At 36.6% G+C, this 144,179-nt stretch overlaps 7 protein-coding genes, 3 long non-coding RNA genes and 4 pseudogenes across 19 annotated transcripts; 8 read left to right on the top strand and 6 right to left on the bottom strand.

Moving 5' to 3' along the window:
- The first annotated feature begins 17,452 nt into the window (after positions 1–17,452).
- LOC116135532 lies at positions 17,453–21,642 on the top strand (annotated as a pseudogene).
- Positions 21,643–22,399: 757 nt separating this feature from the next.
- On the bottom strand, positions 22,400–23,659 carry LOC116135554 (annotated as a pseudogene).
- A 2,510-nt stretch (positions 23,660–26,169) lies between these two features.
- LOC116135531 (J protein JJJ2-like) lies at positions 26,170–26,871 on the top strand. Its single transcript, XM_031421237.1, has one exon. It carries the CDS (start codon positions 26,170–26,172, stop codon positions 26,869–26,871), a length of 702 nt encoding a protein of 233 aa, XP_031277097.1.
- A 218-nt stretch (positions 26,872–27,089) lies between these two features.
- On the bottom strand, positions 27,090–30,270 carry LOC116135508. Of its 10 annotated transcripts, none has more exons than XR_004128911.1 (11): positions 29,972–30,269; positions 29,800–29,871; positions 29,527–29,598; positions 29,375–29,446; positions 29,108–29,253; positions 28,838–28,867; positions 28,602–28,739; positions 27,978–28,389; positions 27,790–27,861; positions 27,648–27,700; positions 27,090–27,340 (listed from the first exon to the last, which is right to left on the bottom strand). It is a non-coding gene; the product is annotated as an uncharacterized LOC116135508 (long non-coding RNA). The 10 variants fall into 10 exon arrangements; XR_004128912.1 differs by having other exon boundaries at positions 28,838–28,863; XR_004128906.1 differs by having other exon boundaries at positions 27,978–28,238; positions 28,326–28,389; positions 28,602–29,253.
- Positions 30,271–52,339: 22,069 nt separating this feature from the next.
- Positions 52,340–53,360, top strand: LOC116135530 (annotated as a pseudogene).
- A 2,322-nt stretch (positions 53,361–55,682) lies between these two features.
- On the bottom strand, positions 55,683–73,322 carry LOC116135528 (annotated as a pseudogene).
- A 2,944-nt stretch (positions 73,323–76,266) lies between these two features.
- Positions 76,267–76,767, bottom strand: LOC116135527. The gene has a single exon (XM_031421236.1). It carries the CDS (start codon positions 76,765–76,767, stop codon positions 76,267–76,269), a length of 501 nt encoding a protein of 166 aa, XP_031277096.1.
- Positions 76,768–79,980: 3,213 nt separating this feature from the next.
- LOC116135526 (putative disease resistance RPP13-like protein 1) lies at positions 79,981–80,949 on the top strand. Its single transcript, XM_031421235.1, has one exon. It carries the CDS (start codon positions 80,011–80,013, stop codon positions 80,947–80,949), a length of 939 nt encoding a protein of 312 aa, XP_031277095.1. The 5' UTR covers positions 79,981–80,010.
- Positions 80,950–86,552: 5,603 nt separating this feature from the next.
- LOC116135525 (putative disease resistance RPP13-like protein 1) lies at positions 86,553–90,391 on the top strand. The gene has a single exon (XM_031421234.1). It carries the CDS (start codon positions 86,567–86,569, stop codon positions 90,389–90,391), a length of 3,825 nt encoding a protein of 1,274 aa, XP_031277094.1. The 5' UTR covers positions 86,553–86,566.
- A 1,539-nt stretch (positions 90,392–91,930) lies between these two features.
- Positions 91,931–95,371, bottom strand: LOC116135535. The gene is made up of 3 exons (XR_004128914.1): positions 95,207–95,371; positions 95,055–95,107; positions 91,931–92,503 (listed from the first exon to the last, which is right to left on the bottom strand). It is a non-coding gene; the product is annotated as an uncharacterized LOC116135535 (long non-coding RNA).
- An 18,305-nt stretch (positions 95,372–113,676) lies between these two features.
- LOC116135533 (putative disease resistance RPP13-like protein 1) lies at positions 113,677–114,674 on the top strand. Its single transcript, XM_031421240.1, has one exon. The coding sequence runs from the start codon at positions 113,762–113,764 to the stop codon at positions 114,656–114,658; it is 897 nt and encodes a 298-aa protein (XP_031277100.1). The 5' UTR covers positions 113,677–113,761; the 3' UTR covers positions 114,659–114,674.
- Positions 114,675–114,685: 11 nt separating this feature from the next.
- Positions 114,686–116,950, top strand: LOC116135524 (putative disease resistance protein At3g14460). Its single transcript, XM_031421233.1, has one exon. The coding sequence runs from the start codon at positions 114,686–114,688 to the stop codon at positions 116,948–116,950; it is 2,265 nt and encodes a 754-aa protein (XP_031277093.1).
- A 770-nt stretch (positions 116,951–117,720) lies between these two features.
- Positions 117,721–119,993, top strand: LOC116135534. The gene is made up of 4 exons (XR_004128913.1): positions 117,721–118,497; positions 118,945–119,127; positions 119,473–119,639; positions 119,756–119,993. It is a non-coding gene; the product is annotated as an uncharacterized LOC116135534 (long non-coding RNA).
- Positions 119,994–124,312: 4,319 nt separating this feature from the next.
- On the bottom strand, positions 124,313–135,269 carry LOC116135523 (receptor-like protein 9b). Its single transcript, XM_031421232.1, has 7 exons — positions 134,906–135,269; positions 134,424–134,567; positions 133,196–133,270; positions 132,836–132,988; positions 132,554–132,700; positions 130,945–131,091; positions 124,313–124,620 (listed from the first exon to the last, which is right to left on the bottom strand). The coding sequence occupies exons 1-7, from the start codon at positions 135,267–135,269 to the stop codon at positions 124,313–124,315; spliced, it is 1,338 nt and encodes a 445-aa protein (XP_031277092.1).
- Positions 135,270–144,179: the final 8,910 nt, after the last annotated feature.

Raw genomic sequence — 144,179 nt, 5'->3', positions numbered from 1 at the left:
TGATTTTAACTTCTATTCTGGTAATAAAATTGAAAATCAGAAGGCCTTGTGCCCTTGTCACCTTCAGAAGCACGATTCAATTCAGAAGTAAATTTTGGTGACATCCAGCTACCATTCTCTTCCCTCTTATTGTTATCGAGTTAAATACATTTTCATCCTTAAAGTTTGGAGAAATTGTTTTTGGCCTAGTGTAATCTGAAAATGTCATTATATATACTCCTTATCACACTACTATAGCTAGGGAATTATGAACTATGATAATGTTTTGAAACTGAAATTTATATTACACCTCTATTTGTCTTATTAAAAAGAATAAAAAATAAAAAGGATAAAGATTGACTTACAATCCAATCTTATAAACTTTCTCTCACAACTCCGACGTGACAACTCGCAATTAGTCAGCTCGTAAATAGGTAGACGGGACCTATAGTGAGTAGACAACAGTTATTTACGAGCTGACTAATTATGAGCTGTCACGTTGAGGTTGTAAGAGAAAATTTGTGAGATTGAGTTATAAGTGTAGTATTACCCAAATAAAAAATATACATTTATACTGTTTAATCTTCTCTAATTGCAATAGTCTAACATGTACTGTAATAGCCTTTTCAGATTTTACTGGACCAAAGAACACTTACTCCAAACCTTAGGGATGAAAATGTGATTAAGTCCTCTACTATGTGGGTGGTAGGACCAATTTCAAAAGACAACGAAGGAACACAATCTCTCTTTCTTTCCCATGTGCATAGCCATAATCTTCGTCCCCAAACATCAACTCAAATCTCAAACTCATTTATGTTATTTGTAATGTCAAGTAGCTTTTGGAGAGGGAGAGCTGCATGCATAATTTTGTGTTATTGATGCTGAATTGAGGCAAAAGGCGAGAAATAGTGATGGTGGTGTGGGCCGCGGGCTCAGTCACAAGGCTGTTTGTCTGTGTTTATTAAAAACAGCCACATGTGATTTTGGACCGTGGGTGGGTGTCCCTAGTACTTGTATTGTTCATGGAAAAAAGTTTGATCAAGACTTTAACGCTCCATCACTTTTTACCTTCAAATCATGCTCGCTTTTAACCCTTTTATGAGTAAAACAATGAGGAAACTATATTTGAATTAATGTAAAATATGGTTTTTATTTTTCTTTTCCTTTTTGTTGACTACGTGAGTTGAGAGAGATGGTTAAACTCCAAGAGGCAAGCGGACATCCCAACCACTTATGACTTCTTTAATGACAATGAAATTAAATAAGTACTTGAACTACTTTTTAAAAGATTTTTATCTTATTTAATTTATTAAAAATATTTTATTCAATTTTTCAAATGAAAGAGATTAATTACACTAAGTCAGTAAATATAAACTATTCAAATTTGTTCCTTCAAATTTAAATCCCTGAAAACAATGAATTTTTAAGTATTTTATTAAGTAATCCTACTAACCATAGTTTAAATAAACAGAATAAAACCAAAACAGATTTAAGATACTTCTGTTCATAATCTCATTCAATTTTTTTTTCCCTGTAAACCAGATAGAATAGAATCCAAGAATCCTGTTGTAAAAACACACACAAAACCTAACAATGCAAACAGATCAAGCAACCACACAAAGAATCAATACCACACTTTTACCGTGGTTTACCTTTCCAAAAATTAGAAAGATTACATCCACGTTGAGCTCCGAAAACAAGAGAAGCTCATTGTACTATCAAGAATTAATATTACAGATTACAGACTTTAGATCAGTCAATTCAAGAATGAAACCCTAAATCAAACCTAACTTGTAACTAATAACCTAGAGAAGCAAATTTGAGATTCCCTAGCCCTTGAGAGACAAAACTCCTCACAGAATGACAAATCCTAATCACTCAAACACCAGTTACAAAGGTCCCAATTTAAGAATTAGAGAAACCCTAGTAGAGTTAATTTTTCTTTCTAAACAGAATTGACTATCGCTTAGAAATGACGACTCGTTTGCTTAAATACTGTTGACCAAGTCTGGAGAGAATTGTAGCCGTTGGATCTCAGAACAACTGATGGCCTTGATATATTCTAGGCACAACTTGAAACGACAGCGTATTACTAATTCTGTATTATGGCACCGTTTCAGTCTTCACATTTACAATCTCTTTCTTGAAAACTTGAAACCAACTCCTCCACTTGACTCTCCCTAGTGCAGCTCACTTCAACTGATTCCCTCATAGCTCTGTTACTTCTGCTTACTTCACAAACAACAAGTTCAAGCAATGCTTGAACTTTGCTGGAGTGACAATTTTTGTTCCCATGTCTGTTGGATTTTCTTTAGTGGGAATCTTTCTCAGTTCAATTAATCCTTTGGTGATCTGTTCTCTAACAAAATGGAATTGTACATCCACATGTTTAGTTCTTTTATGGTAGATGGGGTTTTTGCTCAATAGTATTGCACTTTGACTGTCTGAGTAAATAGTCACCCTGCCATTAGTCAATTCAGCTTCTGTCAGTATTCCTTGCAACCATAGGGCTTCCTTAAAAGCATCAATCAGTGCCACATATTCTGCTTTAGTCGATGAGAGGGCTACTAAAGGCTGGAGTTGTGATTTCCAGCTGATGTAGTTCCCTCCAAGTGTAAAACAATAGGTTGTGGTTGACTTCCTACTATCCCTGTCACCTAAAAAGTCTGAATCCACAAACCCAACCAGATCAAGTGCAGTTGTTCTTTTACAATATTCTAAGCCTACACATACAGTACAGTTAATGTATCTGAGCACCCATTTTAGAGTAGTCCAGTGATCACTCCCTAGATTAGACATGAATCTACTCAAAAGAGGTATTGCAAAAGCTAAATCAGGTCTAGTGCTAATCATTGCATACATTACCGATCCTATCACATTAGAGTAAGGGACAACCTCCATTTGAATTATTACAGTAGGACTCTCAGGGCACTGAGACTTAGACAATACATAATGGCTAGCTAGAGGCATTGGCATATTTTACATTCAGACATTCCAAATTTAGAGACTATCTGTAGATATGAATGTTGGTGGATTTTTAATCTACTATTGCTTCTGTGCCTATCTATGAACATTCCCAAAATTTTCTTGGCCACCCCCAAGTCCTTCATGTCAAATTCAGAGTTGAGTCTAGTCTTTAATTCAATGATTTTGGACTTTGATTTACTAATCAAGAGTATATCATCAACATAAAGCAACAGGTAAATGGGCATGTTATCTTTCAGTGCAAAATAGAAGCAATTATCATATTTGCTTCTTGTAAATCCTATGTTGACTATGAAGGTATCAAACCTTTTATACCATTACCTAGGAGATTGCTTAAGACCATACAAGGACTTATGTAGCAGGCAAACATGATTTGGCCTCCTATTATCTACAAAGCCTATTGGCTGACTCATGAAGTTCTGCTCTTCTAAGTCACCATGTAGGAATGCTGTTTTTATATCAAGTGCTCTAACTCTAGGTTTTGATGGGCAACAACTGACAACATCATCCTAATGGTCTTGTATTTGACTATGGGAGAGAAGACTTCATTGAAGTCTATACCTTCCGTTTGGGTGTACCCTTTGACCACCAATCTAGCTTTATACCTAGGGGTTCATTTGTCGCTATACCTTCCATAATCTTAAATAACCATTTACACTGAATCATTCTTTGGTCTTTAGGTTTAGGAACAAGGGACTAGGTCCCATTTACCTTTAAGGATTCCATTTTCTCTATCATTGCTTGCCACCATTTGTCTTTGTCCTTTGAATTCATAGCTTCTGCATATGTCTCAAGCTCTGTCCTTTATACTTTAGTTCCTACCATGAGAGCTGTATAGATCAATTCTGCATATGAGTACCTCGCTGGAGGCCTAATCTCTCTTCTTGTCCTATCCCTAGCTAACTGGTATTCTTGCAGTTCATTAAGCGGGGGATATTGTGCCTCCCCTGCTCCACCTTCTTCTTGATCTGGTGCATCATGTGTTGTTTCTTCTTCTGGTGTAGGTCCAGTTTCTGGCTAAGTACCCTCTGGTTGCATGCTGGTAGCCTCCACCTCAATTGGTGTGACTTCTGTTTGGCTTGGTTGCGGTTCACTATTGCTTAAGGAATCTGCATCATTGTTAGTAGATTTGCATAGGAAGTCCCCCTCATTAACTATCACATCCCTACTTACAATGATCTTTACCCCTAGGGTCTCTTTGTCCCACAACATATAGCCTTTAGTACCTTCTTGGTATCCTAAGAATACACACTTTATAGATCTAGACTCTAGTTTACCATCACTTGTGTGTGCATATGCAGCACACCCAAACACCCTAAGATGACTCAGACTCAGGTCCCTCCCTGATCATTTAGCTTTTGGACATTTGAATTCTATGGAGCTATTGGGACTTCTATTTATTAGGTAAGCAACGGTTGTTAAGATTTCTCCTCAGAAAGTTTTTGGGAGGCCTGAGGTGAACAAGAGGCACTTGACTTTTTTTAAAAGAGGTCTGTTCATCCTCTCAGCAACCCTATTTTGCTGAGGGGTTTTTCTAACTGTTATGTGCCTCAATATACCCTGATCTTTGCAGTAATTATCAAATTTAGTATTACAAAACTCCAATCCATTATCTGTTCTTAAAGCCTTCGCTCTTCTATCAACCTGATTCTTTACTAGTGTTTTTCTAGGTTTTAAACTTAGTCAAAGCCTCATCTTTGGACTTCAATTGGTAGACCCATACCTTTCTACTAAGGTCATCTACTATAGAGAGAAAGTACTTATTCCCTCCATGGGACCTAACTCTCTCGGGTCCCCAAAGGTCAACATGAAGGTAGTCTAAACAGTTTGAGGATAGGTGTGTGCCTTTAGTGAAACTACCCTTATGTTACTTGCCTAATACACATGTTTCACAGAAATCCAGTGAGCTGATCCTGTCCTTACCAAACAAACCCTATTGGCTAAGGATATCCATACCCTTTTGACTCATATGCCTAGTCTCAAATGCCACTTGTCAGTTACACTACGGTTGGAAGAGACCAAGGCATTATTTCTCTTCTCAGGGTGATAACTCCCATACAGTAAGTATAACCCATTTTTCTTCAGCCCCCTTAATACTATGTGATTATTTTTAAACACATTAATGCACCTCCTTTCAGCTTTATAGCTACACCCTGATTCATCTAAGGTACCTAAAGATATTAGGTTTCTTTTTAATTTAGGGATGTACCTTACATTAGACAACACTATCAGTTTTCCATTTTCCAATCTTAGGATTATATTTCCTATTCCTAATACTTTACAAGTATTGTTATTCCCCATGAACATTGTTTCCTGTTCACCATTCCTAAAGTCTTGAAACAACTCTCTGTTAGGGCTCATGTGAAATGAATATCCTGAGTCTAACACCCAATCTTGGATTTGATTAGTCCTAAACACAGTAAATACTTCTGGGTTAGTAAAACTATCCTCTGCACAGGCTACATTACTTTCATTATTCCCTGACTTTTCTTTCTAATCCAGTCGTAGCAATTTCTTTTTAAATGACCTGCCTTATTACAGTGGAAACACTTTTTGGTTTCCCCTTTCTTATTAGTACCTTTTCCTTTCTTCTTATTTTTTGACCCTGTATTTCGTTGCATGCCATTAGAAGAATGTCCTGGTTCTATTTTACCCTTTATGAATAAATTGTTTCCATTTCTTTTCTGAACCTTCAACTCTAATTCCCTAGCTTTTAGTCCTGCTATGATTAGATCTACACTAGGGATAGTACCAGAGTATTGTAAGGCATTCTTGACTACCTGGTAGTCTTTAGTAAATGATTTTAAAAGGATCATGGCCAGGCTTGTGTCTCCTATTTCTTGGTCAGTTCCTTTCAAGATTATAGTCATTTTCAAGAATTCATCTAGGTTGTCTTCTATAGACTTATTATTATCAATTCTATAAGAAAATAGGGCACCTTTTAAGAAAGCAAGATTAGGTACAGTTTGTAGAGCATAGCTTACCCCATAATGCGAGAGGAGTCTCTAGTCCATCCACTTTCCTCAGAACGTTATTAGCCAGATTAATCATAATCAAGTTGTAAGCCTCCTCATCAATTTCTGCCTTCTTCTTTAGCTTATCCTCCGCCCACTTCTCAGTGTTCTTTTCTAGTGCAATCCCTATTTTATTGTGTGACAGTAGGGCCTTCATCTTCTTTTCCCAAGAATTGAAGTCAATCTTTCCATCGTACTGGGAGATTTCCATGCGAGTTGAACTCATGATGCTAGAACTCAAAATTGCTTTTGATTCTTGAGAATTAAAGGTTTGTTGGTGATCTATAGACTTTTAAGAACCATAGAACCCAACAACTCTGAAAACCCTCAAATTTTTCGAAACCATAGAAATCAAAATTTTATAGATTAGGGATCCTAGAGTCACGACAGGCCTTAATGTAACCTGCTGTAATACCACTATTGTAAAAACACACACAAAACCTAACAATGCAAACAGATCAAGCAACCACACAAAGAATCAACATTGCACTTTTACCGTGGTTCACCTTTCCAAAAATTAGAAAGACTACATCCACATTGAGCTTCGGAAACAAGAGAAGCTCACTGCACTATCAAGAATCAATATTACAGATTGCAAACTTCAGATCACTCAATTCAAGAATGAAACCCTAAATCAAACCCAACTTGTAACTAATAACCTAGAGAAGCAAATTTGAGATTCCTTAGCCCTTGAGAGACAAAACCCCTCACAAAATGACTAATCCTAATCACTCAAACACCAGTTACAAAGGTCCTGATTTAAGAATCAAAGAAACCCTAGCAAAACTATTTTTTCTTTCTAAACAGAATTGACTATCGCTCAGAAACGACGACTCGTCTACTTAAATATCGTTGACCAGGTCTGGAGAGAATTGTAGCCATTGGATCTCAGAACAAGTGATGGCCTTGATTTATTTTAGGCACAACTTGAAACAACAGCGTATTACTAATTCTGTATTACGACACCATTTCAGTCTTCACATTTACAAAAACAATCAGAAATAAAAAGAAAATTGAAGTGAAAATCACTTCAAAAATCTTTTTGCCTAAGAAAATTGAACTTTAATCCCTTCACTTTTGAGGCTTTACTAGTCTTATACATCAGCTAACTATCTTCTAGTCTAGTCTTTAGTGAGAAGAAACACTTTACCATCACCTGAAAAGTGTGCAACTAATATTGCACTTTATAAACAATCAATATAACTTGGATGAACAGTTTGGTCTTCCGATAAATAAATAAATAAATAAATGAATATATATATTAAAACTTCTCTATAGTGATACTCTATATATATGAATAATCTTTATATAGTCATAAAAAGAATAAATTCCACATTGTAATAAGTTATAATATTTCTAATTCTCGTCTTAAGAAAGTTGACTCTACATAGTAATAATTATCTGTGTGTGTATATATATATGTGTGTATATATATATGTGTGTATATATATATATATATATATAGATATATACGACCCTAACTAGGTATTACGAGTATATATATATGTAATATTATAATATTGATATATACTATATACCAAGCAGGCCTCGACGAGTATAGAGATATGACATACTGTATATAGATAAGAGGGCAGAGAATATAGAGATATAGGATAGACATATGCATACTAGATACAGAGTGAGAGTAGGATATATCGAGTCTGATATTAGATATACATATGAGATAGAGAAATAGGGAAGCTATATAGAGACATAGATTTTTTGAGCTATATACAGATGGAGAGACATAGGGAGAGAAATGAGTAGAGTAGGACGAGACCCCGAGATTTAACACTGGATTCTGAATACCCCCCCCCCGCATAAGAGAGATAGTAGATTACTCTCATACTACACCTTGCTATTTTTTTATACTCCCCTAACTCATTATCTCATATCTCTTTACTGTATTTTCACCCCCACTATCATCTCCCTTTCCCCCTCCCCCCTACCACGCCAACCTTCAGCAGCTATCTAGATATTGTGTGTTTGTTATATTAAATGTTTAAGATGAAATAAAATATTTATTTAAAGTTTTTTGGGACAATGTTTATGCTTTAGAGTTTTTACACATTTTTTAACTTCTGAGCACGTAATAACTCGCTCTATGGTATTCACTTCTTGTGAAGACAATATTATCTTCAGCTTTTCAAGTATGTTTAGAGCTTCTTGCACAAAACTTTTATATTTCCTTCTGTATCAGGATTACTTTCTTTCTTCTTCTTGTCTAATTGTAGCAATGACTACTAAAATAATTAATTGAAATAACACATATTATTAAAACGTGAATTATAAAATAAAAATCAAATTAGAATTTTTGTAACTACACCTCTATTAAGTTATAACCTTCTTATAGTAATAAATTAGTTTGATCATGTCATTACGACTATAGAGAGGTTTTATTGTATATATATGCTATGCTGCAAATTCATGGAGCATGATCTATGTCACTTGTCTTGTGACTATGCAAATGCAGCATGAGCTCTCTCCACGTGCTATGTGGCTAAGCATCTGTCCAGGTCCCATGTCACATCCAAAAGGGGTTACTTCATTCGTAAGGCGCCCATAAGTTGCTATAATGGTAAGGTGGGGCTGAGCTATCATCCAGGTCGCATGTCATTTCATAAGAGGGCTACTTCACTAGTAAGTCCCTAATAAGGGTGGTTTGTCAAGCCAATGTTGGAGTAGATGCCCTAGAGCCAATCAATTATTGTAGAATTGACTCTTTGTAATAATGTTCATTAATCAATAATAAAAGGCATTTTATTCTATATCGCGTAAATCATTATTATTGCAATATGTATTGATATATGTCCTTAGAATGGTAGAACCGTGACGAGGGTATCAAGTGTTTCAAATCTTGATAGTGAGAACCCTATGAGCACATATGGTGGCCATTCTAGAAACGTTCGTAGCCCCAGTATTATTCTGAAGTAAGGGCACAGATAATATGGTAAGGCTATCATAGTGTTGTCCGACCCTGTCGAAAGGCAGTGACTTATCTCACTTGTCAAAGTTGTTTGGTGACAACCTGGTGCAACACATGGGTGCTTGCTGTGGGCGGATACACCGCAGCAAGTTCACTGGACTGACCCACCAGAGGATTCCATATGGATGGTAACCCCAGTGTCGATGGAACAAATCCTCTAACGAATGGTGGTACATGTGATCCTTAGACTTGAGATCACCGGAGTGCCTTGTGCACCGATTGGTGTAGTTTGACACTAGCCTAACGCAGTTCTTTTCAGAGCTGTCAATACGGTGGTGATTGGCTGCATCAAGGAGTGTATCAAGACTATGGTGGATCGACAGAGGATTCATCACTCCCGGGTACGGGAGAAGTTATCTCACTACGCAATTCAGTATATGGCAATGACACTAAAACTGTGGCCACAGTGGGATTGAGTTGTTGCTCTATCCGGATTATAATACAGGTCATTGGTCTAGAAACTAAATATATAATATCAAGAGTAACCGAAGGTTGACACTATTTCTATGCCTTCGTCTCGTCGAGATAACATATGATAAAATGATTGAATTGTACGGTAACCATATTGTTGACAGGTAGCTACTTTGCTGAATATGAATCTATCGGGTAGCCATGATGCTTTGCTAGGGGCCAATCTTGGTATCTGTATTAGTGAGACGATTAATTGGTGTTAATCGCGATACTATACACTGCCGGTATGATGAGGAGCCTATGGGTTACACACATAGAAGATAATTTAAGACTAAGGAAGAAAGAAGGGTGTTTTCGTCTTTTTAGGCGAAAGGGTATTTTGGTAATTTTATAGTGCAATTAAATTTGCTGAGGTCGTAGCCTTTATTTAATTTATTAGAAAAATTAAATAAGTGAAATTACATTTAAATATGTGTTCGCATATATTTAATTAAATCATCATTATTGTTAAATGTTAATATATAGATTAAATATATATTAATTAATTTTAATTGAGATAATGATGAAATAAAAATAAAATATCTAATTGGAAGTGTTTGGTAACATGGGTTGTTTGAGTTGGAGCCCAAGCCTATCCTATATAGGAATAGGGCAACTTAATTTACTATAAAAGAAAATGTTTCTTTGTAAAATAAGTTAGTTTTTCATTACACTCATTTCTCTTTGAAAAGAAAACACACAGCCCCATATTTCCTCTCCCACGGCAGTATTCCATTTTGCCCAAAATCAATTCATTTTGATTTTTCTTCTTTAATCTTAAAGCTAAGGAGGATTTAGCAAATCTCTCATTAGTTCTTTGTGATTGTTTTCGTGTGGACTACGTGAGTTCGATCCTACACTTGGGTCGGTAGCAAAACGTTCATTGACAAATTTGGAGAAGCCTCCAAATGTGCGTATGTATTTCTAAACTTATGATTAATTTCTGCAGATTTCTATTTTAACATAAACTGTAAAATTGTACCTTTGATCTTGGCTCAATGGGAACGATCCTTGTTATTATGATTTTGCTTTCCGCTGCGTAATTGGACCGTTTCCTAACAGCCACGTGTCATAACATGAGAGGGTTACTTCATGAGCAAGACCACTCATGCAACAGCATAAATAGGGGTTTCTCAGCCCTAAAAAAGGATCCAAGAATTTCATTTTTCTCAATAGCAAAGGGCAATTGTCCCATTTGAGAAGCAAATACCCTTTATAAACACATAAAAAACACACAAGAAAAGCAATAAGATAACAGTGGATGTAGGATTTGTGCTTTGCATCCAAACTACTTTAAAAGCAGCTTTTGTGTTCTCTTTATTTATTTACTCACCTTGTTATTATTTTTCTCATTGGTTCAACATCATATTCTCAGTCTCTAGTAGACATTTACGTGAACTCCCTTGAAGGCTCGCGTACTAGGGATGGGCACGGGCCAGAGACCCCTCTGTCCAGCCTCGACCTGAAAGCTTAAGGGGATTCCCCGATCCCGACCTGTAGCCCGAATGGGGAATTTGGGGAATCCCTGAATTATGCCCGATCCCCAAACAGGGAATTTGGGGGATTAAATGGATCCCCGAAATCCCCATCTGGGTATTGCATTATAAATTTTTTAAATTCTTAATGATTAAAAAAATTATAATGAATCAAGATATAATTATGATACATTATACATATATGTAAATATATTATATATTAATGGTATAATATTATGTATTATTATATTGAGTAACAAGTATTAATATATAAATATATGATATTATGATTACGGATAATAGCATATTATGTATAATGTAAATATATAATAAATTCTAAATAAATTATACCATACACATTACAATGTCTCATTGATATTCTAAATAATACATAACATTATACATAATGTATTACATATGATAGATTATACATATATATTATAATAAATTCTAAATAAATAACTACCATAATATAATAAGGGCAATTAGGTAATGGAATTGACATAATGATTCAATGAGGGACAAAATTTTTTTATAATGATTTATTGATTTATTATACTCAATCAAAATATCAAATGATACATTATACATAAATAACATATATATATTATGTATATCAAATGATACATTATACATATATAACATATTTATTATGTATTACAAATATTTATAATGATTTATTATATTTAATCTAGATTTATTTATTACCTATTTGTATATGGTTTTATAAAATATTCACACAATTATAATTTGTTTTTGTATAATTTATGGCTTCATTGATTGATTTTTAACTATATATATACGGGGTGGGGAAGGGATGGGCCGGGGCGGGAACAATCCCATCCCCGACCCATCCCCAAGTTCGGGGATCGATTTTCAGCTCGGGCCCGACCCAAATCCTGAATAATTTGGGGAAACTTTGTCCTATTTGGAGTGAGTCGGGGCGGATCCCCGTAGGGACATGTATTATGCCCATCCCTATCGCGTACTTCTCGTTGGTGTGAGAAATCACAATATATATTCTAATTTAAAAAAAAAAAATTATGCACCACATCCCGTGAACCATGATAATGTTATTAGTTGATAATAATTTCCCTTTATATCTTGTGTTGCTTTATTAAAGACAGAAATATATGGTTAAAAAAAAAAAAGACGAAAGAGATTGATGTTGATGCAAATTAGGTAGGTTGCTTAATTCAAGTTTCAATTTGAACAGCGTTTCATAAGAAGAGTTAAGAAGTAAAGCTCTTGGAATCCCACTACAATGTGCTATGCTGTTTGTGATCAAAATCCATATTGGAATGAGCTTGTAAATGAAAATCATTCTCATATTTCCTTTGTTGCATGCCGCAATGAGCATAAAATTAAGTGCAGTTCACATCACAACTTTAGATATGCATTTCCTGGCTTTAATTTTCACAAATATATGTACATCTTCAAAATATACCAGGGCTAGAGGTGCGCCTCTGCAATTTTAAGCATGAATATGATAATTGGGCTTCAGGCCCATTATATATATCTTATGATATAAATTATACCATATGGGACAACGGGGCAGCTATTGCAGAATCAAAATAGGCAAGTTAAGCTCTCATTGGCTTCAGCCACCGTTTGTCACTCATCCACACCCGTTAACTTTGGATATGTTTTTTATTCCGCTGTTAAATTAGCTTGCATTAACATTGATGAGATTTTACGTGGGGTTCTAAATTAAGCTACATTGATGAGATTTTTATTTTAGAGAAAACTAAAAAATTTACAAAATCCAAACATTCAAGAGGTCAAAACTGTTTTATAAAATAAACTATGAGAAGAATTAATAGTAACTAATTAGTAAGAGAATCATAGTATTTGTCAATGCAACATTTTGCACCAACGAGAAATACGTAGGATTCCAGATGTATTTACATAGGAGTTTGTACAAAATCCAAATATTTGATGATGGATTGATAGATGAGTGATAAACACAAATTAAAACAAGCAATCATACAAGGAAAATGATTTTTAAAGTTGTTCGGATGTTTCATGCAAATCTTACGTTTACTATTCTATTTTTACTTTCTTTGTTTTTGCTGTGCACAAGTATGACTACAAAGTGAATAATTTCGGATCCTTAATTTGAGTAAAAAGTATGCTTATATATTATTACAGTGGCAAACTGGTAATTAAAGTTAACTTAAAAAGATTGATATGTGACATGAATCTATGCCTCAAGGATTTACCGTACAACACTTGCACCCTAGGTTTTGGAGTACGAGGTTGGGCTTCAAAAACTTAGCTTGTCTGTGATGCAACATTTGTCATGGCTCGGGCTGCAACCACGGGCTACTATTCTTTGTCACGAACTGGAACTATTGATATATGTCAGATCCAGACACATGGTAGGTCGGTTTCTAGAGGTCTTGTTCACTTTGGGCCCTAAGACCCATACGGTTTTGTCATGAAAAGATGCATTTGGGTAGTGAGGGTGTTCTTATGCTATATAAAACAGTTTTGTCATGAAAAGACACCTTCGGGTGGTGAGGGTGTCCTTGTGCTATATAAACGACCAAGACCCTTATCTCCTAACATATGTGAGACTTCGACATTAATGACAGTGAGATTTTTGTTATTTTTAAAACCTTTGGAGGATCGATGTCTTTAAATCTTAATTCTATAACATTATAAGTAATGACTACTAAATTTAATATTTATTTTTATATTATAAAATACTCAATACTATTTTTGTCGTCTTAATTTTACTACTAATTATTTTTAATTATTTATATTAACAATGATAGTATTTATATAGTAATTAGTTATAAGAAACTTGAATGGAGATATGTTAATTATTTTAAGGGTTGGGGTACTATAACTAAACCTTTAACTTAATTTTTTTATGCTCCTTATGAACTGTTCGTATTTTTTATTTTAACGATGATGAGAGTCTGAAAAGGTGCCTTTGTGTGGTAAGAACGTTCTTGTGTTATATAAACGACTAAGACCCTCGTCTCCTAATCAATGTGTAACTTTGGTACCAATAGTATGAAAGATGGATGCATGGAGAATCAAACATATCATACTATAACAAGTAAAGTCATAGTTTAAAAAAATTTCAATCAAATTGAAATAAGTAAGGTAGAACATCTTACCTTATGCCCTTAGCAACCTTGGAGACTCTTAATTTCAAGAGAAATTAAGCAAAAGAGCATCCACACCAAGGGAAGAAGAAATTTGATCAAGAGAGAGATTTAGGGTTCTTAGATTTTGATCTCTACACAAAAATTGATATATCATTTTCTTTATATAGGAATCCTTGTAAACAATTCAATAATTGTTTTGGACTTCCTTAAAAAATTCCATAATTGTTATGAAGTTGTTAAACTTCTTTAAATTATAACATTGGATTAACATTTAATCACAATTAACAATTTAACTCTTAAATTGTTTACATAACAATTTAACCCTTAATTGTTTACAATTACAACCCCTTATAAAATCCAATTTAATATAAAGAAAATGATAAATATAAATAACTTTATTACCCTTGGTAGGTGCTAGTCAACCTTGGATAATCAACTCTCTTTGACTATTTCTCCATTTTCCTTAGTTTTTATGTGTGACCTCTTAGGTTCATGTGGCCTAGTCGTGGGCCCAATATCACAGTCTATTTCGATATGTTTTGTCATAACTCTTTATGAACAAAACTCCCACTGATCATGTTAGACATCTAGCAATGCTCCATAACCCCTAAGTCACAATGAAGATATACTCCAACAAACCTTTTATAATCATATAGTTGTATAATCAAATCCTTCTGTTGTCTAATCCCAATTAAAAATGGATTCATGGTATGTCAAAATCCTTATCTTAATTTTAATTCAATACATATGGAACATGCCACCATAAAACAACATTTCATGTAACATTTTATATACCCCAGCCTGAGATTTCCCTTTTCTAATGTATCTTGACATTTGTCTAGGAACTTAATATCAATCTATACCAAGTCAACAGATCCCATCTTGACTATCACTTGTCTTCACACATAAACAACACATGGCCAAATTGGCTTATTAACACATGACATGATTAACCTCGTGTTTATACACCATATGAACCATATGCGTTTATGTAGAATCCAACCGTGATATCTCAGGTCTAAGGATTAATAATACACTAGTACGATCTTATGATAAATCATTGACTACATTTTAAATGTCCATGTGATTCATCATAAATGGCCATATTCGATAAACAGTTCACTAACCGCGTATCCATGCTAATGCCCTAGTGATATAACTTTTATAATCACCCACACCAATACTATCACATGATATTCTACGGAGGCATTCAGCATGCCTACTATGTTATATTATTACCCAATTAATATTACCTATGTAGGGAATACTTTGATGATTTTGATATTCTAAAGATTTGTATCATCCGGACATTTCACATGTAATACATATATATAAATGAAGCAATAAACCACATGTGAAATAAGAATACTTTCTTCTATTGATAAGATAAAATGTATATACAAAATATATACATTAACATATATATACAAAACATAATGCCTTGAAACTAACACAGTATATATGAAAAAAAAAGAAAGAATATAAAATATTAATCTACATTTAAAATATAAAATATTTACATACTACAGAAGGCTCAATTAGAATATAAAATTGCAATTTAAAAATCCTTTAAAAAAATTAAAAGCTTATTAGGTAAGTACAATATCTGTAATTTATATAGAAGCTTTGGTATTGTATTTTTTTTTTTTTTTTTTTTTCGAAAGATGGAAGTACTTATATTTAAAATGTGGTCAATTTACTGCATTATGTAGCCAACTTTGGTCCTCAAGTAACAAGACCATAAAAAATAAACATCATTATCTTTTATAAACCAAATCTGTTTTTTAAAATAAAAAAATAATTGAACCATTCTATTAAGCCTACGAACTCTCTATGTATCATGAAATTGTCTTAATTATTTATTTGCTTTTCATCTTGTCAAATAAGAATAAATGACGTTATTGTACTGGCATTAGAAACATCATACAACTAATGTACATTAACTTTGGGGAAATATCTTCATTTTGGAAAATCATTGGGAGTTAAAGTTGCTACGTATCCCAAACCATGGAGGTAGTCAACTAAGTCAAGGGACGATTTTAGATAATCCAAATGTGAGTGTGTTTTCTCAAACGTTTTGGGTCTGGGTTTATTCCCTAAATCTAGGAGTGATCCGATAATTTCCTAATATCTTTAGTCTTTACTTTCGGTGAGGCACGTGTTGACTGTTGAAGCCTTAGTCTAGCTCTAGCACCATCAAGAAACGCACCTGGACAGGGCAACAAACCATATAACCTCATATCTTGCAAACCTCACTCTGTTTCTCAACACAAACAAAACAACAACCGAAATTCAAAGCCCAAAAAAAAAAAAAATGTCAACCTTCAGAGTTCAGCCTGACAAACATGTGTATCTCCTCAAAATTAAGCACTTTGGCTTCACTCTCCGCTTTCCCAGAAAAACTGCGCGTTTTCAGGCGACCCTCGAAACTCTCAATTATGGGGCCTTACTGATCCTCTGGAATCTGCGTCCAAAGTTCTGTTCACTGCTCCTAACAAACACCGGGGATTGTACTTACTTCTTCTCTTCACCATAATGCTTCCTTAGAATAAGTGATTTTTTTTTCTTTTTGTGGACTGTATATATTAAAGTAAGCGTTTAATTTAGCGTCTGCTTGCTTATAAATAGGTTCTACTTCTGTTTTTTTTCTTTAAATTTGGCCTACCAATTTTTCCGGGTTTGCCAAACTAGAATGCGAACAGTTTACATTGGGGATAACACTATTAAATGAAAGATATTCAAAATGTATTAATCTCACTCATAATTGTGTTAAAAAAAAAGGCAAAAGGATGCTGTAGGTGTGGAAAGCTACGAGTAGTGCTATGCTTCCTAATTTTTATCTGAAGTTTTCGTTTCAACTGATACAACACTAATTAATTGAGGAAAATGTGGTATAGTTGAGTAACCATCAATTGAAACTCAAACTTAAAAAGCAGGAAATATCAAAGAATGGCATAGCTGCTATCTAATAATAGATTGTGCTTGATTAAAAGAAATGAAACATGCATGGATCCAAAATAGTTTAATTATGCTTATTATTTTTGTTTTCTAGTTAAGTACAAAATCGGGGTATCTTTCCTAAACTCAAGTTTAGATTTCTCTTAAGTGTGACATGAGCTTGATCAGATTAATGATTCATAATTTCAATTTTGGGTTTGGTTATAATAGAGAAACAGGTGAAAAAAGAGAAGGAAAAGAAGAGAAGATGGCAAGAGATAATATAGTAGTCTTGCTTCTTTTACTTCTATACATATGGTTAATCAATGATGCAAAAATTACATAATATTCTTAAAATTAACAATATATAATCTTCCCACACAAATATAAAAGAATACGATCGATATGGTTGTCTCATGTACTATTATATTACATAAGTAGGGGTTGCACAACTGATGATATGCTGGTTATGTTAATGCTGCCAGTTTTTGAGGATAGTGCTATATGGTTAGTACTAATATATCGTCCAGGTCCTTTTTGCAAGGGGTATGCTACTATGAGGACAAGCATATACCTTATGACATGAAGTTGTAGATTTGAGTAACAAGCCAGAATGTACTATATTTTGTTTTATTCTGGGCTAAGTTTTTTAAATTGTATAAAAAAAATATTTTAAGATTAAACGCTCACACTTAGCAAAAAACTATTTCTTATGCTACTTTAAAAGACTGGCTTTTTCTTAGGTTTTCTTAATGCATATTATGAACTTACAAAATGTTTTTTGATATCTAGGTTCTTAAAAAGTCAGTCCAGAAGGTAAGGTTCCTGTATTAAACTTGAAGAAAAGGGCTTCCAGTCAGATGTTATCACACAAGTTGTGTGGAAGAAAGTTCCTGATCCACCATGGTAACCCCCTGAGAAGGCTTCAGTGTATGTTTATCTCAGTCGAGGTCCATTGCAATGATTGATTATGCCTCTTACTCATTCCAAGTTCTACTTGGGCTCTGTGGACTGTAATGTCTTGCTGCTTTCAAAGCTTTTAAAGTATGCTGATGGCAAGCTGCTGAACATGAATGTGGAATCACTAAGTGATGATGGTTTTACCCTCATAAGGGTGTGCGGCCAACAAATTTTATTAGAATGAACTTCCTCTATGTGGTCATGGCCATAATAATTAGAAGCTATTCTATTGTTTGTGATAAGGCTTTGTTTATTGTGTTGGGTTTGAGTTTTCGATGTATTACCCTTTCCCACAAATTTTGGAAGTAACTAAGAACCTTGCTATATATTTGGTTTTGTGTTCCCCCCCCACCCCCATAAAAAAAAACCAGTTCTATGTTTTAGAATGAAAAATGCTATCCTATAAAGACAATACAAAGAGAGTAGCGAAAGTGACATCAGCAGGAAGGAAAAAACCAGAAAAGGACAAAAAGGACGGAGAGAAAGAGAGATGAGCGAGATGAGAAACATGAAGAGGAAGGGTTGGACAATTGTCTTGGTAACCTTTTCTGTTTTGGTCTGTGAAGACTAGTTTATTCCTGTCGTTTAGAATTATATTAAATTCTGGAACTAAGGTAGCCCATGAATTTTTATGCAAGGGATCGAAGATCTTCTCCACATTATTGGTTTTGTGAAAAGAGCCAAGACTCTGGTGATGGCAACTAGAGCAGGAATTCCTTAATGAACTAAGTTCATTGACAATTATATCAAAGAAAATGTGAGGCTTCATCTTAATCTTTCCTTACTGCTTCACATATTTTTCTGTGATGAACATGTTATTGCTTACCTTCTCTAACAACAATTGGTGGCTTAAAAATTAAGCTTCCACAGTTTGATATGTGTCTCTATTATATTATATTGTCTCTGAAAGAAGTGTAGTTTTGAAATAATTGTTAACTATAGTTCAACCCTTATACATCCACCATTTTCGAAAAGTTGTCAAGCATGTCAGGAAGATTATATTAGAGCTGAAGTAATTAACAACATGCAGTGCTTTTGTTTACACCTAAACAGATATTAGCCAATCTTACTATTCTTCTTTTTTTTTTTTTGGTGAAGAAATTGACAAGCACTTGATGTGTGCTTTCGAGGTTACTTTGATTTGCTTCAGACAGTATTATGTGTTCTTGTTTTTTGGCATAGAAATCGTGGAATACTGATGATTGTGGATTAGAGACTCCAAGTTCAATCACAGTTTCTCATCCCGGGGTCTGTAGCCCCTACAACCTTCACTAACTATTTTCCTCCTCTTGAAGGGCCCTTTTATCAATGGGGAGAAGGTGTCTGCAGCAGATTTGTCTTTGGCGCCGAAGCTATACCATCTGGAAATTGCTTTGGGGCATTATAAGAAATGGTCAGTTCCAGATTCACTTCAGTATGTGAAGTCTTACATGAAGGTATGCCCAAATAGGCTGCATTTTTTATTGCATTTATAGCCTACATGGTTATTAATTTATGAATGGGAGGAATTTTTTTTGTCACATTAAATTTCGGGCTTTACTTCTGAGAGAATTGGTGCAGGGCAAAAATAAATTTCCATTAGGTGAATAGTTCCTTCCAAGAAAACTTTATCACGTGCTATATTGGAATGTCCAGTAACAACTTTTGTGGAATTTGATGAAAAAAACTCTTATCTTCTTTCTTTACCCATCTGCCCTAATGCCTGAATAGGTTTTAAAATTGATGATTAGGTAGTTCTCCTCAGGGCCTTCAGTTTGGGAATTCCTTTTCTTGATTATTAGCCCTGGCAGTTGATGGTTTTGTGATTTTTATAGATGAGTTATCCTTGCCTGCCATCTTTTTGTTCTTTTCTGTAGGAATATAGAAGAAATTCCTACAGAAGAAAGGTAATATAGAAAATTCTTTTGGAACAGCACTTTTGAAGGAATCATATGTTCAGAGGAGCATTGTGTCAAAATTTATTCTTACCATTAGATATTGAAGGCAGATTGTACTTATGAACCGGTCGATAACCTTTTAAGTTATTAATCAAAAATACATTTAATAAAATTTCATAGTGCAACATAAAATTATTCCTCTAGTAAGAGGTATGGGTCCTTGTAGAGGTCACTGCAAAATGTCTACTTTTTTGTGCTTAAAACAAATTTTTGAAGCCAAATCCATTGAATCCTTAGTAAGAGTGAATTGTTCTTAGTAGGATATGGTTGCTTCTTTGAAATTTGGTAATATCTTGAGGGAGACATGGACATTTGGAAGTTAGTGGAGAGGTAATTTTCTTGTATAAAAGGTTTTGTTGAGTCAAAAAAAGGAGGTGGAATTAGCTATTAAACCTAATCCTCAAAGGTTATTCTTTCTTTCTGTTTGTTTCTGTTCAAGGAATTCTTGCTGTTTTGTTCGTTTTATCTTATCATGGCTTGGAGTTTCAGAGTTTTGGTTGTTATGGTGTAATTGCCATTGTTCATTCACTAAATCCATTATGCAGAGAACATAGCTCTGTTCTGGAAAAATGTTCAGCTATTTCAGCTAATCATCTTTTAACCCAAACTAACATGCATACTCTGCTCTCTTCCTGAACTTTTCCCTAGTAAGTTCTTCTTGAAAAATGATTCCATTGGTTTAACAGCTGGATTTTTTGACATATGATGCTTATCATGATGTTTAATTAAGTAGTACAAGCCCTTTTTGCTGATAAAGACCTAGATTCCTAGTCATATTACAGCATCTCAGCCATACTCCATTCTTGGAAAACCCCTATATTTTAGCTGTTTGAATTTCAAGCCCCTAATATCTGTGTTACGGTCTTGATTAAGTATCCTTAACCTAGACTTTGTTTCTCAATTAATTTGATGACCAAGTGATTAATTCATTGCTCATGAGTTGTGCCTTTTGCTTCCTCTTTAAGTAAATCGGTACTCTAGTCAATTGTTCTCTCTCTTTTTGAGTTCTCATTGAAGTGGTAAATTCACGTGTGTTGGCATGCTCCTAATTTTGAAAAAAAAATCATGTGATTTGACATCAATTTTACCATGTGATTATGGATTTATACTTCTCATTTGTCAGTTTCATTCTGTGTCTATGATATTTTCATGCTAACAACTATCGGTGGCCCTGAAGGGCACTCAAATTTGTCATATTAAACAAGTATATGTGTGGAAAACTTCCCAAAATCTCTTGCAGTTTAATGAGCAGTTGCTGGGCTACGCACATGATTGAATAGTTGGTTCCTCTGATTTTTACTGTTGAATCATGTAAATAGTGATTTTGTCAATGGTAATTATCATGTGTAAACTATAGTAGAAATCTATCAACTTAAGCTTAGGAATTTAATATCTTCTAATCAGGCCTATCATACATGTAATGATATATGTTTCTAATGCTGCTATAATTTTGTGATATTTCAGAACATTTTCTCAAAGGATTCATTTATTAAAACACAAGCACTTCCAGAAGATGTTATTGCCGGTTGGCGTCCCAAAGTTCTTGGTTAATATCTTTTCAAGCTGTTGTTGCACTCTTTTCCAAACGAATTATCAGGTATCTCCCTGTGATCTTCGGCTATGGATGTGGAATGTTGTAATCCTATAACTAAGACCAACCTTCTGTATTATAGTTGGAATCAGTTCTCTGTATTTTAGCCTTGAAATAAAGTAAAATCCTTATTCTAATTATTACTTGGGAATTATCTTCATGTAAATTGTTTTTATCATAGTTTATTGGTACATCGCAGGCATTGTTCGCATCAAGGACTCAAGTTTCACCAGCCGTTGTTTTGAAGTAGACCAATCTTCAAATTGCATATTAGATGCTTTATAAATCTATTACCAGAGTATCATTTCCCCCGAACAATTCATGCACAAGTGTCATTCGCTCATGCAGTTTTGTTCTCTCCAATTTAACAAATCTAGCAAGCCTCAGCTACCTTGCCACTTGGAATGGAGACTACAACCCTCACTGATCTCATTTATAACTTTGGAAGAAAATCATAAAGAATTTGTACTAAATTAAAGGAATCATTTTCAAGAAAATGGCTTAAAATCAGTTATTGGAGTTCTTGATACAGTCAAACATACAAATTATAATAATAATAATAACAATAATATTAGGTGTATAATCATTTCTCATAATCTTTGATAGTTCGTAATTGGACAGACAAGATTTATAGCAACTACACGCGATTAATTTATGAGTTAATTAATTATGAGATGTCAGAAGTTGTGAGATTGAATTGTAAACTTAGCATTACTCTAATAATAAATATTAAAAATGATTTACTCTAATAATAAATATTAAAAATGATTGAGGAAATTAACAATGCCGCATATGGATAATGGATCAACCTCAAATCTTTAAAGGAGATGTCTCAAAACTATACCTTTATCGTTGATCTAAAAACCATTTGAAAAGTGAATACAAGTGGGGACAAAGGCAGTTATAAAATCATATTAAATTTAGTAAACAAGTACAATGATGAACATGTATGATTCAGTCGATTGAATCAGCTACAGGAAAGTTGGGCCCTTAAATACTGACTAAAGTAATATTTAATTACTATAACATCAATAGATCACCAAACTGCATTTGTTACCTGTTTTATCCATTTTATTCTGCTTAAATACCTAATAGCTGTTTGCACTTTAAACAAGGAAAAAAGAAGTAATGAAAATAATCTAATGGCTGCGAGAAACAACGAAGTTAGCAATATGATACAAAGGGGCAGCCATTGTAGAATCAAAATAGGAAAGCTCTTCTTTGGCTTCAACCACCAACTCTCTGGCATACTTCTTTGACTCATCCACACCCATCAACTTCGGATATGTGGCCTTATTTCGCACCAAATCCTTTCCAGCTTTCTTCCCCAACTCCTCTGTGTTTCCAGTTTCATCTAAAATATCATCCCACACTTGATACGCCAACCCCATACACTTCCCGTACTTCCTAATCTTCTCTATCTCAACATCATTTCCTCCTCCAACTAAAACCCCACAAACCACTGACGTCTCTACAATTTTCCCAGTTTTGTTCCTGTGAATGAACTCCAATTCACTCAAACTTACTTCTTTTCCTTCACTGTTGATGTCTGCAACCTGCCCTGCCACAGCTCCTTTTGACCCAAGTGCTGAACATAGCTCGACAACGGCTCTAACCAGGCGATCAGATGAAATTTTGCCTTTGGTTTTAGTTACAAAATGTTCAATAGCGAGAAAGGATAGAGCTTGAGAAGCAAGAACTGAAATTCCTTCACCAAAAACCTTGTGATTTGCAGGCTTTCCTCGTCTAAGATCGTCATTATCCATGCAAGGGAGATCATCAAGAATCACAGCCGATGCTACCATCATCTCTAGTGCACAAGCCATTGGCATCGCCAAAGACTCGTTTCCTCCAACCAACTCTCACGAGGCAATGCATAGAGTTGGAGCGAAACGTTTCCCACCGGCTTGAAGAGTGTACCTCATTGCCTCGTGAAGTATCGGTGGTGTATTTTGCGATGGAACCACTGCTTCATCCAGTGCCTTGTTGATTTGGTTTACCTTCGTGGCCCTGTATTCTGCAAAGTTGAATTCTGTAGACGGTAAAGGGTTCTGCTGGGAGTTTGCCGTCAGATTCCGGTGGCCTGAAAATGGTGACTTTCTTGGGAGGTTTATTAGACCATTAATGGAGTTGCGGAGGAGAGTTGAAGCCATGGGAACGTGGTTTTGCAGCTGAAGGAATCTTTCCTTGTATATAAATATAATTTTACTTAGCTTCACACATCTGAATCATCATAATTACATCTTTCTATCATATATATATAAAGTCCAACGGCTAACGACAACCTGTTTTTGTTTAATTATTATTAGTTTTACGATTTCTAGATAAATTATAATCTAATACTTAAAGATGATAATGCTACCGCTACGATCTTGCGGCATTGCTGGCCCTTTTTATAGAGGTTGAATTGCCTTAATTTACCGTGTATTGAACATGCAACTCAAAGGTCATAGTTAATATTATAATAAAAAGTAACAATTGAGATATTTGCTTTTCCTCTCCCCGTGCATCGGAGTAAAAAAAAGGTCGAACTCTGGGTTCCGTTTAGTTCATTATTGAGTGGTTTTTATAATAATCTTTTGAAAAAAAGTTAAATTAGTTATATTTTACGATGTAAAATTTAAAAATTAACATAAATACCTTTATATTTATTTATTTACTAAACACCCCTATAATAAAATATTCAAAGTTAACAAAAATACCCCAAATCCACTCAAAAATACAGACAGCCGGCCACCACCGCCGGAGGGTGGCCGGAGTTGCCTTATCGGCGTATGACCAGCTCAATCTTACCGGTCATGCACCGATATGGCCTTTTCCTGCCAGATCTGCGGCTTTGGCCGCATTTAGTTGTCAACGACAGCTAAAGATACGGTCGTCATTGATATTGACGGCCAGATCTTTGGCCGTAGACAATCGTCAACGACTACCAAAGATACGGTCGTCGTTGATGGTCAACGACGACCATATCTTGGCAGTCGTTGACGACTGTCTATGGCCAAAGATCTGGCCGTAGATTTAACATTTTTCGGCGCACTATCGACCAGATTCAGCTGATAGTACGCCATTACACCAGATTCCAGCCAGTTTCCGGTAGTAGTGACCGAAATCTGGTAAATTTGGGTTATTGGGGTGTTTTTGTCAATTTTTAAAATTTTTTTGGGGGTTGTTTAGTTAGATTAACAAATTTAGGGGGATTAAAGAAATTGAATAATTTAGAAAACTATTTTAAAAATAGGTGAAATAAAGTTTACTTTTTTGGAAAAACTTTTGGGAAATATGTGAACCAAGTGGAGCCTGATATTCTGCCACTAACTTTAAATTTTCTTCTATTTTTTTTTTTTTTTTAATACTTGTAAACATCACCTAGATATCCTCCCTCTACTAGGAACGCAAACTCCGTTTTATCTTACCCTTAGATAGGGGCAAGCCAGAAAATTTATTTTGGGGGGCCAAACATAATCTTCAATGAATAGAGGGGCAAATAATTAAGAAGTTACATTTATAGGGTCCAAATGTTAAGTTCAAAACTTGGGGTGGCCAAAGGTAAAAAAACTTAATTCATAGAGACAACCAATAAATTTCTATATTAAACTAAAATTCTGTGGTAGAAATTTATTGATTGTGGGTAAGTTAAAAATCAATCACTTTATTCTTAAGTTTCAATATCAGTTTTTGATGAATAACATTTGAAATTGATTGATCTGAAAAGTTGATTTAAGTAGCTTTTAAAATAAACTTATTTTCAAACTTGATTTTATATATATAAAACGAGAAATATACATATACATAATTTTTCAAATTATAAAATAAATTTAGATAAACATTTAATTCATTAAAAAACAAATAATTTCCTCATATGGTTGTGTATTTTAAAAATATTGAAAGAATAGACCCCCTATAAGTATCGAAATTGACAGGCTGCCCCACAGACATCAGAAACCACAATTTACTACCCCTGCCATTAGTTTAGGGTGTTAACTTTAATACCAGTGAGGGTAAATTAGACCTTTCCCATTCAAATTTTTTTGAACAAATTATCTGAAATAAAAATATTAACAGAAATAAAAACAGTTAAAGAATTAAAAAAAAAAACTAAAATAATACATAAAATTTAGAAAATTTTAAATACATATAAAATATTTGGTAAACGTTTAGAATTAAAAAAAAAAAATGAAATAATATAAAAATTAAATCATTCTAACTTTGAATTTAGAAATCTCATGAAGAATTTCTTAATTTGCATTACGGAGAGGGAGACATTTAGTGGTGGAGTGATAAGCATTCAAGTTTAATGGGGATATAAATGATCTAGTTATTTAGTTATTTTTGAACCCTAATTAATGATCTTTTCATCCATATAAAGATGGCATATATTTATCCTTAGGATATCTTTGTTTAGTTTCCTTGTCAAGCTACTTATTTTCCTATTCAATTAAGGAGTTCGTAGAACTTACAATGTTCTTTCAAATTCGCTTGCAAAATAACTACTTTTTTCCTTTCCTAGTCAATTACGGGGCTTGTAATACTTATGATCCAAGAAAACCAGTACTTCAATTTATGAGGGACATTCTCACTTGTTGCCTCTACAATTGATCCTCCTCTCCGAAAACACCATACTTTAAATTTCATCAAACATACTCTCATTTGTTCTCTCTAAAATCTATTTTCAAACCATCTCTCCACCAAAACAAACACTTCCAATTTATCAAACACAATCACTCAAAGTCAGAATGCTTAGAGATCTTTTCAAATTAGCGGCTGTAAAGGCTAGAGATGCGGTCGAAGAGTTTTTCAAACTCAACAACATAGATATGGTGATCAGGTTTCTCACAGCAGCCAAAGAGTTTAATCCGGAAGTACCCAACATCGATGACTACTTCACGGCCTACAAAGTGCACGAAGTGGCTGCCAAGAACAGCACCTGGTATGAGATTCTTTCTTTGAGTGATATCGGAGTAGATTCAAGCATGATCAAGAAACAATACAAGAGAATGGCTCTTGTGTTGCATCCGGACAAGTATCATTCTGTTGCCGCGGAGGGGGCTTTCAAACTTATACAATCTGCGTTCCAAGTTCTGATAGTTCCCGAAAAAAGACAATCCTACGATAGTAGCTTGGGTTCTAAGAAACGCCCTCATCAATCACCGCACACGCCTTCAGGTTCTTCTAAATGTTCTAAATCATCAAGGCCTACAAGCGAAGAAGCCAAATCCAGACAGTCCCAGCCCCAAGCAGCAGCTGATCATAAGGCCAGAACTTCTTCAACTGGGTTCGGAAGCACAAACACCAAAGAAAACTGTGGCGACGGATGCAATCTTCGAAACGTTAGATTTAAAATCGTTCATCAAGCTAATGGTACCAAAAAGATTGTTGTTTCTCGTAATGATAAAGTGGTAGAATTCCAACACGTTTGGCTTTTGAATGGATTTTGATCAATGTAATTTACTGTTTTTTTAATGGAATTCAGTTCTTTGTAATTTTATTTTCCATCCTTTCCAGTTTTACTTAATGTTTTATTCACTTAAACGTGATCATATTACTAGAAGTTTTATGGTCATTTTTACTTGGAAGAGGGTACTGTACAGTAAATAATATATATATATATATCCTTGGTTGTACACACCATTTTTTTTTATTTCCAGGCCTCTATTTTTAGTAAAAAAAAAAAAAAAAAAAAAAATACTGAATATATATTATTCTTTCTCTTGAAGCGAGACAGAACAAAGAGCATATACAACTCTTTGTTAGAAATGTAAGTTCTGAATGAAATGTTACAGTGGAGGTAGCAGAATATTTTGCTTTGTATAACAAATTTCAAAGAGTTTGAAGACTTACAGTTGTAAATTTTGTTGGATTATCCAAGAAGGAATGCTACCTGATAAATTGTTGTATGACACATCTCTGCAAGAACAGGGTAAGAAAAATTTTAGCGACACAGTAGAGCTACTAGTCAGCCCCATTCTGGATGTTAAACTATGCAGCTGAAATGAAACATAAAAATCCATATATAAAACATAGGGTGGAAGAAATCATTAAACAGGTGTTTGATGGTAGAACATGTTTCACATCTTTGATTTCATATTAGGAAACTACTAAACAGAGGAACTTGAATGCAAGTTTAGCTTTTTGATGGCTTGCTCAAAATTACCTTTTCAATTGATACATTAATTAGTAACGAGATTATTGAAAATATGTCAAAAGTACTTACATTCACTTTTATTGCCAGGCAGTGTGCCGGTTAACCTATTATTTCCAAGAAACCTGAGTGCAACAGCAGCAATACATGTTTCAATATAATGAGAATATTCTGGGAAGTATAATGACACAACAAAGCAGAGATGGCAGATTACAGGGAAGCTAGAGAACCCAAATTGAAAAGCGAGCTGGGAATCTGATCACTTAAATTGTTGAAACTCAAATCCCTGAAGAAAAAAATATTAGAATTACGTAATTATAAGATGAAGAAACTTGCTAATAACCAAAAAGTAATGAAGGGAAGAAAAAAACAGAGAGAGAGAAAAGGAAATGAATAAATTACAAATGCACCAAACTCTGGTAGTTGCCAATGTCATATAGAATTGAATCGGAAATTTTGTTATTCCTTAGTTCTGTACGGTATATGAAACCAGCTGTCTAGATTAAAAGAAGAAGAAGAAGAAAAACACAAGAAGTATATATGTCAGGTTATTGAACACAAGATAATAGAACTTTGACAATATTGCCTTATAAGATAGTTAAAGATTTTATATTCCTTATAAATGACAACGACGAGCTCCCATTCAATAAATCGCTTATTCTCCTACATTTCCATTGTTCATGAGATTGTTAGCATTGATCATTGCAAAATTCAGATGTGATCAATGAAACGTTGCAGGTGAACACTCACAACTCAGTCAGATTGGAAAAGGATGACGGGTATTGACCCTTCAAAAGAGTTTCCTTGAAACCTCCTACATTAACATATATAAAAAGAAAATTGTGAACTGTTCTGGCATAGCATTCAAAGTAGGAAAATTTAAAGTACCCGGATATATATTCGCAGTCTCAAACATTATAATTACAGTGTCTGAAACAGAAATCATTGTGAAGAAGCTTGAAGCTAAAATAACTTAGGGGTGAATGAGAACAAAATAAACAAGAAAAATTGGAATAGTTTTCTCACAAGGTTTTAAGATGCGACCAATTTCCTATAAAATCAGGGATCCCTCCTGTAAGCTCAATGTCAGAAGCCAACATGTGCCCAAAAGAAGAATTTGTTTACGATCCGACCCCAGCCATTTTTCATCAGCAGAATGCGTATCTATATTAGAAAAATTCCAAGTAGAAGATTAACAGAATAAAAAAGTTCTTACAGTGTTTCCAGGTTCTTTAGATTGGCAAAAGTTGAAGGAATCTCACCATTTACTCCAGAACTGTCAATCAATCTGCCTAGGCAAATAATATCCATAAATTCCATCACAATCTAGTAACTTGTCTCCAGCAAAAGCCATCATCAAGTAAACAATTATGGGACACATGATAGTATAATCTCCAATAAATGTGAAGACTAAAGCCAGCTGGGGTTTCACCTTTTGCATCATTGTACAGAACATTATAGACTAGGATATATGCTCAATATAAACAATATTTTGCATCTAAAATGAAACTGAAACATCTAAAGCAACTTACAATTCCTTTAATTTCGTCAAATTACCAAGCTCAGAGGGTAGAGGACTAGATAGTCTCAAGGTTCCCATATAAAGTTGCTCTAAAATTTGGCAAATTACAAAAGCTCAGGTGGCACAGAACCCGAGAAGTTGTTTGTTCCGATTACTCTACAGCCCCAAGAATTTAGTTCTTCAGTTATAAAATTGCAATGCAATTACAAAAAAATATTTCACTCAGATAAATCAGCAGAAGTTATATGGTTAAGAGGGGGACAAAGATTGAGCTTACAGGAATACTAACTTAGGAAGCATGCCAAGCTCTTTTGGAATCTGCCCAGATAATGTGTTACGGCGAAAGTTCCTGATCAAAATGAGAACTAATTAGCATCACGAAAAGGGATACAGTTTGAGTTTCAAAATCAATATTTTTTGTCAGCTTACAGATGTTTTATTGCAGTTAGATTGCTGACAGATGGAGACAGTGGACCTGACAAGAGATTTGTTGCCAAGTCCCTGATAGAAACAGAAGAAACAAGTAAGATTAATATTTAAGAACACAAAGTTCAAATCATTTTATGATTTGATACACTTAAGAGTGATTTAACATATTTGAATAAAATTAAGTAAACTATTTTCATAGCCACTCATTCTCATCTAATGGTCTGAAATTATACACAATTGAAATAAACATATATGAAATTGACAAAACCATACCGATGGGTAAGGAAATTCAAACTCCATAGTTCATCTGGGATCATACCATTAACTTGCAGATCGACAATTTTCCTGTAATTTAAGAAATTTTAAAAGTAAGCAGCCATGAGTACATAAATTAGTGAGAAAAATCATCTTAATAATAGTAATAATAAAAAAGATTGAAGCAAACCTTCATTAGGAGCTTTAGTACTAGCTTGAGCTTGAGTTTGAACTACATCAAGTACAAGAACTTCCAAGAAAATACAACTCACATACAAACAAATTATCACTGAAACTGAAGCTGAGCTGCTGATTTGATCAACATTATGGTACATACATAAACCAATATTAATCTTGTTTGTTTCTTCAAGAATAATATTGATTTATAACATAATCAACACAAGTCTGAGCCCCTATGAAGAAGAAGATTAAGTAGTAGTTTCAGCTTGATCATGACTTTGTGCTACATGAAGTACAAAAAAGTCCAAGAAAATGAAACTCACATACAACCAACCAATTAGTGAAACTGAAGTGGCTGATTTTTTCATCAGCAGTATCTTGACTAGTCAACTTGATAATTTTCATCAGCATTAGTTGATTAGTCCGCATTAATTAGTTTCTGGCAAGCGAGGGAATTTATATAAAATCTAATTTCACTTTAAATGTCGATGTAATATTGTTGGTGTTGTCAACCACTTTAGCAATAAGGGGCCATATAGACGTATTTAGGGTCTCATTGCTCGGTCAGTAGGCAGAGGCCTTGCTCGGTCAGTAGGCGGAGGCCCCGAGCCCGTAGGCGTTTGGGCTTTTTTTATGAAGAACAGCTAAAGGATCCCTCTAAGTTATTAATTCATTATTGAATTTGGGCTTAAGAATATGAATCCTTGTAATACTAGGTTTTGAACTTTAAACCTAGTATATAAACATCTTTTCTCTTATATGTGAGTGTCAGCAAATCTTCAGGCAAATTATTTTCATTGTAACGAGAGAGGTGAGACAATATTGTAATAATATTGACTCTGTAGGATGTAGCTTGTTAATTGGGTGCATCTGGGTAAATTGCACGTATTTCTTCTTTCTCTTTATTGTTTGTGGTTTGTGTGTATTAACTGTCTTGATCTCGTATTACTCTAGATTGTTTCAATATCTACACATAAATTAACATATAAAAATATAAGTTTGGTTAATTTTGCTTTATTTTTTGGGTTTTGTAAATAGAATATTTATTTTCATACGTTATTTCTAACTTGAAGGATTCTGTAAAATTTTATTTTACCATTCTTTTCTTAACAGGCTTTGGACAGCATCAGTAGTTTGGGTGGTAGTTGTCTATTTCTAAATTATTTTAGGGTAATTTAATTTAAAATAAAATACAATAGTATTGACCTGTTCTTACTTTCCAAAATTTAGGTAATGTTTTCCCAATAAGGAAATTGGATAAGTACATAAATGCGAGGGTTGTTTAATCTCAAACCCAAAAACTAGCTCAAGGGAGGAGAAAAGAGTTCAACCATATATATACACTATAACAACCTATTAGATTAGCGATGCAGCACAAAGAGATTGATGTCTGAGGATGGTAAATGTCAAATTTTAGGGGTTATGTCATGCTATTAATTTTAGGTTATTTATTTAGTTAGTTAGCAGGGTTTGTAGATATATGGTTAATCTAATCATGATTGAGTCTCAACATATAAGAGATTTTACGAACAAACAAGATACACAAAGTGGGTCTTGGAATAGAAGTTCAAATAAACAAGAGAACTTACCTCATAAATAAAATAATGGTGGCATTAATAATGGTTCAAAAGGGCTCAACTGCAGACTCTTTTCAAAGAAACATCTGTCAATGTTGTAGAAAAGGCATTATAAAGAATGTTATCTAAAGAGAGTGTTTTGGCTGTGGAAAAACTAATCACCTGTCATAGATGAACAAGATGATAACAGGCCAAGAAAGAAGTCAATGACCACCAAGGACATGTGTTTACTTTGACTAAGCCGATATTGGAGACTTTTGTGATAAGGGGTTAGGTATAATGTCTTTATATCCTAATAATATGAATATTCGGATAATTTCGCTCATAATTAGTATGCTAGAATATTATAAGTTGTTCACCCAAGCTTTAATGGAGTTGATGTTGAAATCAGATTCCGTGGACTATATTTTTATTAGTGAGTAGAAAATGTAACACCCTGAAATTTGAAGTTTTAAATTTGATTTAGGAGGTGATCTTGATTTTTTTTTTTTTTTTTTTAAAGTGAATTGAATTTAAGTGGATGTTTAATTAATATTCCTGGCTTGTTTGAAAAGACAAAATCTAGCCAAGTGAATGGACTATCGTGGCTGTCAGTTGCAGAAACAAGGTGAATTGTAACAACCCAAGTGCGTCCCACATTACTAAGTTTTAAAGCTCGGTAATTGGGCTAAGCTTATAGAACAGTTGGGCACCTTTCGTTTCAAATCAAAGAATATACATAAAAGAAGCTTCAATAACTCACACTTCAATCAAACAAAAATATTAATTTGTTGTCCACGCTTTCCAGTAATGTCATGGATGTTGAATATTTTTTCAAACTTATGTTTTATGTTTGTGTGTATACAACAGGTGTGTGTGTGCACAGGTTTGCCAAACCTATGTTTTGGCATGTTTTCTTTCGAGTGTGTGCACAACAAATTTGTGCTCGCACACTGAGTCCTGATCGTGATAGCTGATCGTGATTGTTGATTGCAGCATCTGATCGCTTTCCTTTTTCGAGTGTGTGCACACTCTCTTTCTGTGCCAACATCGCACGTCTGACTATCATTTGGCACATGTTGCGACTTTTATCTTTTTGCTTAGATATTTTTCTCTACTCTTTTGTGCTGTCGTTTGGACCACTAACAGGTGGCTTAATATCCTTCAAAGGTGTAGGGAAAAATCAGCTTTATTCTCTTTTTGTTGTGGTCCTAAATAAAGGTAAAAACATTGTTATTTTTGGACCAGCACATGTTAGCCTTGTCTGCGGACCTGGACAGAATTGGAGTGCATGAAACTATCCTTTATCTTCTCCATTTTTGTTACATTACTTTGTGAACCTTTTGGTGATATTTCATTTTGTGCTTTGAAACTTTCAGAAGTTTTTCTCAAAGGTTCATCTTATGTTTTTGTGCCAAACTATTATCATCTATCATCCTTGTTGTATGATGGTTGGAACTTGTTTGCTTAGTTGAAGCTAGAGCGTGTCTTCGGCAACCAAGTTGTAACGCCCCATTTGAGGTACGTAGATTATGTTGTATGTTTGAATGTTTATTGCTTTGTTCTCATTTGAGCTTGTATGTCGTTATTTTCAGTTGGTTGGCCCTTAGTTGATTTGGTTGAGTGTTTGCCCTGATTTTGGTTGAGTTTTGGTGAAGTTTGGAATTTCGGTCTTCGCCGCGGCGACGTTGGTTTTGTAATTGCGGTGTCGGCTCTGTAAGTTTTCGCCAGGGCATCGGAGCTGTCTTCGCCGCAACAACGGGTCGGCTGAAAAGTTTATTGAGGTTTCTAGAGAATTCTTCCATAGGGACAAAATGACCTTTCTACCCTTAGTTAGCAGGAAAAGTGGGGAGTAAAATGTAAGAGAATTTTATGGAGAATATGTTAGAGTGGGGGTGTGATTGTAATGATTGAAAGGACAAAGATGGAATTTTGAAGAAAGAGCAAGGGCAATATGGGAATGAATGAATATATTTTGAGCTAAAAAGGGTTGAAGCTTAATGAACCTTTCATTCATTCTTCTTCCACTGCCATACTCTTTCACCATTTCCTCTCAATTCTTCATTCCATCTTTCAAGGATCTTTGAGGGCTTTTAGTTGGATCTTGGTAGAACATTAATCTAAGGCATCCTAAGGTAAGAATCCTTGCTTTAGATGTGAAGTTTTGCATATATTTGTACATTGAAGTCTTATGGTTTTATTGTTTAAAGGGTAGAGAAGAGACAAGTAATCTAAAGGAAAGGAAAGTGTTAGTAAGATTTCTCCATTACAAGGTAAGTAAATCCCAATCCAAATTGATATTTGAGAAATCCTTTGAGTAGAGATTTATTTATGCATGATATATGTTATGTTATTGAGAAATTGGGTTGAGATGAGTATTTTTTTTATGGTTGTTGAATACACTTCATTGATGAGAAGTGTTAATATGTGATGAATATGTGATGAGAGGGTGTAGTTTGAGATGAAGTTGGAGAAGATTGAGTAAGTTCTTTAGAAGTGTTCTTTTATGACAAGAATTATAGTTATGTGAGGGAGTTTCCTCCCATTTTGGATGGTTCAAGAGAGGGATAGAACTATAGATAAAGTAGAGTGTATGTATGCACACTAGTTGTTTGATGAAATGCCTAAGAGAATCATGAGTAGTAAACCTTAATTCTTGCAACATTGCATGTTGGCATTTCATGAGTGCATTAGTGGAGAAGAACCATCCATATGTATTAATTGTGCATTGAGAAGTGGATTGAGAAAGAGTAGAGAACTTTGTGTATGAACTACTCTAAGAGTAGAGAGAATGAGAAAAACACAAAAAACGGGTTGGTGCTTTGTGATCTCCACCCGATAGTTACGAAAAACGGGTTGGTGCTTTGTGATCTCCACCCGATAGTTATGAAAAACGAGTTGGTGCTTTATGATCTCCACCCGAAAGTCACGAAGAGTGGATTGGTGCTGTGTGAACTCCACCCGGCCGTGCCTCCGGTAAGATGAGGCCATGACATATAACAGAAGTTAAGAAAGAGAGCTGTGTGAAAGAGAAAATAAATGAGATGAGAAAAATTATAAGGAAAGAATTAAGAGAAAGAGTTACGGGGACAGTCGAGTAGAGGATTTACTTACTGAGCATTGTTTTGTGCTCACCCCGTTGTTTTCTTTGTGGTTGCAGGATCTAGATGAGAACGCAGTCGAATGGGCGTTGGTAAGCGAGGAGCAATGGCTACACTGTCCACCGTTTTAATATCATTTTGTAAATGATATTATGTTTTGTATAAATAATGTCTATATTTAATAAAAGAAAATTTTGGGCCCATTTACTTTTGCTAATATAAATATATTCTACTTGATCTATTTCTTTGAGTATCCTAGTATAAATCAGTCATTACACAAGTCTTGGGTGGAGCTTAAGCATGTTTCTAAGAGTGTACCTGGTGTGAAGAAATCCTTAGAGCAACAAGACATCAGAGATTCAAGGACTGGTGTTTAGTGTAACTAAAATAAGGGAGTTCTCTTTACTGTTGCTAAAATCATCTTTGAACGATACCTTATAATGTTTGTTTGATTAGTGGATTTGCTTCGATCTGGACGAGGTCCCATGGATGTAGACTAAAAGTGGATTTAGCCGAACCATGTAAATGCTGGTGTGCTTTACATTTTTAGCTTGTAGTTTTTGATTTATCACAAACTGGACTGTGCTAACACAACTTGGTAAATATTTTCGCTGCTTGTCTAAAACTGGGCACCCAAACATTGAAATAGAGTTCACTAACTTTAACAAGTGATATCAGAGCAAGTTCTGATAAGTTTCTTTAGTTGATCCTAACCCATTTTTGGTTGCTTTCGTGTGCTTCTGATAGTTTTTGTGTTTTGTCAAAATCTGGTCTTTTTGACGTGTTTTGTTTTTGTTCTGCTGCTTGCTTGTGTGTGCACATGTGTCTGCTATGCTCGCATCTGTTGTGTCGACTATCATGAATTTCTTTAGTGAATGAGGGTTTGCTTATAGACCACCTTTGTTAGAAGGCACTAATTATTACACATGGAGACCTAAGATGTGTGCCTTCTTAAAGTCCATTGATTAAAAAGTATGGATCTCGGTTGTGAATGGTTGGACACCCCTGGTTGTTGTTGAAGATGAAGAGTCTAGTCCAAAACCCATTGAGAGTTGGACAAAAGCTGAGTTAGATCTTGTAAACTATAACTCAAAAGCTCTTCATGCTCTATTCAATGCCATGAATGTGAATCAAATGAAAGTCATTGCCAACTGTGAGCTTACCAAGGATGCGTGGGATGGCTACAAGTCAAAAACGAAATAACTAGTGTTGTTAAAAAGAATAGGCTTAGAAGACTTGTAACTGATTTTGAAAACTTGGTCATGCATGATGATGAAAGTATAACTGACTTTCATGGTAGACTTTGTGATATGTCTAATGAATGTTTTGCTTTGGGAAGAATTTATACTAATGTTGAACTTGTCAAGAAATTTCTATGTTTTCTTCCTAAGAGATTTTTATCCAAAGTTACCTCCATTGAAGAATGTCAGATTTGGACTCCATGGACATTGACGAATTGATTGGCTCCCTTCAAACCTATGAGATGAATCTGAAAAGATGGGATGATAAAAAACCTAGCAAAGGTTTGGCTCTAAAAAATGAGGTAGATTCTGACCCTTTTGAAAATTTTGACTCAAATATTTTGATGATGAACAATGTGCTTTACTCACTGAGAATTTTGCAAATTTTTTAAAGAAAAACATGAAAAAGCCTTTTGTGAGTGGAAATGGCAAAAAACCTTTCATGAAAAAAACTTTTGAACTCAAACCCCTGGTAATCTTTCAAAAAGATTCTCAAATGATAGGGAAAAGAAAAATAAGGGAATCAAATATTATGAGTGTGAAAGGGTCTGGGCATATTCAATCTGAGTGTGCTAAAACTCTGGAAAAGAAGAAAAGTAAGGCTATGGCTGCCACTTTGAGTGAGAGTGATCAAGATGGGAGTGAAAGTGAGGATGATGAGGCTGCTTATAATGAGAATGTTCTTGCCTTTGCCGTGAACCGAGAAGACGACAAGAGTGTGTCCTCCAATGACACTATTGATGTTTATGCGGAACAACAAGAAGCATATGACAAGATGTTTGATCAATGGTTGAAGCTATGAAAAAGTTGCAATCTCTTGGAATTGAAAATGTAACCTTGTTGAAGCAAAAGAAAGTCTTGACCGAAGAGATCGTTGTGTTAACTACTGAACTAACTGAAGCTAAGGCCATTATTGATAAGTTGAATGCAGGTTCTCTCAAACTTGATGAAGTTCTTGGACAAGGAAAGTCTTTTGGAGATTAGTATGGTTTCAGTTTCTCTCCTGGTGCTAGCACATCGACTTCTGGTGTGCACACATTTGTTAAAGCCGCCAATTTTCCTGTTGAGATTGTTGTTGAAAATCAAGCGATAAAGGTAACAAAATTCATTCCCATTTGTCATTTTTGCAATAGAAAAGATCACATTAGTGTAATAACTCCATGCTATGAATATACTCATAAAATATACATAATGAAAACACAGGTAAAATAACATAAATAGTTGGGCCCAAATTTTCTTTTATTAAACATATACATTCTTTGCACAAAAGTTATATCTCATGTACAAAAGCATCAAAAACAAGGTGGACAGTGTAGCCATTTCCCTTCGCTTACCGACGCCCATCCGACTGTGTTCTCACTTAGATCCTGTAAAACATAGAAAACAACGGGGTGAGCACAACTAATGCTCAGTAAGTAAAACCTCTACCCATCTATCCCCGTAACTCTCTCTCTAATTCTTTCCTTACAAATTCCCACTACTCTCTTTGCTTTCTCTACTGGTTTCTCTCTCTATGTTTCTCTTTCTTTTCTATTAACTCTCTCTCTCTGTAGCAAGTCATGGCCCCACTGACCGGAGGCACGGCTGGGACTCACTCCCACTCTCCATGACTTTTACTTATTCTAGCCGATCAGACTCGGTTATGCATGGATTCGGAACCCTTGGCCATGTGAGTACATAATCTCTCTCTCGGGTAAACTCGGGTATAGCCCTCATCCGCATGCACTCTCACGGGCTATACCATTTCTCTCTTATACTCATGCCGCTCTCTCAACGCGGCGTACACGTGGGAATACTCTACCCATTACTCACGGGTTCCCCATCGCACAACCTAGGTCTATTCTCTTGTCTAGCACTACTTTCTCTTTATTCTCTAGTGCTCATTCTCTTTCTTTCTCTCTACTCTTAGAGTAGTTTAAACTCAATTTCTCTAGTGCTCATGGTTAATGCATATAGATGACTCATGCTCATTAATGCACTTATGAGAGGCAATTATGCTATGTAGCAAAAATTAAGGTTTTCTACTCTTACTCATGCTTCTCTTGAGCATTTCATCATACAACTCATGTGCATATAAATCTCTACTTTAACTATAACTTTTCTCTTTTCTTTAATCATCCAAAATGGGAGAAAGGCTCCCTTATACTCTCTAATTTCNACACTTCGAGTGATTTAACATATTTGAATAAAATTAAGTAAAATATTTTAATAACCACTCATTCTCATCTAATGGTCTGAAATTATACACAATTGAAATAAACATATATGAAATTGACAAAACCATACAGATGGGTGAGGAAATTCAAACTCCAAAGTTCATCTGGGATCATACTATTAACTTGCAGATCAACGATTTTCCTGTAATTTAAGAAATTGTAAAAGTAAGCAGCCATGAAATTAAATAAATCTCCTTTTGTGTACGACAAACAAAGAAACATGCAAACCACCCTCTGTTTCCTTAGCTTGAGCTTTCTTTTAGAGTTAAAACTTAATTGGACGCAGACCTTCATGAGGGGCAGCAGTAGTTTCAGCTTGATCGTGACTTTGAGCTACATGAAGTACAAAAAAGTCCAAGAAAATGAAATTCACATACAACCAACCAGTTAGTGAATTTGAAGTGGCTGATTTTTTCATCAGCATTATCTTGACTATTCAACTTAGTAATTTTCATCAGCATCAGTTTATGATTAATCTGCATTAATTGGCTTCCAAAAAAAACTTTTTTTACAATCTCTCTTCCAAACTTTATCTCACAATCTCGAAGTGACAGATAACAATTGGTCAGTTCATAGTGGGCTCACATAATAAAAATGTGATTGATTAATTACAAGTTGACACATTGAGATCGTGAGAGAAAGTTTGTGAAAAGAGATTGTGGGTGTAGTATTACTCGTTGGTTTCCAACAAGCGAGAGAATTTATATAAAATCTAATTCTACTTTAAATTTCTATGTTATATCTACACATAAATTAACATATAAATATATAAGTTTGGTTAATTTTTGCTTTATTTTTGGGGTTTTGTATATAGAATATTTATTTCATATGTTATTTGTAATTCGAAGGATTCTGTAAAATTTTATTTACCATTCTTTTCTTAACAGGCTTTGGACAGCATCAGTGGTTTGGGTGGTAGTTGTCTATTTCTAAATTATCTTGGGGTAATTTAATTTAAAAAACAAAATTATGCATCTGTTCTTACTTTCCAAACTCCCAGGGGGTTAGGTAATGTTTTTCCAATAAGGAAATTGGATAAGTACATAAAATTCAAGGGTTGTTTAATCTCTTTTAGACTTTAGAAAACAAATTTGAAAAGATATATCAAGTCTTCATCTTATAGAAGTTGAAAATTCAAAGACAAAAGAAAGTTTTAACTTTTGTATTAAAATGATTCATAAATAATATCATAAAATGATACCATGATAAATGTTGTTTGAGTAGAACCCACCCTCAAAAGCTAACTCAAGCAATAAGTGAGTCCAATCACATTATACATTATAATAGTCTACTAGATTGGCGAAGTGGGACAAAAAGTTAGTCTAACACAAGATGATGAAAAAAAGTCACCGTTTTGTCTCATTTTGTCCCTCATGTTAATTGACGTCGAGGATACTAAATGTCAAGTTTTAGGCGTTATGTCATGCTATTAAGTTTAAGTTATATATTGTTAAGTTGGCAGGGAATGTAGATATATGGTTAATCTAATCATGATTGAGTCTCAAAATACAAGAACTTTTACGAACAAACAAGATACACAAAGTGGGTCTTGGAATAGAAGTTCAAATAAACAATAGAACTTACCTCATAAATAAAATAATGGTTCAAAAGGGCTCAACTGTGGACTCTTTTCAAAGAAACATCTGTCAATGTTGTAGGAAAGGCATTATAAAGAATGTTATCTAAAGACGAATGTTTTGGCTGTGGAAAAACTAATCACCTGTGATAGATGAACAAGTTGATAACAGGCCAGTCAATGGCCCCCAAGGACCCGTGTTTACTTTCACTAAGCAGATACTGGAGACTTTTGTGATAAGGGGTTAGGTATATGACTATTATACTTGGATAATTTCTTTCATAGTTAGCATGTTAGAATATTTTCTTTATATACGAAGATCACGTTCTGTATCAATGGATGTAGATATTCTTTAACTTTTATATTATCATATACATAAGATTCTAAGATGTTCACCCAAGCTTTAATCGAGTTGACGTTGAAATTAGATTTCGTGGACTATATTTTTATTAGCAAGTAGAAAATGTAACACCCTGAAGTTTGAAGTTTTAAATTTGATTTAGGAGGTGATCTTGATTGTTTTAATTTTTTAAAAGTGAATTGAATCTAAGTGGATGTTTAATTAATACTCCTGATTTATTTGAAAAGACAAAATCTGATTGAGTGAATGGACTATCGTGGCTGTCAATTGCAGAAACATGGTGGATTGCAACAACCCAATTGCGTCCCTGACTACTAAGCTAAAGCTCGGTAATTGGGCTAAGCTTATAGAACAGTTGGGCACCTTTCCTTTCAAATCTAGGAATATACATAAAAGAAGCTTCAATAACTCACACTTCAGTCAAGCAAAAAATATTAATTTGTTATCTACCCTTTCCAGTAATGTCATGGAGAAGTCCTTTATTTCAATTTCTTGGTGAAGCTTTAGCCCCTCTACTTGTTGATGAAGAAGTAATTCAAAATCAATTTACATTTCCTGGTGAAGATTCGGTCTTGTTCTTATTGAACAGGAAGTAGTTCAAAATCTATTCTGTATATTTTTAAAAAATTTTAACATTATGAATAACAGTTGTATTGAACTAAGTGAAATAAATCTCGAATCTAATGTAAAAGTCAATCCATGGAATAAGGCTTCAGTAGCACTTATTTCTGGAGTTTTATCTGTTGTATGTAACCTTGTTGGGGAGATGTACTGGCTAGTACCTTCACATACTTCATTTATATCATCACTAAGAAAGATGGTCACATCATCAAATGCCCATTCAGTCAAGTATCCAGGCTTAAAATTTACTGTACTCACTTCCATATCTCCACAAAGCATAGCAATCACACAAGACATTGATGGCCTCGAGGAGGGCAATGTTTGAGTACACAAAAGCGCTACTCCTATCAGGCCTTTTACTTCTTCCTCGCCGAATTCTGGCAATTTTGAATTCACCAACTCGAGTTGGCAACTATTCTTGTATAGGTGCCAAGCCTGAGAATTAAGCAGGAAAGATGGAAGTTGTGATATATGAGTGATTGGATTAGGAGGAGAAGTAGAAAATAAAAGCGGAATATATATATATAATTGGCCTCGCTTGGTTCTTTCAAATTTGTATATCAAGTACTAGAAAATAGTAAAAGGAGAAAAAATTGGTACTGCAATGTCATTCATACGCAATCAAGAAGATACATCTTCTCTTCTTCCAAGCTTGAGTCCAAGTTTGGCCTCCCACTAACAACCTCTAGAATCACAATGCCAAAGGCAAACACATCTCTCCATAAGATATCAACGCATGACATACTTCAGTGCAATATATCCAATACATCAATACAATATAGGTAAAATTCATTTCAGTAATCTAATGAACGTAAAAAAATAATAATATTTCAATAGTCTAATGAATGTAAAACTAATAATATTATTTCAGTAATCTAATGAATGTATGTAAAAAATAATATTTTAATAAATTTCCAGTGTAAATTAAAAGTCTTACATTGTCCCTGCAACATGAGTGTTTATGTGAGTCTTCTTATCACCATAAAGTCTGGCCAAACCAAAATCTGATATTTTTGGGATGAGATTACGATCAAACAAAATATTACTGGCTTGCACGTCTCTATGTATTACTTGAAGCCTTGATTCCTCACGAAGATAAGCTAGATCTCTTGCTACTCCAAAACAAATATCATAACACGTTGACCAGTCAAGGTTCAAACTTTCTTTTCCTGCTTCGCTAAAGTCACAAAATTTTAATCTATTATTGACATGACAAATAATGCTAGGGCTCCCAAGAAAAACTAAATACTACATATATGCTATTCGCATACCAAATATGCTTTATCAAGACTGTTGTTTTCCATATATTCATAAACAACGTTGTGCTATCTCATAACAACATCCATGAAGTTTTACTAAGTTACGGTGCTGCATAGCAGATATGGTAGCAATTTCTGCAGCAAACTGGCTCTTCCCTTGGTCGGATGCTATAGATAATTGTTTCACAGTAATTACTCTTCCATCACTTAGTGTTCCCTATTATGTAAAATGTTCATTTTGAAATGGTGAGAAAAATTAGTTAACAATTGATCATTTTTATATGATTATTATTGACCAAATACCACATCCTGTCTTTATTTAATGAACCAAAGAGAACAGAAGTTAAAGATGCCCCGACTATTTATTAATATAAAGCCAAAAAGATGTGTTTTCAAGTTAATCTAGAACAAAAATTAATGCTAAAACCTGTATTTAGTTCTGGAAAAAACAATTAATATTAAGGCACCAAACGTGCTCACCACTCATTTGGCATTGACTAGAACAATGACTTACCTTATAAATTGGTCCATTTCCTCCTTGTCCAAGCTTATTTGCAGAATGGAAGTTTTCTGTAGCAATCTTTAGTTCCACATAACTGAAAGTGTATGGTCTAACATCCATGCCGACAAGCTCTGAAAATTCAACAACAAATGTAGCTTACTATTAGGAACTTAGTTCCATGTATTTCAAAAAGATGGCATAGTTTTGTTCCTTTTTGTTGATGCGTGATTTTTACACCAACTAAACGCACGTGTGAAAATGTTGGCCCAGAAGACACACATGAATATAAAGGATAATGAGAGTAAATGCAATGAGACAAGCGTTTTTAAAGTAGTTCGGATGCTAAGGAAGCAAGTCCTACGTCCACTGTTATATTATTAATGATAGAGGTCAGGTCGCATGAGCTGACTGACTTACAAATGATGGTACAAGAAAGAGAAAGCTTTCGTATTACAAAGAGAATAGCTAATCAAGAGTAAAAATGTGCGAATCCCTTGAATGAGAGAGGACCTCTCAATTTATAGTGGGATGGATTAAGGCAATCATCACTGAATCTGTGAGTTGCAAATCCTTCTTTATGTCACATTGCCCACCTTCTATAGTGATTTGCGCAATTTGGCGCAGGGATTGGACACGTGGGATCACCACAGCTCCTGGCAGGTCTGGCGCGCACCCACTATTCTGACAGAAGCAGACTGCGGGTGAACCCATGTTCTGACTTTTGTACGTTGACTAGACCTTACGTCAGCCCTATATTTTTCAGGCATAACAATTTTAATTAACCTAGAATCCAAGTTCTTATCTTGTAATGCACTTCAGAACTTACTAATGGAACTCTGCTTTATGAATTGAACAAGCATTAATAAAATACATCATTCTTTTTGATGTACAATAGCTTTCTTGTGCATGAGCTAAAGTTTACTTGATAAGTTGTGTAACTCACCTTCTTATTCAAACATTTAAAAAGTTTTAAGTCAGCATATTGCTAGGATGCTAACCTAAATAAAAGACTAATTAGGATGTAGACTAACAACAGTATTTTCACAGCTAGTATATATGATAGATAAGTCGTTAGTGAGCGAAAGTCTTTTGATTTATCGTCATCAATAGTCTGTGGCCATTTTCTTCTTCAGACAACAAAGAAAATTGTAAGTAACATAAATACAACCCCAACAACAACAACAACAATCCCCACAATTAGGCTCGTTCTATTCTTCTCAATGGTTTGACTTGGTCCACTTGGAGGGTTTATAGTAAGCTTGAATTTTGTATCAAGCTCAGTAATTGACTCAATATCTTATATAATGCAAGGAAATCAACCAAAAAGTGGAAAAATGGACAACAAGGAAGTTACTATGTATTGAACCTGGGGTAGCACTGATGGCCGAAATAAAGAGTCCATATACGATAGTCAGGAACAAAGTAAGTCCCCTTCGCAGCCCAAAAAAAAGTGGATTTCCATGTAGTTTTCGAATACCTGAGCCAGATATTCTCTTTGAACTGCTATTCTAAGGACTCCACTCGCTACCCTTGTTATGTCAAAGTCTTTTTCAATAAGATTTCCCTAGAATAAACAGATTTAGATGTTGAAACAAACACCAATAATAGTTGAAAGGAAAGATACTTTGAAACGTATTATATTTATTAAGGTCATTCATCATACTTTAACCTCAACATAAACCTATGTGATGTATAGGTGAGGCAGATTTGGCTAACATAATCTGAATATGTAATACATAGCTAAACATGTATATTGAAAACACGCCTTCCAAAAATTTTCCATCCGGTAGTATCGAAATTATCTAATTTTGCAATCTGGAGAGTCATAATGTGCTTTCCATTTTGAGGGCCTAAACCATGGTATCTTAAAGATGAAGCAGAGATTCGAGCTCTTTCGAAAAGTATCCACTCTTGAGTATTTGTGAATATAGATGGAGAATTAATTGTATACTATGCATTACGTTTCTTAAAGTATCCAACATTACTAACTCCCCATCTACTTGTGTCTGTCAAATAGTATGTAGCTGGACCAAGAGGCTCATTGTCACTCTCATACATAATATCGTGAGATGTAATTGTTTGACCGGCACAATTAATTGCAAAGCTTGAATCTACGTGCCAATGTAACCTCTTATCAAGGTAAAACATTAAGAATATGTATGTCTAAAAGTTTGATTTATAATATCTAGCCAATTATTATTTTGCTTTTATTTAACCAATTGTGATTATATATTTTATCTGAATCATTTTTTTTAGGTATTTGAGGAATCCAGGCCCACATTGGAGCCTGTCTAATCCTCAGGGCCACAAAACACCCTATAGGCCCAATGGACCAAGGTAATTGCACAAATTTGGTAGGTACATCTCGTGCGAGTTTGTGACTCAAATACAAGACCCTCTAGGTATAGCTAACCGTAGTGGCTAAAGAGTTCGCAATCTGACCACAAGGGGAAAGGATATCTTAATCATTTTTCATTTTCAACAATGAGAAAAAGGGTATTAGAAGGGTATATTAATAAATAATATATCTTGTTATGAGTGAATTAAAAATTTGACTGAGGGTAACTAAGGAAATAATGAAGATAGGTAATATATAGGAGGTGTTTAATTGCAAAGAAAAATGAAAACTCTCGGTGTCTTATATCTTAGCCAAATAGAAAGGAAAGGAAAAGAAGATAAGCTTTCTCTTGTTCTTACAAAGAATTAGCTACGGGTGAGAAGAAAATAAGGAAAAGAAGAGAATGAGGACACGGAAAGGAAAAGAGAAATAGTAGAAAAATTGGGTTGGGTTAAAATAGAGAGTCACACAAGAATTTATTAGAATTGGACAATATTTAATTGGTTGGATTTAGGATTGACAATTGATATCAAAGTTGGTTCGTGACTCAACAATGCAGTGTGACAACCTCATGAGGATGTGAGATCCATAAGGTAAAGAGTTTTTTACATCCCACATTGCTAGCAAATGAGTTTATAATTCAATTTATAAGGCTTAGGTCCTCATAAGAAAGTAGATGCATTTTGGGTGTTTGATAGTTGTGTGAAGCCTGAAATCAAACGCATGCAAGCCTACATCCAATGATTAAATCTAGAGGATAATATCTACTTAGTTGGACCCAATTCAAAGCCAAAGCCATGAGCATAGATATATTATGAAAATATATAAGCCAATTTAATAAATATTGGTGTGGGCGGAGATCACATGTTTGTTGTGTATGTTGTAGGTTGATGAAGGCAATTAGAAGTGTTTTTAAATGGAATATTTAAATTTGGGACGGGTGTTAAAATAGGCATTACTCTACTGAAATTTTAACCCTAAACTCTCGATACCACATAATGGAGAAGTTGTACTTATAGATTCCAGAACTTCGATTGCAAGGAAAATTTCTTTGGTGATAGTTCAGCCCATATGGTAGAAAATTGAAGGAAGGGGAGGAACATAGAAATCATGTTAGATAGCGGGAACTAGCAACTAAAGAACCCATTTCCATAAGTTATCCATATTATTCATTTTCTATATTGTTATAGAGAGTCTGAAGCATTGTAACAAAACACAAAACAAGAAAATTACCTACTATAATTAGAACTTTCTAGGTTGAAGTTGTTGGCCACTAAGTTACTGCACATTGCATTAACAACATTCTGAATGTTAGATTCATCATTGTGTAAATACTATACCAGAAAGGTGAAAAATTATCTAAGAAAATGTGAAACGTATGGCAAAGATGTTAAATAACTTATATGTTTAAAAAAATGAAGGACGTATAGTTGTAAATTATGTTCTTGAATCCATAAAGGAAGGCTGTTGGATTGATTATTGTAAGATACATCTCTGCCAACATCAGGTGAGGAGAATGTTAACTACATAATGCAGCTGCTTGTGAGTATAAAATTTAGGTATTATTAAAATCACACTGATTTTTTTTTTTCTATAAGCTTTTGGATTTTTCCCCCACAAGTACAAGTAACAAGCTTCACTAGACATGTTAATTCACATGCATTTAGCCAGGAGAAGCAATGCACTTTTGTAACTATAGATTAATATAAATGCAAGTTTAGCCTTTTGCTCAAGTGACTTTTGCTAAAAACTAGGGTTCCCAGAAAAACTCGTACTGTAACTATTACCATTTTCAGTTGAATCGAGAGTCGAGAGTAAGCGCTCGATCACATGTCTCCATTGTCATTTGAAGGATCTTTTCTGGAAGTGGCTTACTACTTGTGGTTGAAGCTCAAAATTGGGTAGAACCCATTTCCAAAAGCTAACTCTTAGGGAGGAGGGAGCCCAACATGCATAGATATACCATAATAGTCCACCAATTGGGTAATGCTGTTAACATATATAGGCCAAGTTTTGTAATCAATTTTTTACATTTTATTTGTTGTATATACTTTTTGTTATTCTTTCATTCATTTTAGCACATTTCTGCCAGCTGGCACAATATGATAGGTTGGGTTTGTTAATTTGTTACAAGTTTGTTACAGAGTCTCTGTATATATGCTCGTTTTTCTCCCTTGTATAGTAGGAAAATATACACTGAAATGGAATATTCAACTTTCCTCCATTGGTAAGCTCTTTGAGTTTTTGGTTGATCTCCTAACATGGTGTCAGAGCCTTCAAGAGCATCTTCAATGGCAACCTCTAATTCCGATTCTTCCGATTCTCACTCTGACCTAGAATCAAAAACCCCATCTCCATACCTTAATCTCCTTGATCCGGCGAACCCCTATCGGCTTGACCATGGTGACAGCCCAGCCGTTACTCTTGTTGCCAATCTCCTCACCACCGACAACTATGCCACCTAGTCTCGCTCAATGCGTCGTGCACTCTGAACGAAAAATAAACTAGGCTTTATCATCGGATCCATCACCAAACCATCTAAACCCAACGATCCATTGTTTGAGCTTTGGGAGTGCTGTAACAACATGGTCACTTCTTGGCTCTAAAACTTTATCAGCTTTTCTCTCCAATCTAGCGTTCTCTTTGTTGATGATGCTTGGGAAATCTGGTCGGATCTTCAGGAACATTTTTGGCACCAAAATGGTCCCCGTACTTACTAACTCAAGAAGGCATTGGCTACTCTACTTCAAGAACATGATCTGGTAAGCATTTACTATGGCAAGTTAAAAGCTATATGGGATGAACTTTCTGTGTATGATCCCATACCTTCTTGTAACTGTGGTACTATGAAAACCTTATTGGATCGATATCAAAGAGATTGTGTGCTGCAATTTTTTATGGGTCTCAATGACTCTGACACCTCCATCCGAGACCATATTATGATTTTAGATCCCATCCCACCTATCTCCAAAGTGTTTTCCCTCATCCGACAGCAAGAAAGACACCATCAAATGACCTCCCCCACTCCATCCCCCGAAATTATGGCCATGGCAATCCAACAACCCTACACCCCTTATAAACACTCATCTAAACCAAACCACCCTCCCAAAAAGGACCGCCCCTATTGCAGCCACTGTAAAATAACTGGTCACACTTTCGACCCTTGTTTCAAAGCTAGCAATGCTAAGCCTCTTCTTTGCTCACATTGCAACATGACTGGTCATACCATTGAGAAATGCTACAAACTCAATGGATATCCACATGGCCACAAATATCATACCAAGCAGCAGTTGTTGCAATCTGGTTTCCTTGCAAATCAGACGTCCTTTTCATTTGCCAATGACTCTGAAGACAATAATGATGCCAAGTTTGGTTTCACCAAGCAACAATATCAGCAACTGATGACCTTGCTCAGACCTCAGGATTTACCCATTGCGGCTTTTGCTGTCCACTCTAGCAACCCACCTCAACCCTCCCTTCACCCAGTATCATCTTCCCAAATGTGTGGTACTTCCACCTCTTTATCTACTCACACACATTACTCACCACATACATCATCTGTGCTTGGATCCTTGACATAATCGCTACAAACCATATAGTCTGTAGCACCACATTTTTCACCACTATTACATCTACTGTTTCTTATTTTGTGAAACTACCTAATGGTCATTCCGCCCCTATCACACACATTGGAACAATTCACTTAACTAATTCTATCATTTTGCATGATGTCCTCTGCGTGCCATCATTTTCTTTCAACCTTATTTCAGCAAACAAACTAACCTATACTCTTAATTGTTCTTTGCTATTCTTTTCCACTTACTGTTTTATTCAGGACTTGCATTCATGGATCACGATTAGGAAGGGTGAGCTCAAGCATGGCTTGTACCATTCCATTTGCAAGGAAGTTCTTCCTTCAGCTTTGTCTACTTTTCTCTCAGCACACTTATACAACAGCCATACCAAGTTTTCTTGCTTTTCTTCCCTTACAAACTCTGTTGCAAATACTGATCTATGGCATTGTCGCCTAGGCCATTTATCATTCCTTAGATTACAATTAATTTCAGATCCTCTTGTACACAAGGGAGTTTCATCTATTAATGAAAAGTCTTGCAAAATTTGCCCATTAGCAAAGGTTCAAATCTTTTCCTAACAGTTCACATTCTTCATCAAGAATCTTTGAGCTCATTCATTGTGACCTATGGGGTCCTTGCTCCACAATTGCACATGATGGCTCAAAGTACTTCTTAACCATTGTTGATGACTTTTCTAGAACTACTTGGATTTACTTGCTTGCTGCCAAATCCGAAACCAGACAATGCATTACAACCTTTTACAATCTTGTTGAGACACAATTCCAAATGAAAATTAAAATTGTGAGAAGTGATAATGGTGCTGAATTTAACATGCATGAATTTTTTTAATCAAAAAGGCATTATCCATAATAAAAGTTGTGTTGCAACCCCTCAACAAAATGGCATTGTTGAGAGGAAGCACCAACATTTACTAAATGTGGCCCGTGCCCTTCTTTTTCAAGCAGGTCTTCTCTTAACTTACTGGAATGAATCCATCCTTACAACCACACATATCATCAATAGGCTTCCATCACCACTTCTCAACAACAAAACACCTTATGAACTCCTTTTTAATAAAAAAACGAGTATGCTCACATGAGAATATTTGGTTCCCTTTGCTTTGCCGCCACACTTGCTCATAACAGAACAAAATTTAACCCTAGAGGTCGTGCATGTGCATTTCTTGGCTACCCTTTTGGAACTAAAGGCTACAAGCTTTTGGATCTCAAAACTAATACCATTTTCATTTCAAGGGATGTTATTTTTCATGAATTTTTTTTTTTCCTTTTCAAACACCTCTCTCTCCTTCTTCCACAGCCCCATCTCTCCCTATTTTCTCTCTTCCGTTTGCACCTCCTTCTAGTTTTCTAAATCCCATATCTCCTTCTCCTTCAACCCTTAACCCTCCTGCTGTTTTCGTTGATTGTCCTAATACATCCTCTCCTTTTCCCACTTCACCACCGTCTAATTCCATCATTCCTCTTCCTACTGCCTCTACACTTCGCAGGTCTACCCAGAACATGACTACTCCTCAATATCTGAAGGACTTCCACTGCAAACAAGTCAGGCTTGCCTCACCTCAACAATCAGCTTCCACTGCAGCTCCTAAATTAAATGGTAAATATTTTTCTGTCTCTGACTGCTAATCTTACAAGCATTTTAATTCCTCTTTTCAAGCATTTTCATCATCCATTTACATTTAAACCGAGCCCACCTCATATAAACAAGCAATTAAAGATCCTGAGTGGTGCAAAGCTATGGATGCTGAAATTGAAGCTTTGGAAAACAACCATACTTAGACCATCACTGATTTGCCTAAAGGAAAAGAAGCAATCGATTGTAAGTATGTCTATCGCATTAAATTTAAGTTTGATGGTTCTGTTGAAAGACTTAAGGCTAGACTTGTAGCTAAAGGCTACACCCAATAAGAAGGCATAGATTATACTGAAACTTTCTCACTCGTTGCCAAACTGGTCACTGTTAGATGCCTTCTTAGTGTTGCTACCATCAAAGGATGGTATTTACATCAATTTGATGTAAATAATGCATTTCTTAATGGTGATTTACATGAAGAAACCCCTTGGTTACACCAAAGGTAAACCAACTCAAGTTTGCAAATTGCTTAAAAGCCTTTATGGCCTAAAGCAAGCTTCAAGACAATGGAAATTTAAACTCACCTCTTCTCTTATTGCTTTCGGCTTCATCCAATCAAAGTCTAATTATAGCTTATTCACCAAGCATGAAGGGGATAATTTTACTGCTTTGCTCATTGATGTTGATGATTTTCTGGTTGCTAGCAATTCCAATGACTCCATTGCTTCTCTACGGAATTTTTTGAATAGCAAATTCAAGATTAAAGATCTTGGCTGTCTTTGTTATTTCTTGAGCTTGGAAATTGCTAGATCTTCTAAAGGTATTCATATACGTCAAAGGAAATATGCCTTAGACATTTTGGCGGATTCGGGTATGCTTGGATGCAAACCCCCCTAGACTTCCTATGGATCAACACTTCAAAATCAGCAAATCTGAAGGGACTGTACTTTCTGATCCAAGTATCTTTCGAAGGTTAATTGGTAGGTTATGTACCCCACAATAACCCGCCCAGATATTTGCTTTGCTGTCCAATTATTAAGCCAATTTATGGATCAACCTTCTTCCTCCCACCTGGCAACAACCTACCACATCTTACGGTATATTAAAACTACACCTACATGCTCAAGGTCTTTTGCTACCATCTTCATCTCAGCTTCAACTTACAGCTTTTTGTGATTCAAATTAGGCCTCTTGCCCGGATTCCTGCCTATCTATAACAGGATATTGTGTTTTCTTGGGTCAATCGCTTATTTCTTGGAAGTCTAAGAAGCAAACAGTTGTTTCCAGATCATCTGCTGAAGCCAAGTATCGCTCTATGGCCACTACTTGTTCAGAACTTACTTAGCTTCGATACCTTCTCCATGATCTTGACATTTCTCATTCGCAGGCCACCATTCTCTACCGTGACAACCTGGCAGCCCTTTAGATGGCTGCCAATTTGGTACTTCATGAGCGAACTAAGCATATAGAGCTTGATTGGCACTTGATATGCAACAAAATTCAAGAAGAAAGTCTCACAACAGCTCATGTTTCCTCTCAAACACAACTGGCTAATACATTAACCAAAGCTCTTCCATCATACCTTCTTCAAGCACACTTATCCTAGATAGGAATAGTAAATTTCTATTCTCCATCTTGCAAGGGAATGTTAATAGATGCAAGCCAAGTTTTGTAATCAATTTTTTACATTTTAGTTGTTGTATATACTTTTTGTTATTCTTTCATTCATTTTAGCACGTCTACCAACTAGCACAATATGAGAGGTTGGGTTTGTTAATTTGTTACAAGTTTGTTACAAAATCTCTATATATATGCTTGTTTTTCTCCCCTATATGGTAGGATATTCAACTTTCCCCCATTGGTAAGCTCTCCGAGTTTTTGGTTGATCTCCTAACAAACGCACAACAAATACTAACTTCTAAATGACAAAATGGGCTTGGATAGAAATTTTTTTTTTTTTGGTCGTATTTCATTTGCCAGAGAAATTCTAATATTCATTGCCAATTCAACCTGCCTGGCACTTTTTTAAAACTGCAACTTCCTATATTATTCTTCCACTCCTGACATATTCTTGCCTTCATTCATTGGAAGGTCCATTTTAAAGGGCTAAATCTAATCCTGTTACTCTACCAGTAGATGACAGTTTACAATTAAATGAGAGTAATCCACTTCAAATTATTGTTAGCATAAACAAATGGAATGAAGAAATGCAGTCAAAAACCAAAGTCTGATAAGCAAGATAAACAGCTCCAAAGTTACCAAACAAAAAAATTCGAAATAAAAGCAGCCAAGGAATCCAAAGGGCAGAGAAACCCAAATTCCATGCAACAGGTCTTCTCAGCAAATCAAAAGAAGTAGTAACTCTATACATCAGTATGAATAAAGGATACCATACTACCGACCAAACCAACCTTTCTGAGGTTGGACTTTCCCCTCATTCATAAGCTTATCCAGCATGGCAGATGGATCACACCATCCATCGGTATTTCAGAAAATTCAAGAACAGTCCTACTTCATTTCCAAGCTGTCCCTCAATTTACACACCCGTAATTATAATGTGACTGGTTATGTTAATGGAGGTTTCCAAGACCGCAACTGCTCCAATTGAGCGTGTTAAGCATTTGATTCAGAGTCAGGATAAAATGATTAAGGCTGGTAGACTATCTGAACCATGCATACGAGGGAATTTCTGATTGCTTTGCCAGAACTATGAAGGATGAAGGTGTCATTGCTCTTTGGAGAGGAAACACAGCTAATGTTAGCAGATACTTCCCCACCCAGGCCCCGAACTTTGCGTTCAAGGATTACTTCAGGAAACTGTTTAACTTCAAGAAAGACAGAGATGGCTAACGGAAATGTTTTGCTGGGAACTTGGCATCTGCTGGGGCTGCAGGTGCTTCATCACTTCTCTTTGTTTACTCTCTTGACTATGCTAGAACTCGTCCGGCTAATGATGCTAAGGCGGCTAAGAAGAGTGGTGAGAGGCAGTTTAATGGTTGGATTGATGTCTACAAGAAGACAATAAAGTCTGATGGCATTGCAGGGATCTATCATGGATTCAACATCTCTTGTGTTGGGATTAAAGTGTTCCGTGGACTGTACTTTGGAACGTATGACTTTTTGAAACCTGTGGTACTAGTCGGAGGGTTGCAGGATAGTTTCTTCGCTTGCTTTTTATTGGGATGGGGAATCACAACTGGAGCTGGTTTGGCTTCTTACCCCATTGATACAGTGCGTAGAAGAATGATGAAGACCTCCGGAGAAGATGTCAAGTACAAGAGCTCTCTGGATGCATTTAATCAGATTTTGAAGAAAGGAGCTAAGTCACTCTTCAAGGGTGCTGGTGCAAACATTCTGCGTGCTGTTGCTGGCGCTGGTGTGCTTGCTGGTTGACAAGCTGCAGGTCATTGTTTTTGGCAAGAAATACGGATCAGGGGGTGCTCTTCTCAAGTTTGAATAATTTTTGATGAGAAATTAGTGTATTTTATGTTCCCTGGGAATTGACTTAAAAGAAAATGTTAAGAGTCATAAAATAACTATTCTACCGAGCTCACTTTATGATCGTCACATTAAGGGTGATGGAGAGTGTTAGAAGGTGTATTTATTTTGACTAAATTGATAAATTGTTATAGAGATAAAGAATAACAAGCCAAAGTGATATTCTTGGAGAACAAGTTAGGACCTTCTAGACTTGTCAGTTCATTAAATGCTCATGACGGCAAATGGAGATTTTTCTTGGAGGCAAAGTGATATTCTTGGAGAACAAGTTAGGACCTTCTAAACTTCAAGAGAAGAAAGGGGCAGCGGTGATATTCAACACGTGTAAATTGTCTAATCCTAATGTTTGCATTTTTTATGATTCAAACTGCAGCAATTGTTGGCATTAAAAACAATTTTTTAAAATTCTTCTCGCAGTTATCAGAAGAGTGATAACAAGGGGGATTTCCCTTTCTTTGCTTCTTATAAGAATAAAGAAAACCTCCATGAGTTTTCTTTGCAGATTTATGGACAAACTGAGAACCCAGAAAAAGCTGAAGCAACAATGATATTATAAAGAATCGCATTCCATTATCTAGAACATAAGACCCTAGTTAGTTAATACGGATACGGCAAAAAAACGGTACGAAAATTATACGGGTATAATACGATAAATGATGAAAAATATGTTTATAAAAATTCGGCCATAAAATTCGAATACGGAAAAAATACGGTACGGGTATATACGGGTTTAATATGGTGCATTGTCAATAATACGTTTTGAAAAATACGGCAATATCAATCTTAGTTTTAACACTTTTATGGACTACCTGATTAAAATCAACATAACATTTCAAATACAAAAGTATTCAATTTGACTGTATTTACAAGAACATAAAAGAGAAGTAGAGAACATCATCAAATACCTGATCAAATGCAAAGTATTTAATTAACCAATAACACAAATACACAATAAAGAATTTTTAATTAAAAATTCCTATAAAATATAAATTAACCAAAGTTTTTAAATTAAGTCATGAAGGGTCAATATAATTTATTTTCATTTATCAAGTTTTTGAATTCTACCAAACACATGCATGAAGTGAGGGTTTAATTAAAAGGAATAAAAAATTCCTATTTTTCTGTATTGAAATTTGACTATTTACAACCTGATACTCTGATAGAAAATGATACGACACCATATGTATTAGTAATAATCAATAATCAATATTCAATTATTTCATTTTTTTACTCTCTTTCTCCTTTTCCTAATTTAGTTAAAGATTAGTTTCTCTTTTTCTTTCACTCTCCCCCACACTATTTCTCTTCCGATATATTAAAAAACTTTTTTTTCTCTCTAAACAAACACTCACACTTCGCACACTCTCTGAAACTCTCATTCTCCAAAACGAAACACACTCTTCATACTTCTCTTCCTCTCCATGAAGAACTCACGCTGAACCAAAACGATACAAGTGTAAAGTGTGTACCTTTGAAGTCCCGAACTTGAAGTTGAAGCCTGGAAGAAGAGAATAAGAGATGAAGAAAGCTGAAAACATGAAGAACAGAGGAAGAAAAGCTGAAGAAGAACTGAACTGAGGAAGAAGAACTGCTGCTGAACTGTCGAAGATTTGAAGAAGAACGACTGAAACTGAACCAGTGAAGTGTGAACCAGATCTGTTTCTGTTTTAATTTTTTGTATAAACCCACCAAAACGGCGTCGTTTTGGGGGTGTGAGGTTATATATTTTTTTTCAATAATTCGCGAATTATTCGCGAATAATTCACGAATTATACGCGAATTATACGGTACACCTTACTATACGCGAATTATACGACAGATTTTACAAAATTCAGATACGCAAGTATTATACGCGAATTATACGGCTGTCCGTATAGTTCGCGTATAATACGCGTTTTTACTAACTAGGCATAAGACTAATATTTTTAAAGTTACAGTTTTAACTTCCATCATTTAACGTCTGTTTAGTGATTATTTCTCCATATTTTTCTTCCGCAAAATTTGCTCAAACCTTCGGGGCGTTTGAATATTAACCCTTTTTTTTTTTTTAATAAGATTCATACTAAAAATCAATTCTTTGTTCCAATATTATTTACTTGAGTTTATTTGTGTTACATTTCTTTTAGAATTATGAATAACACTTGTGCTGAACTAATATGAAACAGAAGTGGAATCAAAACTGAAAGTCAATCAAAGGAGTAGGGCTTGAGTACCACTTATTAGTGGAGTTGTATCCTCATTACTTAAACTTGCTGACGGGATGTAATGGATATAACAATTGTGGTCACATCATCAAAGTACAAGCAGTTAAGTATGAGGGCATCGAAGTCATTGTTCTTACTTCAATATCTCTACAAAGCATAGCAACTACATGAGACATCGATGGCCTCGATGAGAGCAATGTCTGAGTACATAAAAGAGCTACTCTTATTTGGCATTTTACTTCTTCCTTGTTGAATTTTGATAATGTGGAGTCCACCAATTCAAGTTGACGATTGTTCTCATATAGGTGCCAAGCTTGAGAAGCACCAAACATAGGAATTATGATGTTAGTGATTAGATCAGGAGGAATGAAAGAAAAGGTATTGGCATGGGAGTCAAATTTGATTCATATCTGCTAGAAGTGACAAACTGGACTCATGTCAACTGCTCAAATTATTCCTTCTTTTGTTTTTCCAGGGACTTTAGAATTCACAATTAACATATACCTCACTTCTCATGAGACTGGCAATAATAAAATGTTCATTGAGTTTGTTTCCATGATGATCCAAACCAAAACACAAGGCTAGAAACCATTTAATAGACTCCGATGAAAGAAGGAGAATGATTTAATAGAGCTATGAAATTTCATTCATAGCCAATCAAGACGATACATCTTCTCTTCTTCCAAGTTTGAATCTAAGTTTGACCTCCCACTAACTACCTCTAGAGCCACTACTCCGAAGGCAAACACATCAATCTTCTCTGTAAGATGTCCAAGCATGGCATATTCATGTGCTAGATAGTAGATATCCACTATGTCAATGCAAAAGAAACAAAATTCATTATAGTATATCCAATGAATGTAAGTATTATAAATTTATAGCATATTAACAAATTTAAGAAGAAAATGAATATACGAGTCAACAAAAAAATCTTACATTGTCCTTGCCACACAAGTGTTTATGTGCGTCTTCTTATCATCATACAGTTTGGTCAAACCAAAATCTGATATTTTGGGGATGAGATGACTATCAAGCAAAATATTACTGGCCTTCACATCTCTGTGTATGATCCAAAGCCTTGACTCCTCATGAAGATAAACTAGACCTCTTGCTACTCCCAAACAAATATCATAACGTGTTGGCCAGTCAACATTCAAGCTTCCATTTCCTGCTTAACAAAAGCCATATAAAATATTGAATTGTGATTTCCATGCCAAACAATACTAGGAACCTTAAATGAAAAGACAATATATAGTTGCATAAATGAAATTCTCATACCAACTAATGCTTAATCAAGACTACTGTTGTCTAGATACTCATAAACAAGGATCCGTTGTGCGCCCTCATAACAACATCCATACAGTTTTACTAGGTTCCGGTGCTGCACAACAGATATAGTAGCAATTTCTGCAACAAACTGACTCTTCCCCTTGTTGGGATGCTACATATAATTGCTTCACAACAATTACTTTTCCATCATTGAGTTTTCCTTGAGTAAAAAGTTCGAGTTTAATTGGTTAGAAAAGACAATGTTTCAAGTTGAATCTAAGTTTCATGATGCAATCTGTGTTTGATTATGGCTGGCTATGATAGTAAATATGTAAAAGTAGAGCCACTAAATCAAATAGACAATCTTAAGGCACATAAATGTTGTTAGCAGTTGTTTGGCATCAATTAGAACAATGACTTTACCTTATAAACTGGTCCAAATCTTCCCTCTTTAAGATGATTTATAGGACTGAAGCCATCAGTAGCAACCTTTAGTTCAACATAACTGAAAGTGTATGGTTTCATCCATCCCAGGAAGCTTTGAAAATTCAACAACAAATAGTTTACCATCATGAACCTTTTCGTTTAATCAAATAATTAACTTATCCAAACAGTACCTCTGCTTTATTGATTATTAAAGCATTAGTAAAATCTTTTGCTTTACCTTCATCATCAGTCTGCGGCCTTTTTCTTCTAACAATGAAGAAAACTGCAAGAACTAACAGAATACAACCCCAATGCCAACAACAAGCCTAACGATTAGGTCTGTTATGTTCTTCTTAGTGGTTGGAGCTCTTACAGTAGGTTTGAAATCTGCATCAAAGCTTAGTAGTTAACTCAATATCAAAACACAAGGAAATCAACCAAACAAATAATGGAAATTTGCAATTTGTTTTACCTCTGGTTGCGCTGATGGTCGAAATCAAAGGTCCATATGTACCTTGGGTAGGAATAGAACAAGTCCCCTTCCCAGCCCAAAAGAAATTGATTTCCATGTAGTTTTTTGGTACCTGAGCCTTATATTCTCTCTGAACCGCTCACCTTGGGATCCCACTCGCTAAACTCTTTATGTTGAAGTCTTTTTCGACAAGATTTCCCTGGAAAAAAACAGATTCAGGAACTCAAACAAGAACCACTGACAATTGTAAGGATAAATATATTGGGAAACAAATTACAATTGTGGCCAATCATCCTTAAACAATATGAAAATGTAATGCATACCTGAACATAAATGTCGAAAACACGCCTCCCATTACTCTTCCAATCTAAATTAGCTATTTCTGCAAACTGGAGGGTGACACTGTAGTTTCCATTTTCAAGGCCTAAACCGTAGTATCTTAGAGATGAGGCAGAGATCCGAGCTGTCTGGAAAAGCTATGAATCTAGAGTACATGTGAATTGAGAGTGAGAAAAGATTTTATACTGCGGATTATTGCTCCCGGCAAAATATCCAACATTATTAACTCCTCATCTATTTGTGTCGGGCACAATATGCAGGTGGACCAAGAGTCTCGTTATCCCTCTCATACACAATATCATTGGAACTTAGAAGACTTAATTTGTGGACCACCACTCCTCACTGCAAAGCTAGAATCTGCATATCAGTGTAGCCAAAATAGATCATTTTCTTCCCTTCTCTATTATAATTGGTTACTATGAATGTGTTTAACTTTCTAAACCAAAAGATGGGGAAATTGTTAGGATTGCGCCTTGAATCCCACATTGCTTGGGAAAGGGAGTTGCAAGGTGACTCTTCCCTTTAAATAGACTAGTTTAGACTAATTTTGGGCTTTTAAAGTATCTCAAAAAATATAAGAAAGACACCAAAAGAATAGTCATTGTAGGTTGTTGTCAAATGTGTAATTAGGCTTTTTGAAATAGTGTCAGGAGTTTGCAGTTTTTCTCTTTTAAAAATTGCACAATTGTAGGTTCTTGCTTAGTGGATTGTTTAAGTGGATAGTGGACATAGGCTAAATTGATTAGGCCAAACCATTTTAAAATTCTTGTGTTTTGGTTTTCTATACTTTTTGTTACTTGCTTTAATTTTGCATTAGAGTTGTGAGAATTTTTTTTTCCCAACAAGTGGTATTAGAGCCACGTTCACGATCTGGGAGAAGGCAAACTCAAGAGGAGGCTGGATTTAAGATTAGATCAGTGACTGTCAAGCATCTCAAATTTCTAGAGGTATGTCTAAGTTTGAGGTTCCTTTATTTGATAGTAAAATTGATTTTATGTCATGGCAAAGTACGATACAAGACCTTTTGGTCAACAAGGTCTTGATCAAGCATTAGAAGAGAGTAAGCCAGAGAGAATGTTTGATAAAGATTGGAAAAAAATTTAGAGGAGAGTTGTCAATACAATTAGATTGAGCTCCAGAGATAGAGTACAGCGTGCTAATCAAGGCTACACCAAATGGCTTGTGGGAAAAATTGGAGGGCATTTATACATCAAAATCGTTGACTAACATATTTTGTTTGAAGATGGATTTGTATTCTCTGAAGATGGATGAAGGTACAGTCTCTATGATCATTTAAATGAATTTAATAGACTAGTGTCTCAATTATTGGCTATTTTTGATGAGTTAAAGGATGAAGTAAAGACATTGATATTGTTGTCATCTTTGCCTAAATATTATAGACCTTTAGTTTAGACTTTATTGGTAGGCAAATCTACTTTAAAATTAGATGATGTGACTGCCTTGTTGCGTGAGAATGAAATGTTTATGGGATCAGAGAACTCATCACTTAGAGGAGATCTACTAGTTGCAAAAGGTTCTAATCGAGGAAGGACTCAAGAGAGAGGCGATGAATCAAGATGGAGATCTAAATCAAAAGTCAAGATTACAGTAATAATGAGTGTTATTATTGTGGAGAGAAATGACATATCCAACCATGCTGCAAGAAATTAAGGGAGGATATGCTTGCTTTCAAGAAGGCTTAACAAATGAAGGATTCAAATGGTGACAAATGTGTTGCAGATAATGAAGGTGAATTTTTAGTAACATGTCAAGATGAAACTCAAACTTCAAAGGGTGGTTGGGTTTTAAATTATGCTGCATCTATGCATGTTTGTAATAATAAAGATTGTTTTGTTGAATTGAAAGAAGATGGAAATTATGGAAATACTGTTGTCAGTAATAACAAGAAAGTGAAGATTGAAGGCATTGGTAGCGTTCGTCTCAAGCTTCACAATGATGTTGTCAAGAATCTTTGTGAGGTACGTACCAAGTTGTAATCACAATTTGATTTCTTTGGGTGAGTTAGCTTCTCATGGATATACCTAAATTAGTCAAAGAGATAGATGTGAAGCGTACAAAGATGATATTTTGATTTTGCAAGGCAAAAGGAATGAAAAACAATTATATTTGCTTGATAAAGCTGTTTCTTAAGAAATCAAGAGATAAAGTTGTTCTAATTCCTATTGTGAAAGAAAATAAGATTGACAACTGAGTAAGATTCTCAAATGTTATTGTGATGCTTGGGGATTCAAGTCAATGAAGGAGTTGTTGGGATTGTGCCTTGAATCCCACATTGCTTGGGAAAGGGAATTGCAATGGGACTCTCCCCTTTAAATAGACTAGCAGTTTGGACTCTTAAATATCTCAATAAGTGTAAGAAAGACACCAGAACAATAGTCACTGTGGATTGTTATTAAGGGTGTAATTGAACTTTCTGGGATACTGTAAGGAGTTTGCAATTTTTCTCTTCTAAAAATTGCACAATTGTAAGCTTTTACTTAATGGATTGTTTGAGTGAAAAGTGGATGTAGGCTAAATTGATTGGGTCGAGCCACTTTAAAATTCTTGTGTTTTGGTTTTCTTTATTTTTAATTGCTTGCTTTAATTTTGTGTTTGAGTTGTGAAATTTTTTTTTTCCTAACAGAAGTAGTACTTACACATTGGAAAACCTCGAATGCAAGGAAAATTGCGTTGGAGACAATTAAGGCCAGATGGAAAAGCACTGAGGGAATAAGAGAAACACACTTTTATGAGGAGATTGAGACAGAAAGAAGGGGCAGCTATTCATTTCAGACTGTTATAGAGAGTTTCAAGCATTTGAATTAAACAAAGAAACCAGATAATCACCTGCCGTCAGAGCTTTCTAGTGTGAAGTTGTTGGCAACTAAGTTACTGCAAATAGCAATAATAAAATATAAATGTTAGTTTCATCATAGTGTAACAAAAGAAAGGTTTCAATGAATTGAATTTAAAGACTTACAGTTGTATATTTTCTTCGTTGATCCAAGAAGGAAAGGTGCCTAACAGATTATGTTGATGCTCGATTTTGACAGCAACTACTCATATGTGAGAAATGCTGAGTGGGCTCAGAGGTCTCATGTGATTATGGAAGTGATTAGTTAATTGAAGGGTGAAGAACAATGTTTAAAGTGGTTCAGATGCTCACAAGGCGAATCCTATGTCCACTGATATTTTATTAATGAATGAAGCCAGGTCGCAATCAGTAAGCTTAGCTTTATTTTTGAGAATACAAGAGAGAGAGAGAGAGAGAGAGAGAGAGAGAGAGCTTTTCTAGAGTGAAATTAGCCAATCCCACAAATAAGAGAGAAGTCCTCTATTTATAGTAGGATAAACCAAGGTAATGATTACTAAATCTACGAGTAGGGTAGATGTCATGCAGATCCATCTCTACGTCCCATTGCTCACCTACCCGAGTGATTTCCTCGACTCGTGCAGGAATCAGACACGTGGATCATTTCCAACCACTTGCCATCTTGGCACACACCTACAACACTGGCAGGAGCATGCTGCTCACGTCATCATGCAACATGGCCGCATTTGAGCAGTTGTAGAACTTTCCTAAGCTTTGACCACCCATGTTGATAAGTCTCTACGTCAGCCCTATTTTTCCAGGCATAACAGAAGTCCCCTAGTTTTTAAGGTTTGAGAATCGAACCTTGAGAACTATACCATTATGCCTTTGATTCGATATGTGCTGAATGACGTCCGATCGATCTAACCTGACTACAAGGAGGTCGCAAGACATTCCCATATAGGCGACCTGAAATGGTCTTCTTCCGCAAGTCCCATGACCTGGATCAGACCTTATTCAGTGCCACACTGATGAAGGTCTTATCTTGGCTGAGGTTCACGACCTGAATATACTTAGTGTATTTTTCGCTGAAAGCAAGGAGTTGTACTGCTTCGCAACAGGCATGCGACGAAGAGTGTTTTACCTAACAACCTCTTCAGATGTTATCTGTTGCACTTTGACACCTAATACATTAATGAAAAACCTTTTGCTCTGACAGGCGTGTCCTATGCAAAATAAGTGTCAGCCATGAACATTAAATGTAAGTCATACTGAAATGACATTCCTTATCAAAACATTAAATGCAGATGAGTGCGCATTAAATGTGCAGGAGGGAAATGAGTCGTCGCTCTATTTTCTCAACGGAGGAAAGTGACGATTTGATTTCTTGAAGCGTGGCGATTACTCTTCCCTGTTGATTGATGACACATGGTTGCGATCAACGGTGAGAGATGGTTTTCGTTCAAATGTTGTTTGACTTCGGGAAACCCAAGCGCCACTTCCTTCACTATAAAATCACAGGCTCACCTCAAGCAATTTGTCACAATACTCACTGCTTTAGGAAGAGCAAAATTTTTTCATGAGACCAGGTTTTCCACCTCCCAGATTGGTGCTTACTTGACATTCACAGCGGGAAGTTTCATCTTCATACTCAAGAGGTAAAGATGATTCCTTCATTACTTTCTTTTTTCTTTTTGGTTTTCACGATAGCCATGCAATAATGGCGGGTGTTTGCTGATGGTTAATTGGAGAAGAGGCTTTCTTCTGGGGTTTAAGTCTTTGGGGGTGGTCCCCAAGGATTGTTAGGGTTTAGGTTTTAAGGAAGATACTGTTTACCTTTTCTTCCACGTCATCGTACAGATTCTGTACGATGACTGAGTAATTCCTGCATGTCGCTCTTTTTCAGACCATAGAAGAAATAGACCCATCAACGACCAAGACAGATGAGGGAACGAGCTCGCCGGTGCAAGATGCCCCTGCGGGTCCCTCACAAGAAATCCTTTCAATGGCCACAACAGAGGGCATCCAAAAAGCGATGAACCAATACGTAATTAGTCTAGAGGTCTATTAACATAGGACGTACATAGCTCGGAATCCACCAGAAGGAATGGCTGCGATCTCTGAGAATATTTTTAAGTGCGGAGTGTTAATTCCCTTCCACCCCTTCATAGGGTCGGTCCTCGATCATTTTGGGGTCACACCATTACTGTTGACGCTAAACGCATATATGATAGTAGTGGCTATGTATATTGCATGTGGCGATAATGGCCTAGGCGAGATGACCGCGCTAGAGCTCGGATGCTCGTACTATTTGAAGAAGAGTAAAGACAAAGACTCTTTTTACCTCTTCAAACGATCTACGATCGAGGGAGGAATACATAGTTACCCCAGCAACGTCGGGGCATACGAGACAAAAATTTTCTTTTTTCGCTACGATGGCATTTGCCAGTTTAAAGAGCTGAGTAAGTTTTTCCTTTATTTTTCTTGGCGAATTTTCTTTCCTTTAAACTTTGCTAACTAGCTTTCTTTGTTTCTTCATAGTAAACAAGACGACCAAGTTGTTGGCTCTCGTTGATTTCAACAAAATAACCGCCTTCAGTTTTCTCCTTGAACACAGTTATGATGTGAGGCTGCTCATGACAACCGCGAACCTGCGAAAATACAGGTTTTTCAATCCCAAAGTGACCTTCGAAACCTTACCAAGTAAGCATCTGTTACCTTAGCCAACTTTAACGTTTGCATGGAGTAAACTGTTTTACTAACGATGTTCGCACGCAACGACCATGCCACCCAAGGTACCCAGGTCGGAAAGAGTAAGGGAGTTCACCTTTCCTTGGGTCAATGCCACAGGACAACCTGGATTGCCCCCAACGATACTCCCGTCAAGGGGATGTTGACGGCTGCACCGATTCTACCAGCGGAAGCTTCCTAACCTGCGGCTGCTCGTCCCAAACAGAAGACCATGGCCCAAAAGTCCAAAAAGGGGAACCAGCTTTGGGCCGAGGAGTTTGAGTCCAAGCCGGAGGGCTTAGGCATTCAGCCTAGGAGGTCGTAACCTTATCAAACCTTCCACTCGGGGGGGCCTCCCAGGGGAGCGACCGGCATCACCATTGCCCCTAGGCTCCGCCAATGGGACAGGGGGAGGTTGCAGACCTCGGGAGGAGACCAGGCAAAGAACCAACTGGTGAAGTGCCACCTGCCGTCGGAATGGGTGCTCTCATGCTAGACTCCATGGGGAAATTCCTGGAACATTTGCAGCCGGTAATGTTCACCATGCTGGAGTGCCAACTCACAAAGGCATTCAAGCAATTCGTGGCCTCTAACGCTGCAGACGTGATGACCATGGCTTTTTAGCATCTAAGCCAAGTAAAATGATTAGTCCTCGTCGAGGACTTTCTTACATTTCCTTACTTGACATAAAAGAGTTTAACCCTTTGCTCTTTTCGCTTCACAGTCCATGCTCACCATGCACCTGGCCCAGCAAAAGACTCAACTGGGGGCTGCTGAGGGTCTGGTCGAGCTGAGAGAAGAGAATGTGTGGCTGAAACGGGACTTATAAGAAGCACAAGCGGACAAAAACCTATCCACCATTCAGGCGAACCAATATTTGTCTGAAAGGAACGTTGCACTTCACACGATAGATTTCCAGAAGGCCGAGCTGGAGAAGAGAGGAGAGGAAGTTAAAGAGCTCCATAGCACAGTGGCCAGACTCACCAAGGAGGTTGGCGAGAAAGAGTTAGAGCTACGAGCAAACTCCGAGCAGGCCTTGTGAGCAGAACAGGAAAGAGCGCAGCTGTGGGAAGCCACTAAGAAGCAGAGGTAGGCACTTGAGGCCGAACTCCAATTTGCCTAGGGTCGCGTCACTTCGCTGACCGAAGAGATGTAGCGACAAGGGCTGGAGATTGAGATGAGGGTTGCCGATTGGACGATTCAGTCCATCTATGCCCTTCGGCCAAAGAATCCCACCATAGACCTCACTGACCTCCCGAACAATTACCAGAGGATCCTCACTTCTATGGCATGGGCCGACGATGAGGAGGAAGGTCAGGGGCCTGATCCAAAAGATGAGCATCCGGAGGAGTACGTCCTTGAGGAGCCAATAGTCGACTAGGCGGTAGTCGACTAGCCTGATGATACTAAGGTCGCGCGTCTGGGTCCTGGGGATGAAGGCTAGTGATGGCCTCTGCTTTTCACTGCTGTTCTTTTTTATGCTCGCAAATATGTATTTAATTTTACAATAAATAAATAAAGAGATCGTTTCCCAAATCATTTGTGAGTACTTATAATTTTTTGTACCCCACAAATGTTACACATGTGAACATGAGTTCGCTTTCTAACTGTTTATTATAGCATTCGTATAAATAATATCTATGCAAACAGAACTATATACATAAAGGAAATGATATTACAAAAAAGCTTATCTTATTCACAAGGCTTTAAGAAAGTAAGTCTTTACAAGGAAATTAGGAAAATGAGTTCGAAATTACTGATGATAGGGATGAAGATGCTCAACGTTCCAAGCTCACGGTACTTCAGAACCGTTCAGCCTTTTAAGATGATAAGTCTCCAGTCTTATAACTTTAACGATGCGGTATGGGCCTTCCCAATTTGGTCCCAATACTCCCGCACTTGGTTCTCTCGTACTGAGAAGGACTTCCTTCAGAATAAGGTCGCTGACCTGAAAGTCTCTTCTTCTAACCTTAGAGTCGAAGAATTTTTTCACGCGCTGTTGTTAGGCTGCTATCCTTAGCTGAGCCTTGCTGTGATGTTCTTCAACTAAATCCAGACTTGGCGCATAAACGTCCCATTGCCTATTTCATTGAACATGTCTCTCCGAAGTGAACCAGTTCTCAGCTCTACAAGGATCATCGCCTCACAGCCATATGCTAGCGAGATGGATGTTTCTAAGATAGAGGTCCTTGGAGTTGTCCTGTATACCTATAAGACTTCAGGGAGGTCATCAACCCAATTATCCTTGGCAGTGCCAAGTTTGGCTTTCAGAGTATGCTTAATGGTTTTGTTGACGACTTCAACTTTACCATTTGCTTACGGCCTTGCGACTGAGGTGAACTATTTGTGGATTCCCAACTCATCGCAAAACTGATTGAATTCCTCGTTATCAAAATGCTTCCCATTATCAGAGATGAGGGTATGTGAAATTCCATAGCAGCACACTATGTTTTTGAAGACAAAGTTCTTGAGCTTTTTGGTGGTGATCGCGGCCAAAGGTTTGATCTCGGCCCACTTGGTGAAGTAATCCACCCCGACCACTGCATACTTGACTCTTCCCTTACTAATTAGCATGGGTCCAATAAGATCAATTCCCCACATGGAGCATGGCCAGGGGCTGGTCATGGTTATCAGCTGGTGGGAAGGAGCTTGTGGTATGTTCGCGAACCGCTGGCATTGTCACACTTTTTCACAAAGTTGAAGGTATCCTCTTTGAGCAGGGGCAAGTAATACCCTTGATGAACAACTTTGTTGGCGAGAGATCGCCCTGCCGTGTAATTACCACAAATCCCTTCATGTATCTCCCTCAAGACATAGTCTATCGTTTCATTGGTTACACATCGGAGGAGAGGGGGCTAAACCCTCGCTTGTACAATTGATCTCCTATAAGTGTGTAACGAGCAGCTCTAGTTCGCACGTTTCTTGCTTCAATCTTGTCATTAGGTAAGGTCCCATCTCGGAGATACTAAATGATTGGGGTCATCCAGGAAACTGACTCGATCACATTCATGACCTATTCGGGCGAGCTGATACTAGGGATCTCTATGAACAAACAGGAGTGTTATCTGGAGTGTCTGAATCCAGCGACAAGGCTATCTTTGCTAAGGTATTTACGATAGAATTACTATCCCTGGGGATCTGCGTGATCGTGAAATGTTTAAACGGCTCGAGTGAGGCCTTAGCTTTCTTCAGATAACTGATCATATTTTTTTCCTTAACCTGATATTCCCCCAAGATCTGGTTAACAACTAGTATAGAGTCGCTGTGAATGCTGATCGTGATTGATCCCATTTCTCTTGCCAACCATAACAAGCAGAGCTTCATATTCAGCCTTATTGTTAGTAGCTTTGAATCATAATCGAAGAATGCCATGAATGTGAGTCCCTTCGGGACTAAGGAGGAGAAGGCCTACCCCGACCCTTCTTCTATTCGAGGATCCATTGACTTAGAGGCTCCAGGTCGATAGATTTTGAATAATTTCTCGGGTGACTTCGCTGGCGTGCAGCTTGGATTCCTTAATCAGTTGATATGAGAATTTCGAGATAAAATCGGCAATAGCCTGCCTTTTGATGGTTGCTTTCGGTTTGTACTCTAGGTCGAACTGACTTAGTTCTATGGCCCATTTGAGCAACTTACCCAAAGCCTCTGGTTTTTGAAGGACTTGTCTGAGCGGGTAGTTGGTCAATACATGGATTATGTGGGCATGGAAATAAGGTCGTAACTTCCTGGAAGGGATTAGCAGGGCATAGGCCAATCGCTCCATTTTTGGATACCACATTTCGATGTCTAGTAGATGCCTGCTCGCGTAATATACTGGCCATTAGACCCTGTCTTCTTCCCTGATTAGAGTTGCACTGACCGTATTTGAGAGACAAACAGATACAGAAGAAGGATTTCTCACAAAAGAGGTTTAGACAAAAGAGGTGGCTTTTTTAGGTGCTCTTTAATGCTTTGGAATACCTGTTTGCACTCGGGATCCATTCAAATTTCTTGTTAGCCCTGAGTATATTAAAGAATAGTAAGCAGTGATATGTGGCCTTCGATATGAAGCGACTGAGTGCCGCTATTCGCCCATTGAGACTCTGAACCTGCTTTCAATTGGTTAGGCTTTTCATATCGAGGAGAGCTTTGATCTTTTTGGGGTTGATCTCTCTTCCCCTCTAGTTAACCATATACCCCAGGAATTTTCTTGAGGATACTCCGAACTAGCACTTGAGGGGATTGAGCTTCATTCTATACTTCTAGAGTATACTGAACATCTCCATGAGATGTGATATGTGATCTGAAGCGACATGCGATTTAACCAGCATGTCATCAATATAGACTTCCATTGATTTTCCAATCTGCTCAAAAAACATCTAGTTAACCAGTCACTGGTAAGTAACCCCAGCGTTCTTTAGGCCGAAAGGCATAACCTTGTAGCAACACAGCCTCTGATCTGTAAGAAAGAAGGTATGCTCTTCGTCCAGTGCGTACATCAGAATCTGATTGTATCTCGAGTAGGATCCATAAAACTCAGCAGCTCATGCCCGGAGGTGCATTGACAAGCTGGTTGATTCTCGACAAGGGAAAGCTGTCTTTTAGACAAGCTTTGTTGAGGTTGGTAAAGTTAACGCAGGTCCACCACTTGCCATTAGGCTTCTTTACCAGAACTGGGTTGGACACCCAACTCGAGTAGAGTGCCTACTAGATGGATCCGTTTTGGAGGAGATTATCTACCTCAGCTTTCAAGGCAGCATATCACTCCGGATCCATTGGCTTTCTTTTCTAGCAGACTACTCTGACCTCACTATCGATGTTCAGGGCATGGCAAATGATATCTGGGCTGATCCCGACCATGTCGGCATGAGTCCATGCGAACACGTCGATATTTTCCTTGAGGACGTTGATCAGGTCGCTGGCGAGCTGGAGGTTGAGATTCCTTCTAATTCTCAACACTCGGTTCGGCTCGCTCTGATCGATTGACACTTCGGATAGGTCCTCAACCGGCCCACTGGGAGGGCATTCTTGGATACAAGGATTCATGTTATCCTCGGCTGCACTAGGCTATGGTTCGATTCGGCTGATCGCCATTGCCTATTCAGGGATGCCAGGTGGACTGCCTTTTCCCTTGCACTTTGTAATTTTGGTTACCTTGTTGGTGTCACCCAATGTGACCAGGAGTGAGATAATTCCCTTGGGGATCAGGTGATCCCCGGTGAAACATAAAGGGGGATGCAGGCAAGCTTCAGATCGGCCTTATCCAGCTTCATTCTTTCAAAAGCTCGCTAGAACAAGATGTTCATGGTGCTTCCGTTGTCCACCAGTATTCGGTGAACCTCGCATCGCCCTATTTTGGGCGTGATGACGAGAGCATCATCATGAGGATGATGCAAACGCACTGCATCTTTCTCAGAGAAGGTGATTTCCTCTTCTCTGCGAACCTTTGTTGGTCGCGGCATCGTACTCATCACACTTACGGGGTCATGGCAAGCTACGCGAGCGTACCTTTCATGGGCACCTCACGAATTCCCCACGAGATGCGGTCCCCCAAAGATGATCCGTACGCTGTAGAGACCCTTGCGACCACAATGCTTCTTGCCTGGTTTCTCTTGATTTTTCTCCCGAACGAGAGCAGAGTCATTAACGTACTCTTTGAAGTGCCCATGCTTAATGAGGTCTTCAATCGCTTGCTTAAAAGCTCGACACTCATTAGTGTGGTACCCATTTTTTCGGTGATAGCGATAGTATTTTTTATTATTTCTTGCTGAAGAGGGATTTTTCATGGGCTTGGGCTCTCTGAGTAGACCTGCCTCCTCTGACTTATCGAGGATGGCTGAGACTGAGGCATTCAAGGGGGCGTATTGACTCTTGTCGCGATCGCGACAAGGATTTGGGGTGTAGGATTTCTTGGGCTCATATCGCTGCTTCTTTCCTTTTTGCTGATCATCATTAGCCCATCTGCAATCAACGCTCCTATTCTCCCCCCGATCGAGGGCACTGCCCAAAAGACCAGGGTTGTGGTGGTTGAGCGTCGCCACGAAGTTTTCAATGCGGAGGTATTTTTCTGTAAGGTTGTAGAAGCTGGTGAGGGAAACATCGTCCTCAGATTGTAGCTCCTTCCACAAGTCCATCTGTGGGCGAACTCCCATGATAATGAGAGTCCGAACAGACTCTTCAAGGGTGTGAGCTACTTTATAGAGCTCCCTGTAGAACCTGTCAATATAAGATTGGAGGGGCTCATCCATCTCTTGCCTAATGTTGCTCAGGTAGCTTAGAGGCATCGAGAACTTCATGTTTGCTTGGAAGTGTCTCAGGAATGTCAAGCTCATCTGAGGCCACGAGCTGACTGATTCTGCAGAGAGCGACCTGAACTATCTCTTGGCATGAGAGGTAAGAGTCACTGCCAAGCAATGGCATTTTGCCAAGTCAGAGACTTGGTGGAGTTCCATAAGGTCGTTGAACTCGTATAGATGATCCTACGGATCAGAATTTCCATCGAATGGTCATATGTCGGGCATTCTAAATCTTGATGGGAGAGGAGCGGCTAATACCACTAGAGAAAAGGGAGACGTCTCTGTGACCTACACTTGCTCATTTCGCTGAGCCTTTAGCTGATCCAGAGCTCGCTGTAACTCCTTAATCTGAGGCAGCGGAGCTATCTGGGGATCAATTTCCGCAACGTGGGTTTAACCCTCGTAATTGCGGTTAAGGAAAGACTATAGGTCAAATTCCTTCTCGCCTTAGCCAGCAGTTCCGGCCAATCTCGACACACACTGGCTAGAGCTGCATGATGGCGTTGAATGGTTCGGAGAACTTTCCTAACCTCTACCGTGGTACAAACTAACCAACGGACGGTGGGAATCTCCCGCACGACAACAGTCAAGGTCATCATTTTGGCGATTATGGGAATCTCCCCACCTTGCACTTTTATGGGAGTGCTCATGCAACGTGGCACGGGACGGCTCAAGCCACGACATGTCACCGAGTTGCAATGCCACCGGTATTCTACTTCGGGTGCGATCAGTGTTCGTCGGTCCTTCGGAGCCTATGGGTCCGTCGTATGCCACTTGTTTTCCCTTTCTTTGACGCGTTGTAGTGCGTGCAATATGGGCATTTGCCCTTTTCCACGCTTTCACGCGATCTGCAGGCATTTTTTACGGTTGCACCGCCTCATTTGATTTGGGTGGCACGACCTGATCCAACTGGTCTAGCCTTTGGCTGACCGTTTGAAGAGTATTGTTGAACCTCTCCAGGTAACTCATGACGGTTGGATCAAGCCACGAGATTGAAAGGATATCCCCAATTACATTTTGTTGGGCGGGAGGCACTTTAGGAAAAGTGTCCTCCTGTACCTAAGGGATTTCTTCATTGGCATAGGTGGTTCGCTTAGATTCGAAACCACGAGCCATCTGCTGTAATGGGACCAATTAGTCAAAGATTCTTTTGATAAAGAACAAGTACTAAATCAAGCCCTCCTTCTAGCGCCAAATTGTTGATGCTCGATTTTGACACCAACTACTCGCATGTGAGAAATGCTGAGTGGGCTTAGAGGTCTCACATGATTATGGAAGTGATTAGTTAATTGAAGGGTGAAGAATAATGTTTAAAGTGGTTCGGAAGCTCACAAGGCGAATCCTACGTCCACTGATATTGTATTAATGAATGAAGCCAGGTCACGATCAGCGAGCTGAGCTTTATTTTTGAGAATACAAAAGAGAGAGAGAGAGAGAGAGAGAGAGAGTAAGCTTTTCTAGAGTGAAATTAGCCAATCCCACAAATGGGAGAGAAGTCCTCTATTTATAGTGGGATGAACCAAAGTAATGATTACTAAATCTGCGAGTGTGGTAGATGCCGTGCAAATCCATCTCTGCGTCCCATTGCTCACCTGCCTGAGTGATTTCCTCGACTCGTGTAGGGATCGGACACGTGGATTGTTTCCAACCGCTTGCCATCCTGGTGCACACCTACTACACTAGCAGGAGCATGCCGCTCGCGTCATCACGCGACGTGGCCACATTTGAGCGGTTGTAGAACTTTTCTAAGCTCTGACCACCCATGCTGACAAGTCTTTGCGTCAGCCCTACTTTTCCAGGCGTAACATATTATTATATAATGCATCTCTAAAAGCATAAGCCAGAGGAGAAGGTTAGCTACACAATACAACTGCTTATAAGTATGAAATTCAGGCATTGTACTAGTCACATTGATTTTTTACTATTAAGTTCTCTGCTCAAGAGACTTTTACAGCAAACTAGATTTCCCATCAAAACTTGTCATGTTACTATTAAAATTGCTGACATATTAACCAGTAGACCATTCCATTTTGGTATGTTGCAAAACGATTGATGCAAATATGTCAAAAGTACTTACACATTGAGAAGACAAATCCAGAAACCTGAGTACAAATCCAAAAATAAATGTTTCAATATGGGTACATTTTGGGAGACAAATGATTGTTTGATACAACAAAGCAGAGATGGTAGATTACAGGTTGAGTCAGCGAACTCAAATTGAAAAGCGAGCTGGGAATTTGTCCACTTCTATTGTTGAAACTCAGATCCCTAAAGAAAACTTATTGAATTATCCAATTATAAGATCAAGAAGCTAGCTAGCAATTTAACAATGGAGGGAAAGAAAAGGAATAAACTTACAAATGCTGCAGACTCTAGAAGTCGCCCATATTGGATGGAATTGTATCAGAAATGTTGTTATTCCTTAGCTCTCTGCAGTACATGGGCGAACAATATTCAAGATTAAAAAATTCAGCAAATGCTATTAGAAATTCCAAAGTGTTGCCTTACAGGGTACTTAAAGAATTCATATCCCTTAAGAATGCCAAGGACGACGAGCTCCCATTGGGCAAATCGCTTATTCTCCTGCATTTTCAATTTTTATGAGATTTTCAGCATTGATTAGTGTAAAATTCAAACATGACAGGGGAACACTCACAACTCTGTCAGGGAAGTCAGATCAGAAAAGGATGATGGTATTGGCCCTTCAAAAGAGTTTCCTTGTAACCTCCTGCAATAATGTGTAGAACCAGAAAATTATGAGCTTAACTGTACAACATTCAGAGAAGAATGCAGATTTAAGTGTAATGGAGAAAGAAATAAATGAAAAGAAAAAATAAGAGTTTTCTCACAAGACATTAAGCTTCGACCAATTAGTTCCTATAAAGTCTGGATTTTTCCTGTACGTTCAGTGTCTGAAGCCCACCTGAGAACAACAAAAGAACTTGTTTAAGACCTGATGCTTTTCGTTTTCGATCAGTAGATTAATATAGTCGAAAAGTTCTTACACTATAGCCAGGCTTTGTATATTGGCAAAGCTTGAAGGAATTTCACCACTCACTCCAGAACTGTCAATATATCTGTCAAGGTAAAGAATTTTCAATAATTCCATCACTATGTAGCAACTTTTCTCCAATTTTGCATTGAAAATGAAACTGAAAGTCTATAAGAACTTACAGTTTCTCTAATTTGGTTAAATTTCCAAGCTCAGGTGGCAGAGGACCAGAGAAATTGTTCGTTCCAATTCCACTACCAAAAGTAAAAGCATCAATAAATAACATCACATAAGAACAATCAATTCAAAACAAGCAAAAACAAGTTGTAAAGTTTAAACTTACATTACAACTAGCTCACTAAGCAATCCAAGTTCTTCCGGAAGCTCCTCTGATAACACATTCATGCCCAGATGTCGGTTCCGGAATCGATATGTATCCAAAGTATCGGTTCTGGTTCCTACCTAGAACTGACCCTCACAAGATCGATTTTAGTTCCAAATTCGGTGGAACCGACACTATGTGGGTTTGGGTTTGGGTTCGGTTCTACCACTTTAGGAATTGGACCCAAGACCTGGCTTAGTATCCAGGGTGGAACCGATGGATATTTGGGGTGTATTTATAATTTCTCAATAAATAATTGAGGGTGTATTTGTAATTTCATCGGGTAACGTCATTACTCAGACTCGGAACGGGAACAGGAGGGGTGTCTTTATTTTAGTTATATTGATTTCGTACGTGGAGGCTGAGGCTTTGTTCACCGACCAAATGATCTACCAAACGTGCTGGCTGGTTACCTCTTGTCAATTTCTACATTGATGTTGATCAATAGCCAAAACATAATTAATTAAAAATTAAGGGGGCATTGCATAATCAAATTTTAATTGATTACATCCACTAATGCTATCTTTCATCACATGTTATTTTTCTTTTTTCTTTTTGATTTATTTATTATTTTNAGGAAACAGCTTCGGGCTGAAGAGTCAGAGTCAGAGTCAGAGTCAGAGTCCGAGTCGGAGGGTTTGGGCATTCAGCCCGGGAGGTCACAGCCTTACCAGGCCTTTCGCTCGAGAGGACCTCCCAAGGGCACAACCGGCATCACCATTGCCCTTGAGGGTCTGCCAATAAGGCAAGAGGAAGTCGCAGATCCCGGGAGGAGAGCGAGCAAGGAACCAGCGGGCGAGGTGCCACCTATGGTCGGAATAGGCACTCCCGTGTTGGACTCCATGGGGCAATTCCCAGAGCATTTGCAGCCAGTGATGTTCACCCTGTTGGAGTGCCACGACCTTCCAGCATCAAAGTTAGGTAAAATGGTTTGTCCTCGTCGAGGACTTTCTTACATTTCCTTACTTTTTAATGGAAAAGAATTTAACCCTTTGCCCTTTTCGCTTTGCAGTCTCTGCTCGCTATGCACCTGGCCCAACAGAAGACTTTGTTAGGGGCAGTTGAGGGCTAGTCGAGCTGAGAGAAGAGAACGTGCGGCTTAAGCGGGACTTAAAAGTCGCACAAGCAAAGAAGAACCTATCCACCGTCTAGGCGAACCAATATTTATTTGAGAGGAACGCTATGCTTCACACGGTGGATTTCCAGAAGGCCGAGTTGGAGAAGAGAGGAGATGAGGTTAAAGAGCTCCAAAGTACAGTGGCCAGACTCACCAAAGAGGCTAGCGAGAAAGAGCTAGAGCTATGAACGAACTCCGAGCGAGCCTTGCTAGCAGAGCAGGATAGAGCACATTTGTGGGAAACCACCGAAAAGTAGAGGTGGGCACTCGAGGCTGAACTCCAATTCTCCCAGGGTCGTGTCATTTCGCTAACCAAAGAGATGAAGCGACAAGAGTTGGAGATTGAAAGGAGGGTTGTCGACTGGTTGATCCAGTCCATCTATGCCCTTGGCCAAAGAATCCCAACATAGACTTCACTGACCTCTCGGACGACTACCAGAGGATCATCACTTCCATGGCGAGGGCTGATGACGAGGAGGAAGGTCAAGGGCCTGATTCGGAAGATGAGCATTTGAAGTACATCTCGTGGGAACCAGCGGCCGACCAGGTGTTTGACGACCAACCTGGGGATACCGAGGTCGCACCTCCGGGGCCTGGGGATGATGGCCAGTGATGGCTTCTGCTTTTTATTGTTGTTTCTATGCTCGCAAACATGTACTTATTTTTATTTTACAAATAAATAAAGAGATCGTTTCCTTATCCATTCGTGAGCACTTATAATTTTTCGTACCTCACCAATATTACACATGTGGACACGAGGTCGCTTTCTAACTATTTACAGTAGTATTTTTAGGCTTAAGGGCATAACCTTGTAGCAATATAGCCCCCAATTTGTAACAAAGGAGGTATGCTCTTCGTCCGACGCGTACATCAAAATCTGATTTATCCCGAGTAGGCGTCCATAAAACTCAGAAGCTCGTGCCTGGAGGTGGCATCAACAAGCTAGTAGATTCTTGGCAAGGGAAAGCTGTCTTTCGGACAGGTTTTGTTGAGGTCAGTGAAGTCAACGCAAGTTTGCCATTTGCCGTTGGGCTTTTTTACCAAAATCGGGTTGGCAACCCAACTCAGGTAGAGTGCTTCCTGGATGGATTCGTTTAGGAGGACATTATCTACCTTAACTTTCAAGGCAGCATATCGCTTTGGATCCATTGCTTTTCTCTTTTGGCAGAACGACCTGACCTCACTATCGATATTTAGGGCATGGCAAATGATACTCGGGCTGATCCTGACCATGTCGGCATGAGTCCATGCGAACACGTAGATATTTTCCTTGAGGAAGTTGGTCAGGTTGTTAGCGAGCTGGGGGTTGAGATTACTTCCAATTCTCAACACTCGGCTTAGCTCGACTTGCTCTGATCGATTGACACTTCAGATAGGTCCTCAATCGGCCCACTAAATAAGCATTCTCAGATACGAGGATCCATGTTATCCTCAGTTGGACCAGGCTATGGTTCGATCCGACTGATCGCCATTGCCTGCTCAGGGATGCCAAGTGGACTGTCTTTTCCCTTGCACACCATCTGCACTGCCTTTACATAGTAGTCGCGAGATGCACGTTGAGATCCACTTACTTCCCCTATCCCCATGGGGGTGGGGAACTTCATTTTTAAATGGTAGATCGAGGTGATTGCTTTGAAGTTTTTTAGTAAAGGTTGTCCTATGGTGCCATTGAAAGCGGACAGACAGTCCACCACTAAGAACTCAGTAATTTTAGTCACCTCATTGGTGTCACCCAATGTGACCAGGAGTGAGATCGTTCCCTTGGGGATTAGGTGATCCCTGGTGAAACCATATAGAGGGATAGAGGCAGGCTTCAAATCGGCCTCATCCAGTTTCATCATTTCGAAAGCTCACTGGAACAAGATGTTCACGACGCTTTCATTGTCCACCAGCATTCGGTGAACCTCACACTGCCCTATTTCGAGCGTGATGACGAGAGCATCGTCATGGGGATGATGCAATCGTACTGCGTCTTTCTCATAGAAGGTGATTTCCTCCTTTCTGCGAACCTTTGCTGGTCGAGGTGTCATGCTCATCACACTTATGGGGTCATGACGGGCCGCGCAAGCATACCTTTCATGGGCACCTCGCGAATTCCCCGTGAGGTGCAGTCCCCCAAAGATGATCCCTATACTATATAGACCCTTGTGACCACGACGCTTATTGCCTAGTTCCTTTTGATTTTTCTCCCAAACGGGAGTAGAGTCATCGACGTACTCTTTAAAGTGCCCCTGTTTAATGAGGTGCTCAATTGCTTGCTTGAAGACCCGATATTCATCGGTGTGGTGCCCGTTATCCCGGTGATAGCGACAATATTTTTTACTGCTTCTGGCTGAGAGGAGATTTTTCATTGGTTCGGGCTCTTCGAGTAGACTAGCCTCTTCTGACTTATCAAGGATAGTCAAGACTGAGGCATTCAGAGGGGTATATTGGCTCTTGTCGCGATCACAACGAGGAACTAGGGCATAAGATTTCTTGGGCTTATATCGCTGCTTCTTTCCTTTCCGCTGATCATCATTAACTCATCTACGATCAGCCTTCCTGTTCTCCTCTCGATCAGGGAGCATTGCCCGAAGAACTAGGGTCGTGGCGGTTGAGCGTCGCCACAGAGTTTTCAATGAGGAGATACTTTTCCGTAAGGTTGTAGAAGCGGGTGAGGGAAACTTTGTCCTCAGATTGTAGCTCCTTCCACAAATCCGTCTATGGATGAATTCCCGCGATGATAAGAGTCCAAACAGACTCTTCGGGAGTGTGAGCTACTTTATAGAGCTCCTTGTGGAACTTGTCAATATAAGATTAGAAGGGCTCATCCCTCTCTTGCCTTATGTTGCTAAGGTAGCTCAGGGGCATTGAGAACTTCTTGTTTGCTTAGAAGTGTCTTAGGAATGTCGAGCTCATCTAGGGCCACGAGCTGATCGATCTTGTTGGGAGCGACCTAAACCATCGCTTGGCATGAGAGGTAAGAGTTACAGCGAAGTAACGACATTTTGCTAAGTCAAAGACTTGGTGGAGTTCCATGAGGTCGTTGAACTCGTACAAATGATCATGCGAATCAGAATTCCCATCGAATGCTCTCATGTCGGGCATTCTGAATTTCGACGGGAGAGGAGCGGTTAATACTGCCGGAGAAAAAGGAGACGCCTCTGTGACCTGCTCTTGCTCATTTCACTGAGCCTTTAGCTGATCTAGAGCTCACTGTAACTCCTCAATCTGAGGTAGTGGAGCTATTGGCGGATCACTTTCCGTAACATGGGTTCGACCCTTACGGTTGCAGTTGAGGAGAGACCATAGATCAGATTCCTCCTCGCCTTGGCCAGCAGTTTTGACCAATCTCGACACACTCTGGCTAGAGTCGTATGATGACATTGAATGGTTCAAGGAACTTTCTTGACCTCCGTGGTGGTACGAACCGACCTGCAGACGGTGGCAATCTCCCGCACGATGACGATCAAAGTCGTCATTTTGGCGATTATAGGAATCTCCCCGCCTTGCACTTTTGTGGGAGTGCTCATGCGACGTGGCAAGGGACGGCTCGGGTCGTGACATGTCATCGAGTCGCAATGCTACGGGTATTCTGCTCGGGGTGGAATCGGTGTTTGCCAGTCCCTCGGGGCCTTTAGGTCCGCCGTGCGCCACTTGCTTTCCCTTTCTTTGACGCGCTGCAGTGCGCACGATATAGGCTTTTGCCCTTTTCCACGCTTTCGCATGACTTGCAGGCGTTTTTTGTGGTTGTACTACCTCATTTGATTTGGGTGGTACGACCCGATCCAATCGGTCCAGCCTCTGGCTGACCGTTTGAAGAGTATTGTTGAACCTCTCTAGGTAACTTATAATGGCTGGATCAAGTCATGAGCTTGAAGGGATATCTCCCATTTCATTTTGCTCGGCTCGGGGCACTTTGGGAGAAGTGTCCTCCTGTACCTGGGGGATTTCTTCATTGCCATAGGTGGTTCGCTCAGATTCGAAACCGCGAGCCACTTGCTGTTATGGGACCGATTAGTCAGAGATTCTCCTGATGAAGAACAGATACTAAATTAGGCCCTCCTTCTGGCGCCAAACTGTTGATGCTTGATTTTGACACCAACTATTCGCACGTGAGAAATGCTGAGCGGGCTCAGAAGTCACACGTGATTATAGAAATGTTTAATTGAATAAAGAGAGAAGAACAACGTTTAAAGTGGTTCGGATGCTCGCAAGGCGAATCCTACGTCCACTGATATTGTATTAATGAGTACAGTCGGGTCGCGTTTAGCGAGCTGAGTTTTAGCTTTGAGAATACAAGAGAGAGAGAGAGAGAGAGAGAGAGAGAGAGAGTAAGCTTTTCTAGAGAGAAATTAGCCAATCCCACAAATAAGCTTTTCTAGAGAGAAATTAACCAATCCCACAAATGAGAGAGAAGTCCTTCATTTATAGTGGGATGAATCAGGGTAATGATTACTAAATATGCGAGTGGGATAGATATCGTGCAAATCCATCTCTGCATCCCATTGCTAACCTACCTGCGTGATTTTCTCAACTCGTGCAGGGATTGGACACGTGGTTCGTTTCCAACCATTTGCCAACCTGATATACACCTACTACACTGGCAAGAACATACCGCTCACGTTATCACACGACGTGGCCGCATCTGAGCGGTTGTAGAACTTTCTTAAGTTTTGACCACCCATACTGATAGGACTTTTGCGTCAGCCCTACTTTTCCAGGCATAACATAAATGATAGGATTCCTTGATACTATAAAAGCCTTGACAACATTGGGAGGGTTGCCCAAATCCCCAAAAGCAATAAATATTCTCTATACTTTGCTTACAAGATAAGCAACTGGAAAAGGAGTAACCTTGCTTGTAAATTTCATGGTCGAAGTCCATTTGGCTAACTTCCTTCCTTCATTGTAACTTTCTACAGATTTTCTCCATACTTCGGTTCTCCATAATTCTTAGTCTCACCAAAGGCAGTACTATGTCGATCATTGGGGAGGCAATTCTGTCTGTCACTGTTGACATGCTGATAGAAAAGTTGGTTTCTGAGGTATTTGTGCAGTTTGGTCTCCAAGAGAAAATCCAGGCTGATCTCAAGAAGTGGGAAAAGACATTGGTGAAGATTCATGCCGTGCTTGACGACGCAGAGGAGAAGCAGATGACGAGTCGTTTGGTTAGAATCTGGCTCGGTGAACTCCAGGACTTGGCCTATGACGTGGAAGACATCCTGGATGAGTTTGCTACTGAAGCTCTGCGTAGGAAGTTGTTGCTTGAACCTCAAACTCAAGCCACCACCAGTATGGTACGAAAACTCATTCCTAGTTTCTTCACCAGCTTCAGTCCACGATCTGTTAAGTTCAATAACATGATGAGGTCCAAAATAAAGGAGATCGATACCAGATTGCAAATTACTGTAACTGAAAAAAATAACCTGGAGTTGAGAGAGAATTCGGGGGGGAGGTCAAAGAAAGTCAGGGAAAGACTGCCCACCACCTCTTTGGTTAATGAAGCCAAAGTGTATGGTAGGGAAAAGGATGAGGAGGCAATAGTTGAATTATTGCTGAGTGGTGATTCATGTACTGATGATGATGGAGTCTCTGTTATTCCTATCACTGGGATGGGAGGGTTGGGCAAGACCACACTCGCTCAACTTGTTTACAATGATGTCAGAATAGTGAATCATTTTGATCTCCAAGTATGGATTTATGTTTCCGACGATTTTGATGTAACTAGAGTGACAAAAAAAATTTTAAACTCCATTGTTCCTGAGCAGGATGATAGCAATATTTTTAGCCTCCATTTTAATGATCTAAACCGGCTTCAAATCAAACTGAAAAGAGAACTCTCTGGTAAGAAGTTTTTGCTTGTTTTGGATGATGTTTGGACGCAGAATTATAATGATTGGACCGTTCTATATAGTCCATTTGAAGCCTATTCACCAGGAAGTAAGATTGTTGTTACAACTCGAATGGAAGGTGTTTCATCGATAATAAAAACTGGTGCAGGGTACTCATTGGCAAAATTGTCAGATCATGATTGTTTGCAAGTTTTTACTCAACACTCGTTGGGAACAAAAGATTTTAGTGAGCATGATCAAGACTTAAAAGAAATTGGCGAGAAGATGGTTAAAAAGTGTGATGGATTGCCTTTGGCAGCCAAAACTCTTGGTGGCTTATTACGTGGTAAATATGATGTCAATGATTGGAGAGATGTTCTAAATAGCAAAATATGGGATATATCGGAAGAGGAAGGTGACATTATGACCAGCTCTCAAAGTAAGTTACTATCATTTCCCCCACATTTAAACAAGTGTTTCGCATACTTCGTTATTCACAAGGGTTATGAATTTCAAGAGCAGAAGATGGTTTTATTATGGATGGCTGAGGGTTTCTTGCAAAGTGAAAATGGTGTGAACAAACTGGAAAACTTGGGCTGCAAATACTTTCGTGAGTTAAAGTCGAGATCATTTTTCGAAAAATCCGACTCCAATGCATTGTTTGTGATGCATGACCTATCCATGATCTTGCTCAATGGGCTGCTGGAAAAACATACTTGAGAATGGAGGATATGCACGAGGGGTGACAATCAATTTTGGTTTTTGATAATCTTCGTCATTTATCATAAACTGGAGGCCATGGATGGCATGGAAAAGCTTGAAGCCTCCAATGTGTCAAACATTTCGAACTTTCTTACCACTCACGGTGAAACGAGAAGATTCCTCTGACGCCAGCCGTAAGTCCTTTTATTTTATAAATCAGAATCTGCTAGGTTCCCTTCTGTCACTCTTAATTTTTTTATCAGAGTTGCAGAAACACAGCGTTTAAGGGTATTATCTTGCATAAATACTGTGTCGAAGAGCTACCAATGACATTGGAGATTTGAAGCATCTACGGTACCTTGATCTGTTTACACTGAGATGAGTTTGCCTGAATCAGTTGGTAGTCTGTACAATTTACAATCACTTTTGCTAGAGGGTTGGGCTATTCTAAGGACAAGTGTACAGATATGGGGAACCTTGTCAGTCTGCGGCATCTCAACCTTTTCAGAGTAAATTTATTGGAGCATATGCCTCGCAGGATTGGAAAATTAACCAGCTCCAAACATTCCTAAGTATGTTTTGGGCAAAGACGTTGGCTCTGGGTTAGAAGAATTGAAGCCTTAACCCATCTAAGGAGAGGCTTCACATTCGGATTAGAGAATGTACACGATGCTAATGACGCCAAGGAGGCAGACTTGAATGGTAAGCAGAACCTGAATGTGTTCTTTTGGAATGGACTTGTGTACCGAAACTTCGGCGCGGGTAGAATCTCAAGCACAAGTGCTGGAGTTGCTACAAACTCACCAAAACTTGACAGAGCTCAGTGTCATTGGCTATGAGGGTACAAAATTCAAATGGATAGGAAATTCCTCTTTCACAAAACTAAAGAGTCTAAGATTCGAGAATTGTGGCAATTGTATTCCTTGCCTTCTGTGGGGGACCTTCCCTTCTCAAGGAACTTGTTATCAACGGAATGGTTCGAGTGAAGAGCGTGGATCCAGAGTTCAATGGAAATGGTTGCTCGGCCCTTTTCCATCACTTGAGAGACTTTTTGGGGAATGAAAGAATGGGAAAACTGGATCCTCATGGACCTGGTCAAGAAGTTGAAGAGTTTCCTAGCCTACGAGAGCTTTTATTGTTCGTTGTTCAAAACTGAATGGGGAATTGCCAAAACGTCTTCCGAAATTGGAAAAGCTTGTCATTGAAAAATGCGAGCAAATGTCGGTGTCAGTTCCAAGTTCCTCAGTACTCGCAAATTAGAATTTATGGGTGCAACGAGGTGGAGTGGGGAAATTGAAGACGGTGGTTCATTGAAGTCAGTGAAACTTATTGATGTATCAAATCGTGTGACATGGGAGAGAGTTTTGTGCAAGGGGTACCAAAACTAGAAGAACGAGGATTCGTGGTTGCAAAGACATAACTTTCAAAGGAATGGAATCACGTCAAGATATTAGCCACTCATGGATTGGTCCTGAGCGCGTTCCCAAGTTCTTTCCACGGTGGCAGAGGGAGAAGAAAAGCAACTACAACAAAGGTTGCCTTGCAGACTTCATAATTGGAACGAGGGATTGTGAAAACCTTGCAAAGCTACCGCAAACGCTGCATAATCTCACTTCACTTACAGATATATCAATAAAAAACTGCTCAAATCTTGTTTCTTTTACAGAAGTAGTTGGCTTGCCTTCTCAGCTGGATACCATTACGATTGAGAATTGCAAAGCACGGGGAGTCGAAGCATTGGTGCACAGCAGCTGAAGCTCTTGAAAGTTTCAAAATTTCAGATTGTGAGTCTGTGAAATACATTGCAAGAGTCCAGCTACTCCGAATGTGAAGCGGTTGGAACACAATATTGCAATAACTTACAGACTTTGGTGGACAACGAAGTTTCCGAAATCGGGAGAGTATCAACAGTGGAAGCAGTCAGAACACTTCTCTGCTAGAGTACCTGAATATTAGAGACTGTGAATCTCTCGCGTGCTTGTTGTCACACGGTGGTTGCCATGCTCAGTTAAGCGCATTGAGATTGATAATTGCCCGAATCTTTTTTCCTTCTCTCCAAGAGGTAATTTCCTACGGCTCTTGGATCCCTTAGCATTCGGCAATGCTCAAAGCTGGAGTCCATAGCAGAAACGGGAATGATAACACATCTCTTCAGAGATTTCGTATCGATGGGTGTAAAAATCTAAAATTGTACACGATTGCTTGAACAAACTCAGCCATCTTCAAGAGTTTAAAGTAATGGATTGTCCAAGTTTCATCAATTTCCAGATGGAGGGTGCCCCCACCAAACTGTCAACGCTTTACATAAATGAGTGCGAGAAACTGGTGGCCCTGCCAAATGGAAGTGCAATCTCACCTCTCTTCGGAATTTGACAATACAAATGTCCAGGCATGTATCTTTCCTGAGGATGGATTTCCACTAACATTTGGTCACTCGAGATTAAGATGCCAACATCTGCAAGCCATGTTCGAGTGGGGATGCACAGACTCACCTCTCTTTCGAGTCAAAATTAGTGGAGGATGTGATGACGTGGAGTCCTTTCCGCAGGAGGAGATAGGAATGAAACTTCCAACCTCTCTAGAACACTGGAAATTGAAAATTTTCCGAATCTGGAAAGCCTGTCCTCATCGGTTCAAAACCTGACCTCCTTAACCGAACTACATTTCGTTCGTTGTCCGAAGCTCAAATACTTCAAACGGGCTGCCCCCCCAATCGACGAGCTGTATATCGGGGATGTCCTCTGCTGGAAGAAAATGCAAAGAATGCAGGGTATTGGCCCATCATAGCAACATAATCCCGGAATCTCCTTGAATTCTAATCAATTTTATAAACCTTCAGCCAAGGTACGCCATTTCAATTTAATATCCTGTTTAATTACATGGAATCTCCTTGGATTTTTATCATCCTCGCTGCATCTAAACAGCCAACTTCAAAGATCTGCGCCTTCTCACTTGTTTTCACTGTGAGGATAGAATGCAGAGTATTGACTCCTCATGAATGTCTTTACAAAGGTAACTTCATTTTGTGTCAAACTTGCAGAAAATCAATTAGTTAGAGATGCTGGTCGTGCAAAAGAGTTCTCAGTTGTCAGGCTGTTCACCAATTGCTTTGTATAAGAATGTTTATATATGGAGGTTTCTTCGTATCTTTGTGCCATCTTATGTGTCAGTCTTCACATTTCTCTTGACATGGACACGAGGTTTCTTGTAACTTCGTGTTTTTATCTAGTATTTGTATCAGTATCAGTTGTTAACATAGGCTGTGCTGCACTTGCGCGGTGATTTCCATTTCAGAATTTTGTGGTCCAGTTGCCCACCTTGTTGTGTATTGTGCTTTGATTATGTATGTATATTATTATTGGTACTGTATATTCATGCAGCAAAATTTATCACCATGATTAATAATAAATAGTGATTATAGGTAATGACATATGTATTATTGGATGAACACAAGGTAAATCCTTTTTACCAAGACTTTTTCGTATTAATGGGAAATACGAACAAACAGTGAGGCTTATGCATTGTCGTTAGCCATTCGCTGATTAAACTCACAGGTCAAGCACTTTTTGACTGGTTAAACAAACAAATAGGCTTATATATGATTCATTAACAAAATCTTGAAATATCTCTCTATACAAAATGAGTGAAAGAAAATGAGGGGAAATAAATATGACGAGACTTTTTTATTTATTTTTCCATTATTTGGATGATATTATGCTCATGTTGATAATGTGTTACACACTGTTTTATTCTGGGTTTCGAGCCCAAAATACATCTATTAAGACCTATGAACCTGTTTAAACACTCAACTATCCTCTCACCAGGATGATGTGGGACTTTAAGCGCAACAATTTTTATTTTATTGACGTGCCCACATCAAGTGGAGAGTACAATGGAATAAGAATATAAAGGGAAAATCACAAGCTTCGTTAGTACACTTTTTAATAATATTATATCCTAAATAGATATGATATGATTAAATTAAATAAGATAAGATTATAATAATATGTTTGATACATCCTTGGAAAAGATTTTCTAAAAATATTTTTAACCCTTACATTTGTTAATTTAACTAAACCATTCACCCACAATAAAAGTTTATAAATGAACAAAAACACCTCCACCACCCAACCGATTGTCGACGTTGGCCATCGCCATCTGACGGTGGTCGAAAGGTATTGGAATGATGTACGATCGGCTAGATCTAACTATTTTCAGCCAGATTATGGTCAAATGATGGCCAAGATATGGCCATTGCTGACAACCAAATAGCCAGATTTTTTGTTGTAGATGTGGTTGTTTCCTGCTAGATCCAAGGTGGATGTGGTAAAAAAACGAATAGATTGGCTAGATTTGGTCGATCATGCGTCGTTTTTGGTGCCAGTGTTGGCGGTGGTAGTGGTGGCAGCTGGTAGTTGGCGGTGGTTGTTGGCAGGCAGCCGTTGCTTGGGTGGATGATAGTGTTTTTGTAATTTATAATCTTTTATTGAAAAAAAGAATTATTAATATTTTAAGTTGAGTAGAATATGATTAGATTTTGAATAATATTAAAATAAACATGTGTTTTCTTTTTTAGGATAAGATATATAATAGAATATGGTTGAAAAAGTTAAACAAACATGAGGAGAGGTTTTAAACTGTTTTGGGCCTGCAATTACTGGTGTGGTCTATGAATTGGGCTTAAATTCGTTTGAAAGATGAGCCTGATCAACAATATATGCAAATTGAAATTCCATTGGGTATGCATAGTGAGTACATTACGATTAGTGTAAAGTTAAAGATATAAATGTAGGATCCTTAATACTATAAAAAGCTTTGACAACAGGGAGGGTTGCCCAAATCCCCAAAGCAATATATATTCTCTGTACTTTGCTTACAAGATAAGCAACTGGAAAAGGAGTGACCTTGCTTGTAAATTTCATGGTCGAAGTCTTGGGTAACTTCCTTCCTTGATTGTAACTTTCTACAGATTGTCTCTATACTTCGATTCTCCATAAATCTTGTTTCACAAAGACGGTACTAGTCGATCATTGGAGAGGCAATTCTGTCGTCACTGTTGAGTGCTGATAGAAAAGTTGGTCTTCGAGGGACGTGCAGTTGGTCTCCAAAAGAAAATCCATGCTGATCTCAGAAGTGGGAAAAGACATGGTGAAGATTCATGCCGTGCTGACGACGCAGAGGAGAAGCAGATGACGAGTCGTTGGTTAGGATCTGGCTGGGTGAACTCCAGGACTTGGCCTATGACGTGGAAGACATCCTGGATGAGTTTGCTACTGAAGCTATGCGAGGAAGTTGTTGCTTGAACCTCAAACTCAAGCCACCCCAGTAAGGTACGAAAACTCATTCCCACTGCTTCACCAGTTTCAGTCCACGATCTGTTAAGTTCAATAACATGAGGGGTCCAAAATAAAGAGATCACTACCAGATTGCAAACTATTGTAACTGAAAAAGAACCTGGAGTTGAGAGAGAATTCGGGAAGGAGGTCAAGAAAGTCAGGGAAAGACTACCAACACTCTTTGGTTAATGAAGCCAAAGTTTATGGTAGGAAAAGGATAGGAGGCAATAGTTGAATTATTGCTGAGTGGTGATTCATGTACTGATGATGATGGAGTCTCTGTTATTCCTATCACTGGGATGGGAGGGTTGGGCAAGACCACACTCGCTCAACTTGTTTACAATGATGTCAGAATAGTGAATCATTTTGATCTCCAAGTATGGATTTATGTTTCCGACGATTTTGATGTAACTAGAGTGACAAAAACAATTTTAAACTCCATTGTTCCTGAGCAGGATGATAGCAATATTTTTCGCCGCCGTCATTTTAATGATCTAAACTGGCTTCAAGTCAAACTGAAAAGAGAACTCTCTGGTAAGAAGTTTTTGCTTGTTTTGGATGATGTTTGGATGCAGAATTATAATGATTGGACCATTCTATATAGTCCATTTGAAGCTGGTTCACCAGGAAGTAAGATAGTCGTTACAACTCGCTTGCAAGGTGTTTCATCGATGATAAAAACTGGTGCAGGGTACTCATTGGCAAAGTTGTCAGATGATGATTGTTTGCAAGTTTTTACTCAACACTCGTTGGGAACAAAAGATTTTAGTGTGCATGATCAAGACTTAAAAGAAATTGGTGAGAAGATAGTTAAAAAGTGTGATGGATTGCCTTTGGCAGCTAAAACTCTTGGTGGCTTATTACATGGTAAATATGATGTCAATGATTGGAGAGATGTTCTAAATAGCAAAATATGGGATATATCGGAAGAGGAAGGTGACATTATGCCAGCTCTCAAAGTAAGTTACTATCATCTTCCCCCACATTTAAAACAATGTTTTGCGTACTGCTCGTTATTCCCAAAGGGTTATGAATTTCAAGAGCAGAAGATGGTTTTATTATGGATGGCTGAGGGTTTCTTGCAAAGTGAAAATGGTGTGAACAAACTGGAAAACTTGGGCTGCAAATACTTTCGTGAGTTAAAGTCGAGATCATTTTTCGAAAAATCAGACTCCAATGCATCATTGTTTGTGATGCATGACCTTATCCATGATCTTGCTCAATGGGCTGCTGGAAAAACATACTTGAGAATGGAGGATATGCACGAGGGTGACAATCAATTTTGGTTTTCTGATAATCTTCGTCATTTATCATACACTGGAGGCCCATTGGATGGCATGGAAAAGCTTGAAGCCTCCAATGGTGTCAAACATTTACGAACTTTCTTACCACTCACGGTGAAACGAGAAGATTCCTCTTACGCCAGCCGTAAAGCTCCTTTTATTTATTATAAATCAGAATCTGCTAGGTTCCCTTCTGTCACTCTTAATTTTTTTTATCAGATGTTGCAGAAATCACAGCGTTTAAGGGTATTATCTTTGCATAAATACTGTGTCGAAGAGCTACCATATGACATTGGAGATTTGAAGCATCTACGGTACCTTGATCTGTCTTACACTGATATTATAAGTTTGCCTGAATCAGTTGGTAGTCTGTACAATTTACAATCACTTTTGCTAGAGGGTTGTGCTATTCTAAGGACATTGTGTACAGATATGGGGAACCTTGTCAGTCTGCGGCATCTCAACCTTTTCAGTGTAAATTTATTGGAGCATATGCCTCGCAGGATTGGAAAATTAACCAGTCTCCAAACACTTCCTAAGTATGTTTTGGGCAAAGACGTTGGCTCTGGGTTAGAAGAATTGAAGTCTTTAACCCATCTTAAGGATAGTCTTCACATTTCGGGATTAGAGAATGTACACGATGCTAATGACGCCAAGGAGGCAGACTTGAATGGTAAGCAGAACCTGAATGTGCTTCTTTTGGAATGGACTTGTAGTACCGAAACTTCGGCGCGGGTAGAATCTCAAGCACAAGTGCTGGAGTTGCTACAACCTCACCAAAACTTGACAGAGCTCAGTGTCATTGGCTATGAGGGTACAAAATTTCCAACTTGGATAGGAAATTCCTCTTTCACAAAACTAAAGAGTCTAAGATTCGAGAATTGTGGCAATTGTATTTCCTTGCCTTCTGTTGGGCACCTTCCCCTTCTCAAGGAACTTGTTATCAATGGAATGGTTCGAGTGAAGAGCGTGGATCCAGAGTTCAATGGAAATGGTTGCTCGGTCCCTTTTCCATCACTTGAGAGACTCTACTTTGGGGACATGAAAGAATGGGAAAACTGGATTCCTCATGGACCTGGTCAAGAAGTTGAAGAGTTTCCTAGCCTACGAGAGCTTTTTATTGTTCGTTGTTCAAAACTGAATGGGGAATTGCCAAAACGTCTTCCGAAATTGGAAAAGCTTGTCATTGAAAAATGCGAGCAACTGTCGGTGTCAGTTCCAAGTTCTCCAGTACTCTGCAAATTAGAGATTTATGGGTGCAACGAGGTGGAGTGGGAAATTGAAGACGGTGGTTCATTGAAGTCAGTGAAACTTATTGATGTATCAAATCGTGTGACTATGGGAGAGAGTTTTGTGCAAGGGGTACCAAAACTAGAAGAACTGAGGATTCGTGGTTGCAAAGACATAACTTTCAAAGGAATGGAATCACATCAAGATATTAGCTCACTTCATGGATTGGCTCCTGAGCGCTGTTCCCAAGTTCTTTCCACGGTTGCAGAGGAAGAAGAAAAGCTACTACAACAAAGGTTTCCTTGCAGACTTCATAATCTGGAACTGAGGGATTGTGAAAACCTTGCAAAGCTACCGCAAACGCTGCATAATCTCAGTTCACTTACAGATATATCAATAAAAAACTGCTCAAATCTTGTTTCTTTTGCTGAAGTAGTTGGCTTGCCTTCTCAGCTGAGATCCATTACGATTGAGAATTGCAAAGCACGGGGAGTTGAAGCATTGGTGCACAGCAGTATGACATCTCTTGAAAGTTTCAATATTTCAGATTGTGAGTCTGTGAAATACATTGCAAGAGTTCAGCTACCTCCGAATCTGAAGCGGCTGGGCATCAAATATTGCAATAACTTACAGACTTTGGTGGACAAAGAAGTTTTTGAAATGTTCGAGGAGAGTATCAACAGTGGCAGCAGTCAGAACACTTCTCTGCTAGAGTACTTGAATATTAGAGACTGTGAATCTCTTGCGTCCTTGTTGTCACATGGTGAGTTGCCATGCTCAGTTGAGCGCATTGAGGTTTATAATTGCCCGAATCTTGTTTTCTTCTCTTCAAGAGGTAATCTGCCTACGGCTCTTTTATTCCTTACCATTCAGCAATGCTCAACGCTGGAGTCAATAGCAGAAAGGGTGAATGATAACACATCTCTTGAGAAATTTTGTATCGATGGGTGTAAAAATCTAAAATTGTTACCCGATTGCTTGAACAAACTCAGCCATCTTCATGAGATTAAAGTAACGGATTGTCCAAATTTTATTCAATTTCCAGAAGGAGGGTTGCCCTCCACCAAACTATCAACGGTTTACATAAATGAGTGTGAGAAACTGGTGGCCCTGCCAAATGGAATGTGCAATCTCACCTCTCTTCAGCAATTGACAATACAAAAATGTCCAGGCATTGTATCTTTTCCTGAGGATGGATTTCCCGCTAACATTTGGTCACTCAAGATTAAAGATGCCAACATCTGCAAGCCATTGTTCAAGTGGGGATTGCACAGACTCACCTCTCTTTCTGTGCTCAAAATTAGTGGAGGATGTGATGACGTGGAGTCCTTTCCGCAGGAGGAGATAGGAATGAAACTTCCAACCTCTCTAGATACACTGGAAATTGAAAATTTTCCGAATCTGGAAAGCCTGTCCTCTTCGGTTCAAAACCTGACCTCCTTAACAGAACTACATTTCCTTCGCTGTCCAAAGCTCAAATACTTTCCAAATGGGCTGCCCCCCTCAATCGACTATCTTTATATCGATGGATGTCCTCTGCTGAAAGAAAAATGCAAAAAGAATGCAGAGTATTGGCCCATCATAGCCAACATAATATCGGAATCTCCTTGAATTCTAATCAATTTTATAAACCTTCAGCCCAAGGTACGCCATTTCAATTTAATATCCTTGTTTAATTACATGGAATCTCCTTGGATTTTTATTCATCCTCGCTGCATCTAAACAGACCGTGAGGATAGAATGCTGAGTATTGACTCCTCCATGAATGTCTATACAAAGATAACTTCATTTTTTTTTTTTTGAATAAAATCCGGCATTTATTCTGTATGTAATTGTTGATTATTTTTGTGTGATACTTGCAGAAAATCAATTAGTTAGAGATGCTGGTCGTGCAAAAGAGTTCTCAGTTGTTCAGGCTGTTCACCAATTGCTTTGTATAAGAATGTTTACATATGTAGGTTTCTTCGGTATCTTTGTGCCATCTTATGTGTTCAGTCTTCACGTTTCTCTTGACATGGACATGAGGTTTCTTGTTAACTTCGTGTTTGTTTATCTAGTAGTTTGTATCAGTATCAGTTGTTTATCAGAGGCTGTATTTCCATTTCAGAATTTTGTGGTCCAGTTGCCCACCTTTTGGTTGTGTATTGTGCTTCTGATTATGTATATATATTGGTATTGTATATTTATGCAGCAAAATTTATCACTCATGATTAATAAATAATAATAGTGATTAGTAAAAGAAAAATAAAACAGATAAATGACATTATTACGTCACTTTGTTTTCCTTCTTCATCAGAAAATTCCCTCATAGTTTTCCTGGGAAACAAACAGCGACAATTATTGCATCTCTTGCACTAGAAAAACAAGCAAGACCTCTCTTTCTCCTCATCTCACGCACACGGTTGACAAGTAGGTTTAGAAATTAAGAAGAGCCATTAGACATTCTAGAATATAACATAACTACTGGTGTTAAAAAGAAAACTAAATCAAAGTAAATTCATTTAGCCAAAATAGTTTTTTAATTTTATTTTTGGAATTTTTTCAATTAAAAAGATTGTATAATCGTTTTGTATATCCTGAATCTGTATCATAATGGCTAACATCATAAAAGATGATTATTTTGGGTATAATAGACTCTTTCTTTTTCTAACTTATTTTTTAGTTAAATTAAATAATAATAATAAAAAATTAAATACAAATATATTCTCTTATAATAAATCTATTTAAAGTTATTACAGAAGCATATGTTTATCTTAATAATCCCATGGTTCATGTAACAGTGGGTTTATAGGGGCATGGCATGGCTTACAGCTTACCATATGTCTTTTATATGATAATTCGAACATGGTTATAAAGGTGAGAGAACATAAAATGGTTGAGATGGAGCACTAGAGAATTCTGTTCTTAGGATTAAGAAATGATTCTGTTCTTAGGATAAAAAAATGATAATTAAGGTGTTAGTTATGATCATGATCAACTATTGGAATATGATTTAAGGGGCACTGAAGAGCTGCATGATCAACAGTGCAATTTTTTGTTAGGTACGTATTGATTTGGATGCATGATACACCTATGACTATAATTGGTTAAAACAAATGGATTTGTTAACCAAGAGATACATATAACTTTTGATCATACTTACTGTCATATTGTTTATCTTGCTGCATAACATTTTTGAATAAATATACAAAGTAGTCTATTTATGACATTTTTATTAGTGTTTTAGATAAATCTATTCCGATGATTAGACCTGACAAAACGGGTTAGGACCCTTGAGTCAACTTGTACCAGAGTAAATAATATAGAGTATAGATCTATATAATTAGACCCGTTTTGACCCGTACCCGACTCTACCCGTTTTGTAAACCCAAATTGGCATTCTTTCTCCTTCTCTTTCTCAACGTGCGAGTTAAAGCCTAAAACACTTTTTCTTCGCCTTCTATCTCTCTCTCCAAATTTAACTTCTCTTCTCTTGTTCATTTCATAGTCCGCCTTTTTCCTATCAAAATCATTCACAATCTCCATTCATTCCCCTTACCTAACCCGCTAATTTTTCTTCCCAAAGAGTTTTTCAACAACCCACTAATTGGAGTCGGGTTTTTCATCCTTCTTGTTAGCAGTAGACCCAGCTGACGTTTTGACAATACTTAGTTGGCCACCTTCCTTGTTCGCAAGGGTAGCTGCCTTCACTTCGTTGCAGTGATTTATGAATTTGGTCAGTTCCTGGAATCATCATATATAAGAGAAGGCAATGCCATTAGCAATATGAATGTGTCAAAAAAACAAGCAGATTGGAGTTAAAAGGGACGGGATACAATTTGTTTCATATCCCTGGAAGAAAAATTGTATGTGTTAGGATCCCACATTGGGAAGGGAAAATGATGGGCATGTGGGTTATAGATGACGATCGCAACATAATAGATGTAATGTGCTAATGAAGTGTAATTAGGAGCATACAGATTACAAAAGAAACTAAAAATTCAACCAAGCAAGAAAATGACGATTTTGACTCTCAAACCAGAAAAAAGTTTGGTCTTGACAAGACGAGACTGCAAAATCTGTTCCAGTTGAGTCTAACAATGAAACCAAGTATCCCTTTTGCTACTAAAATATGCTCCTTTTGTGATCAAATTTCAGAGTGAGAAGAACAATTTTTCATCCAAAAATAGCAAAATTCCAATTATGGATGTAAATATCCACTTTGATACCTCCTGAATAATTGTCTTCGCAAATTAAACAAACTTTGACAATGAAACTAAGATTGTCTACGGTGACACGACCTGAATTTCCTGGTAAAAAAACCACCACCACTCCTTTGGCCCAAAAAGGAACTAAAAGAACACCGTTGAATGTCCAGAAACCAGAGAGGAGAATTAAAAAAATCAGTCCCATCCACCAAATATGACTTCAAAATAATTCACTACATCTTTTGGTATCTTCACAGGCAGTTGCCGTGTCATGAAATTAGTGATATTACATGGTCAATAATTGATTACTTTGCAAGGTAAGAAAAAAGAATAGTAACAACGACGTATTTAAGTACAAACAAATTTCAGGTTCATGTCCAATACTCACTTTCAAAGTGATAATAATTGGGCACAAAATGTTAACCCATTGTTTATAGTCTAGAAAAACCCAACATCTTTTGGTACCTTTAAAGTCAGTTACCTTGATATGAAGATAAAGATATTACATAGTCAATAATGTGTTATCTAGCAGAGTAAGAAAAAAAGAATAGTAACAGTAACATATTCTACGAAAAAAGCTCAGGTCTATATGGCTGAACAAATCTCTGTACTAATACACAACAAGGAAATAAAAGACCAATACTACAAGAGTTCGTCATGCTTCACAGTACATCTTAATGCAGTGTTTCCAGATGGAGTTCTATCTTGAAGCGATGTATATGCTAGTTAAAAAACTGAAAGAACAACAAGAAACTTATAATATGCACACTATAGAATATTTCTAGCTGCAGAATCTTTCCAGTCTTTTTTTTTTTTATTGTAGATATAAGAAAAACATTACATAGGACAAAACCCAGCAACCTCTCCTACTGTGCCCATTTTGTAATACCTTAATGCCTTTAAACTAATTGGCCCCTCCTTACATTAGCACTGACTATGGTAAACTAAAAAAGATATATCATAGCATAATAGATGTAATGTTCTAATAAAGTGTAATTCGGGACATACATATTACAAAAATTCAACCCAGCAAGAAAATGACGATTCCCACAGTCAAACCTGAAAAAAGAATTGTTCTTGACAAGATGAGACTGCAAAATCTGTTCCAGTTGAGTCTAACAATGAAACCAAGTATCCCTTTTGCTATTAACATATGCTCCTTTTGTGATCAAATTTCAGAGTGAGGAGAACAATTTTTCATCCAAAAATAGCAAAATTCAAATTATGGATGTAAATGTCTTCTTTGATACCTCCTAATAATTGTCTTCACAAATTAAACAAACTTTGACAATGAAAGTACGATTGTCTATAGTGATATGACCTGAATTTCCTGGTAAAAAAACCCACCACCACTCCTATGGCCAAAAAAGGAACTAACAGAACACCTTGGATGTCCAGAAAGCAGAGAGGAGAATGATAAAACTCAGTCCCATCCACCAAATCTGGAGAAGAAACTCCTCACTGTATCCAGACAAAAATACAAAACCTAAAGAAAAATGCTCCTATCGGGAACCTTAGCTCCAGTGACAAAGGTCTCCAGAAATTTAAGATTGTAAAATCAACTTCAGCAAACAGACCAGAATACCGTAACCTTTATGATAAAACCACACACATCATCAGCCAAGTGAGTAATAATCAACTTATCCCACCTTCTTAAGAACCCAGAGATCTGAACAAAATAACTATAGCCCTGATCCAAATCATGCTTCACAACAGAACACTCTCAAGCAATACCCATAACAACAATACCATCATTGTGAAATGGCCTCATTTCTAGACATGCCTAACAGAACCGAATATCACAGTAAAGTAGCAGCTAAAATATTAATACTTAAATTAGACCAATAATTATAGCTAGAATCGGTATCTAATAGATCAAAATGCTTATACCAAAGCAAGGAAACATGAATTTTTGGTGCTAAAAACATACACAAATACAATCGCCCTTATTTACTGTACGATAATTTGCTATTTTTAACACAAATAATTATCAAAACTCTAACTGCCTATTCTTACGCCTTGTTTACATCAAACAAATAAAGAAAATAAAAATTAACAAAATAAATAGTGTGAAAAATGGAACGTACCCTATCAGTATCCATGTCTTTTGTAATCTTTCAAGGCTTCACAACCCTTTTCCCTTCATAAATGAACATAAAATTAATCCTTACAATTCAACCAAATAACAAAAATATGCAGATAGTATTATTAGATACAGAACATAGACAGACAGACTTACCTTTGCGAATATGAACGGCTTTTCTATGGCGGTTGGGAGGTGTTACTTTCTTATTTTGTTTGCCTTTAAATAGGTTCCCTTTCTGCGTCATCTCTCTCAGACTCTGTATGTGGTACTTGTTAGGGTTTTACAAATTCTTTTCTGGAGGCTTACCGCTTACGTGATAAAAAGTTAATATATTAATTATTATATGTATTAACTTTTTAACCATGGTTTGAGTAATTTAATGGTAAAAAAATAAAAGGAGTTTCATAAACTTTTGAGTTTAAATCTTCTTAAATACTAAGAGATGATTATTAGAATTTTTATCCTACCAATAATGATAAAAAAATAAAAAAAATTTTATAAACTTTTGAGTTTAAATCTTCTTAAATACTAATAGAGATGATTATTAGAACTCTTATCTTATCAATAATTTTAAGATATCGAAAGATTAATTGACGAACGTATGAATTAACTCAAACACTTTAGTGATAAAAAAAGGAAAAAAAAAAAAAGATAAAAACACTTACACTTCTTTGAATACTAGGTGTTCGAACCATCTATTAACAGAGAAGCAAGATCTCCGTTAAGTTAATCAAATAATCTTGACTGGAAACCATGACAAGACACTGTTTGAAAAGCTTGATTGTAGCCAATGCCGACATTTGTACGGCAACCTTGTTCTCAAACACGAACCTCACTTTCAACTTTCAAGTGCAAACAAAATCCATCTGCACAGTGCACACGACCGGACTTATGGGCGTACTTTTACTTATTTTGGTTAATAGTAAAAGAAACATATAAATGGGGGTATACAAAGATAATTTTCACCCTTAATTTTTATGATTTTTTTCTCTTTTTTTATTTTTTTCTTCTTAATGATTTCATTTTGTAACTCTCATGCCGACATTTGTACAGCAATCTTGTTCTCAAACACGAACCTCACTTTCAACTTTCAAGTGCAAACAAAATCCATTTGCACAGTGCACACGACCGGGCTTACGGGCGTACTTTTACTTATTTTGGTTAATAGTAAAGAAACATATAAATGGGGTATATAAAAATAATCTTCACCCTTAATTTTTATGATTTCTTTCTCTTTTTTAATTTTTTTCTTCTTAACGATTTCATTTTGTAACCCTCTTTATATATGGCTTTTTAAAGATAACATTTTTCTTTAGTTAAAGCATGAGAAGATTCCAAATAAAAATGATTGGCAGATTCCGGTTTGAAATTTTTTTCAAATGATTTCTTCTCATGACTTTCATATCCAATCAACATTATTTGATTTTGTCATATTATAACCCTAATAGGCCATAAACAAGATTGTCACTGAGATAAGCTGCTAAATTATTTGGACACTTGCATGAATAACAAAGAGGTTTGTCAGAGAATAAAATGGGGTATATAAAGATAATCCTCACCCTTAATTTTCATGATTTCTTTTCTCTTTTTTATTTTTTTCTTCTTAATGATTTCATTTTGTAACCCTCTTTATATAGGTCTTTTTAAAGATAACATTTTTTTTTAGTTAAAGCATGAGAAGATTCCAAATAAAAATGATTGGAAGATTCCGGTTTGAATTTTTTTTCAAATGATTTCTTCTCATGGCTTTCATATCCAATCAACATTATTTGATTTTGTCATATTATAACCCTAATAGGCCATAAACAAGATTGTCACTGAGATAAGCTGCTAAATTATTTGGACACTTGCATGAATAACAAAGAGGTTTGTCAGAGAATAAAATTTCATAACACTAACGTAGTTCCATTAACACACAGAAATTATTAATTCAAATACAAGTGAAACACAAAGAAATACACTGCTATAGTGCTACAACTGAACAAACATAAGAACACAAAGAGACACACTGCTCATGGTACAACTGTAGAAACATACAAACTTAAATATTAATGGAACAACATGTTATGCCTAAAAGATATAAGGGCTGACGTAAGTTCCAGTCAGCATGCAAGAGTCAGATCATGGGTATACCTGCTGCTTGATTTCGTCAGAGTAGTGGGTGTGCGCCAGACCAGCCAGAAGTTGTGATGACCCCACGTGTCCAATCCCTGCTCCAAATCACGCAAATCTCTATAGAAGGTGGGCAATGTGACATAAAGAAGGATTTGCACGGATAATCCCACCAACTTACAGATTTAGTGATCATTGCCTCAATGCATCCCACTATAAATTGGAAGCTCCTCCCTCACTAAGGGGATTCGCACATTTTACTCTTGATTGACTACTCTCTCTCTCGTTAGAATTCTTAGCATTTGATACCTTATAATATCATTGTAAAGTCAGTCAGCTAAAAGCAACCTGACCCTTATCATCAATACAAGCATCAGTGGATGTAGGACTTGCTACCTTAGCATCCGAACCACTTTAAAAATTGTCCCCGTTGCATTTACTATCATTTTCCTTTGCATGCATGTGTGTCTTTCGGGCCAGCTCAACATTTCACACGTGTGTTTCGTTGGTGTTAAAATCACGCTCAACAGTTTGACGCTAGAAGGAGGACCCTAATTTAGTGTTCATCCTTCATCAGGAGAATCTCTAGCTTATCGGTCCTGCAACAACAAATGGCCCGCCAACCAGAACCTGAGCAAACCAACCAGGGCGTTAAGGGGCTCCCCAAGTTCAAGGGGACACTTCTTCCAAAAAACCTTCAGCCCTGCAAAATGCTGCAGGAGATATCTCATCAAGTTCACAGCTTGACCCGTTATAAGAAGCTACCTGGAGAGGTTTGACAATACTCTCCAGATGGTCAACCGAAGGTTGGACCGTTTGGACCAAGGCATGCCATCCAAGTTAGTTGTGGTGGTGCAACCACCAAAAACGCCTGCAGGTCGCACGAAAGCACGGCAAAGGGAAATAGCTCGTGCTGCGAGCTCTGTAGCGCGTAGACGAAAGGGTAAGCAAGTGACAAAAAACAAGCACACGGGCTCCAAAGATGCAGCCCTAGCTGTCCCAAACAGAATACCAGTCTTGTTGAGACTCGGTGAAAAGATGCAGCCCTAACTATCCCAAGCCACTTCACAAGTACACACCCATAAAAGTGCAAGAGGGTCCCACACTTCACGGGGCGGTTATTACCACCGCGAAGGTCGTGAAAATACCTTGCACCTCATCGCACGCCTCTAGCCAGCGTGTGTCGAGAGTGGTCAGAACCGTCGACCGAGGCAAAGAGGAACCCGACCTCAAGACTTTCCTCAATCGTAACCGCGAGAGTCGAACTCGCATAGGTGAAAGCAATTCCCAAGCAGCTCCATTGCCTCAAATTGAGGAGCTGTAGCAAGCTCTAGACAGACTAAGAGCTCAGCAAAATGAACAGGGGCAGGTCGCATCTATGTCCCCCTTCTCTCTCGAAGTGTTAGGCATTGCACTCCCACCAGGATTCAGGATGCCCGACATGCGGGCGTTTGATGGAAATTTTGATCCGCAGGATCATTTATATGAATTTAACGACCTGATTGAGCTTCACCAGGTCTCAGATCTAGCAAAATGTCGTTGTTTGGCAGTGATTTTGACCTCTCATGCCAAACGGTGGTTCAGGTCGCTCCCAACGGGATCAATCAGTTTGTGGCCTCAGATGAGCGCGACGTTCCTAAGGCATTTTCAAGCAAATCAAAAGTTCTCGATGCCTTTAAGTTACCTTAGCAATATAAGGCAAGAAAGGGACGAATCCCTCCAGTCTTACATTGACCGTTTCTACAGAGAACTCAACAAGGTGACTCATACTCCCGAAGAGTCTGTTCAGACTCTCATCATAGCTGGAGTTCGTCCACAAACCGACCTGTGAAAAGAATTACAGGCTGAGGACGATGTTTCCCTTACTGGATTCTATAACCTTGCGGAGAAGTACCTCCGGATAGAAAATTCATTGGGAGTATTCCACCGTCGCGACCTCGACGCTTCAAGCAGTGCACCTGGTCGGGGGGATAGTAGAAGAGTTGATCGCAGGGGGGACGCTGACAATTAGCAAAGAGGGAAGAAACCTCGTTACGAGCCCAAAAAGTCATATGCTCTCGTCCCTCGTCACGATCGTGACAGAAACCAATATACTCCACTAAACGCATCTGTATCGACTATTCTTGATAAATATGAGAAGGCCAGCCTACTCGGAGAACCCGAGCCCTTGAAAACTCCCGCGACAGCCAGAAATAGTAAAAAGTACTACCACTTTCATCGGGACAATGGGCATCATACAGATGAGTGTCGAGCTCTAAAGCAAGCAATCGAAGAGCTCATTAAGAAGGGGCATTTTAAGGAGTATATTGATGACTTTGCTCCCGCGCAAGAGAAAAGTCAAGGGGAGCAAGGAAAAAAGCGTCGTGATCGCAAAGGGTATAGCATTGTCAACATAATCTTTGGAGGGCCGCACCTCGCGGGGATCACACGAGGTGCCCAAGAGAGATATGTCCGCGAGGCTCATCACGACCTAATTAGGGTGATGAACCCACAAAAGGTTCGCAAGGAGGAGCCGATCACCTTCTCTGAAAAGGATGCAGCTCATTTGCATCATCCTCACGATGACGCCCTTGTAATCACGCCCCTCATAGGGCGCTATAACGTCCGCAGAATGCTAGTGGACAACAGAAGCGCTGTGAACATCCTGTTCAAGGACGCTTTCGAAAGAATGAACTTGGACGAGGCTGACCTGAAGCCCGCCTTGATCCCTCTTTATGGTTTTACAGGGGACCACATGATCCCCAAGGGAACGATCTAACTCCCAGTCACGCTGGGTGACTATGACGAAGTGACTAAGGTTACTGAATTCTTGGTTGTGGACTGCCCATCTGCCTTCAATGAGATCTTGGGGAGACCATTGTTGAGAAACTTCAAGGTAGTCACTTCTATATACCATTTGAAGATGAAGTTCCCCACCCCGACGGGGATAGGGGAAGTTAGCGAATCTCAAAGCACATCTCACGACTGTTACATAAAAGCAGTGCAGTTGGTGTATAGAGGGAATGGCATCTCGCATGGTATTCCTTGACAGGCTATGGCGATCAGCCGGATCGAGTCACAGCCTGGCCCAACAGAGGATAATATGGATCCTCGGATTCAGGAAAGCCCTTCTAGTGGGCCAGTTGGGGATTTGTCCAAAGTACTGGTCGACTCGAAGGAGCCGAGCCGAGCCGAGTGTTAAGGATTGGGAGCAGTCTCAACCCCCAGCTCACCTCCGAGCTGACCAGCTTCCTGAAAGAAAATATCGATGTGTTCGCCTGCACACGCAGATATGGTCGGGATCAGCCCGGACATCATTTGCCATGCATTAAACATCGACAACGAAGCCAAACTAGTTTGCTAGAAAAGAAGAGCAATGGATCCGGAGCGATACGTCGCCTTAAAAGTAGAGGTGGACAACCTCCTTCGAAACGGGTCCATCCAAGAGGCACTCTACCCGACCTGGGTTGCCAACCCGATTCTGGTAAAGAAGCCCAATGATAAGTGGCAAACCTGTGTCGACTTCAGCGACCTCAACAAGGCTTGTCCTAAAGACAGCTTCCCCCTGCCAAGAATTGACTAGCTCGTGGATGCCACCTCGGGGTACGACCTACTAAGTTTTATGGATGCGTACTCGGGATATAATCAAATTTCGATGTACGAGCTAGACAAAGAGCATACGTCTTTTATTACAGATCGGGGGCTGTATTGCTACAAAGTTATGCCCTTCGGCTTCAAGAACGCTGGCGCGACCTACCAGCGATTGGTTAATCGGATATTCTCCGACCAGATCGACAAGTCAATGGAGGTCTATGTAGATGACATGCTAGTCAAATCTCACGTCGCTGTAGATCAGAGAGCGCATCTCGCTGAGATGTTTGATATCCTCCGACTGTACAGAATGAAACAGAATCCTCTCAAATGTTCGTTCGGAGTATCGTCAGGTAAATTCCTAAGATACATGGTTAACCAATGAGGAATAGAAATTAACCCCGAAAAAATTCAAGTTCCGCTCGATATGGAAAGCCCGACCAATAAAAAATAGGTCATGAGTCTTAATGGGCGAATAACGGCATTAAGTCGCTTCATATCGAGGCTAACAGATCGCTGCTTACCATTCTTCAATGTTCTGAAGGCCAATAAGAAGTTCGAGTGGACTCCCGAGTTCGAACAAGCGTTCCAAAGTATAAAAGAACACCTCGGTAAACCACCTCTCCTATCCAAGCTTCTTCCCTAAGAGATTTTGCTTCTATATCTGTCCGTCTCTCAGTTCGCGGTCAGTGCAGCCCTAATTCGCAAAGAGGAAAAGGTCTAATGGCCAGTGTACTATGCGAGCAAGCGTCTGACAGATGCCAAGATGCGGTATCCGAAAATGGAGTGATTAGCCTATGCCCTGTTGATCGCTTCCAGAAAGCTGTGACCTTACTTCCATGCCCATACTATCCATGTATGACTAATTACCCCCTCAGGTAGGTCCTCTAGAAGCCAGAGGCATCGGGTAAATTGCTTAAATGGGCCATGGAATTGAGTCAGTTCAATCTGAAGTACAAGCCAAGATCGACTATCAAAGGGCAGGCTGTTGCTGACTTCATCTCAGAGTTCTCCTATCTTCCAGGTGAATCAGAGCAACAGCCTAGCGAAGCCATCCAGGAAACCACTCAGAATCTGTCGACCTGGAGCCTCTATATCGATGGATCATCGAACAGAAAGAATGTCGGTGTAGGTCTTTTCCTTTTGAGCCCCGAAAGAGCTCGCATTCGCTACATTCTTTGGTTCGGATTCAAGGCAACTAACAATGAGGTCGAGTATGAAGCTTTGCTCGTTGGATTGCGGTTGGCCCGAGAAATGGGTGCAACCGCGATCAGTGTCCACAGTGACTCCGTGCTGGTCGTTAACCAAATTTTAGGGGAATACCAAGCCAAGGAAGAAAACATGATTCGTTATCTGAAAGAAGCTAAGGCCGCACTCGAGCCGTTCAAGCACTTCGCGATCACTCAGATTCCCAGAGATGACAACTCTGTGGCAGACGCCCTAACAAAAATAGCCTCATCGTTGGACTCAGAAGCGTTGGATAGTATTCCTATTCAATTCATCGAGGCCCCAAGTATTAGCTCGATCAAACAGGCCGTGAATGTGACAGAATCAGATTCCTGGATGACTCCCATTTTCCAATACCTCAAGGATAGGATCTTGCCTGATGACAAGGTTGAGGCAAGGGTTCTGCGAACAAGATCTGCTCGCTACACCCTCATCGGGGACCAGCTGTACAGGAGAGGATTTAGTGCCCCTCTCCTTCGATGTGTAACCAGCGAAGAAGCAGAATACATCATGAGGGAAATTCATGAAGGGATCTACGGTAATCACACCGCCGCATGATCTCTTGCGAACAAGGTTGTTCGACAAGGGTACTATTAGCCCCGAATTCAAGATGACGCCTAAAACTTTGTCAAGAGGTTTGATAAGTGTCAGCGGTTCGCGAACATACCGCGAGCTCCTTCCCACAAAATAAGAACCATGACTAGCCCCTGGCCTTTTTCCATGTGGGGGATCGATCTCATCGGTCCCATGCCAATCGAGAAAGGGGGAGTTAAATATGCCGTGGTCGTGGTAGATTACTTCACCAAATGAGTGGAAGCCGAACTGCTAGCGGCTATCACGAACAGAAAGCTCAAAGACTTCGTTTCAATAATATTGTGTGCTGCTACGGAATTCCTCATACCCTCATCTCGGATAATGGGAAACAGTTCGACAACGAGGAATTCAAACAGTTTTGTGACGAGCTCGGCATCCATAAAAAATTTGCCTCAGTCGCAAGACCACAAGCAAATGACCAAGTTGAAGCTGTCAACAAAACCATCAAGCACACTTTGAAGGCCAAACTTGGCATAGCCAAAGGGAATTGGGACGATAACCTCCTTGAAGTCCTATGGGCGTACAGAACAACTCCAAGAACCTCCACCTCAGAAACACCTTTTTTGCTAGCATACGGATGTGAAGTGATGATCCTTGTAGAGGTGGGAACTGGTTCACTTCGGAGGGACTTGTACAATGAGGCCGACAACAAAGCACTTATGAAAGCAAGCTTAGACCTTGTTGAAGAACATCGCAGCAAGGCTTCGCTAAGGATAGCAACCTATCAGCAACGCGCGAAGAGGTTCTTTGATTCAAAGGTCAGGCGAAAAGACTTCCAGCTCGGTGACCTTGTGTTAAAGGAAGTTCTTCTCGGTACCAAGGAACCAAGTGCGGGAGTGTTAGGACCGAACTGGGAAGGTCCATACCGCATCGACAAAGTGATAAGACCGGGGACTTATCATCTCAAAAGGCTGAACGGTTCCAAAGTACCCCAAGCTTGGAATGCTAAGCACCTTCGACCATATTATCAGTAATTCCGAACTCAGTTTTCCTTGTAAATTAATTTGCTATTTGTGTAAATAATTTCCTTGTAAAGTGATTATTTTGTTCGCTTGTAACAACTTTCACATGTAATATTGTTCGTATAAATGTTCTATCCTGTTCGCATAAACTTGTCCCAATATTGTAAGCAATCAGGAAGTACTCATGTATAATAAAGCGAATAGAAATTGTAAAAGCAAAAATGTATTTCATTAATGAGGAGTACAGCAGGCAAAATGGCATGACTACAAGCCCTAATCTGGCTCCTAGAGGACCGACCTCGTCGTCCTAGGGCTGGTCGGCTGAGGGTTTATCCAAGGCATGTCCTGAACCTCCTGCTCGGGAGGCCACCGCTTCATTATCCTCTCACGCCATGGACATAAGTGTATCCCACCAGTCCTCTGGGAGGTCGGACATATCAAGTCGCGGATTCTTTAGTCGCAAGGCATAGATGGACTCGATCGCCCATTCGGCAGCCATCTCCTCAACCTCCACTGCCTGATTCTGCATCTCTTCTGTCAAGGAAGCAACTTTTCCCTGACTTGTCTGAAGTTCAACTTTGAGAGCTTGCCTTCACTTCTCGGAGGCGTCCCTCTCTTGTTCTGTTCGCAAGGCCTGCAAAGAGGTCGCTTTGAGCTCTTGGTCCTTCTCCCCGGCCTCCTTGGAGAGTTTGGCTATGGTTCTTTGTAGCTCCTTTATTTCCTCCCCATGCTTCTCGAGCTACGCTTTTTGGAAGTCCACCATGCGAAGAGTCGCGTCTCTTTTGTTCAGGTACCGGTTCGCCGACTCAGAAAATAGGTTTCTCTCTGTTTTGGTGGCTTCCAAGCTTCGCTTGAGCATTACATTCTCTTCCTTCAGAGCAACCTCTCCCTTTGCGACTCCCAGTTGAACTTTCTCCAGGGACATTCACATGGAAAGAAGAGCCTGCGAACAAAGAAAGATAGAGTTAGCTAATCAAAAGAAGCTAAGGGTAGTCCTCGCCGAGGACAGTTCGTTCACTTTGCTTAAGTGTTGGACCGATGTGGACATTAGGTCCACATCGCTGGAATCTGCGAACTACTCAAATGATTATGAGAGTCCGCATTCCAATAAGGCGTAGACCACCGGCTGCAGGTACTCCGGCAGGTTCCCCAGCGAGTCCAACATTGGAGTATCCTTCTTCGCGCCTTCAGCAGTGGTCGAGTCGTCCATCGGTTCTTTACCCGACCTCTTCACGTCCGGCTGCGACCTCTTGGGTTGATCGCCCTTAGATTCGGTCTCTGACTCTTCGACCTGAATCTGCCTTCTCTTATTTTGTTGAGCCGTTATCTTTAGCCTTGGGCGAGCAGGCGACGGCTGGGAGACCTTCGTGGTTCGTATTGGTGCATCCTCTGACAGTTGTGGCTAAGAAGTCCTGGAAGGTCGCGTTGGTGGGCTCGATGTTGCACCTTTAGCCAAGGGAACAGTCGGAGCAATATCGGTTGCCTTGTCTTTTCTTGACCGAGGGAAATTGAGCAGCCTTCTTCGCGGCTGCTCTGACTCCTTCGGAGGCATGGTCGCTGCATGCAAAGCATCGTTAACAAAGGTATTCAATTTCACGACTAGAAATGGACCAGTTAGCAGGACTTACTCAATGGGGGCTCTAACGACGCGCTTGCATTGAAGAAACCGTATTTTCGCAAATTCACGGTCGTCACGAGTTTCTTCACGTCACGCTTGTCCTCAGGTACGGAGCCGAAATACACGATCCTACGTCTATCGAAGAGTAGCCCTAAGTCGGTCATCTTGTTAACTGTCAGAAAGGAATCAGGTCGTTAGAAAGAGCACATTTCGAATGTAATGAATTTGTCAAAAAAAAAAAAAAGAGAGAGAGAAGAAAATGAGGCCTACTCGGTTCCTAGAAGCGGCAATGGCCGTCATAGTGAAAGAAGAAAAACTTCGTTTCATAGGCCCCCACGTTGCTCGGGTAACTGTGTATCCCCTCGGCGATAGTAGGTCGCCTGAACAAGTAATAAGAATCCTTGTCCTTGCTCTTTTAAAAAAAATACGAGCAGCCGAGCTCCGTCGCGGTTAGCTCGCCCAACCCGTTTTCGTGGCACGCGATGTACATTGCAATGGTAATAACGTACGCGTTCGGAGTCAGCTACATCGGCGCGACCCCAAAGTGGTCCAAAAGTGACCTGATGAAAGGGTGGAAGGGGATCAGTCCCCCACCCTTGATGATCTCCTCGGAGATCGCGGCCAGAGCACTTAGCGGATATCTCAATGAGTGTGCCACATCGAGGAAAACGTCCACCTCGATACCGTATTGTTTTATTACCCTCTCGAGCTCGTCCCTGATAAGTACCGAGAAGACCTCGAGAGGGATACTCGGAGCACCCTACGGGGATGAACCGGTTCCTTGCTTGGATCTGGTTGTTGAGGGGTCCATTTTGTCAGTCTACAAAAGCGACAAACAAAAGGGTCATTTAGCCGCCGTACGCTATTTCGCACGATGACGTGGGAGGAACAAACTCCCTAAATCCCAAAGAAAACCCTAACAGCATGATTCGAGCCGCCATTCAAGGCTCGAACCCGACATAAGCGTTTCGTCTCCGATTGATTATTGGAAGATTGATGCCATTTAATCATGGAAAATAATGAAACAAAAACAAAGAAAGGTTCTTACCTCTCGGAGTATGAGAACAGCTTCTGCTTCAAATGCCGGAAAAATGTAGGTTTGGAAAACAAAGGTTCCAGGTTTGCGAAAATCTTTTACTCTCTGTGAAAAAGACCCTGGTGGCATTGCCTGAGAAAGATTTGAGGTTTTTATAGCGTAGGAATCAGCGTTTGGATTTCTCAGAATCGAAACGGCTTTTGGGCGGTAAAGATTTCTCACCGTTGATCACGGCCATGTGTCGCACATCAGCGGGGAAGAGTGAGCGTCATGACTGGATAAAGTCAAACCTTCATCTTTCCCGTTGAAAAGCTCAAACGACGGCCATCTCTCTTTCTCAGAGCATTAATTGCGTCTCAAATCTACATTTAATGCTCTGATAAGGGGCGTCGTTCCAACGTATAACGCATTTAATGTTCTGATAAAACATACTGTGTCAGCATACAACACATTTAATGCGTCCGGTTGGCACTTATCATGCACAGGGCATATCTGTCAGCACAGGGACTGCTTCATTAAATGCACCCATATCAAAAGAACAACAGGTGACGTCTGATGAAATCAGGTCGCTCGTCCCCTGCAAACAATGAACATGCGAGGTCGTGTTCACGAAAGTGCCATCCCGACCTACTTTCAAACAGGCCAGGATTTCCAGAATTTCCAAAAATCATCCAACTGCGGCATGACTTGTAGTTTCCAAGGTTCAATCCTCGAACCTTAAAAACTATGGGACTTCTGTTATGCCTAAAAAATATAAGGGCTGACGTAAGGTCCAGTCAGCATGCAAGAGTCAGATCATGGGTATACTCACTGCCTACTTTCGTCAGAGTAGTGGGTGTGCGCCAGACCAGTCAGAAGCTGTGATGACCCCACGTGTCCAGTCCCTGCTCTAAATTGCGCAAATCTCTATAGAAGGTGGGCAATGTGACATAAAAAGGGATTTGCACGGATAATCCCACCAACTTACAGATTTAGTGATCATTGCCTTAATGCATCTGACTATAAATTGGAAGCTCCTCCCTCATTAAGGGGATTTGCACATTTTACTCTTGATTGACTACTCTCTCTCTCGTTAGAATTCTTAGCATTTGATACCTTGTAATATTATTGTAAAGTCAGTCAGCTAAAAGCGACCTGACCCTTATCATCAATACAAGCATCAGTGGACGTAGGACTTGCTACCTTAGCATCCAAACCACTTTACAAACTATCCCCATTGCATTTACTATCATTTTCCTTTGCATGCATGTGTGTCTTTTGGGCCAACTCAACATTTCACACGTGTGTTTCGTTAGTGTAAAAATCACGCATCAACACAACATAATACCTGCATGTATATAGCTAGTTAATCCTAAGCTCGGTCCACTTGAATCCACATTAACTGCTGACCAAATAACTTCCGATCAGTCTCTCTCACCACCTGAATTCTGAACTGGCCATCTTCAAGCTTATTGAAGATAAGTAAATCAGCAGGTTGAAGACCTTTTTCTTGAGCAAATGAAATCCACTGGCCAGTAAAAATAGGTCGTCTATGACCTATAGTTCGAGTGGAGAAACGAAACCTCCATGTTCTGTTGGTCCAGTCCTTGACCACCACATCCTGTCCCTCAAACATCTCAAAATGCTGCAGAGCGTTTGCAGGGATGCTGAGTCTTGTAGAAATATCAGTTTATGATAGATGCTTAGAGAAAATTTCCATAGCCATAGCCAGAGAACTAAGCAATACTAAACTTTCTGTATATGTGAAGTTTGATTTGCGATGATTGTGCTTGCATGAGTCGCTTATTTATAGGCGTAGAGAGATGCACTTTTGTATATGCTGACCTTTGCATGGCTACGTAGGCATGTTGTGATACAAAACACTTCATGCTTCTCAAACAACAACAATCAACTAAGGGTCCACATTATCACTTTTTTCCAATCAAGCTTTTCAAATGCACCTCTTGGTTGACAAATCCATTTGTTCTAGAACTAAAAAATAATCAATCCTGAAAGAGAAGAATCAATTATAGTCATAGGTGGATCGAAATTATACTAAATACAAGGGTTAAATCAGCTAAACAACCAATCCTGAAAGAGAAGAATCAAAGTTTGATATGTTTTGTTTGGCACATTTAAGAAAATATAATTTCGTTTAATCAATGTTATAAATGGTTGATTATGACAGATAATATATTATTTCACAAAAAGCATTTGGGATGCATTTGAATCTATTTTGGGCCAGTCCGGCGTATATATACAATTATTTTGGGAAACAAAGCATTAAGTTATCTGCCTTAACGCCTAGTGCATTTTTTTTAACAAGATTAAAAAAATGAAGTACCTTAGATTTATCGAAGGGATTATTGGGATCACAGTTTGAAGGATAGGTACTATATTCCTTATAATTAGGCCAGAGTCCATGAACTTGTGAAGTTTGCGCTATTTACGATAAGGCTGCTTGCATGAATCGCGGTTATTTATAGACTTGAAGAGAGATGGACCTTTGTACTTGCTCACTTTTGCATGGCTACGTAGGCATGTTGTCGTATTAATCAGCTTATTTTAATTTGCTTTGAAAAGCTTATTTTCCAACAAGCTTTTCAAATGCATATATAATCTATTATGGAATGGTCATGGAATGTTCTTAAGATTCTACTTTGCTTCTCTTAACATTCTTCTTCACTAAAACATAGTAATCTACTTTTGCATATATAATTTAATTAATGCTTCAACATTTTGGATATTCTTTGAAAATGAGCGCAAAACCTTATCACCCACTGTCAGGATCCCACATTGAAAGGGAAAATGGTGGGTATGTGGGTTATAAAAGCTTGGGTGCCCTCCCTTGGCAAGCCGATTTTCCAAGGAGAGTTATACCCAAACCCATGAAAGACCTATGGCCCAACCTAAATTGTTGAGTTATTGGAGTGGGTTCCTATCAATTGGTATCAAAGCATGGTCTTGCGCCTATGTGGCAGGTTGACTCGTGGTAGGCTGACCTTAGGCCTGGGCTGCTACCCCAAGAAAGGGCATAGAGGCCCGAGGGAAAGGTGATCCGCGTAGTTACCCAAGGGGTAAAGAGGCAGACGTGGACGTCGATTGCAGAAGCGTGGTGGAATGTTAGGATCCCACATTGAAAGGGAAAGAGGTGAGCATGTGGGTTATAAAGGCTTTGGACACCCTCCCTTGGCAAGCTGGTTTTCCAAGAAGAGTTCTACCCAAGCCCATGAAAGACCCATGACCTAACTCAAACCATTGAGTTATTGGAGTGGGTTCCTAGCTATCACCCACCACCCACTCCTCAATAAAATCGACAATATTTCAAACTCAATCAGAATTAATATGCAATCCTCAACTACCATTTTGTTTGCTTGTATATCTTGGTCAACATATATATTAACCATACAAGTAGAGATTTTTTTATTGAATCAACCCATTCTGTATACAAACAAACAAGAAAGGCCATATATGCGCAAACTACCATAAGGGTAGCATGGCTTCCCTTGTGAATGAAATAGGATATGCAAAACCAAAATAATAGAAAGCACACAAACACAAACAGTAAAGAGAAAAAATGATACGTGTGATTTATCCTGGTTCACCCAATTAACAAGCTATATCCAGCATAGTTAATATTATTTCAATACTGTCCCACCTCTCTCGTTTACAATGAATGAATTTGTTCTATTGTTTGTTATCACTCATTATAAGAGAAAATTGTATTAATATACTAGGTTTAAAAGATTAAAACCTAGTATTACAAATATTTATATTCCTAAGACCAAAACCAATAATGAGGAAGACATACTGGATGAGTTTGCTACCGAAGCTTTGGGGCGGACGTTGTTGCAGCAACCTCAACCTCAAATTCAAGCCACCACAAGTAAGGTACTAAAATTAATTCTTACTTGCTGCACCGGTGTGAGTCTACGATCTGTTAAGTTTAATAGCATGATGGAGCCCAAAATAAAGGAGATCACTACCAGAATGCAAAATATTGTAACTGAAAAAGACAACCTGGAGTTGAGAGAGAATATGGGAGGGAGGTCAAGAAAAGTCAGTGAAAGACTACGCACTACCTCTCTGGTTAATGAAGCCAAAGTGTATGGTATTGGTAGGGAAAAAGAGGAGGCAATAGTTGAAATAATGTTGAGGAATGATTGGTATATGGAACTGTCCAAGTTTTGTTTCATTTCCTGAAGGGGGGTTGACTTCCAGGAAACGGACACAGCTGTATGTAAGTGTGAGAAAATGAATGCCCTGCCCAACAGCATGCATTATCACAACTCTCTTGAAGCATTGACAATAGAGAAATGTCCAGGCATTGTATGCTTCCCTGAAAATGGATTTCCTACCAACCTTACATCAGTCAGGATCATAGACGTCAACTTGTGCAGAGTAATGTTGGAGTGGGGATTGAACAAACTCACCTCTCTTAAAAGACTCGACATTATTGGAGGATGTGATGACGGGGTGTCCTTTCCACCGGAGGAAGTAGGAATCAAACTTCCAACCTCTGTAACCAGACTAAATATAGAGAATTTTCTCAATATGGAAACCCTCTTCTCCATGCTTCAAAACCTCACTTCCTCGGAAGTTCTGATTTTGTTTACTTGTCAACGCTCAAAAACTTTCCAGACAAGGGCCTGCCTCTCTTACTTAAGGAACTACGTATTAAAGAATGTCCAATGATAGAAGAAAGGAGCAAAAGAATGAAGGGCAGTATTGTATGGCCCCCCCCAATACCTCTCATCACCGAATATTAAAAAACTGTTTGTTTTTAAAACCATACACCTTTTTATATGCTTGGAATTGTTTTTTTTTTCCTCAATTAAAAGTATTTCAAAGTGATGGAAGAGGATTTCAATCAATGCAAGGCAATAATCATGAATTGTTTTTATTTTATTTTTCATATTTCTTTTGTTTGATCATTCCCATCTCTATTTTTTGGATATAATAGTTATTAGAAAATTATCATGTCCTATAAAAGTTTAATATATGATGTTTACAAGAGCCGCCAGCATACTACCTTAAAATAAATCAAGTAAATCAACGTGCTTTTCTTTTCAACTGCCTGTGAATAATTATCATATTCAGCTGCATTAACGATCTCAATAGTCATCAAATCCTGGCCGAAAGATTTCTCTATTCCTCTGGCAAATGCTAGGAATGGATGGTTAGAGTCCAACTGGTAAAAATACAGCTATAACATGAAACTTCTCTGTAAGTAATTACTGCATTTACGATTTCATATGCAATTATATTTGAGCATAAGCAAAGAAGTTAATATTAAGAAAAAAAAAAAAAAAAAGATTGCATCAACTTTCACAAACAAAACAGAATTACTAGCTTCACCAGTTCAAACTCTCCGCAGTCTTCCCACCCAATGCACAGAATCCACCACCTGTTCGTGAAGCATATGTAAAGTTGAATAACTAAAATAAGCAAATGATATGAGCTTAGAAAAGAATGTCTCAAAGATTTTATGCTTTGAGTTTTGATAGTTGACTGATCTCTTCTTATGTCTAAATTATGTATTTATAACAAGAGTAAACGACTTTTTCCCACCCAAGGTTTGTGGTTTGCCTAATGACATTTCTCACCCAAAAAGTTTCAAAATACCACTTTCTCACACCAAAGTTAATATTCCGGTAACTACCAAACCAAAATCCTATCGATTCCAATGGCGACAATTCTCTCCGTACCACCATTTGAACCTTCGGTCTCCTCCTACAAAACCTCTCTCATTCTTACACTTGATTTCCGTCAATTACAACCGGCGCAAAGCTAGAGGTTTTTTGTTCTTAGCTAATTTTCGGTGATTCTAACTACTAAAGTTCAGTTGGTTACCATCATTCGATCAAAGCTTCCACTCTAGAAAGTCCTTTTATCCTGGTTTTGGTAACTTACTGAACACTGATTAAGAAAGTGAAGTATATTTTGAGTATTAAAGGGTATAAATTCTGTGTAGAAAAAGTAGTATCTTGAAACTTTTTTGGTGGAAAAGTGTCATTAAGGCAAACCTTGGGTGGGAAAATGTTGTTTACTCTTTATAATAAATACAAATAGAACTATAAAAACTTTAAAAAAAAAATTTGTTTACATTTATCCATTATATTGCAGAACAATATCAGAATGGGTTGTAATTAGTCAACATCTACCAACTATCAGTAAAGGCTGATGAAATTAATTGCACCCTTCATTAGGCACAACTTTTCCTTGGTTTCTTTGGGGCTTTTAACTTCACCTCCCTTACATATTTTAAGTTACATAACGTCCCCTGAGGTTTTGACAGTCCCTTGCCAGTTGCCACTACCAAGGATGAAATGGGATGGAGAAAACACAATTATTCTTTTGCCCTTCAGGATTAATTTGTATTACACATTTTTGTTGATAAAATAAAATATTGATGAATAATAATAGAAATATACTCACCAGCGACGTAAGGGCATTTTTGTTGGGAAAAGTATCATGGTGAAGTAGATTGGTTGGAAACGAGTCTCACAGTGCCCATGGTGCTCCATAACTCGCAGCCAGTCATAAGCAAAGCTCGACCACGTGGAGGTGAAAAGATTGAATTTTGCTTGACAGTTTTCAACTTCAAGGGAGCTGGTGTTGTTTTCTGTGAAAGTAAGGGAAGGTTACGTTACCGTAGAAACGTAAAGGGTGCAGCTATTACTTCATGAGCCTCAACACAGGGTAGATGTGTGGACCATGGAAACCTGGAAGTAACGACGCGGAATGGAAAATGCCGAGAAAGGGCGGTGCCTGTGAAGTCAAGCCATAATAATTTAATATGGCATTTTGACTTGGAAAACGACCTAGCACCCATATTACATGAATTTCAAATATAAGAGAAGATATACAGAAGATTTCATATTTTCTTCCTTTACTTCAAGTGACTTCCCTATATGATTTCCCAAAATTCCTCTGTTTCACCAAGACACCATGTCTATCATTGGAGAGGCAATTCTTTCTGTCAGCGTTGAGATCTGATTGAAAAGTTGGTTTCAGCGTTGGTGTGCAATTTGGTTGCGAAGAGCAAATCCAAGCGGACCTCAAGAAGTGGGAGAAAATAGATGGAAATCATGCAGTGCTTGAAGATGCAGAGGAGAAACAGACCATGAAACGTTCGGTGAAGATCTGGCTTGATGACCTTAAAAACTTGGCTTACGACGTGGAAGCATACTAGATGAGTTTGCAACAGAAGCTTTGCGGAGGAAGTTGTTGCTTGAAACTCAACCTCAACCTCGACCTGAAGCCGGCAACAGTAAGCTACAGAAGTTACGGAAGATCATTCCTTCTTGCTGCAACAGCTTCAATCAAAGATCTTTTAAGTTAAAAGATTCAATTCCGCGATGGCATCCCAAATAGAGGAGTTTAATACCAGATTGCAAGATATAGCAACACGGAAACAACATCTGGGTCTGGAAGAAAATTTCGGAGGAAGGTCCAGAAAAGGCAGCCAAAGACCACAGCGACCTCTTTGGTGGAATGGGCCAGCCAAAGTGTTCGGCAGGGAACAAGATAAGGAGGCAATAGTTAGTTTATTGATAGATGATGATTCAAGTACTAGTAATGGATTTGCTGTTATTCCTATAACTGGGATGGCAGGGGTGGGCAAAACAACTCTTGCTCAGCTTGTCTACAATGATGACAGGATAGAATCTCATTTTGGTTTCAAGGCTTGGGTTAGTGTTTCTGAGGATTTTGATATTATCAACATAACAGAAACAATTTTATGTTCCATCGGCGCTGAGACTGGTAATATTAATGATCTAAACTTGCTTCAAGTCAAGTTGAAGCAAAAACTGTCTGAAGTGAAATATTTGCTTGTTTTAGATGATATTTGGAATGAAAATCCCAATTATTGGGCTACCCTAAGCCAACCATTTGAAGCTGGATTACGAGGAAGTAAGATTATTGTCACAACTCGGAATCGGGGTGTTTCATCTATGGTAGGTACACTGCCAGCGCACCAGTTGAAAGAGTTGTCAAATGAAGCATGTTTGTGTATATTTACTCAACATTCATTGGGCAGAACAGATTTTAACATGCATCCACACTTGAAGGAAATTGGAGAAAAGATAGTGAAAAGGTGTGATGGTTTGCCTTTGGCAGCTAAAAGTCTTGGTGGTCTGCTGCATGGTAAATATGACATCAACGAGTGGGAAAACGTACTAAATAGCAAGATGTGGGCTTTACCAGAAGAGAAATGTGACATTATTCCAGCTCTTAAAGTAAGTTATTATTATCTTTCTTCACATTTGAAACGGTGCTTTGCATATTGCTCACTCTTTCCAAAGGGTTATGAATTTGAAATGGAAAATATTATTTTACTATGGATGGCTGAGGGTTTATTACAACCTGAAAATAATGTGAAGAAAATGGAAGAATTAGGTCGTGACTATTTTTGTGAGCTAAAATCAAGATCATTTTTCGAAGAATCAAAATCGAGTAGGTCAGTATTTGTGATGCATGATCTTATTCATGACCTTACTTAGTGGGCTGCAGGAGAAGTATATTTTAGAATGGAGGATACACATGAGAGTGACAACCAGTATGTTTTTTCTAATAATATTCTTCGTCATTTATCTTACATTAGTGGCCCCCTGGATGGCATTGAAAAGCTTGAGGCCTCAAATAACATCAAAGGTTTACGAACTTTCCTGTTATTGATGATGCAAGGGAAGGAATCCTTTTACTTGCCCCGTGAACAAAAAGCTTTTATTCACCCTAAGCTTGCGTTTCACGTAAAGAAAAATCACGATTCCTCTTGCATAGAGGAAGCTGTTATTCATCCTAAGTTGTGGAAGTTACACTGTTTAAGGGTTTTATCTTTGCACATATTTTGCATTCGGGAGCTGCCAAATCAAATTGGAGATTTGAAGCATCTACGTTACCTTGACCTTTCCTACACTTGTATTGAAAGTTTGCCTGAATCAGTGAGTACTCTTTACAATTTACAAGCACTTGTACTAGAGGGCTGTGCTCGTCTAAGAAAATTATGTGCAGACATAGGCAATCTAATCAATCTACATCATGTCAATATTTTCAAAGTAGATTCATTGGAGCAAATGCCTTTAAGGATCAGTAAATTAACTGGTCTCCAAACACTGTCTAAGTTTGTTGTGGGGAAAGGTGTTGGCTCTGGAATAGCAGAGTTGAAGTCCTTAACTCACCTAAGGGAGAGGCTTCACATTTCCAGGTTGGAGAATGTTCATGATGCTAATGATGTTGAGGAGGCTGACTTAAATGGTGAGGAGAACCTCAATGAGCTAGTTTTGGAATGGAAGTGCAGTGGTGTAATTTCAAAGCCAGGGGAAACTCAAATGCAGGTACTTGGCATGCTACGACCTCATCAAAATATGAAAAAACTCATTATCAGAGGCTATGATGGTATAAAATTTCCAACTTGGTTAGGAGATTTCTCATTCTCAAAACTAGAGTGTTTAAAATTCCAATATTGCCGCAAGTGTATTTCCCTGCCATCAGTAGGGCAACTGCGCTCCCTCAAGGACCTTGTTTTCAAGGGAATGAATGGAGTAAAATGCGTGGGTTTAGACTTCTATGGAAATGGTTTCTCAGCCCCTTTTCCATCACTTGAAATTCTCCATTTTCTTGACATGAAAGAATGGGAAGAATGGGTTCCTCATAGACCTAGTGAAGAAGTTGAATGCTTTCCTCAGTTGCGAGAGCTTCGTATTATACGGTGTCCAAACTTGCGAGGAAGATTGCCGAAATGTCTTCATTTATTGAATAAGCTTGTCATTGAAAAATGTAAGAAATTCTCGGTTTCAGTTCCAAGTTTTCCAGCACTTCGTGAATTAAAAATTGGTGGATGCAAAGTGGTGGAGTGGAGTACAGTGGACCTCAGATCATTGAAGTCGGTGGTACTTTCCAGAGTGTCAAATCGCGTGTCTCTGGCAGAGGGTTTTATGCAAGGGATGCCAAATTTAGAAGAACTGACAATTTCTGGTTGTAGGCAGCTAACATCTTTCTGTGAGACAGAAATGGGATTACACCAAGATATTAGCTCTCTCCATCCCCCACTGTTTTCGTTGATGACAGAGGAAGAAGAAGAGCAAGGACAGAAAGGGTTGCCCTGCAGACTCCAATATCTGGAATTGGGGAATTGTGAATGCCTTGACAAGCTACCACAAGCATTGCACAATCTCAGTTCCCTTAGAGAGTTATATCTAAGGAACTGCACAAATCTTTTTTCTTTTGCAGGAATTGGCGTTCCTTCCCAGCTGAAATCCTTCAGAATTGAGAATTGCAAAGCTCTGGAATCTTTTCCCGAGGCATTGATATCCAGCAGCAACATATCTCTTGAAACAATTGTCATTGAGAAGTGTTTAAATCTTAAATCTTTACCTGATGACATGAACAGGCTGACCAGTCTTCAAAAGGTTATATTACAGAATTGTTCAAGCATTGTCCGGTTTCCAGAAGGAGGTTTGCCTTCCACGAAACTGACAGAGCTCCGGATTAACGGCTGTGAGAAACTGATGGCCTTACCGAATAACATGCACAACCTCTCCTGTCTTCAAGAATTGAGAATAGAAAGATGTCCAGGCATTGTATCCTTCCCTCAGGATGGATTTCCCACCAACCTTGCGTTCTTAATGATGAAAGATGTCAACATCTGCAAGCCTTTGTTCGATTGGGGGCTACACAAACTCAACTCTCTTAGAATACTGTACATTAGAGGGGGGTGTGATGACGTGGAATCCTTTCCACAGGAGGAAATGGAAATGACACTTCCTACCTCTCTAACCACCATACAGATTTGAGAACTTTCCAAATTTAGAAAGGCTATCTTCAGTGGTTCAAAGCCTCACTTCCTTAAAGAAACTATCTATCCTTCATTGTCCAAAGCTCAAATACTTTACAGAGCAGGGCCTGCCTCCGTCGCTTTTGAAACTATATATTGATGAGTGTCCTTTGCTAGAAGAAAGGTGCAAGAAGGATGAAGGACTCTATTGGCCCATGATAGCCCACCTACCTCCTGTCTCCAGAGGTTGGAGTGTAAACCTCTGGTAACTCATAAGAAGAGGACTGAATTCAATTCAGTTTCATAAACCATCATTCCCAGGTATGTCAGTCTAAATATATGTCCAACAAATATTTTGGTTCTTGTTGATTCTACGGAATCTGTATCAATTCTTATTCATTTTCTCGACCTAAACAGCCAATTTCACAATTCTGCCCATACTTGACTTGTTTTGAACATTTAGATTGTTAGAAGTTNAGAAATGGGATTACACCAAGATATTAGCTCTCTCCATCCCCCACTGTTTTCGTTGATGACAGAGGAAGAAGAAGAGCAAGGACAGAAAGGGTTGCCCTGCAGACTCCAATATCTGGAATTGGGGAATTGTGAATGCCTTGACAAGCTACCACAAGCATTGCACAATCTCAGTTCCCTTAGAGAGTTATATCTAAGGAACTGCACAAATCTTTTTTCTTTTGCAGGAATTGGCGTTCCTTCCCAGCTGAAATCCTTCAGAATTGAGAATTGCAAAGCTCTGGAATCTTTTCCCGAGGCATTGATATCCAGCAGCAACATATCTCTTGAAACAATTGTCATTGAGAAGTGTTTAAATCTTAAATCTTTACCTGATGACATGAACAGGCTGACCAGTCTTCAAAAGGTTATATTACAGAATTGTTCAAGCATTGTCCGGTTTCCAGAAGGAGGTTTGCCTTCCACGAAACTGACAGAGCTCCGGATTAACGGCTGTGAGAAACTGATGGCCTTACCGAATAACATGCACAACCTCTCCTGTCTTCAAGAATTGAGAATAGAAAGATGTCCAGGCATTGTATCCTTCCCTCAGGATGGATTTCCCACCAACCTTGCGTTCTTAATGATGAAAGATGTCAACATCTGCAAGCCTTTGTTCGATTGGGGGCTACACAAACTCAACTCTCTTAGAATACTGTACATTAGAGGGGGGTGTGATGACGTGGAATCCTTTCCACAGGAGGAAATGGAAATGACACTTCCTACCTCTCTAACCACCATACAGATTTGAGAACTTTCCAAATTTAGAAAGGCTATCTTCAGTGGTTCAAAGCCTCACTTCCTTAAAGAAACTATCTATCCTTCATTGTCCAAAGCTCAAATACTTTACAGAGCAGGGCCTGCCTCCGTCGCTTTTGAAACTATATATTGATGAGTGTCCTTTGCTAGAAGAAAGGTGCAAGAAGGATGAAGGACTCTATTGGCCCATGATAGCCCACCTACCTCCTGTCTCCAGAGGTTGGAGTGTAAACCTCTGGTAACTCATAAGAAGAGGACTGAATTCAATTCAGTTTCATAAACCATCATTCCCAGGTATGTCAGTCTAAATATATGTCCAACAAATATTTTGGTTCTTGTTGATTCTACGGAATCTGTATCAATTCTTATTCATTTTCTCGACCTAAACAGCCAATTTCACAATTCTGCCCATACTTGACTTGTTTTGAACATTTAGATTGTTAGAAGTTGAATTTATCTCACATCACCAAATTGATGGTCTGTTACGATGTATATATGTGGTTGGTTCGTTTGAGCTAACTTTTGAGAGTGAGTTAGCCCATATATCATAGTATCAACCCCAAATTTGTTTGGGGTGGTGTTGGGGGTTGAACTATTATTATGTATATATATAGTTGGATTCTGTCTTCTCTTTTGTCATTGTTTATTTTACTATTAGTGTCATCTTTGTGTCAGGGAAGAAAGTTTTTAACTGATATATTTTAGCTGGTTGATACTAATTTTAATTACTGATAATTTCAGTTATTTCTAAGAATCAACTGAACACATAATCAGCGGAGCATCATTTCCTGATATTGAATCCTTTTCGGAGAATTGGCATTCGATATAAAGTTCTTATATCAAGTAATACAGTGTTCTGGTTGAACGGATGAGAAAGGTTTCGGTGATCAAACATGGTAAACAGGAGAAACATCTCATCTTAAGGTACTTTCCAGTGTCATAACTCAATTGGTTTGTTGTCTCTTTAGGCTTCCTTATGTTCCAGTCCTTCAGAAGGAGATTCCATTATCTTCGATTCGTTGACCATGTTTACTTTATATCAAACGCTCAGAGTTGTTGGTCTTGTAGTTTCAGTTGATCTTTTCATCATCAGCAGTTTCATTTATTCTGCATTTAAGGCAAGAGATGATATCTCCTGATGAATTTACTGCCATTAAAAGAATTGAATGGACTAGGGTGATTAGTTTCTTCTTTTTCCTGCACATTAATATATCAATTCAATAGTCTTACACAATCTCATTTTCTACTTATTGATTTTTGTTTCTCCAGATGGAAAAATGGAAGTTTTTGCTTGATTGTGTTTAATTGTTTCCCTACTTGAATAGGAATATGCTTTAAAAATTGGCACATTATGTGTTGGCATCAAAGGGATGTTGGCTTCACAATACTCAGGAATACACACTGCAGTGTTCTTATAAATTCTGGAAATGAAATAGGTTGGTAGATTTTAAAAGTGACTATTTCTTGAAAAGAATAAACTTAAAAAAGGTTTTGTAAGTAATTCTCACTTTATCTGCTTTTTTTTTTTTTTTTTTGTTTTTTTTTTTGGCAGACAAAATTATGAAGCTCAAGAGCTAGAACAGAAAATGAAGGATCTAGCAAATTAACTACAGAGCAATTGTTGAAGAACTATATTACATGAAATTTCACTTTGTTTGCCTCTGATAAATTGTTGGAAGCAAGCAGAAATCGTTAATTCAGCCATTAGAGGTCGCTTCACGGTGATGTTATGTCTCGGTGTATCCTGCTGACTATTTTCTGATACGAATCCTATTGCTGGCAGTCTCAGCACAGTTTATTACTTCCATTTTCATGGTATTTGTAGGAATTATTGCCAATAGCTGGAGTTTAAGTTATAATAAAACAATTCTTTTAACTTCATGTGAATCATGTCAATGTTTTTCAGAATCGTTTTCAACTGTTGAATGAAAAATCGTTTTTGCGTCACAAACCCAAATGTTCATTTCCAGTAATACAAACACCATAAACAACGACTTCCTCATAAACAAAACAGGGTATAGCCGTCCCTCAATAATAAACAAAGCAGAGTATATCATAAGCTTATCAAATAGATTCAGAAGTTCTCTTCTTTGGGAATACCCTCCTCTGTTTTAGCAAAGGACTCTACCAAAATAGAGTCTAAAACATAGGTCAAGAAAAGGGATACCCAGGACATACAAAACAGAGCTAAAAGCATACAATTCCTTGCATTTCACCAGCATAGTTTGATCTGTTTTATTGAGATAAATATGATGATGTGATTAGCTATTCTCATAATCGTTATTAAATCCTGGCTGGAAAGATTTCTCTATTCCTCTACCAACTGCTAGGTAATGGATGGTTATAGTCCATTTGGTAAAAATACAACTATAACATGAAACTTCTCTGAAGCAGTTACAGCATATATCAATTTCATATGCAATTAAGGTTAATTAAAAATGGCATTAGTTAAAATGAATAAAAGGATTCAACTTATATGTAACTGTTCTGCTATTTTTTTTACCTTGAGCTTCAGCTTTCACAAACCAAACTGAATTTCTAGTTTCACCAGTTCAACATCTACAGTTTTCTAACCCAAGCACATAATCCACCACCTGTTCGTAAAGTATGTGTAAAGTTGAATAACTAAAATTAAACACTTTAGAAGAGTTTCTCAAAGATATATGCTTTTCTGATAGTTGATTGATCCTCTTCTTATACCTAAATTATGTATTTATAATAAATACAAATAAACCTATAAGTAACTCTTAAATATTTTTTTTTTTTTTTACATTTATCCATTATTAGAATGGGTTTTAATTTATAAAGATAAAGAGAATAAAGCATCCAATTTTAAAATTTCACAAAAGAAACCAAGATTATCTTCCTTCCGGTTCCTATTCGGCTGTCCCAGTTCATATATAGTATATATATTAACAAATTCAAGGGTAAAAGAGTAAAATACACCTAAATTTTTAGAATCACTAAGTTTAAAACTAGTAAACTACTTATATCCCAAAAACTCTGGAAACTACCACATAAACCTCAAAAAAGAAGGGACTTGACTAAATTTGACCAAACACAATTATGAAATACCGTAATTATATTTTGAACTTGACTAATTTACCATAAAATTTATTAACAACTCATTTTTAAATAAATAATGTAAAATAACTAATAAAGTTTAAAAAAAAAAAAAAAAAAACTTAAACAACACAAATCCTTAACCTAAAAACACAAGTACTAAATAAAAGAGGAATTAAGAAAAACTTTTAAATTTTTTGAAAAATTAAGAATACTTAAAAAGAAATACTACAAAAACCAATAAAAAAAAAAAAAAGAAAGCTAAAATCTAAAAATATTTGCCAAGTTCAATTTTTTTTTTTTCAGATTATTATTAATTTTTTTAACTTTTTACAAAGTAAGTTTTTCAGTTTTTAGATCAATTTTTTTTTTTAATTATTATCATATATTTCTTATTCTTTTTCATTTATTCAAAAAAAATCCTCATTTTTTTCTTTTTTTTTTTAGATTTTTTTTATTTGTTTAGATTCTTTTCTATTTTCTTACCAAAAGTTGTAATATTCATGGGTTTTGGGGGCTAATAGAGATGAAGTGCTAGTAAGTGGGATGGGTTACGACTAATGGGCAAAGCAGCTGAGGGCATTAAGGTCATTTATCCTTTTTGTAGTTAAAAGTAACAAAAAGATACCAACAATAGAAGGTTGAGTCATTATCAGTACCGAAGGAGGTTGAGAGTAATTACAAGTATCACATAGGGTCTTTTGGATTCGACCCAACCTCAAGATAAAAGGTAATTGACATATTTGTAATTAAAGTTAACACAATAGGCTTTTGCTTACCGTAATTCAGTCTAAATGGGGAAAGGGATACGTGTTAAAAGGAGAGTGACCCGATTGATCTTGCAACTTCACAAACGATGGTCCATAGCACTCCCCATCCTAACATTATCTTGTTATATTTTTAGGCATGGATAACATGGTGATGAAAGCATGGATGAAAGCTTTCCTTTTCTTTTTTATTAGATATTATAATAATTTGTACTGCTATTTATTTAATTTGAAATTTATTTTCTTTATTATAATTTTTAGTGAAATAATATAATTTTAATGTACTTTATTTGCGATTTGGTATAATATGATTATGAAGTTTTGTATGCATTCCACTATTTATGTGTTGTTAGTAATCTTTTAGCATTGTCAAAAATTAGGAAATTACAGCAATAGTTCAGTAACAATCGAGAAGTAAATGATTACAAAAGTCCACAAAAGTGGCCCATCTTAATATGTGTTTATATATATAGTTTAGAATCCGAATACAAAATTACTTATAAGAATTTAATTATATTATATTTTATTGCTTAAATTGTTAAAAAAAGAATGTTTTAATTAATTGCTCGTGTTGCAGATAGGGCTGCAAACGAACCGAACAGTTCGCGAACGTTCGTTGTTCGTTCGATTACTGTTCGATAATGTTCGCGAACATTTGTTCGCGAACAGTTCGATAATTGTTCGATAATATGTTCGATCGAGTTCGAACAGGGGTTGTTCGTTCGATTATGTTCGCGAACACTATACGTTCGACTAATTCATCCGTTCGCGAACAATCGTTCGATTGTTCGTTCGTTTATGTTCGAAAAACATGTTATGCATTATTATAATTAAAAAAAAAAATTCCATTTTTATATTATGTTTGATTGAGTTTGGATGAATTTTTTTTAATGGTAATCAATAATAAAATATTATGATACTTTTGTTTTTCTTATATATATAATATGTTTGGATTTTTTTTTTTCCAAATGTCATCAATAATTAAATATATAAGTATATAGCATTTTAATTAAAAAGTAATAAATTACTATGATACATAGCATGACAAATTTAATAACATAATAAATTGTATAATCAAGTGATAAATAATATAGTAAATCTAATAACATAATAGCTTCATATTTTTCTAAATGTAATCAATAATTAAATATTATAAGATAACATTTCAATTAATAAATAATAAATATAGTATGGTAAATTGATAAACATAACATATTGTATAATCAAGTGATGTATAGCATACCAAATTTAATAATATAATAGTTTAATTAAACCTAAATTAATCACACATTTGTATTGATCACATATTACAATAAACTCTCATATCACTATGAATTTATAGGTGTTGGTACAAAATAAATATGTAGACAGTAATGATAATATATATATATAATTAATCACACATATGTATTGATCATATATTACAATAGATTTTCATTTTACTATAAATTTATGGATGTTGATAAAAAATATATATGTAAACATTTAAAATATTTATGATAATTTATGTAATGATAATAAATATATGATAACCTATAATTTTGGTAATTTCATAACATATTTAACCTATGATTAATATATGTATGATAATAATTTTGTATATACACAATTACACATTATATATAACAAATTAATCACACATATGTATTGATCATATATTACAATAGACTTTCATTCCACTATAAATTTATGGGTGTTGATACAAAATATATATGTAAACATTTAAAATATTTAGGTATTTACAAATTATCGAATGAGTTAGTCGAACAGGTATTTACAAATTATCGAACGAATTATCGAACGAGTTAGTCGAACAAGTATTTACAAATTATCGAACGAGTTAGTCGAACGAACAAGTTAGTAGAACGAGTTAGTCGAACAGGTTAGTCGAACGAGTTAGTCGAACAGGTTAGTCGAACGAACACGAACGAGTTGCGAACGAACACGAACGAGCTTTCTGTTAATCGAACGAACACGAACACACATCCTGTGTTCGTTCGAACACGAACACGAACACGAACAATCGAACATGCTTATCGAACGATTTTCGAACGGGCCCGTTCGTTCATGTTCGGTTCGATTGCAGGCCTAGTTGCAGATAGTCAACTAAATGACAGAATAAGAACCAAGACCAATGGCTCACTTTCATCATTATCCTTAACATTTGTGCACAAGGAGAGCAATAACATAAAATACAGCTAAATCTATTAATTCCAGAAAAAAAAAAAAAAAAAAAAGTCAAACACATGTGAATGAATTTCATCTCTGAACATTACATCCTAGAATATCTGACCTTGCAAACTATTATTTGACAATGCTAGGTGTTCTAATGAGATGCAACCCGCCAATTCCTCAAGTATTCCTCCAGTCAAGAAATTATTAGACATATCTAAATATTTCAACGACTTCATGTCACCAAATGAAGATGGAATACAACCTTCAAAAGTATTTCCAGAAATGTTGAAAGAATTTAACACTGGTAGATATGCTCCAATTTCCATTGGAATGTGCCCACTAAAGGAATTAATGGAGATATCTAATTCTTCAAGGAAAATCAAGTTTGCTACACACCACCAAGGGAAGGTACCTGTTAAACCATTACCATTGATACGTAACTGCACAAGCTGATGCATCTTACATATTCCTGAAATACAAACTGTTCTTTAACCGTTGGTATATGAAGCACAAGGGTAATTATAGATATGCAAATGTTCCTTAATCAATATGCGTAATAATTATTATAGTGCACAAATTTAATAAATATACTAGCCATGTGCACTATTTATTTTTATGTTGTTTTCCTTTTTAATAGAGTTATATATATATTTGAAAATTTTAAAAAGTTTTGTCTAGCATTTTACTCGTAAGTACATATGAGTTTTACTGTAACAATTTTATATCCCTGCGGGCTATGGATTAAAGAAATCTCTACATAACTATTGTGGAATTAAATAAATTTAAGAAGATAATGAAATTGAAATAATATTAAATAATATAAATTTTTTGATATATAATAATTGTTTATTTGAGACTTTAAATTTTCAATTTGCTTTTTAATAATCGAAAAGGATAAGAGTCAAAAATCCACAAATAATTTATGTTTCATCCATTAAATTTTAGATTAATACGTAATAGTTCACAAAAGTTTTAAATTCTTGAAACTAGGCAAATCTGCCAACAACATTAAATTTCACATACGCTAAATAGGATGTAAACTCAATGTTCTTATCTCAACTGTCAACTAGGATTCTAATATTCAGGATTTCGTGCTTCTAGCTAATTTCATATGGACTATCTTTTTCTATGATTATTTTTACGTCATATTAGTGGGGAAAGTTATTTTCTAGAAGAAAAGTAGTTGTAGAAGTTATCAAATTAGGTGCAGGTTTATATTTTTATAGACAACCAAAATGTTGTATATCGCTAATCTATAAGATTATATAGTAGATTTTTAATTTGGTATTTTCTTATATTTATAATAATTATCTCATATGGACATTTGATTATCTTTAATAATAAATGTTCCAATTAAATATTTTTAATTTCTTATTAATAATATAGATGGAATAACCTAGATAATTAAATATATTTTACCATTTTAGAGGATAGAATTTCATTACAGTAGTATATACCATTAACTTATCTATAATTAATTAATTATTTAAATAAATTATAAGAGAGATAATTATTTACTCTAATAAGTCATTTGATCAATATTACCTAATCAATTGAAGTAATGTACATAAAAAATATTACCTGTTTTAATCCTTGATTCATATCTATTTAAGTAATGTATCATAATATTACCTAATATAAATTTTCAATAAAACAATTAATTACACTTAGAAGGGGAAGGAAAAAAGTTACTAACCTTCATCAAGTGACGTGTTCTTGAAGGTACAGTTGACAATTGATAAATACTTAAGAGAAGTCATGCTACCAAGCATTTGAAGAGAGTTGTTGTTGTTGAAAATAGTGTTACTTATATCCAATTTTGTCAAACTCTTGAGCGTAGGCAATTCTACACATAAAGAAGGAAAAAAAATTGTTTTTTTTATGTGTAATTGAAATAAAGAAGAAATACCATAAACTAATTTCAATGTTCTATTTTATTTAACAAAATAAATTTAGAAAAGTGTATTCAAACATTTAACCATCGTTTAAGAGTAGTACTAATTAGATATTAATGATCTAAAAGACTAGAGTTAATCCGGCTTTGCATATTCATTGTTAGGTTTTGACTATCTTTTCCTAAATATTTTGGGACAAATAATCTCATGCTTTAAGAGACTTTTTAGTACAAAACCAATTGTATGTCCCAAACAAATTAACTAATCTTCTAAATTGGAAAATTTTCTCATTAATAATCAAATATTTAATGAAGAATACTAGACATAAATTTTTTTATATATAAATTAACCATTAATAAAATGAATAAAAGAGTGTATATAAAAATGTAATTAAATAAATTCAGATAATTATTTTTATTTTTATAACATGTGCTCGGATTATACTTTTAAATTAGCAAGAAAAGTTTTGGACTTTAGCCCTCGTTAATTAGATGGCTGCTACTTATGAGAAGGTTGTTACTTTTTCTCGTTAATTAGGAAGATTATCAATTTATGACCACTTATTTTAAAAACAATAAGTAAAATACCGTAAGTTGTAAAACTTGATTAAAAAGGGCACTTAACAAGGGTAATTATAGCTATGCAAATGTTCCTTAATCAATATGCGTAATAATTATTATAGTGCACAAATTTAATAAATATACCAGCCATGTGAACTATTTATTTCTATGTTTTTTTCCTTTTTAATAGAGTTATATATATATTTAAGAATTTTAAAAAGTTTTGCCTAGCATTTTACTCGTAAGTACATACGAGTTTTACTGTAATGGTTTTATATCCCTATGGTCAATGAATTCAAGAAATCTCTACATAACTATTGTGGAATTAAATAAATTTAAGAAGAAAATGAAATTGAAAATATTATTAAATCATGTAAATTTTTTGATATATAATAATTGTTTATTTGAGAATTTAAATTTTCAGTTTGCTTTTTAATAATTGAAAAAGATAAGAGTAAAAAATCCACAAATGATTTAATGTTTCATCCATCTTCAAAAGTTTTAAATTCTTGAAACTAGGCAAATTTGCGAACAATATTAAATTTCACATACGCTAAATAGGATGTGAATCCAATGTTCTTATTTCAACTGCCAACTAGGATTCTAAACTTCAGGATTTCGTGCTTCTAGCTAATTTCATATAGACTATCTTTTTCTATGATTATTTTTAATGTCATATTAGTGGGGAAAGTAATTTTCTATAAGCAAAGTAGTTGTAATGGTTATCAAATTAGGTGCAGGTTTATATTTTTATAGACAACTAAAATGTTGCATATCGCTAATCTATAAGACTATATAGTAGATTTTTAATTTGGTATTTTCTTATATTTATAATAAGTATCTTATATGGAAATTTGATTGTCTTTAATAATAAATGTTCCAATTAAATATTTTTAATCTCTTATTAATAATATAGATGGGATAACCAGATAATTAAATATATTTTAACATTTTAGAGGATAGAATTTCATTACAGTAGCACAAACCATTAACTTATCTAGAATTAATTAATTATTTAATTAAATTATAAGAGAGATAATTATTTACTCTAATTTGATCAATATTACCTGACCAATTGAAGTAATGTATATAAAAAATATTACTTGTTTTAATTCTTAATTCATATCTATTTAATTAATGTATCATCTTGTATTATATTACGTACCTGATATAAATTTTCAATAAAACAATTAATTACACTTAGAAGGGAAGGAAACAAGTTACTAACCTTTGTCAAAGGACATGTCCTTGAGGTCACAGTTGACAATTGTTAAAAACTTAAGAGAAGTCATGCTCCCAAGCATTCGAAGAAAGTTGTTGTTGTTGAAAGTAGTTTTACTTATATATAATTCTGTTAAATTCTTGAATGTAGGCAATTCTACACAAGAAAAAAAAATATGTGTATTTTCTTTATGTATAATGGAAATAAATAAGATATACCATAAACTAACTGGAAGATTAATCTCAATGTTCTATTTTATTTAACAAAATAATTTAAAAAAAGCCCATTCAACCATTTAACCATCGTTTAAGAGTAGTACTAATTAGATATTAATGATCTAAAAGACTAGAGTTAATCCGGCATTACATATTCATTGTTAGGTTTTGACTATCTTTTCCTAAATATTTTGGGACAAATAATCTCATGCCTTAAGAGACTTTTTAGTACAAAACCAATTGAATGTCCCAAACAAATTAATTAATCTTCTAAATTGGAAAATTTTCTCATTAATAATCAAATATTTAATGAAGAATACTTGACATAAAATTTTATATATATAAATTAACCATTAATAAAATGAATAAAAGAGTGTATATAAAAAATTAATTTAATAAATTCAGATATTTTTTTTTCTTTTTATAATATGTGCTCGGATTATACTTTTAAATTACCAAGAAATGTGTTGGACTTTGGCCCTCGTTAATTAGATGGCTACGCTTATGAAAGGGTTGTTACTTTTTCTCATTAATTAGGAAGATTATCAATTTAGAACTACTTATTTTAAAAACAACAAGGAAAATACGGTAAGTTGTAAAACTTGATTAAAAAGGGCACTTAATAGTTAACAGTTAACACCTAAATTTTGTTAAAATTAACTGTTTTAATAGCATTTACTATAATACCCTTATTTAAACTTAAGTGACATATGAAAACATAAGGAGACTAACATAACCCTGGCTAAAAAGGATATTCTTATTTTTCCATAAATTAATAATAGGCGTCTAATAATATATTTTTTTTCCTCTAAAAAAATTATTTTAATGTTGGTAAGAACATTCAATATGGTATAAGAGAAAGGATAATCTGATTTCCTACTAACATAGATCACATCACCTTGAAAATATGTTAACTGAATGTTCTTGTTACATATATATAAGGTACAAAATTTTGCTGAGAATTTATGCAATTTTATTTACTCTAATCAATTCGTTGGATCATTGTTTATATTCTAGAAAACATTTTAGACCCAGTTAAAAGTCATAATCTAACTTGTAAGGAGAGGGATAATTAACTGTTTAATGACATTTACTGTAATACCCTTATTAAAATTTAGTGACCAAAAAAAAAAAAGTAAAAGACTAATATAACCCTAAGAAGAAAGGATATTCTTATTTTGCCATAAATTAATAATAATTTAAAATAATATTTTTCTTTTTCTTCTAAAAGAAAATTATAATAGTTTTTTATAAGAAAACAAACTAAAATATTTAAAAGAGGTAGAAAATAAAATAAAAAATTCAAAAAAGAAAAGAATTAATTTATTATAGTCTTTTGCATGGAAGTCTCTACAGTTTTTTTTTTTTTTTTCAAATATTCTCAGTTTTTTAATATTTTAATATTTCATTTTCTACACAACATATTTTTATTGGCCATATAATATTTAACGGTTACTTATAGTCAAAATGTTGAAATTTCAAGATGCCCTTGAAGCAAGTTTATTTTAATTGAATTTAGTTGTTAAGTGAGCCTGTAAATAGAGTTTTATAACTTGTGATCTTTTTCTTGTTGTTTTTTAAAAAGTGATCCTAAATTAATGATCTCCTTTCTAGCATGGATCACATCATCTTGAAAATATTTAAATATTGTTCAATAATCTACACCAAATATTTTAATATTCTAAATTGAAAAAACATTGAAAAGAACATTCAATATGGTCTAGGGGCTAAACTGGAAAAAAAATCAGCAGGGTTAAAATCTTAAATATAAAAAGTAACTAGGAGGATTATGAATTTAGGACCACTTATTTAAAAATCAATAAGGAAAACTTTATTAAAAAGGCCACTGCACACTTAAAGTTTGTCAAAATTAACCGTTTAATGACATTTACTACGACACCCTTATTAAAATTTAATGATTATCAAAAACATAAAAAGACTAACATAACCCTGACAAAAAAAGGATAATCTTATTTTGCCATAAATTAATAATAACTATAAAATAATATTTTTCTTTTCCTCTAAAAAAAAATTATTTTAATATTTAAAATATTGAAAAGAACATTTGGTATAGGAGAAAGGATGATCTCCTTTCCTACTAGTATAGATCACATCACCTTGGAAATATTGTTTAATAATCTACACCAATTATTTTAATATTCTAAATTGAAAAACATTGAAAAAAAAAACATTCGATAATGAAAAGCCGGCATATCTGTCAAACATCATATTAAAAAAATAATAATAAAAAATAAATAAAAGAAGAAGAAGAACAAGAGGTTAAAAGAAAATAAATGGGATGTATACCCAATTCGGTGCACCTCATTGTTAATTACTAACATTTAATTTAATTTATTGTCCTAAAATTAATCAGATTGTTGCCTATGAGAAAACTTAATTTAAACCAATTGAATGCCTCCAACTAAAGATCTAGTATTCTAAATATAATAAATTTATATTATTATGAATATAGGATAGGCTATAATAACCTTAAATTCTTTGTTCAAATTTTTTATACTAAATAATAGTTACCCAACACTACAAAGAAAAAATATTTAACAATTAATTAGTCTGAATTAATATCATAAACAAGTTTTAGTCTTTTGATTTAGAATTGGTTTTCTTAATATTTACCTTCAAGTTTATAATTGAAAAACAAATATTTAGTTTCACTTTTAAAATTTCTTATATAGTGTGTATTCAATATACTATATACTCTTAAAGATATATTTATAATTTTTTGATTTAGCATTTATTTGATAAAAAGATTCCAAAATTATTTTAAAAATACTTAAAAATGCATAAAATTAATTCAACTTGTAGGGAGAGGGAAAAGTTACTAACCTTGGTCAAGTAGAGTCTCGCTAATGTCACTACTTGTAATGTAAATATCCTCAAGGGAAGTCATAGCCCCAATCACTTGAAAAAAGTTGTTGTGAAAAACAGTGTCACTGATATATAAATTTTTCAAATTCTTGAACGAAGGTAACTCTACAAAAACACAAAAGTTATTAGGAAGATTATTAATTTAAGACCACTTATTTAAAAAACAATAAGGAAAAAACCTTAAGTTATAAAACTTGATTAAAAAGGGCACTTAAGACCTAAATTCTATTAAAATTAACTGTTTTAATGACATTTACTGTAATACCCTTATTAAAACTTAGTGACATATAAAAATATTAAAAGACTAACATACTCTGACAAGAATAATGGATACTCTTATTTTGCCATAAATTAATAATAATTGTAAATTAATATTTTTCTTTTCCTCTAAAAAACTTATAATAGTTTTTTTATAAGAAAACAAACGAAAATATTTTAAAAGAGGTAGAAAATAAATAAAAAATTCAAAAAGAAAATAATTAATTTTTTATAGTATTTTGCACGGAAGTCGCTACACCTACCTACTTTCATGTCCTTAGCCATGACTGAAGTCAGAATTAATTGAGAGAGATAGAGAGGGTTATGGTGGGAGTAAAGAGTAGAGAGATGAATTTTGAGTGAAGAGAAGTGCGGAGAAATGGAGGGCATATAACCAGGCTAGCAGCGGCCAACAACAATAGCTGGGCCTGCTGTTGGCCCTGCTGGCCTAGACTTTTTATCATTTTAGTTTTTTTTTTTTAATTTTTTCAAATATTCTCAGTTTTTTAACATTTTAATATTTCATTTTCTTCACAACATATTTTTATTGGCCATATAATATTTAACAGTTACTTATAGTCAAAATGTTGAAATTTCAAAATGCCCTTGAAGCAAGTTTATTTTAATTGAATTTAGTTGTTAAGGGAGCCTGTAAATAGAGTTTTATACCTTGTGATCTTTTTCTTGTTGTTTTTAAAATAAGTGATCCTATATTAATAATCTCCTTTCCTACTAGCATAGTCTACACCAAAATTGTAATATTCTAAATTGAAAAACACTGAAAAGAACATTCAATATGGTATAAGGGCTAAACTGAAAAAATTTAGCAAGGTTAAATAAAATCTTAAATAAAAAAAAAATTGATGTTGACAAAATAAAATTACATTAATAAATAAAAAAGAGAAATAAAGTTGTTTTTAGTTTAATAAGTGTGAAAACAAGAGAAACAATAAAATGTAAATTTAAAGAGAGAAAGAAGGTTAGACTAAAAAATAACTTTAATTAATACACAGTTAGTGTTTCAAAGAATAAATGATTTAATAATCTATAAATCAATTTTCAATTCATACTACGAATCACTTCTCACCAAATCCTTTAATAAAAAAAATATTCATTTTTTTTTCATTTTTTTGTGGAATTTATAAATAATATTGAATGAATCTTAAAATTTGTCTATTGAAATGATGCATTAGACTAGACTTCTAATTCCACTTTTTCAGTTTTCTTGATCCTTTTTTAAGCAATAATAAATTAAACATGGTCTATTGAAATGAAGTACAAGATTTGAAAAAACCTCTATATAATTTACCTTGATCAGTTAACACGCCACTGACTTCACAATCATCCATAGACAAACTGTCAAGTAACATAAATGCTCCAATGCTTCGAAGAAAGCTTATATGGAGAGTTGAATCATATAACTGAAATTCTCTAACATTGGTAAAATTATTCAACTCTGTTGAAAAGGCCGAACAAATTTTAGCAAAGTTATTGTGTAATTATGACAATAATTTAAAGGAAAGTTTGTTTTTTTTTTTCTGTTTTATTAGGCAATATCAATGTACTTACTTTCAATATTATTGTAACTTACCATAAGTATTAACTGCTCCACTAAAGAAGTTGTAGTAGAATTCAACATTCTTTAGGGATGGGAATGAGCCTAATGTCTGTAAGAGACTGCTTCCATCACTAATACTCATATTGTGTAGATAAAGCCGAGTCAAGTTCCTCAAACTCGTTTCACCTGTGTGGTTGTGAAAATATTTAAACACAAATATTTTCAATGCTTTCTCAAATTCAAAATTAGAATAAAAATACAACTCTAAAATTTGAAATGTCCTCTTTAGATAAATATAGTACATGTGTGCTACTGTACTTCTCATAAAGCAGAGCAATGTTGGTAAACAATGAGAAATGTAAGTTTTCTATATTATTAATCATCAATAAGTACCTTTGGAAATTACAATTTTTTTAATCTCATTTCCGCCCATGGTCAACTCCTCTAAGTTGCTCAAAGAGTCCAATTCTAGCAAGAGTTAAAACAGAGTGAGTTAAAACTAATCAAAATGTATATAAGAAGACTTTAATTCAATAAACAACTTTCCTTAAGCCAACATTAATTACTTGTAGATACCCGTAGGCTTCAATATTGTCTTTCTAAATGAATATAAGTCTTATCCCTTTTGGCAAATCTCATTTCTGCTCAATTACTCTACCTTCTTTGTGTTGGTCAAAGAGTTTAATTAGGGGTGGGAAATTCTGATTAATTGAAACCGAACCGATTTTTCGGTTCAAGGTTTTACTTGAACCAATACCTAACCGGTTATGAACCGAACCAAATATATGGTTCGGTTCACTGGTTAACTGGTTTTTAAAATTAGAATGACTGTCGACTGAGAAAGTTTGGCCATGGGGCACCAGAACTTCTACTCTCAAATTCTAGCCAAATGTAGGAGAAATTTAAATATACAACTAAAAGTTTTGATATAAATTATAAAATATTAAATACACCTGAAAGGCCGAAAGTGATAAACTATCCAGTACCCATACTATTATTCTTCACCGAAGAAGTCAAATTAAGCCACCCAAATTTCATACATCTTCACAAATTCAAATAAACTTGAAAATTGGAGAAAAAGACTAAAAGAAAGAGAAAAATGGAAGAGAAGGTAAGACGGAAAAGAAAGATAAAACTAAAGGAGAAGAGATGGAGAAAAAGACCAAAAAAGGTGAAAAGAAGAAATGGAGGAGAAGAAGATGAAAAGGAAGATGAAAGAGAAAAGTGGAGGAGAAGACAAAAGATGATGAAAAAGGAAGATGAAAGAGAAAAGTGGCAGTGGCGGTGGGCTCTAGGAAGCTAAGTATAATTATAAGTAGGGTTTTTTTTTTTTTGTTGTTTTTTTTTTTGAAACTGGTTTTAAAAAAACCTATAAACTGAACCGAATAATCAGTTTATGAATTTTTTCAAATCGAAAATTGAACCTATTTTCAAAAAAACCAAATTTTTGGTTCGGTTTCGATCTGATTTTTCGGTTCGGTTCGATTTTGGTCTTTTTTCCCACCCCTAAGTTTAATTACAAAGTCAGCTAAAACCATGAGAAAATGAAGAAGATGTTTGGACAGAGTCAACTGAAGTTTCTAAAACCATGAGAGAAATTAAAGATGAGAAGCAAGCTTACCTTGAAGATCAACAGTGCCTTTCAATCCGATGTTAGTCAAATTTAGTTGTTTTAATGATGAGAGAGTAGACACATATGATAATATGCTATTATTGAACATGTTACCGGTTAACCACAGATACTCCAAGTTACTCAACCCTGAAACTAAAATCAATCCAATAATAATATTAATAATAATAACCGTACATAATTTTGTGTATCAATCTAAATATAAAACTGATAATAAAAGTTATGTCATTTAAAAGAACATCACCATTAAAATGGTTTATTCTCTAAATTGATTATAAGCTAGACTTAAATGCTTGAGAGATGAATGTTTGCTCAAACCTGGTAAAATGCGACTGTCATTGAGCATATTGTAACTAAGGTCGAGATCCACGAAATTATTCAAGTGTGATAATCTTTCAAAACCTACCAAGCAATTGTTGTTAATAAAGACATAGAAGTAAAATTTCATTATTTAAAAGTGAGGATGGAAAAACCTTCATTCTCAATGCAACCAGCTATGAGATTGCCATTTAAGTAAAGTATCTCCAATTCTTGGAAGGAAGAAAGCAAAGAAACATTTAGATACCACTCCCCTAATTCCTGATTTCTTGTAGAGCCAAGATCAAGAAAGATCACTCTGCCCGTTCTGAAATTGCAACCAACACTTTCCCAGTCACAACAGTCTAAATTTCCATGTCCCTCAACCCAATTTTGAAGACGGTTAGGATCATTGAAGAAATGTTTAAGTTGCAAGAGAGCAGATCTTTCTTGCTTCAAACACCCCTCCATCCTCAATCCTTGTAAAGAAATCAACATTGAAATCAACAACAGCCACGCCCTCACACATTTTAACCCCATTTCTTAATAACACACTGATTGCACTGCTTATGTGACTGCCAAGAGATTAGCTTTATGCTATTTATAATATGGAGACACTTGGTTCTTTATTGACTTGAATATCACCCTCACAAAGTGATAGCGGACATCCACGTGTTTAGTTCTTTCGTGATACACTGGGTTTCTGCTTAGATGAATCGTACTCTGACTGTTGGAATACACTGTCACCATAGAAAAATTGAAGCTTATATCATTATCAAATTTTCATATAAAAATTGTATTGTACGAATAGTGTCATTAAAGAAAATACCCAAATAAATATTAATATCCTTAGAAAATACCCAAATAAATATTACTCATGGGACACACGGTTAAAAATATGGGAAAACATATGCATCATAAATAATGTAATCATCCCACATAATCTTTATACATTAATGTTAATTGTTATATAATTTAGGATGTAAAAATTAAAAATTTGTTTTATTTTGTTATATTTTCAAATGCAAAACATGGCGAGGTTACCTGTGGAATGGTAAATTATGATTCAATTTTTTTTTTTTTTTTTTCTAATAACCTGCATTTTTTACCCAGCACTATTAGATAGTAACAAATTAATCCAAATTTTTAACTTTCTGTTTTCAAAAGGGGTTAGAGAATTTTATTTTTTATTTTTTTTTAATTTGATTTCTTATTCAACTGATTTTTTAATAAAAAAATTTTAAAAAAATTGAATTTATCATTTTGTCCTTTTTCAGTTAAAGTCAACAAACGAATTTTAACGAGGGGTGGGAAATTGTTTTTCTGAAATCTAACCTTAGGTGGGAAATTGTCATTCTCCCGTTAAACTAACAACCAAAAAGTGATTGATGTGTTAAATATTTGCGTTCATGAAATTAATATCTTTGAGCCGTGATTATTGGTTTTTCTTGCCTTTCTTCTTGTTTGCTCCTATATTAAATAATTTGTGGGTTGACTGACTTCTTACCCCATTGGAAAATAAATTGTGGAAATTGCACCTTAGGTGGGAAATTGTCATTCTCCTATTAAACTAACAACCAAAAAGTGATTGATGTGTTAAATATTTGCATTCATGAAATTAATATCTTTAAGCCGTGATTATTAGTTTTTCTTGCCTTTCTTCCACGATTTGCTCCTATATTAAATAATTTGTTGGTTGACTGACTTCTTGCCCCTTGGAAAATAAATCGTGGAAATTGTATTAAATCACAAAAGTCATGATTTTTGAGTCCGTTCTCATGAAAATATATGATGTTTATGAGCTGTGACCATTAGTTTTCCAATATGGCAATATCGTCAACTTGAATCATTTTTCCACAACTAGTATTGTAAATATATGTATATATAAAAATAATTGATTAAAATAAAAACTTATTCCTACTCAAACTCTACAAGTTCACATTTTATCTCTAAATAACATAATCTAAGTCTTGTGATGATTTCAAAATAGTATAATTTAATATTTAGTTTTTTCCACTATCTTATAAGATATAGAATAATATTGTTATAAAACAAAATATCGACAAACATAAAACAAAATATCGACAAACATAACCGTCATCATTTTCCATTTTTCATATTCTTATACAGTTTCATTGTAGTGATATAATTGAGAACATAACATTGCCATTTTTCATATAAAGGTTGTGTTGTATGAATTATGTCATGAAGGGAAAATGCTCTCAAGAGTTACTTGTGCTTTTTATGAGCAATTATGTCCGGGGAAATGTGTTGGTGATTATTTTCATATTTGATAATACTATGCATTGGTGAATATGAATGGAAGCTTGAATATAATAAGTTTGACTGTTTATATTCACTCTTCCATTTATTTTTTGAGATATCACTTTGTATGTAAAATTTTGCAAGATTTTTATATTTTTAGAAAATGAAAAGATAAAATATCACAACTTTTAGATAAAAAAATATCAATTGTATGAAAATAATAGTTTCCTAATAGATCATAATAGAAGAATAATATTTCCCGTTTGGTCTTTTGAATTGTTGAAAATTTGTAAGAAACTATGTGATTGATTTGATTTAATTAAGTAGTCATACATTTTATAGTTACACAATATGATTATATTATTAATAAATTCATAGATTTTATTTTTCGGTCATATACAAATTTGGAAATGAATTCAATTAGTTATAATGATGATGCATAATTTATTAAGTTATATTATAGAGTTAATGCAAAATAAAATTAGTATATGAATTTTTTGTTTCAACCATACTCTATATGTTAATTAATTTTTTTTTTTAAATTATAGATATAATAAGTTTTTTAATATAAATGGTATAATAAATTTCAATTGTTTAACAATTTAACAAATATAAAACCATATTATGCATCATATGTATATATATGAGTAATATATATCTTGAATTACATAGTTTTAATAACTAAAATAAGATAAATTGATTATTTCATGTATTAATAATCTTAATTAATCTTTCATATCCTTGCTTTAGGACTACTAATTTGCTCTCTCTCTCTCTTTCTCTCTCTCTCCCTATATATATCAATCAGTCGTTAATTATCAAACTAATGGCAATATATATATATATATATCAGTCGTTAATTATCAAACCAATAGTCGCAAGAATCTTTCACCCATGAATTCTTAAGAAAATGGTGGGGCCAAAGCTGGGTCTAAGTCTTGCAGCATTGGTGAGTGGTGACAACAAGAGTTTCTTACTATTCCTCTTTTTCTTTTTTTCTTTTTTTCTTTTTTTTGGGGGGGGGGGGGGGGGGGGGGGGGGAGGAGAGGAGAGACTTTGACCAAAAAGATTAACGTGTAGAAATTAGTCTTCTTTTTCTTTAAAGGGAACAGAGTTTGAAAAAAAATTAACATGTAGAAATTAGTCCTCTTTTTCTTTAAAGGAACCAGACTTTGACAAAAAAGATTACCGTATAGAAATTAATCCTCTTTTTCTTTAGAGGGGATAGGCTTTAATAAAATAGATTAGTGTATGGAAAATTGAGATTAAAGTAACGATGGTAATGACTAATGAATGCGATAACAAAGAGATCAAATATTTTTCAAATAAATTTATGATTTCCTTTGATCGATGTGGGAAACAAATTAATATATTTGTCATAAAAAGATTCTTTGATCAATAGGGTAGAAAAGGACAATATACAGGAGATTATTACAAAAGGCACTAACTTTGAAATAAAAAAGCATTGGTTCTATTTCCTCTTAATCATCTTCTCTCTTCTCTTACTTTATTTTATAATAAATCCAATGTTTTTTATTTACATGTACAAAAGATTTTTTAATAAAGAATTTTAATTTTTAAATGGCTTTTTATTGTTGTAGGACCAAGTTGTGGAAAACCAATTATCATGACTCATAAACATCTATTTCATGAATACTGATTAAAACATTATGACTCTTGAAACTTAATACAAATTTCATACTTGGGGAACCGATCCATAAACTTACAAAAATGTCAATTTCCTTACATGAACTTATGGGTCCTCGCCAATTTTCTTCTTTTGGTAACGAAAATCTCAATCAAATAATGGAATAAATAGAAGGAATTAAAGCATGAAAAGCTATTAGCCATTCTATTTATTTCATTATTTGATTGAGATTTCCGTGACCAAAAGAAGGAAATTGGCGAGTGAGCCATAAAGAATCCATCACCTCAAGGTTCATGGTCTTTCTTTATCTAGTTTGTTGAGATGTATGTTGACATTTCAACATTTAGAAGCCCTTCAAATATGTAGTTTAAGATAATATTTATTTTTCTGTCAATAGGAGATATATATATTGACATATCATTCTCCTCATTTGTTTTCAAATAAAAGACATGAAAACTAACATTTTCACAATTTAAACAATAAAGATTAAGTGGTTGTCAAATTCCATTATTTACTTGAATATAATGATGCAGTAAGGTTATATATGATTTCTATTTTTGTTTAATCATAAATACAAAATCAAAATCTCAAACCTAACCATTTTGTGTAGTCTTGAAATCTTTATGAGCTTTCAACTAATAGCGCGAATTGAAAGACATTTGATCTTTCTTTGTTCAATTTATCCATACATATTCACATTTCAACATTTAAAAACCCTTCAATTACGTAGGGTTGAAAATAGATTTATGCTTTTGTCCATACAAGATATATATTAACATATCGTTCCCTTTCTTTCTTTGTCTTTTAATAAAAGACTTGATTATTAACGTTTTCGTAATTTAAACGACAAATTTGCAAGATCTGATATTTTTTTGTTTAATTTGTCAAGACATATTTTCCTCAAACAGACTCCAATAATATGACCAAAATTATGAAAGTTGATTAGTGAATAATATGACCAAAATTTCAATATATGATTATATGAAATGCATAGGAGTTAAGTTATTAAAAAGTAGAGTAAGAAAAATTGTTGCCCATTCATGTTATTCCATTATTTGATTGAAATTGTCATGACCAAAATCAGTGTTTTAAAACCCGACCTGATTGAACAGGGACCCGGGACTTTCACCAGGCTAGGTTAATAATTTCCCTATTCACCCAAAATCCTAGAATTTGGGATGATGGTCAACGAAACAATTGAAGGCCGGGATGTTGGGGCTTTTGAATACAAGATCTTGTAATTTAAAACTCGTTATTTTCTTTTCTTTTATTATATTGGCTTGTTTAATTAATTATGAAGCTTCCTTAACACACACTCTATTTCTTAATTAATATTGCTATGATCCAAGAAAATTTAATTACATGGGACAACCAAACATATTAATTATCAATTTTATTATTGCTAATCTTTTATGGTAAATGTTTAAGGGATGATGTAATGTTAGACCGGTCGTCACGGTCACAAAATTAAACCTAAGTACCGTAGTTACCAGTAAGCAGGGTCAAATCCACAGAGAGCAAGACTAACAACCTAATGTATATTTGAGTTAACGAAAGAGAAATTGGCAAAATGATTGATTAAAACTAAGGAAACTAATTACTTGCAGGAAATTAAAAGCATTAAATAAATTGCTAACTAAAACACAATATTAAAAGCGTTGTCGCTACGGGTTCGGTTTGACTCAAGACCAACTCTCACAATTCCTCTCCTCGCTCTTCAATTTCCTAATCCTACAAGGCTAGGCAAATCAAAAGAAATATCTCCCAGCAATCTAGGCATAATCTATCCTGTCTCCTCGTCGTCTTAGTTACAAATCGATTGGTTAAAGACTATCATTGACTAACCGAAAAATGCTAAACCCTTAAACACCACTAGTTGGCACAACGTTAACAAGTACAACCTATCAACCTGTATCATCCAATCAACTAATTACACAATAAATGCATTCGTAGTAGAAATGATATTAAACGCTACTACAACTTGATTGCAATCAGTACCGAAGCAATTTAAAGTCATAATCAACATTCAATAATCTCAAACCAACATTCAATTATACGAAAAGTTATATAACAATAAACGTTCTCAATCGACATTATCAATTCAACACGTCGAGCATCAGAATAATATTAAAACATCGCAAACAAACTGAAACGAAAACAAATATAATCTGAATACAAGAAACTTAACCAAATATCCAATATAATTTGGGCTCATCCAACTAGTCGAGTGCTAATGAGGAGATCAATGGAGTCAATCTCGATCTCGCCTACACCGTAACAGACAACCGGGAACTCAGCCGCTCATGATGGTGATGACGGAGGCTGAAACGGAGCTGATCATGGCGAAGAGGAGGTAACCGATAGCGATATGATGCGAAGAAGGGCCGAAAATGACCAACGGACAGCCAGGAATACGAACAGCCGCACTCGCCGGAAAACGTTAATTTTCTGGTGGGTCTTCCGAAAAACGGTGGCGGAAATGGGATCCGAAGGTACCGATGGAAAGCTCTGGTGATGGGGGGTTCAGATCAGGTCCTGGGGAGGTGAGAAGTCACCGGAAATGAGCAGGATCTGGGCTGGAAGATGAAGAGGTGCGGCGGCCAAATCGCGGATTCCGGCGGTTTTCGCGACGGCTGAAGCAAGGGAAGTGTAGATCCGGCCGTGGGGAATGAAGATCAAGTATTGGGGAGCCGAATCGTCTCCGAAAAATGGCCAAAACTGGCCGGGAAGACGAAACGACGCGGTGGTGGGAACATGAAACGTCACGGCAGCCCTTAGTTCGCGATGGTGGCTTGTGGTGGAGGCTCGCCGACGGAAGGTGAAGGGTCGCCGGCCTGGAAGATAAAACGTCGTCGGCCGGCGACCAAATTTCGGTGGGAGGCTAGGGTTTGGGTTTGGGTTTGTGCGCGCGTCCTCCTTTCATGATGGTCACCTAGAAATTTATACCCATTGTGGCAAATATCCATTTGGTCCCTGCATATTAAAAAATGACAAAATCAACCCCTTGAAACATGACATTTTACCCCCTGAACAGCATAAATGAGACAAAATCACTCCTAATCCATAAACCACAACCTAATATCAACTCACACCATTTCTAAATTCATCCCAAATATGCTAAATTAATAAGAAAAACTCAAAATATGATTTTTATACATAAATTCATAATTTCTCTTAATTGTCTCAATATAACTTCAATTCAATTACATATGCATCAACGAAATAGTGTCACTTTCATGACTCTAACATGTAACACATACGCCTATCATTTAAGACATTGAATTTTCCTGTATAATTCATATGATGAATTAATTTCTTGTTGCTCAAAAATTTTAAAAGTTGGTCAATCCAATGTTTTTTATTTACAGGCACAAACCACTTTTTAATAAAGAATTTCAATTGCTAAATGGCTTTTTATTCTTGTAGGACCAAGTTGTCACTGCTCATAAATATATATTTCATGAAGACTGACTAAAATGTCACGACTCTTGAAAATTAATGCAATGCTCATACCTAATTTTCCAATGGGGCAAGAAGTCTACCCAAAAATTATTTAATGTAGGGTCAAGTCAGGGCTTATAGAAATTATTTTCCAATGGGACAAGTTGTAGAAAAAAAGTTCAAATTGTGGAAAACCAATTGTCACGGCTCATAGAAATTATTTTCCAATGGGACAAGTTGTAGAAAAAAGTTCAAATTGTGGAAAACCAATTGTCACGGCTCATAGAAATTATTTTCCAATGGGACAAGTTGTAGAAAAAAGTTCAAATTGTGGAAAACCAATTGTCATGGCTCATAGAAATTATTACGCTTTTAAAAGTTTTATATAAAAAACAATCACTGATTAATTAATAATTTAGTGGGACAACTGTAATAAACAAAAAAAGTATAAATAAACAAATAAAGTAAGAGTCTTTGTGAGTGGGATGGTCCAAAAGCCTCCAATTTGACAATTTCCTAGAGAGTGAAGCGTGTTAAGCATGTGAAGCCGATTAATTTCTAGGTATGAATTTGACAAGAAAACATCAAAACTTTAAATCCCTTTTGTTTAGAGGGAAGATCTATGTGAATAACATCATGTTTGTTAAATGTTAGTTGCAAGAAAAAAAAAAAAAAAAAGGATCAATTTCAATGACTATCCGGAAGTTTCTGATATCATTGATTAGGATATGTATTTTCCTCATAGTCATATACTGAGTGATAGTTTTAGAAATTTTAGAGATACTTTATGAAAATGTTATGGACATGATGTTCAATTATTGTAGATATATGGATTTATGTTTATTTGAGTTGGTGGGTGTAGGGAAAAAGAAGTGGGAAATTTTAAACATTTCTACCAATGCTACAAACTTTAAACATTTCTAGAAATGCTTTAAATGGTAGCATTCCCTCTTCATTTGGTGACATAACTCATTGGAAAGTTTGGATATGTCCAACAATTTATTGATTGGAGGAATTCATTTGGCAGTTTTTAGAGTGGCACACAATAATTTATCGGGCAAAACCCCCGATAGGATTGCACAATTTGGAACCTTTAAAGAAGGTAGCTATGAGGGAAATCCATTTTTTTATGGACAACCATTGCCATAAAGTTGCAATGCAATTGAATCACCATTACATAGACCAAAAGATTCAAGTATTAATGGAGAAGACAATAATTTCATTGATATAGATATATTCCATATCGGTTTTGTTGTGTCTTATATAATTGTGCTCGTAGGGGTTGTTGCAGTTTTGTTCATAAACCGTTATTGGTGTGTAGATGGTTTTATATTGTTGAGTTGTTGATAGCAACCTGTTATTATTTTGTTGTAAATCATCTCCATAAGTGATTTGATCATGAAATTGTTAGTTTGATTATATTAAGTCATTTTATGTTCTTGTTTAATTCCATGGGATCTCCGTCAATTCTTATCGATTTTCTGTGAATCCAAACAGCCAATTTCACTTTATGTGTTCACTCTTCACATTCACTTGCTTTGCACTGATAAGTTGTTTTAGGAGAATGAACACCTCATTGTTTTAGCAAGCAAATTCAATTGTTGGTTGTACTACATTTCTTAGGCATTTACCATTAACTGATAATTGAAAGTAGTAATAGTGATCAATATATTATATGCATTTTAATGGAGGATTTTCTGCAGCAATTTGTTAGATAAAAATATATGGAAATTCAAGGAATTTCTTGGTTTCCAACATAATTGCTTTAGTTACTACTGACTGTTTCAGAGTGCTCTGAAAATAAGCGCCTCATAATTCAGCAACCAAATTCATAACCTTCAGGATCCGTGATTAATTGAACTTGGCATGGCATATATACAAGCCACTAAAAAAATGGATTTTCTGCAGTAGTTGAGAAATGAATAATGATTTGGAATTGACAAAATTTATTGGCCTCAATAAGCTCCGTAGTCATGAATTTTTTAAGTCATGGGTTTAACTATACAGAATCAACATATGACAAATAAAACCAACAGCACCATTGATCCATCCTTGTGTACTCTATGATCCTCTTGAAAGAAAATAAGAAAAAATTG

This window comes from Pistacia vera, unplaced genomic scaffold, assembly GCF_008641045.1.
Source record: "Pistacia vera cultivar Batoury unplaced genomic scaffold, PisVer_v2 Contig300, whole genome shotgun sequence".
In the NCBI taxonomy this organism is placed as follows: domain Eukaryota; kingdom Viridiplantae; phylum Streptophyta; class Magnoliopsida; order Sapindales; family Anacardiaceae; genus Pistacia; species Pistacia vera.
Note: the sequence above shows the minus strand (reverse complement) of the source record. Positions and strands in the feature narration are given on the sequence as shown.

What these genes read in the sequence shown, in the direction of transcription:
- LOC116135531 (XM_031421237.1), top strand. Translation starts at nt 26,170, where the DNA reads ATGCTTAGAGATCTTTTCAAATTAGCGGCTGTAAAGGCTAGAGATGCG.
- LOC116135527 (XM_031421236.1), bottom strand. Translation starts at nt 76,767, where the DNA reads ATGAAAAATCTCCTCTCAGCCAGAAGCAGTAAAAAATATTGTCGCTAT.
- LOC116135526 (XM_031421235.1), top strand. Translation starts at nt 80,011, where the DNA reads ATGGGAGGGTTGGGCAAGACCACACTCGCTCAACTTGTTTACAATGAT.
- LOC116135525 (XM_031421234.1), top strand. Translation starts at nt 86,567, where the DNA reads ATGGGAGGGTTGGGCAAGACCACACTCGCTCAACTTGTTTACAATGAT.
- LOC116135533 (XM_031421240.1), top strand. Translation starts at nt 113,762, where the DNA reads ATGGCAGGGGTGGGCAAAACAACTCTTGCTCAGCTTGTCTACAATGAT.
- LOC116135524 (XM_031421233.1), top strand. Translation starts at nt 114,686, where the DNA reads ATGGAGGATACACATGAGAGTGACAACCAGTATGTTTTTTCTAATAAT.
- LOC116135523 (XM_031421232.1), bottom strand. Translation starts at nt 135,269, where the DNA reads ATGGGGTTAAAATGTGTGAGGGCGTGGCTGTTGTTGATTTCAATGTTG. An exon ending in TGGAGCAGTTAATACTTATG is followed by an intron (nt 132,701 to 132,835) that starts GTAAGTTACAAT and finishes CCTTTTCAACAG; the next exon opens with AGTTGAATAATTTTACCAAT. An exon ending in CGAGACTCTACTTGACCAAG is followed by an intron (nt 124,621 to 130,944) that starts GTTAGTAACTTT and finishes ATGGTTTAACAG; the next exon opens with GTACCTTCCCTTGGTGGTGT.